The sequence below is a fragment of the Dromiciops gliroides genome, chromosome 1, assembly GCF_019393635.1.
Source record: "Dromiciops gliroides isolate mDroGli1 chromosome 1, mDroGli1.pri, whole genome shotgun sequence".
Lineage (NCBI taxonomy): Eukaryota > Metazoa > Chordata > Mammalia > Microbiotheria > Microbiotheriidae > Dromiciops > Dromiciops gliroides.
The window spans coordinates 353074183-353218361 of NC_057861.1; the positions used below are offsets into that span (position 1 = coordinate 353074183).

General features: G+C 37.9%; 1 protein-coding gene across 1 annotated transcript; it reads right to left on the minus strand.

The window, feature by feature from the left end:
• Window positions 1–16275: 16275 nt before the first annotated feature.
• Window positions 16276–83641, minus strand: LOC122728376 (death associated protein). Its single transcript, XM_043966934.1, has 4 exons — window positions 83419–83641; window positions 70255–70351; window positions 19839–19881; window positions 16276–18352 (listed from the first exon to the last, which is right to left on the minus strand). The coding sequence occupies exons 1-4, from the start codon at window positions 83471–83473 to the stop codon at window positions 18236–18238; spliced, it is 312 nt and encodes a 103-aa protein (XP_043822869.1). The 5' UTR covers window positions 83474–83641; the 3' UTR covers window positions 16276–18235.
• Between the last annotated feature and the right edge of the window lie 60538 nt (window positions 83642–144179).

Here is a 144179-nt window from a genome sequence, read left to right on the forward strand (position 1 = left end):
TTTTCCTAAAGTATGGGTCTGACCCTTTCATTCTCCTCCTCAATAAATGCTAGTGGCTCCCTCTTGTTTCTGGTGTCAAATATCAATTCCTGTTTGGCATTTAATGTTTTTCTATAACCTGCCCCCTTCTTCTCTCTTCAGTTTTCTTACACATTTCTCCTCTACATTCAAATATATGGTTGAGTTATACTGACCTGCCCCTGTTCCCCATGCACAGTGTTTCAGCTCCCATTTCTTTGCCTTTGTACGGCTGTCCTTACCTAGGTTACTAACCCTTTGTGCCCCTACAACTTAGAAATCCTGGTTTCCTTCAAGAATAAGTTCAAGCACCACCTTCTTCAGGAGGTCTTTCTTGATCTCCTCACCTGAATTTTTCTGTTGTTCAGTTGTGTAGTCCTATCTGACTCTTCGTGATTCCATGGACCATACCGTCCATGGGATTTTCTTAGCAAAGATATTAGAGTGGTTCCTTCTCCAGTAGATTAAGGCAAACAGAGGTTAAATGACTTGCCTAGGATCAGACAGCTGGTAAATGCCTGGGGCTGTATTTGAACTCAGGTCTTCTGGATTCTAGGTTCAGTGCTCTATTCACTGAACCCACTAGTTGCCTAACCTGATAGTATCTTGGGTCCATCTCCAGGTGTCCCCATCTATATCTTGCCACTGGATCCAGATGGATCTGGAGGAGTAAGGCTGGTGACTTTGCACAGCCTTGACTCACTTAAATGCAATTCACTTGTAAGTCATGGCATCACCTTCCCAATGTCATGGTCCTCTTTGAGAATGAAGAACAACCAAACAACAACAATACTTTGTATCTACTTTCTGTCTTGTGCAGCCTTTGTACTAAGTTTTGAGGTTGAAGGTAAAAATTAAAAGGAGGGATACTCACTTCCTCTTCTTAGCCCTTTGGAATGTGGGTGTCAATGATGGGATCCAGACACTCCCTCTTCCTTCCCACGGCTTATGAGCTACTTTCTAGTCAGTTTCATCCACTACATACTTCCAGAGAAAATTTTCAGTCCATTGGTTAGGGAAGAAAGGGAACTGTGAAGAAGGAATGGTGATTTACCAGCCTGGTCTCCTACCCAACACCAATGGCATCTAACTTATTTTGGCCCAAGCACAAAAAGTCCAGGACCCTGCTTTGGGATGTTTATAAAAATGAACAAACCAAAATCAGTTCCTCCCATGACCCTCCCAAGTCCTCAGTAATTATCCAATTTACTGATGATTCACTTTAGTCTTTATACCAAGACCAATCATTATTCTTTTTTGTAACTTTTAGGCACAAATAATAAAAATAATAACTAATTATGAATTTTGGAAGACTTGCATAAACTGATATAGAGTTAAATGAACAGAATCAGGAGAACAATTCATACAATGACAACAACATGGTGTGATAAAGTAATGGAATTTGGCAGACACCCAGGGGTCCCACCTGATTGATCTAGTATTGGTTGAGAGATGGACTAAGTACCTACTTGAGACGATTGGATATAGGCCACACCTGGCCTGCCCTGAGTGACGTATACTACTGACATCACCAGGGGGACCAATTTCAGTCTTGCAACTTGAAGGACCTCCCTTTTGGGTGAGGGAGAGAAAATGTAGAAAAGAGAATGCTGAGGCGGGGAACTGGTTTTCCTGCTGGTGAGCTTTGGAGAGCAGACCGGAGAGGGGCTGCACAGCTGACTCCCATAGAAACTATTGACCCCAGGTAGTGAGTTAATAGAAAGGAGGCCAGCTCTTCGAATTAGCTGAACTGGAAGCAGGTTTGGGGATTGAGTCAGTCTTTACTAGAGCTAGGGAGCTTATCCATTTTCTCTTCACCTATTCCCTTGTCACTGGTTTTATTTATTTCACCTTTGTCATATATTTTATTCGCATTAATAAAACCTGATTTGTTTGTGGAAAAGAGGCTGTTAGTCTCCTTTCTTATTAGCCTGGGAGAAATAACTAAAAAAGGCAGTTTGGAAGGGAGGAAACTTTGGACCTAGAGGTCCCTCATTATTTTCTGAACCCCAATGTTGTGGTGAGCCACCCAATTAACTCTCCCCATATTAAATTTGGCCCTTACAATGGTAGAGACAAAACAACTTTTAAGAGTTGGGAACTCTCATCAGTATAATGACCAATCATGATTCCATAGGACTAATGATGAAATATGCTACCCGCCTTCTCACAGTGAAGGGAAGGATTCAGAATGAAGAATGAGATATATATTTTGGACATGGCCAAAATGGAAATTTGTTTTGCTTGACTATACATGTTTGTAACAGGTTCCCCCCACCTCCCCACCCCCAACCAATTTGGGGAAGAGGGTTGGGTGGGAGTGTGAAAAGACAGATTTTTTTGCTGATTGAAAAAATAATTGTTTTTAAAGAGCAGTTATGATTGATCATTTAGAGTAGATTGGCTCAGACATACTAATTAAATCAGGAATTATCAACAAATTTAAACAACAGAAAAGCTTTAGAGTCAATGTCTCCTATCAGGGTACTTTAAGTTGTTTCTAATATTTCAGAGAGGGGAAAGTTCTATAGTCCAATCCATGCTCCTTTCCTGGGTCTTGACAGGACTTCATGCTAGCAGTGGTGGGAACACCTAATCAGATGCCCGATACCCAGCCAGCTACCTCAACACCCCTTAGTTTCTATTCTACCCATCTAGGTCTATTTCTTTTTTAATAAATACATTTTCATTGGTATGTTTTGTTTTTATCCAACAAAAATGTCTTCTAATTTCCTTCCCCCTTTTTCTTCCCAGAGAGCCATCCCATAACACACACACACACACACACACACACACACACACACACACGCACACACCTCTCTCTCTCTCTCTCTCTCTCTCTCTCTCTCTTTTTTAAAGAAAAAGAGGAAGAGTAGAATGGGGCATATACATAGACACTATCAGTTTGCTAAGATGTCACCCACATAGAAGATGATGGGAATTTAATTCCAGGAGACCAGAGGAGTGGAACACATGTAGATGTTCTGTACTTGTTTACCACATGGGTCAGGACTATCGCCATCTTTAAATGGCTTTACTTAGCAGTAGCTGGGGATTTTTCTCCATTTGCATCTAAGGGTGAAGATGACTTCATTCACACAGAATGATATTGGGGAAGGACCTAGAGCCTGCCTCTTCTCCTCCTCTTCCATTCTTTAGGCCATGTCCCTGAAAGATAGATCTAGACCTTCTGGACTTTTGGGTTTTTTTTCTGTTTTAGGTGCAGAGAATGGAGTCTCTAATCTGTCCCAGGAGTATTAATTATGGAGATCTGGGAATCTAGGAATTCAGGATGTTTCAGCCAACCCAGCAGCAATGCCCTAATGAGTATGGTATGAGATGCCAGCCCAGCAGAGAACAGTCAGCTTTGTACATGGACTTGGTGGGCTTAATGTGATACAGTTACTGAACTAAGTTGTAAGTCCATTCCTACTTCCACCCTTCCCCACAAAGGTTGTTTTGGGGAATATGTCTCAATGTGTTGAGGGAAATGTTTCAACATTTGTTACTGCTATATTTTTGTTTTTGTTTTTGTTGTGGGGCAGTGAGGGTTAAGTGACTTGCCCAGGGTCACACAGCTGGTGAATGTCAAGTGTCTGAGGCCAGCTTTGAACTCAGGTACTCCTGAATCCAGGGCCGGTGCTCTATCCATTGTGCCACCTAGCTGCCCCTCTGCTATATTTTAAAAGTAAATATCCCTTTATAAAACAAATCCAGTGTTACATGGTTAAATAGAACCGGGGTGCTAGTCACTTGGACCTTAAAAATGGGGGGAACGGGGGCAGCTAGGTGGCGCAATGGATAAGGCACTAGCCTTGGATTCAGGAGGACCTGAGTTCAAACCCAGCCTCAGACACTTACTAGCTGTGTGACCCTGGGCAAGTCACTTAAACCCCATTGCCCTGCAAAACAAATAAAAAAAATGGGGGGAACACAGCAGGTGGGAGCTAGAACTGATGGAAGAAAAAAGAGTTCTATCCTCCCTTGGGTGGAAACCCTGAGGGGGTCAAATATAAGAGGCCTGGCCTTGCTAAAGTCAACCTTATTATGAGAGAAAAATATCAGCAAAACTGATCAATACCTAGAGAAAGTCTGAAAATACATGCAGTATTCTATACCTGTGGATCTCCTACCTCCACAAAAGAGAGTGCTGAAGCTATCTAACCCTCATTCTCTCTCTGCTGTGGCTCTCCTCTAATCTATCATCTGTCTCTCTGGTCTCCTCTCGTCCCGAGGTCTCAATGCACATCTCTCAATAGAAAGTCCAGAGGCTCCATTCAGACAAAAACTACAACTCCCAGAAGGCAGTTTCTCCTGGTTGGAAAGAGAATGACCCCCGTGTATGCATACCTATACAAGTTCTTGGTGTCTTCCCATTACAATTTAAGCTACTTGAGAGCAGGGACTTTGTTTCCAAGCACCTAGCACAGCACTTGAAACATAGCATAGCACTTAATAAATATGTATTCATTGATTTACTGGTAGTTTCTAAAGGAGGCCTCTGACTAGCACAGCAGCCATGAAATTTAGGAAAGTCTTGCCTGACTGCAGCAGCACTACAGGCCAGCAGATATCCACCAGACTTAAATGCTCTCCAGTCCTACCAGTGCCCACAGAGTACCTGGTGCCTAACACAATCAATGGCAATGGCACGGTGGGCCAAACAATCACCCCAGCTGCGCTGGGCCTTTATCTCCAATTCAGTGAAAGTTATACCACTCTTTCTGATACTGACTTTCTAGTTGTAGGTATGTCCAACCGTGCTAAATGAAAGCACAAAGATTAGCTTTGTGTGCCAAACTTTTGTTACAAGAAGAAAACAAAACAAAGTCACAGAAATGAAAAACTAGCATGTCAATAACTTTGTTCTTATCAGCTTAATAGAACACAGCTGTACAATCTCTGTTACTTAAGAAAGGCCTGTTCATTAAAGGGCTCCACACTTCTGGATGTGGTGTCAGAGTGAATTTCTTAACCTGTTCCTTGTACTTACTTAAATTGAGTGAAATCTCACATTTTCTGCCTTAAAAAGGAAAGTCCTTGTTATCTAGATAGAAATCTTTCACAAAGAGGTTGATACATAGCAAAGAGCAGAACAAAGCCATAAACTAAATCAGTTAAATGATTGAAAAGGAAAACAGAGCTTCGGCTCTGCTCCTGAGACTTTATAGGCATATCACAGGGCAGGGTAAGGCCACCTGAGCTAGTCTAAGCCACTCATTTTACAGTTAGTCAGTTAGTCTATAAGTATTTATTAAAGCACCTACCGGAAACTGAGAGAGGAATTGACTTAAAGTTTACACAGACACTAAGCTGCAGAAACCAGGATTTGAATTCAGGGTCTTTGAATCCCAATCCAGCACTCTTTCCACCACAACCTCTTGCATTTTAACAATTCTCTTCTACCTACAATGTCTTTGTTCCCTTTTGGTCCCTTTCCAGCCACCCACCAAGGATGGCTTAGCTTAGAGGAGTAATTAATTTGAACTAAGAGGTTAGTGGCCATAATGCCTTAGTGTCTGGACCCTTCCTAAATTGCATTTATATTTTAAACCCAGGCTTTAATTTAATGCAACAAACATTTAAAAAATTTCTTGCTGTGGTCTGAGAAGTGTGGAAAGATTCAAAGCATTGAGGATAGATGCAAAAGATCTGTGACACAGACTGTACTATTCTCTGGTAAAGAGAAGACAAGCACACTAAAAACTATGATACCAGCAAGGATGAGGAAAGGGCAGAGGAGTGGTCCAGGTAAACTGAGATGAGAAATTTAATTCAGAGATCAATTTCACCTGAGGGTGTGGGTAGTGAGAAAGGATAGGAAAGGTTCCACGTGGCAGGTGGCACTCTGAAGAGAGGGAGGGACTTCACCAGATAGAGATCGGGGTGGGGGGGGATGTCCGATGGCAGGCTCATGGGACAGTTTGAGTAAAGACAGAAAGGCACACAGATATAAGAGGGAAGGGAAAGGGAATCAGGATTTGTATGGTGCCTACCATGTGCCAGGTACTATGTTAAGGACTTTTACAAATTTATCTCACTTGCTCCTCCATTGTTGTTTGTCCTTCATTCTCCAAGAGGACCATGACATTGCGTGATACCATGACTTGCACTGAATTGGATTTAAGTGAGGGAGGGCTGTGCAAGGTCACTAGTCTCACTCTCTCCTCCAGATCCATCTGGGTCCAGTGGGAAGATATACATCAGGATGACTGGAGATGGCTCCCGGATGTTTAAGGCAATTGGGATTAAGTGACTTGCCCAGAGTCACACAACTAGTAAGTGTCTGAGGTGAGATTTGAATTTAGGTCCTCTTTACTGCAGGGACAATGTGCCACCTAGCTGCCCACTTGCTCCTTCACCATAACCCTGTGAGTGCTATTATTATCACCCCCATTTTACTGTTAAGGAAACTGAGGTAAACAAACAAGTTAACTGGGTCACGTGGCTAGCAAGAAGCGGAGACTGAATTTAAACTCAGACCTTCCCAATTCTAGGCCCAGTCTCTGATAAGAGAGTGTGGGACAAATATAGGGGATAGAGAGTAGTTCTGTCTGGTTGGAACATAGAAGATGTACAGAAATATGGAATAAACCTGGTAGGGTGGGTTGAAGCTGAAAGAGGAAGGGTGTACATTAGGAGCCAGGAATTTCCACTTTATTTGCTGGTCAATGGGGGGCCCCTGAAGATTTTTCAGTAGGGGAGTGATGTAATTATAATGGGCTATTAGGGGGAATAATTGGGCCCCTCGGTAACAGGAGGCAATTGCAATCGGTTAGTCAGCTTATCAAACATTTATTAAGCACCAGACACTATGCTAAGCACTGGGGATCCAAAGAAAGGTAAAAAAAAAAGTTCTTGTTTTTAAGGAGCTCACAATCTAATCTAAAAAAAAGCTGAAAAGCAGGTGGGGGGAAGGGAAGAGGAAGGAGTGGGTACCCGACCAGGGTATGATGCAGCCAGATGGGAAATGAAGATGTAGCTGCCCTAGGCCCACTCCTTAAAAAGATGATCTGGGAAGAGCTGTCCAATGTCCACCCTCTGCTTTCATCAATCACAGGGAAGGAGAGACCCAAGGGGCTGGGGTGTTGAGGGGGTGTGAGTTTCAGAATTGATGCCATCTTGCAGGAAGATGAGTTTCAGTATGAAGGGCACATATGCAATCCAGTAGCAAGTGTTCTAAGAGAGACAAGATGATACCACAAACAAGGTAGGATTGCAATGCAAATAGAGGAGAGGGGTGGAATGTAGAGACATTGGAGAGGTAAAAATAACAGGCCTGGGCAATTGTTGTGATGTGTGGAGTGAGGGAAAGGAAGAGTCCAAGAAAACTTCAAAGTTATGAGCCTGGGATATTAAGAATGCTGGTGTCAGGGGCAGTTAGGTGGCGAAGTGGATAGAGCACTGGCCCTGGAGTCAGGAGTACCTGAGTTCAAATCCAGCCTCAGACACTTAACTTACTAGCTGTGTGACCCTGGGCAAGTCACTTAATCCCAATTGCCTCACTTAAAAAAAAAAAAAAGAGCAAGAATGCTGGTGTCATTAATAGAAATAGAGGGGTTAGGAAGGAAGTCTGGGTATTTCTGTCTTCAGAAGTTGTGACCAAAAAAAATAGTCATTACCTGGAAGCCAAACTTATGGTGATGAGCATCTACACGGGGGAAGCTGGTTGTAGAGGGGACAAAATTCACATAAGTGATTAGAGCTGGGAGAATCAAAAAGATAGTTTAATCTGAAGCCTTTATTTTAGGGAGGAGAAAACAAGCCCAGAAAAATGAAATGACTTGACAGCAAGTCATAATAGAAGTAAACAGTAAATCTGGAATTTAAACCCAGATCTTATGAATTCCAAGGTCAGGGCACAAATTCTTTTGTTTTTGACAGTTAAGTAGCACTTAATATCTTACAAAGCACTTTACTTTCATTATCTCATTTGATTCTCACAACAGCCCTGCAAGGTGGCTGTTGGGAACATTGTTCCCATTTTACAGATTGACTTGTTTAAACATCATGTAAGAAGTGAAGAGGAGCCAGGTGTTCTGGCTCAAAATCCAATGTGCTTTAACACTAAAATTGCCTCCATAAAAAGTTTTGGGATTTATTTTTATTTATTAATTTTTTGCGAGGCAATTGATGTTAAGTGACTTGCCCAGGGTCACACAGCTAGTGTCAAGTGTCTGAATCCATATTTGAACTCAGGTACTCCTGAATCCAGGGTTGGTGCTCTCTCCACTGCGCCACCTAGCTGCCCAGGATTTATTTTATAAGCTTCAGAGCTAATGAGACCTTAGAAATAATCTATTAAATCATTTTATTCTTTAGAGATGTGGAAATTGAAGTCTAGGGAGGTGAAATGATTTTACCTGGTGTTATACAGGAAGTGATAGTAGAACTGAATTTAAACAGGCACTAACACCCGATTCAGGTTTCTTTCCGTTACACTATGATGGGAAATGACTGGTTACAGACTTTGTAGCCATGTTGGAAGAGCAGCTAGGTGGTACAGTAGATAGGGCACTGACCTGGAGTCAGGAAGACTTGAGTTCAGATCTGGTCTCAGACACTTCAGTTTCCTCATCTGTAAAATGAGCCAGAGAAGGAAATGACAAACCACTCCAGTAGCTTGAATAAGCTACAATGAATTGGAAAATGGGAACTGGACAAAAGGAAAAACATTGACTCATGGGACACCTTGTTCTAGAGCAGGGCTTCTTGGTATGTAGATGCATAACATAACCTTCTACTGTTGTCAAATTTTTCATGACCCCCACAATTCAGTTATTTGACCCCTTATGGGGTCACGACCCAGTTTAAGAACCTAGGTTTTAGAGCAGTTTAACTCTGAAGTTTCAGACACCAGGCTTCTTTTAATGAATCTGAAGATCATATTCTCTGGCTGTGGAATCCTACTGTTAACTCACATTAAGCTTGCAGTCCTATAGAATATCCATGTTTTCCTGATGTGCTGCTCTCTAGCTATCCTTCCTTCCTGTACCTGCGAAGTTGCTCTAATCCCACTTCTGATACTTGAAGACAGCTACTAGGTCTCTTTGAAATCTTTTCTTCTTCAGGTCAAACATCTTAATTTCTTTTAACTTCTTTATGTGTCATGATTTTATAGCCCACCATCATCTGGGTATTCTTTCCATGGATGTTCTCCTTTTTATCAGTGGAGAGTCAGCTCAAGTCAAGATCTATCAATACTTGCAAGAGGCCCCAAGAGACATGTAAGATTATTTCTTCTCCCTGTTAATTGCATCCACAACTTTGTTCAACCAGATGTGGTGGCTTCATGGCAAAAGTTGCAGATAATGCTCTATTTGTGAGTACACAGCAGGTGTGGCAGCATTTTTATATTGAAAGTTCCTGCCTATTGTTTAATGGATAAAGTAAGTTACTAAATGAAGTTAACTCAGATTATGTCATTGGTGGGTTTTTTGTTTTTGGCTCTTTCGCTCATTTTGATCTATGCTTGTCTAATATAAGGAAAATTTTAAATACCATGTCACATTTAGGGGGAGGTAGGGGATCTCAAACAGTTGGACATGACTCAAATGACTGAGCAACACGTCCCATTTAATGCAAACCAATTAATGTGATGTGTGTGAGCTAGTGAGGGTCTTAATATGTTCCTCTGTGTGGATATGATATACTATTGTACTATCTTATCAACAATTGTGTCGATTTTTTAAAAAGAGCCCTTAACATGGACAAAAGGAAGAATGTTTCAAATGTAAACACTGCAACACACAAAAAGTAAGTGGCATTATTACAGTAGAGCAAAATTTTGATATAACTGAATGGCACAAACATGGTCATAGTAATTCTAAAAGAGGACAAGATGTTGGAATGAATGCCTACATCTATGGTACAGAATATTATAAAACACACAGGTATAATAGAAGAAGAAAAGAATAAAATAAGTAAAATTTGCAGGTGCAATAAAAGGAAAAGCCCAAGTAGTATTGACTTTTGTGGTTTTCAAACTACAACAAGGAACAGAAGTGTTTAAAATGACAGAAATGGATAGAGTATCTTTTAGCTGTGCAGAATGAATATTGCAATAGTAATAATGATGATAATAACTAGCATTTATATAGCACCTGGTATGTACTGGGAACTGTACTTAGAATCTTACAATTATTACTTCAGAGGAGCCATGATGTTGGATTAGGGGTACCCACCTAGTTGAACTCTCCCAACATTCCCCTCCAAAAATCTTTAAAATAATGCCTCAAATCAAATTTTTGTGCAGTGGAGCCAACAAGAAGTTGGGGTGAGAAATTTTTTCCAGTAATGGCAATAGCAGCCACAGCAACTTTAGCTCTCAGTCCAGAGATGGTGAGAGAGTGGGACAATTGCTAAGAAAGAGATTACTGGGGATCCTTTGCTGACACTGGCTTCAGCTGGTGTAGATTGGCAGCTCTATTGCCTGTATTCCATTCTGGGTCACAGTTTCAGTTGTCAGTCACAAGGGAGCAGGGCCTCTGGTCATAGGACCAAAGCAGAAAAAAGCACTACTACTGCAGGGAACCAGTGGCCCTTCCTTGGTAGAGACCAGAGCACAGACAAGGAGAGCAGTGACCATACCTCTCCCAGGATCACACCATCTTGGAAGCACCAAAAACTTGTAGACCCTCAGAATTTGCCCTGATAGCAGTAGCATGAAAAATCCTGAAGGACAGGGCCTCCCCACCCCAAGGTGAGCAGAGCCTGACTTTAAAATAAAGGTCAAATTTATCAGATTATTTGCTGTCTTGGGGACGGGGGAGGAAAAGGAGGGGAGGAATGGAGAAAAATTTGAAACTAGAAATCTTATAAAAACAAATGTTGAAAATTATCTCTAAATGTAAGTGGAAAATAACAAAATATTTATGTGGGAAAAAATAAAATAAAGGTCAAAGTCAAGAAGTAGGCTGGAAAAATGAGCAAACAATTAAAAATATAATTTACTGATAAAAACTTACTATGGGGGCAGGGAAGACAAGTAAAAAAACTCAGAAGATGATGACAATATGAAAACAGCTACCAAACAAGCCTCAAAGAAAAACTGGACCCAAGCCCAGCAAGAATTTCTGAAAGAGTTAAATAAAGAGATGAACGATAGAGGAAAAGTTAGGAAAAGAAATGAGTGATGTAAGAAATTATGAAAAGAGAATTAGTGAATTTAGAATTAACTAAAAGAGGCACAAAAATTCACTGAAGAAAAGAACTTCTTAAAAAGCAGAATTGGTTAAATGGTACAAAGACTCATTAAAGAAAATAACTCCTTAAACATTAGAATTGGGCAAATGGAAGTTATCGACTCCATGAGCCATAAAGATACAATAAAACAAAGTTAAAAGACTGAAAAATATTAAGAAAATGTGAAACACATCATTGGAAAAATAACTGGTCTGGAAAATAGACTGAGGAAACATAATTATAGAATTATTGGACTACCTGAGAGCCAGGATTAAAAAAAAAAAGCCTGGGCATTCTATTTTTAAAAATCATTAAGGAAAACTGCCCTGATATCCTGGAACCAGAGGGTAAACTAGGAATTGAAACAATCCACTAGTCACTTACTGAAAGAGATGCTAAAATGAAAACTTCCAGGAATATTAAAACCAAATTCCAGAGCTCCCGTGTCAAAGGGAAAATACTTCAAGCAGCCAGAAAGAAACAATTCAAATATTGTAGAGCCTCAGTCAGATTACACAAGGTTCAGTAGCTTCCATATTAAAGGAGCTTGTAATATACTATTATAGAGAGCAAAGGAGCTAGAGTACAACCAAGAACCACCTACCGAAGAAAACTGAGTGTAATCCTTCAGGGGAAAAATACTTAATGAAATAGATAACTTTTAAGCATTCCTGATGAAAAGACCAGGGTTGAGTAGAAAGACTGACATTAAAATAGAAAATCCAAGAGAAGAATAAAAAGGTAAGAATAATTATAAGAAACTCAAAGTTAAATAGTTTACATTCATATATGGGAAGATAACATATGTAACATGCAGTTGAAAGGAGTTGATGTACAGAGAGAACATGGGTATGAGATGATTTTGTTGGGATGATCTCAAAAAAAAGGGAGATTAAAGAGAGATGTGGTGGGAGAAAGGGGACAGAAGAGGTAGAATGGGAAAATTTTTCTCACATAAAAAGAGGAGTTACAAGAAAGAGCTTTTACAGTGGAGGGGAAAATGGGGGGTGGTGATAGGAAGTGCCTGAACCTCACTCTCACTGGAATTGGTTCAAAGAGGGAAGAATCCATACACACATTCAGTTGTGTATAAAAATGTAACTTATCCAGTAGGGAAATAGGAGGGGGATGGCAGATGAAGAGAGGCAGTGGTTAGAAGTAAAATGGACTTCTGAGGAGAGACAGGAGAGGGAGAAAGAGAGAAGATAATGAGATGCTAGGGAAATACAGAGTTAGTAATCATAACTATGAATGTGAATTGAATGAGCTTACCCCAAAAATGGAAACAAGTAGCACAATTGATTAGAAACCAGAATCCAGTGTTATGCTGTTACAAGAGACCCATTTGAAACAGAAAGATACATACACAATTAAAATAAAGGTCTAGAGCATTATCTGAAATGCTTTTACTGAAGCAAACAAGGCAGGGGTAGCAATTGTGATCTCAGACAAAGGAAAAGCAACAGCAGACCTAACTAAAAGAAATAATTGGGGAAACTATTTTGCAAAAAAAAAAAAAAGTACCATAGGCAATGAAGTAATATAAAAATTTTTTTTCTGATAAAGACCTTATTTCTCAAATGTAAGCTGAGTACAGAACTGAGTCAAATTAATAAACATAAGAGCCATTCCCCAATTGATAAATGGTCAAAGGATATGAATAGGCAATTCTTGGAAGAAGAAATCAAAGCTATCATTACTCATATGAAATAATGTTCTAAATCACTATCTATTAGAGAAATGCAAGTTAAAACACTCTGAGGTCCCACTTCACCCTTATCAGAAATGACAAATGATGGAAGGGATGAGGGAAAAATAGGTATACTAATGAACTCTTAGTGGAGTTGTGAACTGGTTCAACCATTCTGGAAAACAATTTGGAACTTTGCCCAGAGGGCTTTAAAGCTGTGAATACCCCTTGGCCTAGCAATTCCATTACTAGGTTTGTATCCCAAAGAAATTTATTTTTTAAAATAGAAGGACCTATATCTACACAAATATTTATAGCAACTTTTTGTGGTGGCTAAGAATTGGAAATTGAGGTGATAATCATCAATTGGGGAATGGCTGATCAAGTTGTAGTATATGATTGTGATGGACTACTCTTGTGGTACAAGAAATGACAAGGGATGTGGTTTCAGAAAAACATGGCAAGAACTACATGGACTAATGCCAAGTGAGAAAAGCCAGGACATCATTGTGTACAGTAACAGCAATGTTGTATTAATGATCAACTATGAAAAACTTGACTACTCTGATCAATACAATGATCCAAGACAATTCCAAAGGATTCACAGAAAATGCTATCTCAAGAGACCTGATGAACTGAGTACAAATTGCTGTATATTTTTCTCACTTTTATTTTTCTTGCTTTTAAAAAATATGGCTAATGTGGATATGTTTTGCATGAGTTCACATATATAATGGATATCATATTGCCTACCTTCTCAATAGGTGGAGAAGGGAGTAAAAAGGAGAGAATTTGGAATTCATAATTCCAAGATAAAAGAAAGTCAAAAATAAATTGAAAAATGAGCAAACCCTGCTTCTCCCTCCCCCCACCCCCCAAGTACTACCTCATTTTTATCTTTATAACAATCCTGCGAGATTAGGTGATATTATCACTTGTGGTAAAAAATTAAAGCTTTTAACTAACATTTAAAAGTTGGCTAAACAATAACTGAAGGACGCCAGTTTTTGAAAGACCGCCCTTTCGGGGAGGAGACTGTGACGAACAGCCGTGCGCCTGCTGATACTCGGGAGAGTGTGACCGAGCACTCCACTTCTGGGGTGCGAGCTTAAAAGCAAGGAGAGAACGGAAGTGGTCTCTCTTGCTCTCACTCTGCACACACACGCTGACTCAGGTTTGACGGCGTGCTCTGGTGATTGGCCCTGGTCCTCGGTAACAGCACATGCTTGACGTGGTTCTCTGCCTCAGAGGTGGCCTTGGGATTTGTTGAGTTTTATAAGGAACATAGACTAAGCTTAGATCTAAGACTATTTATTTGCACTTCTACTTTCCTATTCTCTAATCAGCATCACCTTGTTTTTTGGCTAATTAATTCCCAAACAATAAAAGCTAAGTAATCCATCTCTAACTAAAGCTCAGAGGCTTCTTTCTCTTACTGGTCTGGGAGATATATAAGGGAAAGGTTAAAGGGGAGTTTAATGCTCTTATATCCAATTTTAAATCTCACACATCTCATCTTACATTTGAGGAAACTGAGACAGAGGTTAAGTGAATTGCCCAGAGTCACACAGTAAGTGTCTGAGGTGGAATTTAAATTTGGGTTTTCCTGATGCCAGGCCCAGTGTTCTATCAACTATACCAACTAGCGGCTTCTAATAAAAATTTTAAAAATGCAATTTTCTGAGCAGAGCGGTCACTCAGACAAAAGCTTCAAATTTATTTAAGACCATGAAAGAAAATGGAAAGGAAGTAAATCATGAAGAAACTTACTGAAAGTGTAGGGTGATTTGATAGTTTAAAAAATTGAGTTCAATTGCATAATGTTAAATGTAGATGAGGAATCAGAAGCTAAATATCCTGGTGCTTTGAAGAAAATAATCAAAGAAGGTAAATATACTGATCATCGTATTTTTAATAGTGGATAAAACAGGCTTATTCTAGAAAAGGATGTCTTCAAGAACTTGCATTTCTCAGAAAAAACAAAAGACCTCACTGTATATTTAAAGTGTCTAAGGATCACATAACATTTTTATTGGTAGGTTATAAAGAAGGGGATTTAAAATTAAAACCAGTGTTTGTTTACTGGTCTCAAAATACTCATGTTCTGAGAGGCTATATCCATCAATCGCAGCTAGTTCTTTGGTAGTCAAGTAAGAGAGCACCAGTGATTAAAGCTGTTTTCAAAGACTGGTTTTCAAGTTATTTTAGTCTAGCAGCTAAAAAATTTTGCAAAGACAACAATATTAAGTTTAAAGCATGACTGATTTTAGATAATGCTCCAGGTCACCCATCTATACTTGGTTTATTGTGACAACGTGAGCAATTTGCCAAAATGTAAATAAAGCTCTCTGAATTTAGTAGCTTATAGTTGAAGATTTAAAGAAAGACAGTTCAGGCTATACTGCTAAAATATATTATATGACAGTAATAACATTTAAAATGCTTTAGATGACAATAGTGACATTTTTGTCATATCATCAGCATAGGTACAATATTTAGTAACTTTAAAAATCTGCTTTCTATTACTTTTTTTGTTTTGTTTTGTTTTTTAGTGAGGCAATTGGGGTTAAGTGACTTGCCCAGGGTCACACAGCTAGTAAGTGTTAAGTGTCTGAGGCCACATTTGAACTCAGGTACTCCTGACTCCAGGGCTGGTGCTCTATTCACTGCGCCACCTAGCTGCCCTTTTCTATTACTTTGTAATAAGCTTAAACTAGAAATAGAGTTCTTATTTTTTGCTGTTACATTACCTTAATAAACAGATAAAAAACTTACTGAAATTTTTTTCATTGTATATTTCCATGGAGCTGGAAGCAATTTCCATATTTCAATGATCTTCAGTTTGAATACTAAGAATCTGAATAATGTGACTACTTAGCAGGATTCACTATACTAATCAGTGCTTAGCTATATGGAGTTGTTTCCTTATAACTGGAAGGATATCAATAAGGTGAAGTATGTATTTTATGATACTATGTTTTATATTAAAATGTTGTATATGTCATTAAATTTACTAACTTCTAAGCTCCTTGAGATCACAGATTGTACCTTTTATATCTTTCCATCCTCTGTGGTGCTTAATAAATGTTTGCTGAGCGAATAGGTTAAAGGGTACCTTTTGATAAAAAGGCAAATGCATATATTGCCACTTTGATGAAAAGCTGCTAGCTACCATTACAATATGTTTTGTAATACTGTATGTAATCTGCCTTAAAAAGTCCCATGTACCTTAATGAAAGTGACAGCTAATGGTCACAAGTTACCAGTTTTAATCAAACGCATTATGCTTTTCCATTTTATGGTACCCTAATTTAAAGAAGACAATGAGTGGAGTCTAATTTAAAACAGAAATCTCTGAAACACGAAGAAACACAGCACAAAGAGAAGGGCAGGCACAATTTTTATTACTGAAAAACACAAATTATTAACTATTAAAGGAAACACTTGATATAACTGTTTCTTTTCAGTGATTTGTAACATGTGGACACAGACACTACATCTAAGATACGTTAAAATGAAAAATTTGGAAACATAATAGGCTATCATTTCCAGGTACCTCTCAGTGGAGGTTTGAAGCAGGGCAGGAGAAGCTTCCTAAACTATTCTTATAGCAGAGGGTATGATATATAGATTGCACTAAGTTGAATCTACTTCCAATTGTTTTCCCAAGTGTTATAAAGCTCTCCCCTTCCTATTTGAAATGCTTATTTCTGAACAGAGCTCTGAGGAGATGCCAAGTCTTTAGGCACATGTTTCATAGGAATACCAAGCAGCAAGCCTCTGGCTATGTGTTCTGACTGTGAAGTAATGACAAAATACACTGCCTTACGAAGACAGGAAATGTTCACGCTACTACTTCTGCCATTACGAAACAACACAGATGATACAATGTCACTGCCATAGGAAACTGGCCTGCTGTTAATCTAGAGCTAAGAAAAACCTGTTTTCTTGAAAACAGTAAACGAGGTGAATTACGAACATTCTTTCTTGAGAAGAGGGTTAATAGACATTGATCAAGAGAGGGTTACAAAGTATTTCTACCAATTGACGGATGTGGATTTCATCATTTTATTTGAGGATGATTGGTATTGTAGGTAGGCAGCCATTCGTAGTATCACTGCTGACCTGCAGCAATAAATAGCTTCAAAACAGACTGCTGGTATCCTAGCTAACAAGGCAATACTTTCTCCATAAAAGTGTATTGTTTGAGAGAGCTTTTTCATATGCAAATAAACAGAACAAATTTATTTTCCAATAGGGAAATAACATAGTAATCATTCCAGCAGCAGTTTTACAAATATCAACTGGCAAGAAGCACACAAGATAACTCAGAATGACATCAAACATTTAAACATTAGTAGGAATAATTATGTAATTAGGACAAAGAGGAGACTGACCACAGTCGTGAGGTCTACAAACAGATTGCTCCAAGTAAAGTGGAATGTGTTTTTCTTTCCTTGACAACGGGATTAATCTCTCTTTGGAGGAAAACTGGATCTCTTTGGGAACTCTGTGGGTTTTCATTTATTATTCCCCTCTGCTTTAAATGATCTTATTAAACTTTTCTAGTGATTATCCATGTCTTTCCCCTTCTACAATGTGGGTGGAGTCCTAAGAGTCCCACTCCCCAAATCCAAGCCAACGAGGTGATTACAGCAATGCATAAATTAACCTGTTTCTCAAGCCAGGACTTTCTGGGCTACAACAAACTCCCCAGTCCTGTGACTCAAAGCAAGACGCTTCATTTTGAGTAAGCCCTCTTGGATTCTTATTCCTCAGCAACAAGACTCTTAAAGGACATAACTGTTCTGGTTATTCATTTAAAGGGCAGTGTGAAATTTTAACTGACTTCCCTATTTTGCTCTGAACTACATGGGAAGACTACAATGCCTGATAAAAATAAGATTACAAAATGACCCATTTCTTCCTAACCTTTACCTTGCATTTCCCCAAATTTGTTTACAACCGTTTTTAAATATCACACTTAACTTTATGGTTTAAACCGAAGGCAACTTTAGAACTACTAAAACTAACTTTTAATCAAAGCTGCAGATAAGGTTAAATTGAGTAAGGATCCGAGATCAGGGGGAAAAAGTGAGACTCAAGTGTTGTTTGCATTTAGGTGAACAAGATAGAGAGGTATCTAATCTATTTGCAGGCAGTAAACAAAGAAATGTAAGGCAAAGGAAGCTACTGATTTGCTTTGTCTTAAATTTCTCTACAGAGTTAGAGATAGGAAAAAAACAAAACTGGACCAAATCTTGTTGCTCTATAAATGTCAAAACTAAGAGAAATCATGTGATCTTCTCCAAGAACCAGACTGACAGGGTTGCGGCAGGACCTTCACTTGCGGGGCTGTTGGATGTGCTGTGCTGTCTTGTGAGAAGAATGCTTTTCCATAGAGGGGTGTGGTTTTTGGTGAGCCACCTGAGCTGCAGCAGGGGGAAAATCTTTGTCACCCTGTGGTCAAACACAAAAGCACAACATTAGCAATGTGGTAAATGAAATCATTTAACTTTGGGACGTGAAGAGAAACCAAACGTGTTCTAGAATCATCATAATACCGAATACTGTTTTTTTTTTTGTTTTTTTTTTTACAGGGCAAAGAAGGTTAAGTGACTTGCCCAGGGTCACATAGCTAGTGTCAAGAGTCTGAGGCTGGATTTGAACTCAGGTCCTCCTGAATCCAAGGCCAGTGCTTTATCCACTGCGCCACCTAGCTGCCCCCCAGAATACTGAATATTGAAGAAATATTTCAGAGAAAGGTCCTAACTCCTCACTGATCTTGATAGCTAACAGGTCCTGACATTTAGAATCAGAAGACATTGAGAACCAAGGATCCTCAGCTCTAGCAAATAGGAAGGAGAGGGCAATTATTCCAGAGAACTGCAGAAGCCAGGCTTGTTTGCATTTCTACAAATAACAACTATGTATGTACAGAATGCAGGTGTGTCTCTCCCTGCTAGAGAAGAACTAAAATTGGGGGAGATGACTTCCACATCTACAGTTCCACCTCCAATCTGTCACCTGAGCTCTAGCCTTACCCAGAGTCACACAGCTAGTAAGTGTTAAGTGTCTGAGGCCAGATTTGAACTCAGGTACTCCTGACTCCAGGGCCCATGTTCTATCCACTGCACCACTTAGCTGCCCCAACTCCCTCTATTTCTTATCATCTACAACCAATCAGATTCTTGATCAGGTTGATTCTAACCAAGCAGAGTCTCTAGCCTCCACCCCCTTCCTTTCCAACTTTCTTTTTTTCTCCCCACATTGTTCCCTCTCATGCCTAACTAGATTACTAGCTCTTCCCTGATTTTTTCCTATATTATCCAACCTACACAGGAGACTCTTGTGCCTGGGATATACTCTTGTCTCATCTATGGCTTCTGAAATCCATTTCAAATTCTGTGGTTCTTCCTAGAAAGCTTAGCACTATCTCTTCCATGATTTTCTCCAGCTAAAGCTAGTCGTTCTCTTCTCAGATTTTCCTAGAAAACTTTGATTGCCCCACTTTGTCCCTTGTATTATGTGTTTCTATATGGCATTGTAGATTGTAAATTACTTGACGGCAGGTTGCATGTCATTTTTTTTATGCTTTTATTTCCAAGGGCTATCACAATATGGTTGAATCGGAACCTGAGGTCAGTCTGAAGAGAAATGTAAAGGGTGGGGGAAATTCAAGCTATGTTGCATTAAATATAGCTAATATGTCTAACAATGAACTGCATTCAACCTTCATAACCTCTGAAAATATATTATATGGGTGTCATAGGCCTAAAGAATTCTACCCAAGGCTGGGTTCCATTAATCTTGTTGCTGAATTCCCCTTAAATTTATTAAAAATACAAATCATCAGGCAATCACAAGTGAAGTAATTAATGAAACCAAATGAGAAGGCCTTTAGTTTCTTTGGAATGTTTATAATGAGATACAAATAAGCTCTTACCCTTGCAATAACACCAGAGATGTACACAGTTGGTTTAGGTGGGCTGGAAAAAGAAAGAAGAAAAAAAACTTAACATTATTACATGATTCCAACAGTCTGGTCTTAAGTGAATTCAATAAACAATGGATAAGTAAGAAATTTATTGTTGCTTGGGAGAACTTGGTAGAGAAGGTCAGGCAAGGTGGGAGACAGATCAAAGTTATTTAGCAGCAATAATTTAGCTATTTAGGCTCAGAACACTTGTGGAGAATCTCTTCACCTGAATGAAGATAAATTATGCAAAAAAGAATGAGGAAAATAGCAAAAAGCAGGTGACTTGCGTAAAAACATTTTTTGGGTTGATTTTTGTTAATCCTCAAATTGTATCTAAGGACAAAAACAGTATTTTTAAACTTGATGCATTTGTGTGGATAACATGAGATTATAGAAAGGGTGTTTTCCCTTCCAATAACACTGCAACTGTATGAACCTGCCTTATCATCATAGTTTACTCTTTTTTCTTAGTTACCTAAGACCCAAAGAATTTCAAGAATTTACTTTTTGGTGTTAACAGGATTGTTATTTTTATTTCCTGAAGCCATAATGGACTAGCATTAATGGAGAACTACAACTTAACTGGAAATAACTTTTTCTCAAAGGAGAGTGAAAGGGTAGGACAGGAGATAAGGAAAGCTCCTGTGCAGTTCCCTTTCCTCCCAAATCTCAAATTCCCACCTTTCTTGCCTTTGAGGTTAAGGCGCTGAGAGTTACAACTGAAATATTCTCATATTCAGCTATTATTATCAAGTATTAATCCTGTGGTGCAAATGAGTTTATGACTGGATGATTTATTTACAACCTGGGAAAACAGGACGCAGGACAAAAGAAAATTTAAGGCAGGGTGCCTAGTGTTAGGAATGTGAGCTGTACAATCAGAAGACCTGAGTTCAAGTCTACCCTTTCTACTTACTGTGTGGCCTTTGGTAAGCCTCCTTTTGCTTTTCAGAGCCTCAGGTTCCTGTTAAATGAAGGAGCTGGACTAGAAGATTCCCAAGGTCCCTTTTAGCTCAGAATCTATATTCCTGCAAGCTTGGAGGCACTGGATAGTGAAGAATGAGAGTAGGTAGTGACATTGAGGAAGATGGTACAGAAAAGGGAGTGAAGGTGTTCTGAACACTTGGTTCAACTCACTGTTTAACAACCAAGATGAGCACAAATCCCTGAACATAGGGTCATTCTGGCTCTGATGACCATAAGCCAATCACTTACCATCTCTGTCTTTTTACCCATATGCCCCTCCTACCTCAGGATTATCATGAGGAACAAGAAAAATAAATGGTGAGAAACCAAAGGCTATAAGAATTAAAGTATTATAATTACTCTCATTTTAGTAGTAGAGAAATCCAGTTACTCCAAACCCATAGTGTTCTCCAGTGCCCTGCTTTACAGACAAGTAAGTATGATATAAGCAGTAGTAGGATAAGGAGCTCCACATGAAGTGTTCCACATATTGAGTTGGCTTTTCCCCTTTTTAGAAAAAAAGCTTTGTTTCAAAGCCATAGTTGTGGCTTCCTTTTGCTCATGGCAACTGTCTTATTGTGTTTTTATTTTTAATGCCATTTGTTTACAACTTAAAGAGTTTAGCAAAAACACAAAAAATTCCCCCCAAGTCATTTCTGTACCAAAATGAGATTAGAAACTCAAGTCTGAATAAGCATCCCAGCCAAAAAAAAAAAAAGCCTCCTTAATTATTTAGTAAAGATGGGATTCAGTGGTTTTGCTTTTGTTGGCTTCTTTTTTGTGTTAACTGGATTGTTATTTTCTTTGCTTTTTCTCCCCTACAAACAATTTAGCTGCTGGATTAATAGCTGGGAAAAAAAGTGTAAATTCAATTTTTTTCAGTAGCCCATCTGGTCCTCTCTTATCTTTATATAGAGCATATACACGATATGATTAAGTTATATAAGCTGTCAGCAAGTTAAGATTAGTACTGAATTCACAGCCTACCAATATAGTTAACTCATGGCTAAACATTTTTGGATCAAAAACCTAAGCACTGAAACCGGGATCATTTAACTGTGTAAATTATTTTTGAGGGAGCAGGAATATGGTAACTTGTGAGGCCTTAAACAATTCTCATATTCTTTCACTTTAAAACAATCCATTACTGGACCTGAGGATGGATGAATGGGTACTTAAATCACCCATTCCTTTCTCATTCTTGAAATATACCTCCCTTCTACTTTATGAATACCTCAAGGCTCAGCTTAGGTTCCAGCTTCTATAGGAACCTTTTCTATACTTCCCTAGTTGTCTGTACTCCCTTCCTCCTTAAATATTCTTAGTGCATTTTGCCTGATTGTCCTCTTGTAAGGGGAGATGGAAGAAGACAACTACTTTATATGGTATTTAATCTGTACATGTTACATTTCCCACTAAAACATATTCTTGGGCAGCGGAAGTTTCGTTTTTCTTTTTAAATCCCCAGTTCCTAATATAGTGCCCTGGAGGCAGTTAGGTGGCTCAGTGGATAGAGCAGGTGGGCCTGGGATCAAGAAGACAAGAGTTCAAATCCCACTTCATACACTCATTATAGCAATGTGACCTTGAGCAAGTCATTTAACCTGTGTGCCTTAATTCACTGAGGAAGGAAATGACAAACCACTCCAGTATTTTTGCCAAGAAAACCCCAAATAAGGTGAGGAAGAGACTGAAACAACTGAACAAACAATAACAACAACAGCAAATGACCTGACAAAAATAATAAAATAAAATGAAGTCATTATGAAGAAACAATATTGAAAATCTGCAGCATTTCTAACAAGCAATGGCTCGGAAACTCTGTTAGCTGCAATGATTTTATTTCAATTTAAACTATGTAAATATGACTTACTATCTGATCATAGAGCATACCACAGGATCAGAACTGGAAGGGGCTGTAGACATCATTTGGAGAAACCTCATTTTGTAGATAAGAAAATGAAGCCTAGTGAAGACAATCTGTGAGCCCAAGGTAACATGGGTTAGTACTAGAGTCAGTAGCAGAGCTGGGATTCAAAAACTCTCACAGTAATATGGAAAGGTCTTTGAGTGGGTATGGGAGCTCTATTGCATTGTATTTTAAATTAATTGCAGTTGTTAAAGCAGGTGTTGTGAATGACAGAATCCTCTCTTACTCATAGAAATAGCTACCACAATAAGAAAAAGCAAGAATGACAATGCTATGAAAATATGCTTAGTTTGTTAGAAAGTGCCATTTACTGAAGGAAAAAAAAAAGATATGGACTTGCTGTTTGACTCCCAGGGTAAGCTTAGAAAATTAAGTTTATTTTTTTTCTTTGGGGTTGGGGGTAGGTGGGAGAAAGATTTTTGAGCTTCTTTATCTATGACCTCACAGGGAAGTCTAGCAGACATGGCTATTACTACAGAGCTTGGGGACTTAATTCCCCAGGAGATTATCCTAGAAGTCATGCTATGAAGGCTACATATCATAAAAAAATTCTGCCAATTCAACAAATGGTCTGAACATGACCAGTGACCTTTAAGGCTGAATAAAAAGAACGAACTCCCATATTTAATATTATTATTACTACTACTACTAACAGTACCAGTCTTCCTATTAGTGGCGAAAGTTATTAGTATTACCAGAAATCATTTATGTAGCATGTTAAGCATTTTACATACATTATCTCATCAGATCTTCACAACCCTGGGAAGTAGATGCTTTTATCATCTCTATTTTGCATTTGAGGACACTGAAGCACAGAGATGTTAAGTGACTTGTCCAGCACCACAAATAGGGAGTACTAGAGACTGGATTCTCAAACTTTGGTCTTCCTGATTCCAAGTCCAGCCCTCTGTCCCATGCCACCACCTAGCTGCCTTATGATGCCAATAAAACTCATCTCGGAACTAAATCAAATTTATAAGAATCTAAGTCATTCCCCAATTGAGAAATGGTCAAAGGATATGACCAGGCAGTTTTCTGATGAAGAAACCAATGCTATCGCCATATGAAAAAATGCTCTAAATCACTACTGATTAGAGAAATGAAAATTAAAAGGTACCACCTGACACCTATCAGATTGGCTAACATGACAAAAAAGGAAAATAATAAATGTTGGAGAAGCTGTGGAAAAATTGGAACACTAATGCACTGTTGATAGAGCTGTGAACTGATCCAACCATTCTGGAGAGCAATTTATAGCCCAAAGGGCTATAAAGCTGTGCATACCATTTGACCCAGCAATACCACTATTAGTTTCTTTTTCCCAAAGAGATCATAAAAAAGGGAAAAGGACCCACATGTACAAAAATATTTATAGCTGCTCTTTTTGTGGTGGCAAGGAATTGGAAATTGAGGGGATGCCTGTCAAATGGGGAATGGCTGAACAAGTTGTGGTATATGAATTTAATGGAATTACTATTGTGCTGTAAGAAACAATGAGCAGGCAGATTTCAGAGAAAACCTGGAAGGATTTACATGAACTGATGATGAATGAGATGAACAGAACCAGGAGAACATTGTACACAGTATTAACAACATTGTGTGTTGATCAACTGCGATAGACTTGACTCTTCTCAGCAATACAATGGTCCAAGATAGTTCCAAAGGACTCATGATGGAAAATGCTCTCCAAATCCAGAAAAAAGAACTGTGGAATCTAGATGCAGATTGAACCATACTATTTCTATTTTTTTTTTTGTTTTTCATTTTTGAGGTTTTTCCCTTTTGCTCTGATTCTTCTTTTACACCATGACTAATGCATAAATATGTTCTTTTCTTTTCTTTCTTTCTTTCTTTTTTTTTTTTGTGGGGCAATAGGGGTTAAGTGATTTGCCCAGGGTCACACAGCTAGTAAGTGTCAAGTGTCTGAGGCCAGATTTGAACTCAGGTCTTCCTGAATCCAGGGCTTGTGCTTTATCCACTGCACCATTTAGCTTCCCCCCAGAAATATGTTTAATGTGATTGTACATATATAACCTATATCAGCTTGCTTGCTGTCTTGGGGAGGGGGGAGGGAGGGAGAAAAAAAACTTGAAACTAGAAATCTTATAAAAACAAATGTTGAAAACTACCTCTACATGTAACTAGAAAATAATAAAATACTTTTATGATAAAAAAACAAACTCATCTCAGTCTCATTTTCTTAATTTAGAGGTATTCATTTGTACGAGTGGGCCTTAATCCAGTTACCTATCAACTGAATTAACATCAGAGATTGCAGAGGATCAGTTCTTTAGTGGCTCTCTCTAAAAGGGAAAAGGGTAAACCAGAGTCAGCCCAAGAGAAACATGCCCTGCATACTGCCTCTCTGGCTTCTCTTCATCAGATCTGGAAGAACTATCAAGAAGAAACCCCTGCATTTCTGAGGAGTGGGTGAGCTGCAGCTTTTGGTATTTCTAGCTATGTTATTTTCTATGGATAAACATATGACATTTGGAGAAAGTTGCTAAGTTTGTGGCATACTAATAGCTTAAAATAAAACAAATTGCAGACCTTTACAAACCTTTGTCAAGTACTGGGGCAAAACAAGAGTGAGATGAGAGATGTCATAAACCTCCAGTCACTCTACCTTTAGCTCTTCACCAAGATGACCACCAGGTGGCCTACAAGCTAACACTGAACACATAATATTGAATGTAACAATAGAAATGCTAGAGTGAATTATTAACTTATAACAGAAGCATATATTTTCCATTTATAGCTTATTAAAAGCAAAGAGAAGAGCCATTCCCACTTACTGGGTATCCCTCCCATTTTCATTTGCCATAAATGAGAGAAATTTGGTTTAGGTGGTCCAAAGGCCTTTTTTGTTTGTCAGTATGGTTTGGGGACCAGAAAAGGCTTGTGAACTCTTACTAGAAACTTCCATCAAGTTGTTTCGAAGATTTCTAACAGTGAGGAGTAAGAGTCCCTTTCTGTGGTGTACTCCTCAAAGCAGAACTGTATGGGTTTTGGGGTTACTCTTGGCAGGAGGGATGTAGGGAAGGATGACAGAAAGATAACATTCTCTAATAATAATCTAAAACAAAGAATTTCACAAAGGAACTATTTGAAGATTTAATAGATTTTCTCTTGTCATTATTCTTAAATTCCTTTATACATTCTGAGACACTACTACATGTTTTAGCACTAGTACTTAAAGAAATGAAGGAAAACAATGGTACCCAGAGGCCATCTGACATTCAATTTTCTCTCCTTAAGATTATGCTTTCCTGAGCAAGGCCTTAGGGGATCCAAGGTTTTGAAAGCTTTATACTACATGGGCAAATATTTAATTTCCCATCTAGTGTAGAGAGGGGAAAGGGCAAGAACTGGCATCTCCTGTCATTTAAGTGCCAGTTTATCTCTGGAGAAATTTATTATAAACATTTCTCCAAAAAAATGTGCTTTGCACAAGGGTCATAGTAAGGTCTCCCAATACCTTAATGTCTTACAATGGACTTCAAATTACTCTTTGGGAATATTTTAAAACTGGTCACTTAAATTTAAAAACATACCTTCCTGAGAGAACTGCAGAAGTTAAAGCTACTCTGATTGATAACTGAGCCATGGCTCGCTATGACCTAATAATTCCAAAAAGAGCATCTTCTCCCACCACCACCTCTAAATTTTGAGGGCCTTAATCTTTTCTGTAGGCAGAGAGCAGCTACTTTTGAAGGTTGTTTTAAAGGAGTGGCCTGTTAAATAATATCCAATAGGTACTTTTTTTTTTGATACATCTTTATGTTGATAAAGTTCACATGATGTTTTACGTTTTATCAAACTTGGCCAAAAGGCAGCATGGAATGAATTTTTATAGAACTAGCTGAATGGCTGCTACCTAGACCAAAAACATTTCCGATTTTGATTTACCAAATCAAATTGGTAAATGATTACTTATGGCATTTATATAGCATTGCACTGATTATTCTCTTCCAGACATAAGGGCAAAAAATAAATACAAGAACAAGAAATTCAAGAAAGCAAACCCCAATAAAAAGCCAATTCCCCAAGTTTGTTAATACCCAAGTATTTTACTTTTTTTTTGGGTGTTGCATTCAAAGTAAAACCTACATTTCAAGTATTCTATAAGCTATGATGGTTGCTTTTAGGTTATATTTAAGTTTGATGTAAATCACTCTGACAGATGTTGTTTTGAAGATGGAATACTATTTTCTCTTAGGAAACAGAGACATTGAAAAAATACCATTCCCTCTCTTCCCCAAATTTTCAGGCCTTTCCCATTTTTAAAGAATTCACTTATTTAAGGTTAAAGGAAATGCATGCAAGGCAGAATTATCTAGGATTAAAGTCCCTGTAACATTTTCTATAAATCAGCAGAAACTCTGAAGCTTATCACATATGGGGACAACTAGCCATATCTGTTAGGCTGAGAATATTCAGAGCACTTAAGGTTTTTATGTGTGAAATTGTTAAAGACCACACCTGCTAAACCTCAAAATCCAAAATCATTCCATCTTGAATTTAAAGGTAGCTCATCATGAATTATACAAATTGTCTTTCTGAATAAAGCTTACACACAGTATTTTAAAAATTTAGAACATTGAAAGGAAACTCCAGACAGTCAAGATACAATGCCCAAAATACTTACTGAAGTGACAAAGTTGTTCAACAATGAGCATAATAAATACTAAGTCTGACGGTCTCATCTTGCAATTTGACAATCTATGAGACTTGTGCTCACAATTAAAAAAAAATTACTGAAGGCTAAAATAATAGAGGGTTTTCCTGGGATCACAAAACTGCACACACACATATGTGTATGTATATATATGTAATATATATTTTTAAAAATAGGCTTAATGCACATACATGAGAGGCAAAGTAGAGAGGAATCAGGAAAACAGGGGTTCAAGACTTCTTCTTATATACCCTAGCTGTATGATCCTGGCCATGAAAACTCTGAGTGCCCCAGGCAACTCTCTCAAACTATAAATTACAAATGACTGGCTGACAGGCATAGGAAGGTGTTTTCACCAATGGGGAATTCACCTGCATTGATGAAATCACAAGTCTGGATAAAACAAAACAAATATATGCATAGACTTCATATTCTTATCAAAGTCTCATTGGTGGTTATAGTTGAAGGGACCTTAGGAATCAACTAATCGAATTCTCTCATTTAATTTTTTTTGGAGGGCAATCAGAATTAAGTGATTTGCCGAGGGCCCCACAGCCAGTAGGTGTCAAGTGCCTGAGTCTGGATTTGAACTCATGTCCTCCTGACTCCAGGGCTGGGTGTTCTAGCCACGAAACCAAAGCTTCTTAAACTGAGTTACAACCCCATATGGGATTACACAACTGAATGTGGGGGTCGCAAAAAATTTGGCAACAGTAAAAAGATATGTATACCTATTTTATATACCTATATACTTAGGGTCATGTAAACATTTCTTGGGTGGAAAGGGGTCTTGAGTGGGAAAAGTTTAAGAAGCTCTGCACTCAGCCATCTGGCTGCCCCCAATCCTCTTACTTTAAAGATAAGTAGAAATTCAAGAGAGATTAAGTGCACTGACATTCATATAGCAAATTAGTGGCAGAGCTGGAACTCAAACCCAGGTCCTTGGACTGGCTCCTCATCCAATACTCTTTCCTTCTACAGTACACTAAGAACTGCTCTATTTATACTATTTAACTACTTCAGGTTTGTTCCCTGTTCGTTCCTGTCAATCTGTTCCCATGGAGTACACAGAGGGAGTTAAAACACTGATGATACCAAAATGTAACAAAGGCCTATGGGCTCAGAGACCTGAGTTTGCCAACTGGACAATGGAAACTAGAAGGGAGGTTGGGAATAAAAGAAGGGCTAGAAACAAATCAATGAGGCAATCAATCGGTAGGTATGCACTTTGTGGCACTTGGATAATTCTTTACACTTGAGAAGGGACCATTTTGGGAATGGGCATATCTACTGCTCTTCTTGCCCTCTTACTTTTCCCCCATGCACCCCACTAAGGACAGTGATAAAGATAATAGTAAGTGTTGGCACTGGGGGAGGGAGGACTGATGGGAGCAGCAGCGCCTTTTATTTATGACACCAAGTGGATCTAGTCATTTTCTAAGGGAAAATTCTCCCAAATATGTTCATTCCAATACAGAAATTCTGGGAGATTTCAATGTTGACCTTCATTTCCTCCTCTAAAATAATAAATATGAAATGTTATCTGTATCAAAGAAAATCACAGTATCTATTTTTTGGTATGAAAACTGGCTTGATTTTTCTGTATTTTGCCTTCCTATTTTCTTTAACTCAGGGATATTATAGTATCAAAGCCAATTTTTTAATAAAAACTTTTATAAATGGCTTTTAGAAATACAGTGCAAGTTCTACATTATTCTATGCCCAAAAGCTCTTTGAGAAAGAACTTCTGTAGGGCATACAGGTGGAGTGGGACAAAATCTCATTATAACAAATACTTCAGAGAAGAGTTGCTTTTAACAAAACCATTGCCACATTCACAAAGATGAACTGTGGCAACCGTGCTTTGCTGATCTAAGAAATGATCATATGCTCCTCCCATCTCCTACTTGTTTACATATAACAAGATAAATCCTTATAAAAACCTCCCTCAAACTATTCTGTGGAACTCTGTGATTCTAAAGCAGTGTTAGGGAGTTACGCAAGAGAAAGTATATTGTAATGCTGGAGAAGTATATAGCAAAAACCCATTCACTTTGCCACCAGGTAGAGGTCGAAATTTATCACATCAAAAATGGGCTTTTTATTGGTCTAAAATAATTTATTACATATGCAGTGATACATAATCAATTGCTCCTTTTATGCATGTAAATTATCTTTTTATAGTCTTTATGGGATTTAAAAAACTAGAGTAAAATGGAAATGAAGGTGCTTTAAAGTTTATAAAACACTTTGTGTGCATTATACAATTTGATATTAATAGCTAGAAAATTAGAAAATTAGGTGAATTGCCTATGACCACAAGTAGTAATTGTTAAAGGCAGTATGTCAAGTGCCTCAAGTCTTCAAGTCCAGAATTCTTTTCTGGTGCTGATGATAGGACGCAGCTAGATGGATGGCTCAGTAGATAGAGCACTGGGCCTGGAGTCAGGAAGATCTGAGGTCAAATGGGGTCTTAGACACTTGCTGTGTAATCCAGGTAAATCATTTAATCTCTGTTTCCTCTGGAGAAGGAAATGGCAAACTGCTCCAGTATCTTTGCCAAGAAAACCCCACAGATAGTATAGTTCCTGGGGTCATGAAGAGTCAAACATAACTGAACAACAATACGCTTATAATAGCTACCTCCAATGTGGGTTTATGTATGTAGTGATTCTCAACCATGGTGTATATTATATTCTCAATTTTTAAAAATTGCTCAAAATCACCACATAAATTCCCCATAACTCAAAGCCTCCCACAAAATCATTTATAAGTATAAAATTTAGAATTTGCATTCTTGATTTTTAAAAAAGCATCTATATGATGAAATGATATATAAAAAAGCACTGGCTTAAGTGCAAAATGAAAATTGTGAAGCATCTTATAGTGAGCTATTATATACAACATTGTTCCCAACTATAAAACATATATTGAGAGCAAATAATTATATAGTTTTGACTAAAGAAGTTAATAATATTGTTAGAATATAAATCATCTGAAAAAGATAAGATTTTGAAATAATTTAAAATGATTAAAATCATATTTGGTACCACTAATAAGTATTTAAAAACACTAAAATACTTAATAGAAACATTTACCTATCATTTTAAGGCTTACAATGTGCTTTCCATGTGATACTGTGACTTCCCCCATACCCCCTCAGGTTGTGCATTAAGAATTCAGGGTAAACTATATGAATTATAAATATTATTTCAACAAGCACTGCTTAAAGAAAATTTTGCCATCTGGATTTGGTCATATCCCCCAATAAAGGTATTATATTTTCAAAAAATTTGGCTAATGTCTAGCTTAGAAGATAAAATGCCTTACCTGGAGCATAAATGCATTAAAAAAAACTTTAATGGAAACACATTGTAGTAGGCTCTATCTTTTTTTTTTTTTTTTTTTTGCAGGCAACGGGGGTAAAGTGACTTGCCCACGGTCACACAGCTAGTAAGTGTCAAGTGTCTGAGGCCGGATTTGAACTCAGGTACTCCTGAATCCAGGGCCGGTGCTTAACCACTGCGCCATCTAGCTGCCCCCAGTAGGCTCTATCTTAATGAGATGGCTAAATGTTTTTCTGAACTTAGTGCTTCCTAGCTCAAGCCTACAAAATAGTTATATCCCTATGTTAATTACCCAGAAAGGAAGTGCAATATCTGAGTTGTCTACTAGCTAATACTCTACTGGGGCCTCTGTTTCTTTCTGGTAGATGTGGGACAGCCTTTCTATGAGGTTGTAGTATCCCCACCAGCCCCCAGAGGGTACATACCTCGGTTGTCATCATTGACACAATGCTTTCTTTCATTTAGATTTTTCCCATGCCTCAGAGCAAGGACTAGGGTTATCTTAAACTTCTTCCCTACCTAGCTGCCTTTGAAATAAATATACAAACCTTATTTAAGTGCTCACTGTTAGAACTACATGGAAACATATGGCAGTTTAAAATAAGAAAAAGGGCAATTTGGAAGATTTCTAAGTTATAAGACCCTAGTCTTTAACAAAACACAGAGTGGGCCAAAAGTCAGGAAGAGGTTTAATTTAATAACTCTTTTATTTTTTTTTAATTTACAACACCATAGCATCATATACAGGAAATGAATTTACATTATGTGTGAAAAATCAAATCTCATCAATGGAGAAAAATAAAGAAAAAATGATTTTCAAAGTTATTAAAACACTGTGACCTTTGGCTCACCCTGTACACATGAAGTTTCTTAGTTCCCTCACTATTTTTTTATTGTTTCAAGAGTGAACCCCATGAAACATTTATTAATCTAAAAAAAGATATCTATGTTTCTATAGATATCTACCTATATCTATATCATTGCCTAACAGCCATGGGTTTCCCTTTTCTCTAATCAGGAAACCAAAGGAAACTCCCCATTCATGCATTCTAGGGCTCAGAGATCTGACATTGTGATTACAGTTTATTTTACACAGAATGAAGCAAAGGTGGGCAGTGTCAGGGATTCAAGGTGGAGAAGAAACTATGACTCAGGGAACGTGTGGGGTCAGAAGAGGTACAATATACAGTTGGCACATTTTTCAGATGAGGAATAGGCAAAAAGAGACTCGCTCAAGGTTATATAATTGTTGTAAAGAAAGGGTAGAGGTATACTTTCTCATCTTGTATTTGGGGACAACCTTGGTCATTGTAATTACTTGGTGTTAGGTTCAGTTTTTCCCCCATTTACATTGCTGCAGTCTTTGTGTATATTATTTTACTAGTTCTGCTTACTTTGAATCACATAAGTGTTCTTATGATTCTTTTAATTCTTCCTATTCATAAGTATTTCCATTATATTCATGTAGCACAATTTGTTTAGCCATTCCCTAATTGATGGGCATCTTTAGGTGCATTTCTACTAATTCCTGCTTATAGTTTTCCAATCTATGACAGATTAGAATCAACAAATTCCAAGTCTGACTGCTCAAGTCCATCACACTGCTAACAGCAAGAGATGGAAGTCTGACAAGGAAAATGATTCCAGAAAAGCAAGATTCCTAAAATAAAGGATCTAGAAGGGATCTCAGAAATCAGTTAATCCAATCTCCTCACTTTACAGGTAAATAAGTTGTGACCCAGAGATGTATGTCACCTGGTGTAGCTAGGACTATAAAAATTAGACACAAGAACTAAAAAAGAACAGTCTGAAGCTATTTTAATGTCCTTTTGGCAGTCTGCTGGTAGGCCCAAATGTAAGATAGCATAATAAAAATAAATGTTCATAATTATGGTCTTAAATCATCATGAAAAAATTATGCTCCATAGTCCATTATATTTCAGAAAGCAGGAAAAATATGTAATACAGTTTAGAATAATTTCCAACAAAAACTTTTAAATGTTAATTTTAAGGGACATAAGGGGGGATCAACTAGTTACTTTTTATTATGGATTAAGAGGTAGAAAGGGCCTTTGACGATATTTATTCTTTGTCCACATTTTACAGATGAGGAAACTGAGGCCAAGGTATGTTAAATCATTTGTCCAAGGTCACACAGGTACCAAGTTGTAAAGCTTGGTCGGTTCTCTTGAGTTGAAAATGCAGCACTCTTTCCTCTCTGTTTATGCTCCATTTAGATCAAATACAAGTAACTGACAAAAGAGGCATTAAGGTATTCATTTTAACACAATGAAAAATGGTGAAGTACAGAAAAATGAGGTGATTTTCCTGCAACTGAAACTACAAAAAAGCCAGAAAGTAGCATGGCTAGTTAGAGGTTGTTTTTGGCTGAAATCTACTGTCTGCTATTATATCTATGGGGAAACCTGCTACCACTTTGAGCAAAAAACTCTTAAGCTAAAGAAGGAAATGACTGGACTCTTTTGGTGAGCACAATGATAAAACTATTCACCTGTTTAACCTGCAATACACACTTAGAGCTTTGTTTTATTCCATGACCAAAGTACAGGCTGGACTTTTAAACCTTAGCCACCACACATAACTGGTCTCATGTATTTGGAGGGAAGAAAAAGGCTGAATCTAACAATTTTGCTCCTGGCCCATGGGAAAATTCACTCTTATGAATAGTATTTTAGGGCCAGCATAATTATTATACCTCCTCAGCGGGTCTGGCATGAGAACAGTATACACAATTTAATTTCCCTTTGCTAAGTGGTGAGCATGAGAAAAAAGGAAACTCCTCTTTTCCTTCTGGAATCGTGAAAGCTGTTTAATCTTATCTGCCACAAATCAGTTACCATAACCGATTATGATGAACTAGACCATGCCTGCCTGCCTCTGAAAAGACAGAGGCAGGCAGTATGACAAAGTGGAAAAAACAATAGAGTCAAAAAGAAGACAGTGCTGTGACCCTAGGCAAGCAAATTACTCCAACTAGAACCTTAGTTTCTTCATCTGTAAAATGAGGAGTGGACTTCTTGTATTCCCTAATATCTTATGGCATTATTGTAGGGAAAACTCTTTGTAAAGCTCTATCAAAGGGAGCTATTGTTATAATGAAAGAAGATCCTTTGGGGCAAGTCAGAAAAAAAATTCTACCCAGGTATTGATTTTGAGTATTTGTATTTTAACTGTAGCAGAATGTAGAGAAGTGTGTGTATGGGGGGAAAAGCACAGCACAGCTGAGATGATTTTAAAACATTTCCCAGCAATCAGACTAAATACAAGCTCACTGTTTATAATTTGTAGCTCTTGAAACATTTTCAGACTTGGTTTTAATTTATTTGGGTTATTAATTTTCTGGACACCAAAACAATAATTATAATTAGCATGGCTGGCTACCAGAGGGAAAAATTTCACTTGACTGAACACAGACATGTCTTTGTAATGTCATTCTACAAAGTTTCTGACAATCAAGGTTGTTGATTTCCCAAATTCAACCTCCTTCCAAGACTAGGAACCTTCCCACAAGATGGCAGTGTTGCATCTTTCAACTTTGCTGTCATTCCAGGGAAGCAAACAAAGGCTCAACAAGCTTCAGGGAATAATTAGAAGTAGAAGATTATTTGGCAAAGGCTATTTGTAACTAACTTTTAAAAAAGTCTTCTAGTTACAAACTTCTAGTTACACTTGTCAAATGTGCCTGTCTGGAGGTGCATAATAAACCATAATTCAAATCTTTTAAGTGAGATTCCAAACCCCAGAAGAAATTATCTGGTATACAATTCTTTCCCTATACCATGTTTAAGAGTTGATTAAATTCTTTTTAAAAAGAAAATCACCAGAGGAAAAAAATCATTTCACAATGAAATCACCTCTTTTATTTTCAGTGATCCTAAACTTGTGGGATTACAAAAGTCGGAATATAGCCTTTATTCTTCTAACAGTGACTGGTGATGACATAGCAGAAATCTAGCTGCAGTCACAATCATCTATTTTTCTGTGATTCAGGCAAACAACCACCCCCTCTTCCTCTGTATGGTTATCAGCTCTCCTGATTTGAGGGCACTGTGATCCTCTTAAAATGAACAGTCACTCACCATCTGTTGTTTTATTAAGTCTAAAGAATGAAAGGGTTATTATCTCTCTATTTAGATGAAATTTTATTAACAGAGATAAAACATGCCTACCCTCCTAGATAATTAACCCCAGCATTGTAGATCTATGGCTAATTGTAGGTTTGAATATAGATTATAGCCTCACCTAACATTTATTTATAAAGGATCCCAAATAGTGAATCTGGAGAGACAATGGCTTATCCAATTACTGAATCCTGAAATTTCTAACTTCTATAGGAAACATATGTATATTTTATATAAAAGCTAAAAATAAAATTTAAAAATGAATATAGATTTTTTTTCCTCTGGACATAGTTGTATTAAGTCATTCCAATCTAAGAACTAAAAATTTAATTAACTCAGAAAACTTATCATTTCCCCCTTTCTCTGAACACAGAAAAGGTCATAAAATGATTAAAATTAGTATTCTTGATACTTAACTGGCATGTCTTTGTGGCAAACAGTCACTCAGGGCAAAGGGAATAATAAGTGGTTATGAAAAATAGGATAGGGCAGGGTAGCAAAATGAGCTCTGAGGTCACATGACACGAGTTCAAATTCTACCTCTGACAAAACCTATATGATCTTGGACAAGTCACCTGACCTCTGTGGGCCTCAGGTTCCCCTGTAAAATAAGGGGAATGGACTCGTTGGGTCCCCTAGACTTATGATCCTTACAGAAATGTAGGGAAAAGTGGCATGAGACAACTTTGTTTTATGACCACTTCAGCAGGACTTAAGTATACTTTAGTCCAAATGTTTTGCAAATTGTGTTCCACAGGAATAGTTTTCTATAAGGTATTTAGAAGTCCTATGAAAAAAACATACAGTAGGTCAGCAAACATGTTTAATTTTTGTATATTTTGTTCTGTCCCCTCTGTCCCCACTGGACACTGTATGTTGGGACTGTGGGGAATTAAAAACAAAAGCAATTTCCCAAGCCTCAGAAAGCCTGAAAAAAATCCTTCACTAGACATTAAGGAGAATAAACACCAATAGCAGTTCATACTTCCCTGACTTACAATCAAATGGGGAAATTTTCCTTATCAATGATGAGTGTGTTTTAGATTATCTATCTAGGATCTTGTTCACAGGCGTTTATTCTGAGACTGTGAAGAGAGGCATGGGCAAATAAATAATAATGGTAACATGTTTTGGGTTGAAAGTCCCTCAAGAAGCTTTAGAAGGCTGGAGGAAGACACAGGGAGCACCCACTGTTTTCTTCTCCCTTCTTAACAGGCTTCTCCTTGAATAGTCCTATCTAGCTAGGTAGAAGAGTGGAGCTGTGGATTAGAAGCTGAGATATCTTACTCAAGGGCCCTGATTAAAGATGATCAGAAGGTTGTTCTCTTCTCTGTGGTCTGAGGAGCATGTTTCACAGATGATCTACAAGATCTGGGCTCCAAAAGAAATTCTCTCAATTAAAGCTTTCCTTGGTGGTTGGCTGGATGTGCAGAATTGGGGGAAAAGGGAATGAACAAGCTTGTGGATCTGTTTCTTGTTCTCTACTTTAAATAGGCAAAGTACTTTGGGCACAAAAGTTCTAGATCTTACTTATCCTCGTATTCCTCTGAGAAATGAATAGTGCCTTACATGAAGTAGGCACTCAAAAAAACATTGCTAAACTGAAGGGGAAATGAATTCCAGATTTAAAAAATGAGGGGAAAAGAAAGTCCGTCTAACAGTTACATGCATGAGGGGGCTTTACATAAGATAGCCTTCTACGGGAAAGAAAAAAATTTAATGGGGAAAGAACTGAAGTATCTCTGTGACAGATAGTAAAAAATTGAGAGTTTCTCATCTAGTAAAACAGCTAAGACATCAAGCTGCCTAATTTCAGGGCTTCCTAACATACATACACCAAATTTGTGGAGAATATATAATATTCATCATGAACACTTCTGACCTGGAAATGCACTGCCATAAGCCTCCACTATTAAAACCTGGGATTTCCACATGTCTATCCAAGAGATTCTTCTGGTATGATTTAGTTCAGAAAAGGTTTACCTATTGCCTATACTGTGCATAATTCAGAACCTTAAGATACACTCAAATAGATGTGAGAACTCATTGCTTTGGGGATTTCTTCCAATGATGCAGACTGTTTTGCTCCACTGTGGACCTCTGCACTTCCCTTTATGTGATCATTATTTTATACTGTTTTGAGACTGTTGTGTTCTAATGTTTTGCTGTCATGCAGCAACACCAAAAAAAAATGTCATATCAGAAAGATGAGCCTCTGATTCCAATGAATGCTTGGGTCATTCAAGGATCTTACTGCACTTCAGATTCAACTTCTCTGTCTGTATTCTCTGTGTCACATGCACACTGATGTACCAGCTTGACAAGTTGTCTACTCAACTGCATGTCATATCCAGACAATACCCATTCTTTATCTACTTGGTCTGTCCTGTGTCAATGGCCAGACCAAACTCATCAGAGATTACATATATCTTCTTCACAGAAACTCCTTTAAGAGAGGCTTCACAGTGTTTTGGGGCTCAATGCTACCACCACAATGGCCTCAGTGAAGAGGATTATCTCCATCACAGTTTCACAGTTGTGAAAAATCTTTGCCAAACATACATCCTTTGTTTTATATGCCTTGACTAGTGTTTATGACCAGAGGGTCAATGAACAAGGTCATTTTTACCATTAATGTCTTTTAAAGAAACTTGAATGCTTCTGATGTATGAACTGGAATAATACTTTGCTGTAAAAGAGCTGGTAAGGTGGCACTTTGCACTATTGAAGAAAATGTCTTTAAAATATTTTATACTCTGGAATAGAATCTACATAGAAGAAAATCCAAAATTCCATGATGAAGGCTACTTTCAAGAAGTCAAATATCAGATTTTTATACTTTTTGTTTTTTAGTTTAGGGACGAGTGGTGATCATGGTGGTCATTTTAAATACCCACACATTTCTCCTGTTGAGGATTCTTTATTGTAAGGGGTGGAAGGTGCAAGAAAAAATATGATAATATATGGCAAATGTTTAGCAGCAATAGCATCACCCAGAAGTGTATTTGTAAAGATTGAACCAATCATACCAAAAAGGTCAAAATTTATGTAAGAAAGTAGAAACATAAATTTATCTGAGTCCTGATCCTTCCTGCTCTGGAACTAGTTATATTTAAAGGGAAGGAAGACAGAACATAAATTGAATTGGCCATTACTAACATTTACATAAAAGTTAACACTTTAAAGATAAATGAACTTGCCCAGTTAGGATACTAATTCCTTTGATTGAATGCAGATCGCAAATTCTCTTATGACATGGAAAACTATTTTTTAGATTCTCCAAAGCCAAAAAGAAATCATCATCCTGAGGCCAACCTGGAGAATGAGCCTTTTTTCCCATATAGAAGGTAGAAACAAATTTTGGAATATTCTAAGATTATTTTTCTTTCAGGTCACCTATCTCCAAATCTCAGTTATCCATGGAAGCTGGACAAAATATGGCCCTGTAGGACTAGCACAGTTTTCGTTAAAGTCGAGTACAGAGAATGATGGACAAGACCCCCTTTATTTCACTTCTGCTGGATTTGCCAGTAATTATATCCTTAATCCACCTTCCATACTCATTTCAGGAAAGGGATTTGGTGAGCTGATAGCCAGGCGTCTGACATCACAAGCTTAAATTTTCAGTCCTGTCTGTATTTGCAAATTTAATTCAGGGTCTTACTATGGAAACTGGAAGCACAGTCTTTTCCAGATCATATGCCATTCCATTTTTACTTCTTGTTCATTTGCAGAGACAGAAAAAAGGTCAAGTATAACAGAAAACTAAATATGGTATTTTATAACCTATCAAATACATTTCTCCCTAGTTCTGACCTTTTATTTCTTCAGGATGATTCTGTTTGGCAAGGTTTTGGGGGTTTCCCTCCCCACCAAGGTATCAGATTACAAGAAATCCTAATAACCTGGGAGACTTCTTCCACATCTGCTTGGAGGCTGAAGGCTTCTACATACTTTACTGGGATGTTAACATAACAAAACCCAGAAAATACCGAATTAATATTCAAGGGGGGGCTCAGACTACAGACAGAGAATTGGGACAAATCCACAAAGAATGATGGTTGAGGTAAAGGAGAATAGATAAGATAGCCAATAGAGGTGGTGCGGTGAATAGAGTACTAACCTGGAGTCAGGAAGACTCATCTTCCTGAACTCAAATATGGCCTCAGACACTTACTAGCTGTGTGACCCCGTACAAATTACTTAACTCTTTTTGTCTCAGATTCCTCATCTGTAAAATGAGCTGGAGAAAGAAATAGCAAACCACTCTAGTATCTTTGCCAAGGAAACCCCAAATGGGGTCATGAAGAGTCAGACACTACTAAAAAAACAAGTGAACAACAGAAAGACACTAATGAAGGAAGAGGTTAAAGACAGAGCTCTTGGGAAATACCTATATTTGGGGTATAGGAAGAAGATAAAGACATAGAAGGAAAACCAAGTTAGTGCTGTGTAATGCATGCAAAAGAAAAAAAAGCAAGGAGTGTGAATAATGTCAAATAATACAGAGAAGTCAAGTAAGATAAGGACTAATAAAAGGTCTATGGAGTAAACAACCAGGAGGTCACTGATGATTTTTGTGAGGGCAGTTCCAGGAGAATACAACAAAGAAAGTTTTAGCACCAGCAACAAATATTTGAATATGACAAGATTCATGTTCTTAAGGAGTTTACAGGGTTTCCTATGTGCTGGGAGGGAGATAAGTTCAGCATTACTTTCTATACCTGATACTACTCCAAGACCAAATTCTCCAGAGTCAAAAGTAAACAAACATCTACTTAACAAAGGTGTTGCAGTGACTACCTTAATTGGCAAACAGCCAAAACTTGTTTTTGCCACTGTGGAGTTTCTTTAAAAAAGGCCTTATACATGAAAGTTATATGTGGCAACACAGGATTTCCCCACAGTAGTGAGACTGGAGTAACATGGGGAACATTAAGATTCCTTTGAATTCTTCAAATTTAAGGCACTGGCAAAGAAAGGTTTCAATCCAATAATGTAAGTTTAGCCAGAATGTGGAATAAAGTGCATTTCACAGGTGACTATCACCATCTCATCTCTCTAGCATTCAATAAATCTTAGCTAAATGAGAGTTCATAAAACTATATTCAAGGAAAATTTTCATATTAGATCAAACATGTAAATGTCTGATCCTAAAACAGAGGGCAGAAGCTATAGATTATCCTTGTAATGATAGTGATAGATAATATTCATAAAATATGCCCATGTTTACAGAGTAGACTTATAGAATAAATCTATATCTATAGAGAGTACCTTTGCATAGGAAGGACAACACACACATACATCATTTAAACACTCTGAGCTTCAGTTTCCTATCTATGAAATGAAGGCACTAGATCATATGGCATCTTTGGTCCTTCTGATGCTAGATTTTCCTATTAATGTGATGACAAGAAAAAAAATCCATCTCCTTTTTCTTCATATTTTAAATTTAATTGTCCCATGATAAACATTTTTCTGTTGTACACACTCTACCTCCTAGAGAGAATATATAATTTATTTAGGTAAATACCTTAAAATGCCCTCATTTTATATTTACAAAAAAATTCTTTCAAATTATCGTTAGCCTTCTGTTTCATCTCTGAAGTCTCATAAAGATAAGACTCTGCCTATGACTCTGCTAAGTGGGCAAGGGAGTCAAATTCTATCTCCCTCATAAAAGTGGACTCCAGATTCTTGTTACTGAATCTTTCAAACTTTGATTCAGAGAATTGGGCTAAAAATGTTTCAGAAGAAGCATCTTCTTTCCTTGCTTTTATAATGGTTGTTTTATGTGGAAGAAATCTTACTCATTATTTCTGATATCTGATGTATCATGAGAAATAATAATGGTCGAACTTTTCAATGAGCTCCAATTTATAGGTAGCTCCTGATTAGTGCGATAAATTAATCTCATGATATAGTCAAATACATTCAAATTCTCACTATTTGAAGTTTTAATTACGTTAAATATGGTCACTGGTTGCAGCCCAATGGAATTATGCAATGTGAATTCAAATAATGGGAATCCCTCACAGCATTCATTATTTGCACTAACCAGGACCTGGCTTTATTGTTCTTTACAACCATTTGTAGAGGGTGTATGGGAGAGAAAGAACAACTGGGCCGGGATTATGGCGGAGCTTATGTTCAATATTTTTATACTCAGGAATGCACAAGTCAACAATAAACTGGGCTTGAGAAAGAAGGGAAGAAACCAGCAGAGTGGGTTAAGCAAAGTTTTTTGCATAGTGAGAGTAAGTTAAGAGATATTTCCCCAGAAGTTTCACCAATGATCACTAAAACCAGAAGTTTAGGATAATGAACTGGATCTACACAGATAAACTTCTCTAGAGGTACAGAGAACCAGGGAACCTTAACATGGCCTTCTAACCAATGTCAAACAGATAAAATATAACGATGTTCATGGTCAATGGTTGGCATTAAGAGTGAATTTCTTGGGCAGCTAGGTGGTGTAGTGGATAGAGCACCGGCCCTGGAGTCAGGAGTACCTGAGTTCAAATCCGGCCTCAGACACTTGATACTTACTAGCTGTGTGACCCTGGGCAAGTCACTTAACCCCAATTGCCTCACTAAAAAAAAAAAAAAAAAAAGAGTGAATTTCTTCTGCAATGCTGCTGCTTTTTGTCTATGGCGGAAGAGAAAAAGTAATAAGAATTTATATAGAACCTTTATGTGCCAGACACTGTGGTAAGTGATTTTTTTCCCAAATATTATCTTTGATAACATTTGTGACAATGGAAATGTCAGAAATGGCCAGATGCTGGGCTAAGTCTATTGGATTCAAACAACATCTGAAAAGAATCATGCCCTTTGTATTATGGCTTTAGTTTAAGAAGTAAATTTAAGTTCATCATAAATTTACTTTGTTTCAGTCAGCTGATGCAACTGCACACTCCTTTTAACATTAACAGCAAACATTTATTGGATATCCAGCCTGTACATGGAATTATGCTGGATGAACGAAGTTCAAACACAATTCAACAAGCATTTAAGTGGACATTATATATAAGGTACCATGCTAAAACAACAATAAACCAGTCCCTACCCTGAAGGAACTTACAATCTACAAGGGAAGCTAAACGTAGACTTGGAGTTAGAGAACCTGGATCTGTTGCTTACTACATGACCTTGGTGCCACAGCTTCTTATCTGCAAAACCAGGAGGTTAAACTAGACAGTTTTTGAGCTTGAAATCTATGATTCCAAAAGCAATTCAAGATCATGAGTGATATGGGCAAAGGAAAAATTAAGACAAAGTTTCAAGCAAAATTCAAGGAGGGAGAAATCACTTATAGCTGGGGAAGATGAACAAAAGATTAATGGATGGCGGTTCCCAATACATGAATGGATTTTTCCAAAAGTTTCACAAAGGACAAATCTGTTTGGAGTCCAGAAGTTCCTTATAGAAACAATGTTGCAAATAATGATTAGGGTTTAAGGCTAGTCCCAGCCCACCTTGTCACCCCCCATATATATGTATATATACATGCACATATGTGTATGCATGTATATACACATAATATAGCTGAACTGTATTATAGTAACACCAGCCTGAATTCTAAGGTCAGAAAAAGAGAGCCCAAGGCTTAGAGTTATTCTAGGCAAAATTCTGAAATAGGACTTTAACAATGGAGAAAATTATAAACAACAAAGGTTGGAATAAAAAAACAACTAATTAGAAAACTCCATTACTTAAGCATTTTAGTTTATTTATCTTTTATTTATCATTTATCTTCCTGCTCCTCATCTATTGGGGCCTTCTTTCTATCTATATAACACTGTGATAGATACTGGGGCTAATCCTGGTTTTACTGTGAATAAATGCATAGGCTATGCCATATGTACTACCTGCAAGCAATTTTGTGTTTATGCATTTGTTCTTACATTTTGTCTATACATTCTACATGAACTTTATAAGAGTTTTTGGTCTTGTCATTTATGGTGAAACATAAGAACCCACTTAGGGCTTGGATGATTAGTGAATTAGAAAAGTGGTGTCCTTGGTTAAATTGCTAATATGAAAATCTTGGATGCCGATGGATATTACTTTCAGGGCTGAGGGAGGAGGTATAAGTGATAGAATTAAAAGTGATTTGAAGAGGGTATACCTTAGATCTATGATCCTGATTATGTGATATAAATGCATAAGATTTAAGAAAACCATACATTCTATTAGTTTGGTGTATCTGGGAACAAAATAAACACAAAACTTGAATCTGAGAAAGATAATTCAATTTGTAAAGTCCCCAAATATTTCTGTGTATTAATGTCAGTAGTCTCTGGAATAAAACACTTCCTACACAAGAGGCATGAAGTACTATAAAAACAGAACATGAAAGGTGAAACTTGAGAACTTTGAGCTGAAGGGTACTTCAAATGTTATTGGGATTTATACTAAATAATATCATACTGAAAAAGGCAAGTTAGCAGGGGAAAATAGTGTTAGCACCAGGCTGACCATAATACTTAAATTGTAGTTACCAATGAGGCTTTTAAGTATATACCTTATTACACAGGCACATTGTAAAAACAAGCTTTTGGAAGCCCTTAGTAGTCAATATTTTTACAGCATTCGTAGCTATCCATTTACAAAGACTGGGTTTTATATTTAGTTATTTGTTGTGTCTGCCAAAAATGATAGAAAAGAAAATATAGGTTATATTTTTCAAGCTCCAAACCCCAAAATGGCTGAAAAAGTTTTTATTGGATTTGGGGTACTTCTATAAAATATACCCAGATGCCCCTTGGCAACTGGTTTTTCCAAAATGGAAATCAATAAGACAAACTCACTCTACTAACCCAAAAGTAAGCATGTGGGAAAGTTCTGCCTAGGAGTAATTTCTTACAGTAAGTATATGAAGGAAAGAAGACTGGATTTTGTAAGAAGTACTTTTTAATAACCTGAATACAGTATGGGGGCCATAAAATATTTATCTAAATGAAATATATTAATTTACAATTAGCCACTGGTTAATAAATAAGAAAACAAGGAAGCATCTCATGTTAACTGACAGCCTTGGAGGACAAGGTTTTGGGAAAGGCAATTCACCTCTTTGGGACTCAGTTTCTTCATCTGCAATATCACAGCTGAACTAAATATATGATCTTCAAGGTTCCTCCCAACTATTTACAAAAAGAAAACCTGTTAAGCAAAACCAACTAAGATGGTGACTGTATTTAACAGTATGTGAAGCATGCAATCCCCTCCTTACTAAATGTATCTGTTTTCTGGAATTTCTGTTTTCAGGAATTGTTATTGAGATGACTGAAGAATTCAACTTTTTTTTTAGTGCTCATTTATATCATTGTTGATGTTATTTTCCTGGTTATTTTTTTTTAATGGGGCAATGAGGGTTAAGTGACCTGCCCAAGGTCACACAGCTAGTAAGCATCAAGTGTCTGAGGCCAGATTTGAACGCAGGTCCTCCTGAATCCGGGGCCAGTGCTTTATCTACTACGCCACCTAGCTGCCCCCCATTTTCCTGGTTCTTACTCTATCTCATTTTCCCATGTTTCTCTGAATTCTATCTCTCATTTCTAAAAGTGCAAATTATACATATTAATATCCCACAACTGGATCAACCATTTCCCAACTGATGGGCATCTATTTTGTTTCTCAATTTTTTTTCTACCATAAAACAACTGCTATGAATAATTTGGCATATGTGGGATATATCTTTCTGTCTCTCTTCCTGGCAGCATATTTTCAGTAGAGCAAGACCTTGAGGCCTAAGGGTGAGAGCAGTTGATTGGCTTTTCTTGTGTAGGTCCAAAGTGTTTCTAGAATTATTGTATCACTTTACTGATCAATTAACTGTGTCCTCTCTCAACTCTTCTAACACTATTTCCATTTTTTACCATCAATTTGATGGGTGTCAGAGTAGCTGTGAGACAGCTAGGTGACTCAGTGGAAATAGAGCTGGGCCTAGAATCAGGAAGACCTGAGATCAAAACAGGCCTAGACACTTACTACCTGTGTGACCCTGGGCAAGTCACTTAACCTCTGTTTGCCTTAATCCACTGGACAGGGAAACAGCAAAGTATCTTTACCAAGAAAATGCTGTGCACATTATTGGTATGCTATGGTCCACAGTGTCACAAAGAGTCAGTCACAACTAAACGACTGAACAACAAGAAAAGATTAAAGTTCAGAATTTTCATGATAAGCATTTCTATTATTAGGGACTGTGGGAAATATCTCCATAGGATACTCTCAAACTACTTATAAAAAAGTTCTAATTCTAATGCAAATGGAATAAAAAAATAAGATTACACATTGGGTAGCAGATGAATGAAATCAAGTGACACCTACAGTCCAATCTAAATTAGTCTTCTTTCTGTTTCTCACTCATGATACTCTTTTGTCTTCAAGTCTTTGCAAGGGGCAGCCATCCCCACTACTTAGAATATATTTCCTCCTCACTTTTTCCTTAAAGGGTCCTTCATTTTCTTCAAGGACAGAAGAAAGGAAGAAACAAACATTTATTTAGAAGCTACTATGTGTCAGGCACTATGCTAAATGCTTGCAAATATTATTTCTTTCCTATTGAAGTATTCTTTTCAATATATCACAGTTCCAGGGGACTTTAAGATCATTCATTAAGCAATGCTTTAACACCATGTGAAATAGCTGGCACTCTTACGGCTGGGATGAAGAAGGCTTTGGCCCCTATGCTGTGGCTGTGAGCATAAATCTATAAAAGATGTGGTTATATTTTCCCACCCTCTGTATGAATTAAGAGAAGCAAAGTAGGATTTTCTGTCTTTAGTTCCTTACATCTGATCATGCCATGCTAGTATTGGCCCCCATATGCCTGGAAATAGCACCTCCTACCCTAGTCAGTACTTCTGTAATAGCTGTGTCATAGCAATGGTGGTGCTGGCATGGAGTGGGTGTGTGGTGGTGGAGGCAGGTGCTTGAGTCACCTGTGTTGGCACTGGCTCTCTTTTTCCTTTTTGAAAACTGGGAAATTACTTTCTACAGCATCAAAATGAGATAGTGGGGGGATGCTGCTTCACTAACTAATGTAGAAAGGGAGACAACAGCAACACTTGAGAAAAAGGTCCAGTGGTAGGTCTGTCCACCACCTGTCTTCATTTTTTTCCCTCAGGACTCCTGGGAAGCACTTTTCCCTTGGCTAGAAAATAAAACTAACAAAGGGAATGATCTCGCAAGGATCCATTGGGAGGAACCCTATGACAGCAAAGCCAACTCAGTACAGGATGACTTAGCTCTGTTCCAATGACAAGCAAAAGATAGTTAAGCAATATTCTGTAGTCTCCTAAAACACTGCCGAGACTTTGCCACGACTGTTCTCTCAGTTATCAATTGAGCTTTAGTGAAGTGAATCCTGCAAGATGACTGACATACATTATCTATCTATCGATTCATGTGAAACAAGTAGTAAGGAAAGGCGTCGTGCCACACTATTAAAGAATGACAAAGCAAGAATGTAATATGTCTTATGAAAGAATGATTAGATGAGAGGTCCTAGTTTAAACATGAGTAAATTAAAAACTCTGCTCCTTGAAGTATTCAAAATTGTCAAACATGAAAGAGATCTTGCTCAAACACTGGAAAGGTCAGAGACACAATTCAGATTAAAAGGTGGGAGGAAGTGATCAAAGGGTCATAAGTCTCTGTTCATTTCAGCTGAAAGCTAAGGGTAAGCAGAATGGGAGATTAGCATAACAGAGCATAACTCAGCTGCTACCTAGGGACGATTCTCTATCTAGCCGGCATTTAATCCGGGTTTAGATTTGAAGCCTTTATCTTCATTAGAAACAATTAAAATTCCAACTCTGAAAGCCAATGACACTATTGTATCCTGGCAGCCTTCATTTTATCTTGGACAGGACCCAGACTGGTAAAAGAGGTTGTTTGATTGGATATCTAATTACCCTAGTCTGAAGAGAGAACAGTATTTGTAAGATTCTCATAATGAATTCCTCCCAAACTTGTGTTCAGAAAGACAACCTATACTTTTTGAGTATTCATGCTGCGTGTGGTCCAAAGAATATTACCTTCCTATTTTGCCCCCTTAAAATCTTCCTCTGAATGCTTATAGTCCTTGTCTGTACTACTTCTTCAGGACTTACTATGTCTTAACTTAGGGTTATAGTCTCATATGTTTATGCCTTCTCTCTCTAATGTCTCCAATAAGGTTATTGATTCCTCAGAGACAAGGTTCCTATTTTATATTTCTTTGACAACTCCTTTGGAAGTTCAGTTCTGGGCATCAGAATTTAAGGATTTTGAGAGACTGGAAATTATTTATTACATTCAATCACTACAGTAAAATGGAATTATAATCAAGATGAAAGCAACTGGGATGCAGATGGGAATTCAGTCCATGTCATATTGAGGAGAAACTGAAGGAAATGGGAATGTTTAGTTTGGAGAAGACTTGGAGATATGATAGTTGTCTTCAAGTATTTAGATAGCTGTCAAATGAAAGAGCGATAAGACTTGTTTGGTTTGAAAAGAACCAGAAGCAACGGGTAGAAGCTGAAAGACAAAAATTTCGGCTTGGCATCAGGTAAAACTTGTTCATTATTAGAGCTGTTCAAAAGTGGAATGAGTTGCCTCAAAAGGTGGTGGTGGAGGTGTTTATCTATTTATTCTGCAAAGGCTGGGTAAGTGCTGTCATAGTATTGTCACAGCAGGGATTTCTTTCGGACATGGGTTGGGGTAGAACAAGGCTTCTTCTTTTTTTTTTTAATGTATAAGGTATTTTATTTTTTCCGTTACATGTAAAGATAGTTCTCAACTTTTGTTTATACAAGCTTTACAATTTCAGATTTTTCTCCCTCCCTCCCCTCCCTCCCCCCTCCCCTAGACAGCAGGTAATCTGATATAGGTTATGTCTATATATCTCTATACATATACATATAGATATAGATATATACACACACATATATATACACATAATAACATTAATCCTATTTCTGCATTAATCCTGTTACTAGAGAAAAAATCAGAGCAGTGATGCAAAACCTCAAAATAGAAAAAAAAAAACAACAGCACCCAAAACAAAAGAAATAATATGGTTCAATCAGCATCTATACTCCACAGTTCGTTCTTTCTTTTTTTTTTCTTGGATTTGGAGATCCTCTTCTATCATGAGTTCCCTGGAACTCTTCTGTACCATTGCATTAGTGAGAAGAATATAGTCCATCACAGTAGGTCAACACTCAATGTTGATGATACTGTGTACAATGTTCTTCTGGTTCTGCTCATCTCACTCATCATCAGCTCACATAAGACCCTCCAGGTTTCTCTGAACTCTTCCTGCTCATCATTTCTTACAGCACAATAGTATTCCATTGTATTCATATACCACAACTTGTCCAGCCATTCCCCAATTGATGGGCACTCCCTCAACTTCCAATTCCTTGCCACCACATAAAGGGCAGCTATAAATATTTTTGTACATGTGGGTCCCTTTCCCCCTTCCATGATTTCTTTGGGCAAAAGACCTAAAAGTGGAATTGCTGGGTCAAAGGGTATGCACAGCTTTATTGCCCTTTGGGCATAATTCCAAATTGCTCTCCAGAATGGTTGGATCAGCTCACAGCTCCACCAACAATGCATTAGTGTAGAACAAGGCTTCTTAAACTGTGGGTTGAGACCATATATATATATGGGGTCCAGTAACAGAATGTGGGGGTTGTGAAAAATCTGAGTGAAAGGTTATGTATACCTATTTTATGTACCTATATACCCACAGTTGACCAAAAATTTCTTGGGTGAAAAGGGGTTGAGAGTGGGAAAGGTTTAAGCAGCCCTGGACTAGAAGATCACTGAGGCCCCTTCCAAATCTCAAATTCTATGAAAGCATTCCATGTCCTCACCGAGCATACCATCATACTGGGGAGAATGGAGGGCAAGACAGAAAGGGATACAGTAAGTACACAGAGGAACTTTGTGGAATGGAAAACTGAAAAGGGATGTGCTAGGCTTTTCTTGAAGAAACTTAACAACCCAGAGAAAAAGAAGAGTTAGGAGAATACAGCGACCATAAGCAAATGCCATTGGATTTGACAATTAAGAGGTTGTAGGTGAAGCTCAGAATTATGATAGATTCATAGGCATGGAAGACAAATTGTAAAAGGTTAGAGAAGGAAAAATAATGGCTCTCCTCTCTCTAGGCACTTGGGTGATAAAGTGGATAAAGTACTGGTTCTGGAGTCAGGAATACCTAAGTTCAAATCCAACCTCAGATACATTCCCACTATGTGCCCCTACCTCACTCGGTTTCCTCAAATGTAAAATGGGGATCATAAATGTTCCTCTTTTCCAAGGGTTATTGTGAAAATCAAGAGATAAGATTTGTTAAAAAAAAAGAAAAAGTATCCAGTACAGTACCTGGAACAGAGTAGACACTATATATGTTTATTCACACTTCCCCATCCCTCATCAAAATAAGTCATGTTTGGTCTAGTGGTGGAGTCTGTAAAATTCCACCTTCAATCTTGCCCCGTGGGGATATTAAGTGAGAGGTTTTTTTCTATCATTGAGGAAAGGTACTTGAGATACCCTGGAAGGTTAAGAAAAGTAAAATCTTGTGAGACTTTTAAGAAGAATGGTTCCTCTTTGATAACATCTCTGGATATATTTTTTCTTTTGGTCCAGACTTGTCCTTTCATCTGTGTAGGGAAACTCGGGGTGTGAAAACACTCTCCATTGCAGATATTTCTAGAACGTAAAGCCTGTGGAGTGTAGAAACTACTACAATGTTTTGCAAAGAGTAGGTACTTAGTAAATGCTTGTTGATTGATAAATGTCACCCATAAAAACTGAAGAGGAGAGAGAGAACATGAGAGAGAAAGAGAAAGGATAGTAATTCCTGAAAAATGCAGGTGATCAAGGTCACTGGGAAAAGTGGGAGAATTTCTACCTGACAACTGAATGAACCATGACAGGCTGTCATGTTGTGTTCATTCTTCCCTTCTCCTGCAATGTAAACTAACTAGGGAATTTTAACAGGGAAAAGCCTACAGTGGTATTTATCACTTTTCTTACATGTCAGTGTGTCATGTGTAACAATTAATTTGATGATCTCAAATTAGACCTGACAGGCAGCCAGCCCCTGGATAATACAGTCTTCTCGGTTTTAGCAAACACACACAATGCTCCTCTTCAGCATAGGCTGTAAGTATAAACATGTATTCTCACTTTTTTCTGCTGTTCCCCTCTACCTCATACCAACTGTTCAATATTTCCCCACTTTACATACTGCTGTGCCCCAATTTTAGAAAGTCTGATAACCCTCCCAGTAGTTCCTCTAGGAAACAGCTCTCCTAATGTGTTTCAATGTTTCTTTACAGATCATTAACCATTTGACAGAGACAGCCAAGGGGAGATGGGAAGAGCAGAGGGGACAGAGAAACTTAAAAGCATAAGTGTTAGAAGCCTCCCCCACCCCAGCCAAAGGAAGACTAATTAAAAAGAAAAAACCTGAAAACAAATAACCTATCGAATTAAATTTAAGTCAGCAGAAAAAAAAAAATTAGCTTTCATTTAGGAAATTCCTATTTGCACAGAAAACCATCTATTTGTTTTAGGCAAAACATACATTAGAGACTGAGTAGGGATAAGAGGAGATCGCCCTTTGGGGGGGGGCACTCTTCATACCCTATAAAAAGCTGTTAATCCTTCACCATAGAAATCAGGCAACTAGCCCATTGTGAAATAATTAGGTTATACCATGTTCAAGCCTGTGTCAGAGGAACAGATTTGTTTTATAACAACCCACATGAAAACTGTTTAGGGAGAAAGGTCAGTGCCCTATGAAGAATACCTGGCATTTCTAATATGGAATATTCCATTTCCACCCTAAAAACCCTTTATACTTTATTCTTTTCAAAAATTGCTATTTTCTATCATCCTTTAAGGACTGCAGTTAGGAAAGTGTCTGTGTAACTGAATTCAATCAAAGAAGCTATGCAGCAAAGACATTTGATGTTCGATGTACCAAAAAATTATTTTTTACATGTCTTTTTGGTTGTAGCCACTGCTGCAGCCAAGCTGCTACCAAGAGAAGAGCAGCCACTTTTAGACCCCTGCTTCTGGATGACACGTCAGTGCCAAGGAAATAAAGACAGACAGGTTCTTCCTTGTCCTCTTATCTCAAGGTCTTCCAAGAGGAAGAACAACTTTCTTTTTTAAGAAACAGACATTATCAATAAATGATTCATGAAAAACATAGTATATGATGAAAAATGCTAGCATCCTTAGAGGAAAAAAAAAGAAAACAGCAATTACTGTACACTTATCAGAATGTGGAAATCATAGAATTTGAGGGTTGGAAGGGATCTTAGGTATCAAATTAGTTCAACCCCCTCAACTTCATGGATTGGGGAGAACTTAGATGTAGAGTGGTAAATAATTTGCCCCGAAACCACACAATTAGATGTTAGAAACAAGACTTAAAACCATTGTTTCCTGAGCCCCAATCCAGTGATCTCTTTGTTAAACTATGCCATCTCTTTGTTAAACTATGCTGTCTCTTTCCAGGGAGGGCTATAACCTTTAGAAAATCACTTAACTTCTCTGACCACAGAATCAAGACCATAGGAGCTTAGATTCCACATAGTAGAGAGATGCTTCTTCTGAGACTCCTATTCATCCATGACCTCTTTCATGGCATGCCCATTTTTGCCTATCTAGATCATAGGATCATAAGTTTAGAGCTTAAAGGGATTTCAGGGGTAATGCAATCTAAGCCCCTCACTGTACAAAGGAGGAAGTAAGGCTTAAATAGGTTAAGTAACTCCCAAAGTCACATTGGAAGTAACAAAGCTAGAATTTGAACCCTGGTCCTGATTCCAAATTGAGCATACTTTCCATTGTGCTAATGCTTCTTGTTAATTAATTTCATTCCTTGAGTGTCTTTGGAAAACTGATGGGAGGCAACTGAAAAATGGTCAAAGGATATGAGCAGGCAGTTTTCAGATGAAGAAATTAAAGCTATCTATAGTCATATAAAATGTTCTCAATCATTACTAATTAGAGAAATGCAAATTAAAACAACTCTGAGGTACCGCTTCACACCTATCAGATTGGCTAATATGACAAAAAAGGAAAATGATAAATGTTGGAGATGTGGGAAAATTGGAACACTACTACATTGTTGCTGGAATTGTGAATTGATCCAACCATTCTGGAGAGCAATTTGGAAATATGCCCAAAAGGCTGTAAAACTTTGTATCCCCTTTGACCCAGGAATACCACTACTAGGTCTTTATCCCAAAGAGATCATAAAAAGGGAAAAGGACCCACATGTACAAAAATATTTAGAGCCGTTCTTTTTGTGGTGGTAAAAAATTGGAAATTGAGGGGATGCCCATGAATTGGGGGAATGTCTGAACGAGTTGTGGCATATGAATGTAATGGAATACTATTGTGCTGTAAGAAATGATGAGCAGGCAGATTTCAGAAAAACCTGGAAAGACATGAATTGATGGTAACTGAGCAGAATCAGAACACTGTACACAATAACATTCAACACTGTGTGATGATCAACTGTGATAAACTAGCTCTTTTCAGCAATACAATGATAATGACCCAAGACAATTCCAAAAGACTTGTCATAGAAAAGGTTTTCCACACCCAGAAAAAGAACTATGGAATCTGAATGCAGATCAAAGCATACTATTTTCACTTTTGTTATTGTTGGGTTTTTTTGTTTCTTCTTGCTTATGGTTTTCCCCTTTTGTTCTGATTCTTCTCTCACAACAGTCAATGTGGAAATATGTTTAACATGATTCTACTGTATAACCTATATCAGATTGCTTCCTATCTTAGGAAGAGGGGAGGGAGAAAAAATTTGTAACTCAAAATCTTACAATATTGAATGTTGAAAACTATCTTTACATGTAATTGGAATAAATAAAATACTATTAAAATAAGAAAACTGATAAGAGGAAAAGGGCAAAGTTGTTAAGCCATTGCTAAGGAGGCTTATTCAGGAGACAAAATAGAAATTTATTTTTAAGCATTTTTTTAATCAAAGAAAAAACTCACCATACCGAACTACCTAAATCCATAGTACTTTACACCGCCAACTGATGCAGACAGCTTTGGGCTGAGTAGAGAATAAATGTGTAAAACCATGTCCCCTTCTCATTAAAAATCCAAGGTTGGAGTTGGCAATATATTTCATTATACTCCATTATAAGCATTCTCATTACAATGCTGAGTTATGACACCTTCAATGTTGACTCCTAAGGATAGTACAAAAATGAGACTCAGAAATCTTTCCTAACTTCTTAAGGATGACTGTTACAAGACTCCAATTACTACGTGTCCATTTAAAGAACCACTACAGCAAAAATATAAATGAAGTATATATTTCCTGTGTACTGCAAAATAGGACAGCTAAGTGGCACAGTACAGTGCCAGGTCTGGAGTCAGGAAGACTCATCTTTGTGAATTCAAATCTGGCTTCAACCACTTAGAGCTATGTGACCCTGTGAAAGTCATTTAACCCTGCTTTCCTCAACTGCCTCATCTGTAAAATGAGCTGGAGAAAGAAATGGCAAACCACTCCAGTAGCTTTTCCAAGAAAACCCTAAATGGGGTCATGAAGTAAGACAAGACTGAAAAACGACTAAACAATAAAACCACAAAATAATATAAAGGATAAGCCAACAAGATTTGCTGAATGATATGAACAAAATACATCAACAAAACATTCTTTAAAAGGTTTGCCTCAATAAACCATAGACTAGAAAGTCCCTTCCACTCCTTTTCTCCCCATCTTAAGAATGGTAAAGTATGGGGCAGCTAGGTAGTACAGTGGATAAAGCACAAGCCCTGGATTCAGGAGGACCTGAGTTCAAATTCAACCTCAGACACTTGACATTTACTAGCTGTGTGACCCTGGGCAAGTCACTTAACCCTCATTGCTTCCCCCCCCCCCCAAAAAAAAAGGAATGGTAAAGTATAAAAATTTCAAGGAAAAAGAATCATTAAATTAAAAAGTTTCAAGGATATAGTGAATGCAATCCCAATGAAGCCTAAAATGATTTGTAAAAACCATATTAGGAACTACTTCAAGTAGCAAAGGTATGCAGACTCATTGGGTACTGGACTTGCAGAATGGTCTAAGAGCCTTAAGGTTAAGAACTGCCTTATTGAGCTTTTCTATTCCCAAAGAGCTGATCACATAAACAATATTATATAACATATAATAAAATAATTATGTAATAATTAATATTACTATTTCCTTGATTGATACAATATTTTTTTTTCAAAATGCTTTTACATATATTGTCACATTTTATTATCAAAACAACCCTAATAGTACTATTATCCCCACTGTATAGATAAGAAAACTCAGGCTTTGGTTAAGTGACTTTCCCAAGGTCATACTGCTAAGAAGCACTGACAAATGGGATTTAAACCCAGGGCGTATACACACACACACACAAACACACTCGCGCATGGGGGGTTCAAAATCCTGTCCTATTTTGGGGTAAAGATTAATATTCCCGTTTTTTTTTAAGCTAACTCATTTGGGAGGGGCCACACCTGTCCCACCCCAAGGTTACGAAGGCAGCTTTTTAAAGGACCTCCCTTTTGGGGGAGGGGAGATTGAACGCTCCCAGAAGGGAGGCAGGCTACTTCCTGTACGCCAGCTGGAGCTGGCGCTTGCTCTTTCAGCTGGGGCCCTTGAAGTGGAGGCATGCTGGTTCTCGGTCTGGCGGGCTGTTCAGGCTTGGGTGAGTTAATGATGGAAAACCTTAAATTCCTTTGAACTAGCTTAATTGGAAATCAGTCTGGGGTTGCATAGGTTAAGTTTAGAGTTAATAATATTCATCTGTATTTCCATTTTCCTATTTCCTTATCTTTGTTTTTTTATTAGTTTCACCTTTGTTGTTTAATTAATTCCCAAGTAATAAAATCTGATCCTTTTGTGAACTAAAGCTTAGAGGGTCCTTTCTTATTGGCTTGGGAGAAATATCTAAAAAAGGGCTGTTCAGAGGGGAGGGTTAAACCTTAAAGGTCCCTCATATTTCCGGGACCTCAATATTAAGGTGAGTCACCCAAATAGCGCTCAGTATATCAAATTTTGGCCCTCACACTTCTCTGGAGCTTGGTTACTCCATCTATAAAATGGAATATAACAATAATAATAGCAATAATAGTGACCATGTATAAAGTACTTTGTTTTGCAAAAATACTTTATATATGTCATCTCATTTGCTTCTCACAACTCTGTGAAGTAGGTGCTCTTATTATCCCCATTTGAAAAATAAGAATACTGAAGAATTCTAGGACCCTTCTAGGTTTAAATCCTATGGCTTTCTGGTGATCCTAGTTAGTAGTCGAACCAACTAGAATCCAGAGCTCTTTCTGTAAGGACTTCTTAAACCTTTTCCACTGGCAAGCCCTTTTTGCCTGAGAAATGTTTATGCTCCCCCGGGTATGTAGGTATATAAACCAGGCATACATAAATAACCTTTCGCTATTGCCAAATTTTTTGCAACCCCCACATTCAGTTAGTTACTCGACCCAATGTGGGGTCGAGACTGAAAGTTTAAGAAGCAAGGCTTTAGACCATGCTATTCTCAGGAAAACAAGAATACTTCAAATAAGAGATGGAAAAACATGACAGGCTAACTGGGAAACCAGATATACCCAAAGGAGGATACATGGACTTTCTGGACTTTCAACTTTAGTACTCATAAAATGTGCCATAGCTGTTTTCTTTTTGTTTTTTGTTTGTTTTTGTTTAAACCTTGAGAAGAGCTGGAATCTCACTGCCTTATTTTTCACAAGTGGTGCCTGAAAATGTCTTATTTCTTTCTTTCTTGTTCCATGATACCCTAAGGGCAACTGATTCACTAATGACTCACAGGAAAGAGAACAAGTCACAGACATCCCACTGCCATATCCTGGCGGATTCTCTTAGATTTATAATCAGTCTTTCACGCAATGATGGCAAACTCGTCTACCTGAACATATCAACTTGGAAGGTTTTTAAAAGTTTACAGCAACTCCCATTTCCTTATCTTCTCTTCCCCTTTCCTGGCTAAAATGTGACAGCCCCCCCCCCCCAGCATTTTAAAACAAAGAATATGCCATTAGCTCAGTTTTGCCACAAATGAAAAAAATTTATATTTGCCCCTATAATCTCCTCTAAAATCTTTGGCACTAAGAAAACAAATTCTTTCTTCACAGAATCTGGTGTTCAGCTTATTCTGCACCACCCTTCCTTTCCTACATTTAAGACACATTTCCCCCGCCAATTAAAACTACCACAAATTTAGCAGCAATGAATCATAAGTTTGCAACACTACTGCTTCCTTTAATTGAAGTTTTCTGGTTACTTCTAGCTACCTCTAGAACATTTATTTATTAGTTGTAATTTCTAAGTTCAAATCTTGCGTTTGTACTTATGCTATGGGTTTCTCCAATTTCAATCCCAATGCTTAAGAAGATGCATTATATAGAGTATGCATGATGGCCCTGAACAATCAATCAGCTTTGTCTCCCCACATCCCAAACTCAATTTTTTCTTGTCTACAACTTCTAGAATATGATCAAATGTGCCTCTGAAGAGCTGAGACATGAGGGGTGCGAAGTGTAAGCCAGGGGCTATTTAGTTAAGAGTATAGAGACCCTCTAACAGATGAATTATAAAAGTCTGAATATGGCAATTTGCAGAGAAAAAAAACCACCACAGGAAGTTTCCCATATTAAATGAGATTAAATGGAAATCGTTTTTTTTAAAGTAGTGGAAAAGTGTCACCTAGGTTTACTAAAAACACCTAATTATTTTTAATTTTTTTTTTAAATGAGGCAATTGGGGTTAAGTGATTTGCCCAGGGTCACACAGCTAGTAAGTGTTAAGTGTCTGAGGCCGGATTTGAACTCAGGTACTCCTGAATCCAGGGCCAGTGCTCTATCCACTGCACCACCTAGCCGCCCCTGCACCTAATTATTTAAAAAAAACACTAAGCAGAATTTTTAGCTACTCTTGTCAGGAATTCTGTCTCACTCTTTGCTAAAGGTTGGAAAACCTACCCACAAGAAGATGCCAGGTGGACAAGATTTATTTGGCTATTAAAGAGTCTACAAATGGCTGTAAATTTCTTTTTTATAGTAGCAATGATTTCATCTACTAAACTAGTTCTTCTCCAAGGACCAATTAAAAGACATTGTGGTTGTAAATTCAATAGGATGAATGATATCCTTCCACAACAGGTCAAAGTTTACAGGGGGAAAATGTTCAGTTCTAACCTAGAAAAACTTCATGTAAAAAGCAAAAACAAAAACACTACTCTCACAGAGACAGGAAGCATTTACTGCCCCAAAACTGGAATCTGAAGTGATTTATACTAATATTTTGTTCATTTTAGAAAGCAAAAAGTATTTTTTTTAAAGGGAGGGGGAAAAAAAAACTGCACAACAGCATGATGAACTGTGTTAGTGATGAGCAAAAAATTCCCTATTCCCACGTAGTTTAAATGAAAAGTTTTCTTCTTTTAAATTCATTTTTGTAACAAAATTATTTATGTGGCTTTGCTATTTTAGAAGTAGCGAGGCCTTCTTCCATTTTACCTACTGGCTGATTTAAGTGTAATGCATCATCAACAGTAAAACAGTAAACAGTAGAGTAAAATACCACTTTTCCCTCTTATCTTTTAAATGACTTACTACCTGAGAGGCACTATGCTAGGCACTCAGAATACAAAGACAAAAAGGGAAGCAGTTAAAGATAAAAGGAAGAAATGGGACTGGGTTGAATTTATAAACAGAACTTATTTGAGGTTGCTTGATAGTGTCCTCTACCTGCCATATAATTAGGTGAGTTATTAGTGTAAAGTATAATTGTTCAAGTCATTTCATTTCTCTGGACTTTAGTTGCTTCTTCTGTAAAATAAAAGTTCCATATACTAGATATTTGATTGCTAAGGTCTTTTCAATTCTAACATTCTGGGATTTTGTGAGTATATATTAACTGCTTATTGAATAGTTTACTTCTAGCTTTATTCTTTAGGGATTTTTTTAACCCCCCCTCCCCCCCAAAAAGATTTATGTACAATTCTGTTATATGTTAAATGAGAAACATAATTCCACAGTGTTTTTAAAATTTTGACCAGTTTTCTGAAAATTACACTTACATAAAATTTGACCTGCCAAACCAAGAATATTTGTTCTATGATGGAACTATCAAGATTGTTATCAGTCCTGTTCTGTTTTCTAAAAGCAGTAGAGGAATGAGGCACTGCTAGAAATACACACTGATGGATGGATAAAAGAATTTCTAACCCTAAATCAGAATGAATCTCATGACAGAAATGCTGCTTTTAGTGACTAGGAAGTTAGCAAAAGGACTCCAGCTTTTCTGAAACAGGCAAGCAGTAACATGTTGTATCCATAAACTCAACAACTCTGTGGCCTGCAAAGACTACACATCAACTATATGTCTGTTTGAGGATATGAGCACTTAACACAGATTGCATGTTGTTTAAGATCATTAGGGATCAGGACCAGTAAGAGTAAAACTGAATGATATCAGAAGACATAAGCGACCTTGATGTGCTGGAAATATTTTCTTCTCCTTACATATCATGACTACACAGATTTCTGTGTGTGCTCTTCCATGTGTTGTATCTCTTTCTTCTGATGGCATGTGTATTTGTGGAAAAGTGTCAACTAGGTTTATATAGGAAATTTTAACTATGGCTTTTTTTTTACCATGCTATTTCATTAAATATCTTAGCTTTGACCAGATTATATCCTCTGGCATATTAGTAAAAGTAAATATATTGGCAGAAACTCATGACCTTTGGTTTTGAAGAGATTGGTGTCACAGAACCGAGTATCCTCAACCTGGAATAAATTTGTCTGGGAGGCCTTCTAGGTGCTACAATGGTTAATAAGCTCCATTCCATTTCTACGATTTTATGATTCTAATCACACATACTTTTTCAGTTACTGGAAAATAATAATTTACTAAGCCCAGAGATGGAACTCATTCCTCCCAAGGAAAAATTTGTTACTCAAGAGATGGGTCAATCAAAAAGTATTTATGGAGTACCTATGAGATACCAGAAATTAATCTGCGGAAGGGAGGTGCTAAATTAAAGAACCTTTTCTTTTTGCCTCTTGTGTTTACATAAAATTAATTTTTAATATCCAGGCACAATATATTATAGTGGAATCATAATGGATAAATAAATATTTCTCTCTAGTCATATAATTGCTCAAACTTCATTGTTGTATACTATTGAATGAGTGATCTGTTGATTTAAATTCAGTGTTATGTCGTTTTATTTAAATGAGAAAAGATTTTCAAAAGACAGTGGGGTGGCTTAAATAACACCACAAAAACCCAAAAGAGTCATCAGTCCTCAAAAGCTTAATGTATGTATATGTTCTGGGCAATATCTGTAGGGGGAAAACAATAAAACAAAACAACCAGAGAGCACTATTTCCTTTCTTCATTTCATACCACCTGACAAAAAAGTTTTACCTATGAATGAGAGTGTGAAAATCTGTTTTGGGGGAGGGAGAAGAATCTTGGGAGCTAATAAATCACACCTGGTTCCTCCACCAGTTTTGAAATGAAGAACAGATGTACTACAAATACAGTATCAAAGCCTATTACCTAACAGTAACAGACATCACTGGAAAGCCAAGGGGCTTTAACCACTCTCTTTCTTACCCTTGAATCAAAAGAGTCCAGCCAGGCACTTTTGACATATGGATGCCCATATGCTCTATCACTCTGTGGATATGCTTTGATTCACTACCTGCCAGATTTCAAGTCTTTCTCCAGAGACAATAGAAATCAGGATAATCTACAGATACAGTAAAAATTTACATCAATGCTAAATAGCTGCCACTCTGTCTAAGACAGCTGAGTGTGTCAGAGTGTTTATGTTATACCTTATATTCCTGTAGCAACTTGGCAAAAAATTTTCAAAACGATACACAGTTTTACTATAATGCTGTTATCCCTAAGATACACAAAATAAGAAGCTTCAGAACAAATACCTACATATTCACGGTTATACACAGAACAAAATTTTAAAATGCAAACTCAGAACACCAATCCCAAACCTTCCAAATGAGCACCAATTTACTAAGTGCAAGGCACTATTCTGTTACATAGCCATAACACATTTCTATTGCTGGAAAGTGTGGTGACTCACTGACTGGGGGAAATTGCTAAAAAACAAAACAGAACAAAAAACTATGGTATATGAACATAATTGAATATTATGTGAATGAGGATTTGTATGAACTGATAGAAAATGAAATATCAATAACAAAAAGAAATCTCACCCATAATTGAAAAGATCACTAAAAGGTGAACCCTGAATAAGTGAAAAAGCAGTAAAGAGCCAATACAGCAATGAATGAAACACGTGCTTCTCCTTATGGCAGAGAAAGGGGGCATTATTAAGGCAGGCTATTGTATACATTGTCCCATTTATGGTTCTTTTCCCCCTTTGTTAAGAGAAAGAGTTCAGTCTGTAAGGGGGAAGAGTTCCCTAGAAATAACTGATAGAAAGACAAAAAACATCAATAAGTCATTTTAAAAAGTGGTGAAAAATCATTTATATGAAATCTAAAAATACAGACTGTTACCTCATATTTAGAAGTCTAAGATATATGTCTATATAGATGTATATGTGCATACATGTGTGTATGCATTCATTGTATGTATGTATGCATGTATGTATGGTCTGCATCCCCAAGACCTTACTGAAGAGCAGCTTTTCCCAATTCCCCTGACCTCCATCTCTTCTTACATTCTTATTATGGCACTATTTATATTCCAGTGTTTTGTAGTTATCTGAGCCCTGATTATTTAAGTGTTGCCATTTTTTTTTATGTTTATGTTGCAAAATCTCAGTGGATCATAAGCTTCCTGAGGGCAGTGGTTTAATTTTCTTTTAAATGTATCTCTTTTTCCCTACTCTCCCCCTGTTCTTTCCTCTCCCACCCAGTTGCCCCCTTTCCTTTCAAAAATATCTACCACAGTGCTCTTCTATGCATTACCCTCAATAAATGCTTCAGGTCAGCTGATTGATTATACTAGAGCCTGTGCTGGCCTAATTCCTTTTCTCTATGTGAAGTGTAATATTTTTGAGCCGAAAGATTATCTTGGAGATTTAGTCCAACATCCTGATTTTACAGATGAAAATACTGAGGCCCAAATAATGAGGAAGTTTTCAGGCACTTTGCTTCTATCTCAGTTTCTTCATTTGTAAAATGGAGATAAAAGGAATCCTATCTCACAGTGTTTTGTTCTGAAACAAAATGAGATCTCTGTAAAGCCCATTGCAAACCTTGAAGCACTACATAAATGCTTGCATTTACTACCAAATGTTACTTAATTTGACCATATCATGTTATTAAATGTATTCTATCAATTTTTTCTTACCAATGTAAACAGTTACAGCTTACCTTATTTTAAATGGTCACATCTTTGGTATAAAAATAATGAGATGTGAACTTCATTTTAGAATTTGTGACAGTAGGAAAAGAAAACCTGGAATAACCTGACATTCATCATTCAAGTGGAACAGAATGAATATATAGGATTCCAGGGACTGAAATTCTACTGAACTCAGCTAAGTAGGAATGTGAAAGTCTCAAGAATGAGATTCTGAGGGTTAAGTCACTTGCCCAGGGTCACACAGTTAAGTGTCAAGTGCCTGAGGCCGGATTTGAACTCAGGTCCTCTTAAATCCAGGGTCAGTGCTTTATCCACAAGCCACTTAGCTGCCCAAGAATGAAATTCTAAAGATAAAAAGGTAATTCCATTTCCAGAGTTGTCCTTTATAATTTTATCAGCTGGTATGACACCTTCCTTGAGTATGGACATGAAATGGGGAATAGTTTTCCACATAGACACATCACAGTTTTGTACAAGAAAACAACAATTAATAAATGATACATTTCACAAATCTATAATCATATAGATTACAGGTAACATGGATGAGGCAACATGGTATAGTGAATAGGGAATTTCCTTTGGAGTCACAAGATCTGCATTCAAATCGCATTTTGTTACCTGTGTGACCCCAGACAAGTCAAGAAGAGGGGGATTAGACTAGGTGGCCTCTGAGATCTCCTCTGGATTTGGTCTGTGATCCACGAGGAGGAAAAGGTGCAGTTGTCTAAAGAGACCAGTGCTGATCCCTAAGGCATTCACCAACCAACTTAGAGCTTAATTTCCTTTTTTTTTCCTCCTCCTAAATTTTTAAAAGATAATCTAGAAGATAGGAGAAAGAAGCTGATAAAAGAGGATGAATATAAAAGTGCAGCATGGGAAGGAAGAGAAAGAATAAGCATTTATGTAGTGCCTACTACATGCCAGGCACTGTGATGAGCACTTTACAATTATCTCATTTGATCCTCACAACAACCCTTTGAGGTATGTGCCATTATTATTCACATTTTTGTTGTTCTTCAGTCAAACCCCTTGTGGAGTTTTCTTGGCACAGGAATGGTTTGCCATTTTCTTCCAGCTCATTTTACAGATGAGGAAAATGAGGCAAACAGAAGTTAAATGACTTGCCCAGGATCACACAGATAATAGTGCCTGAGACCAAATGTGAAAGCAGGTCTTTTCTGCTGGCAAACACAATACTCTAACCACTGTGTCAGCTTGCTGCCTCACCTAGGAGTGAGGATTACCTAGGTTTAAGTTTTGCTTCCAGTGTGCTAATTGTGACTAAACACTACAGATGAAGTAACAGTCTGCATTGTTAGAGGAAATTTCTACACCAGAGGATCCTTACAAAACAAAACAATTCTGGCAAATTAATAGATCAGGGCAAACTATAAAAATAGTTTACCTACATTTTAGTAAAGTATTTGACAAAATCTTTCATGCTGTTGTTCTTGATACAGTGCAGAAGTATTTGCAAACCTTAAAGTGCTATCTATATACAAGCTAAATTTATTATTATTATGTAGCAGCACGATTAGATAGGTTATGAAATAGTTAAAAAGTCAGATCCAAAGAATCACTAAAATGACTCAGTGTCAATCATAGCTAGCAGCATTTATCTAGTGTTATGATTGCCAAGCACATACCACTTTATCTTATTTGATCCTCACCAAAATCTTGTTTGTTTTGGGCTTTTTTTGTTTTTGGTGAGGCAATTGGGGTTAAGTGACTTGACCAGGGTCACACATCTAGTAAGTGTTAAGTGTCTGAGGCCAGATTTGAACTCAGGTCCTCCTGAATCCAGGGCTGGTGCTCTATCCACTGAGCCACCTAGCTGCCCCTTTTTTGTTTGTTTGTTTTGTTTGATCCTCACCACAATCTTGTGAAGTAGCTGCTATTGTCTTTGTTTGACAGATAAGGTAACTGAGGATGTAAGATGTGCCCAGGATCACACAGCTTAGCAAGTCCCTGCAACAGGATTGGAACTCATGTCTTTCTATTCCCAAATCTAACACTCTGTTCATAGATATGTAGCTATCTAGACCCAATGTCAACTTAGAAAGACTTTTTGGGATGCACCAGGGACCTCTGCTGTTTTGCATTTTTAACCATGACTCAGATAAAGACATGGGTTGCATGCTTGTCAATTTTGCAGGAACACACCACTAGCTAATATGCTGGACAGCAGTCAAGATTAGATAATATTTTAACAGGCTAAAATATTGGTCCAAATCTAATAATATTATTTATCTTTATTAAATTTCAAGTCTTTGAGTTAAAAACAATCACCTTCACAAGTCAAGCTATAACTAGAGAGCAGTTCATCTGAAAAAGATGTAGAGTTTTAGGGGAATGAAAGCTTAATATAAGCCAACAGCATGATGTGGCTGTCAAGCAAGGCAACACAATCACACGCTGAATTAAGAGAAACCATGTACAAGACTAGAGAATTCCTAGTATGGCTGTGCTGTGCTCTGGTCAGATCACAGATGGACAGAGTTCAGTTCCATGCGCCACATCTATTTCTGCCATGGCCAAGATGGGATATGAACTCAGGTTTTATGAATTTATATGTAGGAGCTCCTCTGATCACACCTCCCCTTTGAGCTTTATTGTATATGAAAGCCCGTTTTCATACTCTAGAGACCAGTCAAATTGGCTTTCTGGCTGTTGTTTCTCACATGGGACCACCCCCCTTTCCTAGAATCTACTTCTTTCTCACCTCAGCCTCTTGGAACCCCTCATGTCCTTAAAGCTCAGCTCCAACACTGCAGTCTAAAAGATGCCTTTAGCAATTCCTGCAGTCCCTCTTCCTCGTCCCCTCGATTACCTTGTTTTTATTTTGTATATTCTTGAGGGGAAGGATGTTCATTTTTATCCTCCAGTGCCTGGTACAGAGCAGATGCCTAATCAATGCTTGCTGAATGAATAAATGCATACAATATTTTTCTGAAGGTAAGCAGATGGCTAGAATAAGGTCTCTTTACAAAGGGAGGAAACTGAAGCATTAGAAAGAAGCTCTCTAAAGTTCACCCAGCATCTAAATCATATGACAAATAACTAGCTAATGCAGGGTCTCCAAAGCTCAGCAGCTTCTGCATGTGGGCAAGATGACACCACCACTTCCTCCCAGATACCAGAAGTAAGAATCCCTGGGGAATTAACAGCTTATTTCCAAGCTACTGTAGGGACCAATTTTTAATTGGGGAGTGTTAGCTAGGCGGCTCACCGCAATATTGGGGCAAGGAAGGAGACCAACAGCCTCCCTCAAAACAGAGCAGGATTTATTTAACAAGAACGAACTTAAGAAAACACAAACAGGATTAGTAGGATCAAGGGAAAGAAAATAAAATGGGGAAAAGGGAAATCATATAACCTGAACACCACCACCGCCCAGGAATCAGCTGAGAACACACAGCAGCATCCTGTCGCCTTCCAGCTTCAAGCTAGAATGGTGGAAAACCTCCCTTCTTCCCAGCAGACCCCAGGCTGGCAGCTCTGACAGTCACATGACTGCCCTCACTAGGCTTCCAATCATTATAATTTTGCGAGGCCCATGTAGTTGTTGGCAAGTGGTGATGACACGAGGTGCCAGCGCCATGGCAACAGCTACAACCAGTGGGTGGAGCACCATTCGGTTTGCGGAGCCCCAGGCCGGTGCCTGCACTGAGGTTTTTTTTTTAAATTCTAGCCAAAAGGTGGGGTCACAAAAATCTCAAATAACAATTAATTCTTTACACTACTAAATGAAGAGGACATATCCATTTTTGTTGTTGTTGTTGTGTGTTTTATTTTTCTTTTAGTGAGGCAATTGGGGTTAAGTGACTTGCCCAGGGTCACACAGCTAGTAAGTGTTAAGTGTCTGAGGCCGGGTTTGAACTCAGGTACTCCTGACTCCAGGGCCAGTGCTCTATCCACTGCGCCATCTAGCTGCCCCGGACATTTCCATTTTAAAAGACCAATGGCACATGACTACACATATATAACCTATATAAAACTGTTTATTTGTCTTAGGGAGGGGGGAAGTGTAGGGAGGGATGGAGAAAATTGGAACTAAAAATTTTATTAAAATGAATGTCAAAAATTCTCTTTACATATAATTGGGAAAAAAAATAATATATATATTTTTAAAAGGCCAGTTGCTCTTGGTTCAGTGCCTGTAAACATGTTCCCTGGTAGACATGATGATGGCTATAGCCTGATGGTGCTGCTAAGACTGCGCCATAGCATGATTTAATGAAATGTCTAATAACACAGTCTACAGGTTCAAGGTGAAATCTCTGGGCATACAGGCTAAGAAGACCAAGCTGATCTGTCATTTCTTACTGTCATAGTTGCGTTAAAACTAGTATTTGGTTTTATATATATATATTTTTTTGTTTTCAGAATAAACTGTAACCAAAAGCACTGCTAAAATCACTGTTTATGTACCAACTTCCATCTAAATGTCGCTTCAGTTTTTCGAGATTCTAGTTCACAGTACCATGAAGTGTATCCAATAATAGAACACACTGCTGCTACTGCTGAGTTAAAAGTCTAGCAAAGCTTTACTCTGCTATGAGAAAAAAAAGCAGATGTTGATGGTTCCTTTAAACTTTTAACTCCAAACATCAGTCAACTTTGCATTGTATGAATTCTAGGATTATGTGCCCTTAATCTAAATAGCTTTTAAAATAAAATTTAAACAGAAAGCCCACCCATGACACAGTTTCTGTGATAACAAAAGGTTCTGAAAATGATTGATTCTACTCTCTAGAATTCATAATCCCAGTGGTAATTAAAGCTGTTCATCTTCATAAGTGCGCTGCAGTGCTGGGCAGCTGTAAATGGTTGCAATTGCCAATCAAACCCTCAAATATAGACACTTGTTTCGTTTTGTTTTTTTTCTTTTAAAGGAAAAAACAACAACAAACCTACAAAGAAATGGAAAAAGAATTGTTCTGTATTCTCATGAGAATGACTTCTGTGTGACTTTCTGAGCTTAAAGAATGAAAAGCATACATACAAAATGGCACCGTCAATGTTTAAGGCAGTTGATTCTTACATTTTCATAATACTTTCAGATGAAACTTAATATATCCTCTTGACTGAGGTCAGGAAAGAAGTAGTCCTATTTTTTTTCTAAACCAAAGACCATATTTTGAGATGTCTCTAACAGATGATAGGAAAAGGACATTTTCTTATCACCATTTGTTATGTCCACTTCACAGAGATCTCTGAAATGTATACCAAGTGTTTCTGAGTAGCAGAGGGAAGACTTCTGAGTGAAAGGTTGGTCCAAATAACCTACCAGTACTTTGAGGTTTCTCACATTCCTATTTCTAAAATTTATTAACTCCTTATATCCTCATGAATTATAATTTTGTGGTTCCTTTTCCTTTGAAAAAACTGGGCAAAGGTGGATATTCTTCACCATTTCTGAAGTCAGGAGAGCTCTGACAAGCAGAGTGGATTTGGGCTGGAAATGGAGAAGCATTCCTTATGGTTTAGGTGGAGTCCCTGGAAAGAAGGCAAACAGCACAGCCAACAATGGCTTTACTAACACTAAGGTTACTAACACTAACTCTGAGTCAGCCTAAAAGACTCACCCTCAAGGCAATACTCCCTCTTGGTCACTGGTTGGTAATGCACTGCTCCACCATACTCCTGCAGTGGAATTACAGGTGAGGGTGCAGGGACTAGCAGAGGGATGGTGGTATAGACAGGGCCTAAGCACTGCAAATATTGTCTGTGGAGCTGTAGAAAATAGATGTTTATTTTCTAATCAAAATTAACATTTAACACCCTTTGCAGTGGAAGAATATTGACATTTAAATCCCAGCTCTATTCCTTACCAAGTCCAGCACCATGATTTGCAGCCAGTAAGAAAACCAAAAGCCATCCTATTATGGTTATGGAGGGGGAGGGCTGCTTCATGCCTTTTTTTGTTTGTTTGTTTTTGTTTTTGTTTTTTGCAGGCAATGGGGGTTAAGTGACTTGCCCAGGGTCACATAGCTAGTAAGTGTTAAGTGTCTGAGGCCATATTTGAACTCAGGTACCCCTGAATTCAGGACCGGTGCTTTAACCACTGCGCCATCTAGCTGCCCCTTGCTTCATGCCTTTTTAAGAAGACATTATACATGGGGAAAGTATTCTTTGAATTTGAGAGGTTTAAAATAATTTTTTTGTTGTTTAGGGGTTTCTTACCCTGGGATCAGTGAAATTGTTTTTTTTTTTTTTTAATTGACAATTGTCTTTCGATATAACCTCTGCAGCTAGGTGGCACAGTGGATAGAGCACTGGGTTTGGAATCAGGAAGGTTCATGCTCATGAGTTCAAACCTAGCCTCTGACACTAGCTGTGGGACACTGGGCAAGTCACTTAACCCTGTTTGCCTCAATTTTCTCCTCTATAAAATACGCTGGAGAATGGCTTTGGTATCTTTGCCAAGAAAAGCCCAAATGGAGTCATGAAGACTCAGACATAACTGAAAATAACTAAACAACAAAATTTCAATACAATGCATTTCCTTTGTAATCCTTTGCACTTAAATCATTCTTCTAAGAAGAATAGGCTTCACCAGACTGCCCAGGGGGTCCATGACAAAGAAATCATCATTCTATTTAGTAAGATCTGAATTCTACAGGGAGAACAAAAAACAAGACTTTAAGAATGATTATAAAAGAATGATTTATAAAAATTTTATGGAATTATTATTAAAAAGTGGACTTGGAGTTAAGATAACTGGAGACCTTGGGGGGAAAATAGATACTGTAGTCTTTGGGGCAGAAGTTAATAAAATAGATGATTAATGCCTGAGTTAACAGTGAAGAAGAGAGAGTATAGACAGTTTTTGGTGGGGAGAAATTTAGCAATAAAAGGAAGAAAATAAATTAGATTGTGATTTAGGATAGCAGGGTTAAAGGTTTTTGTAAATATTTCATTTGCAAAGAGTCAAAGGATAGAGAGATTAAAGGTGGTTTTGTTTTTTTTTTTAAGAAAAGAAAACCCAAACTAGGCTATGATAGGAGCAAAGTTCTAGAGAACACAGGAGGGAACAGATTTGAAGATTTAACTAAAAGGAAAGAATGAATAAAGATTACAAGAGATATCTGAGAAGGAAAATAAGGGTCAATAAGTGAGGTTACAATAGATGGCTTTTATCTTCGAAGAGGGAGGGCCTTCTGCAAAAATTCAAGAGGTTAGAATGAGGTAAGTGGGATTTGAGACTTGAGAAGTATGAAAAAAGTTTGTAATGATCAATATGTACAATGTCAGGTGGAATCAATAAGAGATGAAAAAAGATAGTGGCACATGGAATGGATTTTAAGCTCTCCCAAAATAGATCATAAAAAGGGGTTCAAGTGATTCATCCCCCTGTCCCTCAAAACCACTTGTCAGGACATCTTATTCTACAATTTAAGATCCTATGGTTTGTAAGCTCACTCTGAACATGCTGCTGGATTTAATCAGAGTAAAGCCCTGATCAATGGTTTCCTGAACAGCCTGGTTCTCCGCATAGTGTTAAGAGATCTAGGGGGAAAAAAAGAGATCTAGAAAGACCCCCAGAATACTGTGTGCACCTTTCTGTGAAGGATTTAAGGAAAGACAAAGACAAAAGTCATAAAGAATAAGAAGACATGGATGGGCTGTGATCTGAATCACTGTCATGAGTAGCCACATTGATGAGATAACATATTCACTGAAATAAGGGCCTGACAACCCAATAGATAGATATTGTTATAAAAGATCAAAACCTGGCTTTGAGAGAATCCTGTCATCAGCTCTGTTCCAAGGCACTTCATTCTGGAGAGAAGAAATCTCCAAGATGACTAAGATGCTAAAATCTAGAGAGCTGGGGTATTCCATTCTTCCCTAGCAATCTTTCATCCACTGGAGTATTTATTTAAATTGTCCACCTTACATAAATCTTGCATTTCTCATAAAAAATCAATAGGAAGAAATAAGTGGGTTGCTGCTTTGTTTTTTTTTTTAAACAAGCTAATAAATTATCATCTCAGTCCCACAGACTCTATTAGACTAAAAAAAAAGACATGTAACTTATTCTACTTAAAATGACATCAAAATGCAGTTGGTTGAGTAACATACCAAGATCTTTTACTGGCAGAGTATTTTATTGTAACTAATCACAGAAGATTCTTTATGAAGACTCAGTTTTTCCATTCTGTTTGGAGTTTATCTCATTAAAGAAAATTTTAGCAAAGTGGACACTGGCTTCATGTTCTGAAGCACAGTTTTGTGAAACTTGATATCTGCCACAGAATTCTCATGAAATGGATGTTTTCCTATAAAACAAGACTTTATGATACTTTCACATTAATGAGCTCACAGTTTAAAACTAAGACAAATATGCAGACCTGTCATGCTTCCAAATTTAATAGGTAGTTCCCAAGTTCCTTCTCTTTCAATTGTGCTTTCTGTAAAATACAACTAAACTGAGTAAAACACATAAGTTGTCAGCAACAACAGTTTTCATAGCCACTAGAATCACTTAGGAGCTATCTGTATTTTTTGCAGCCCCTTATTTAATCTTTTCTTCTGTGACTCAAGTATTCTGGAGATTAAAACTGAGGAACAGCTCAGAGAGAGGTAAGGTTGGTGAAATGGAAGGGCTGGGGACTAGTTGGGTGAAAGGAAAATTGATATCTATAAGAATAATTGAGAATGTCTGCTATTTCTCTTCTGAATTACCGGGAACAAAAATTTCACTCGTGACTGATTAGAAAAGAAAAAATACACTGTAGAAAGTCCCTTGTCTACATAAATAGCCAGTGTTATCTATGGTGTTGGAGTTAAGAAAGAGAACTGGTATTAATATTTAACCAGATAGAAGCTATCTACGAAATGCTTTCAAGTCATAAAAATTCTCACCTGGTGCTTTCCCATTCTTGATCATCCTTATCTTTCTCTTCTTTGGCATCTCCACTATGAGGGTGTTTCTGCACAATTCTCATTCCACCAGCTTTTACTTAAACGAAGAGAGAGAAAAAGTCTATTTAATGCGGGAAAGAGACAAAACCGAGGAGTGTCTGATGATGAGAAAAGTTCCTGGTGAACTTTCGAGTGACAAATGGCTACATATAGGTGGATTAAATAACAGTGACAATCGTTAACTAAAGGCCAGAAGGAAGCAGAATATGGAAGTGTATTCAATCGTTGTTTTCTTCATTTAGTCTACTTTGATTCATTTCACTTTAATTTGCCTGTATTCTTTTCCAAGGTCTCCTCTTACCAAACATTTTTAGTATCAACAGAAAATATTGGAAACTGCTCAGGGAAAGTAATATCCCCTTTCAATTTTGTACTTCCTATACCCCACAGCTCACTTTTGTATACCTCTTTATATTTTAAAACTGCAGTGTACAAAACTGTAGTGTCCAAGTATTAATATCCCTATCTGATTGATAGGGAAACTGAAACTAAGAGATGATATGTGACTTGCCCAACTATTCCTCATACTGTGCCATATTCTTATTGGGTGGTTAGGATTTGGAAACAGCAAGAACACAGGATAGTTATTGCAGGCAAGAATTTCACTACTGTCATCATACTCTTTAAGCAATCAAGGGTTTATTATGTATGGCTCTTAATTACCTACTCTATAAAATGTTAATTTCTATCATAGTGCTTTCCCCTCTGAGATTCTTCCATATATTTTGTATGTATCTTGAATGTACTTAGTTTTTTACAAGTTGTCTCTCCCATTAGAATGTGAGCCTCTTGAAAGAATTGTCTTTCTTTGAATCCCTGGGCTTAGCACAGTATCCAGAACATAAAAAGCATTTAATGTTTACTGACTGAATGAAATAATTTCTTAACATCTAACATGGTTGTTCTTCCTCTAAAGCTTGTCCATTAACATCTGTAAGAAAAAAGTCTTAACTCTGTTACCTAAGAAAATATTATGGGATCCTTTACCTAGAGGTCTCCTTGGCTCATACTACACTAAATTATTATTTTTTCTACTCCCCACCTGACTCAGTGGTTGTTTCGTGTGTGATCATCTTGTCTGATTATATGACAAGCTTCCTAATGGATGGACAATTCAATTTTATTCAATTCAATAAACATTAAGTACCTACATGAATTCCATGCCCTCTAGGATTTTTTGCATTCTATATGTACAAAATAAAAGCAAGGTAACTTGAGGACACTGTACATACAACGAGAGGGGTCAGAGAAGGCCTCATGGAGGAGGCTGCGCTTGAGCTGTTTTCAGAAAGTCAAATCCCATTTTTGTTGTTGTTATTCAGTCATTTCAGTTGTGTCCAACTCTTTGTGACCCCATTTGGGGGTTTCTTAGCAAAGATAATAATGGAGTAGTTTGACATTTCCTTCTCCGGTTTACTTTACAAATGAAAACTGAACAAACAGGGTTAAGTAACTTGCCCAGGGTCACACAGCTAGGAAGTATCTGAGGCAGGATTCGAATTCAGGAAAATGAGTCTTCCTGACCTCAGGCCTGGTACTCTATCTACTGTGCCACCTAGCTGCTTTAATAAATAATATAGTTAGCATTTATATAATACCATAAGATCAACAAACAAGTGATGGATACTATTGTCTTTAAAAGAACACACAAAAAGGAGAAACATAAGATGAGGCTGGAAAGGCAGATTGCAGCCAGACTGAAGGGTAATTTTCATTGATATGAAAATGTAATTCTCTACAATATTAAAAGAATACTCCACATACTTCATTGTGAGAACATTATTTTTCATGCATGGGAGAACATTACCTTCCATATTTCCTTTCTTTCTGGAAAAACCATTTTGGTAGTAGGTTGTAAGCTTCTTGAAAGCAGGGCCTGTGCCATATTTATCTCAGCCCTACAATTTAATGATGCCTTGCATGTAGCATGCCTTTAAAAAACATTTGTGGATGGAACTGTAAATATTTGGGCAATAGGTAAAACTGTAAAGGGCATGTTTCAATTAACAATTTCTCTGTAAAATATATTATTTTCCCATTATAAAGTGGAATTTGAAATCTAATGACAGCAACAAATATAAAGGGTTTCCAAGTTTGCAATGACTACAAACCCCCAAAGCAAAAGGGTAAAAATATTTAAACTCTGCTGACAAATAAAGTCATCTAAAGTGAAAAATAATGTTCTTTATCTCTCATTGTACAACTCCAAACAACTATTTGGTGGGCCCACCAAAGCTAACCAGCATTACTAGCTCAATGAACTAAGTTTATAGACAATTAACATTAATGCTTCACATTAAGCTTGCTGATTAATGCACCTATAAAGAGTGACAATAAGACCAATAAAGATCCGAAGGTGAGGCAGATTACATTTTACTTAAAATACTGCCCCCAAATTAGGGTAGCTTATTTTTTTCTAGAACAATTGTATCTGTACAGTTATAATGGATACCCAGTAGTATTCTTATAATGAAGTTCAAAAGGCATTCCTAATTCTTTAGGCTCCCTCTGGAATATATTTCATTTGTGAAAACATAATAGGAACAATATCAGCAATGGCAAATATAGGCACTTCCTAACATTATTAATTGGTTCTGGGAAAATGGGGCATTAAAGGAAATAATACAGGGTAGCTGTTAGGAAACACGGTACAGCTATGAGATACCTCCTTAAGCGGGCAACATTTAAATAGAAAGGGAGTCAGGGACACTAAACCATACATAAGGATTCCTGCTGACTGCATGCTGACTTAGAAAAAACATGTTAACCTTATCTATGTTCTATTGCATTTTAATTTGTTTTCTTTTTTCTTCTTTTTTGTGAGGCAATTGGTGTTAATTGATTTGCCCCAGGGTCACACAGCTAATAAGTGTCAAGTGTCTGATACTGGATTTGAATTCAGGTCCTCCTGAATCCAGGACTCTATCCACTGCACTACCTAGCTGCCCCAAAAGAAATGTTAAAAAAAACTAACCTTCCACTATAATTACATTTTAAATATGGTCATATTGGATTAATTAGTTTTAGAATATATTCACTTTTTCTTTCCAAAGTGATCATATTTAAAGGTGATTGATTAATATATTAGAATTAATATGGATTTTTTTTACATTGTGGGATGTGGGTTGGGTTGGGGCTTTTTTGGTAACCAAGACAAAATTAATGTTTTAACTTCTATTTCAGTTAAGTAAATTTACCTCGTACTAATATAATACATTGCTCAGAATAGTAGATAGAATGCTGGGCTTAGAGTTAAGAAGACCTGGGTTTTAATCCGACCTCTGAAGCTTATGAAAACCTGGGCTCATTTACCTTGTCACAGACAGGTTGGTGGAAGGGTAAAACCATTCTGAAGATATCACAGATCACTGCACATTTTCTATAGAAATTTAACCACAGAGAAAATAATTTTTTCTTTGTAAAGCTTATCAAGTATCTAATTAATAAGCATCACAATACTTTAAAACTAAACTTATAATTTTGCTGGAAAATGCAGTGTAGCCTTTTCCCAATTTTTACCTTAATAACTATAATATTCTTCTGTCCACCCTCAATTATCCTAACTCCAACCAAGGTTCAAAATATATTAAAAAAAAACAATCAAAATTAGTAACACTCCAACTTATCATAAATTAGAGTTAGAGTAACTTTAGCAACATATGGCTCTGGCTCCAAAGGGAAATGGAGGGGAACTGGGCCAATCAAATGTATTTAACAATGAGATTCTATCCACATCACTGACACAAGCATACAAAGACTGGCAGGAATGAGTAATAGTACAGCTCATAATTATGTCCTTCTTTCTGCAGCAGAACACCATTACTGCTGTTAGATGAAACAGAACCTCACTAATTCTCACTTTGCTAATCTGTATGTGCAATAACTCTCATAAAACAAGCAGTCTCACCCCATTTCTCTGCAAATATTTAGTAGTAGATAGCAGTAGTGAGGTCTCAAATCATTAAGACTTGATTATTTTTACAAAGGACTGCAAACTGCAGCACATTTGCTAGCACATTATGAGGCATCATCCATCATTCATAAATAACAATACTTTCTATTTACACAGCACCTTTCTCCCAAGCATTTCAAAATGCTTTACTAAGCGCCTCATTAATCTCACATCTTAGAAAGAAAGGCTTGGCAAGTGGTGCTGTTCTATTTGTTAGGGACTGCTGGGGTGCCAAGAGGTTAAAGCACTTGGGCCCAGTTACTTCTCAGTTATTCATAGGCAGAAGTGAATCTGAACAAAGATCTTAACAAGACATACTGCTCATTTTGCTAAGCTTTTCCTTGTATTATCTCTCAAATGTTAAGAAACTGTTATCTGACCAAATAAAACTGAGTTTCAGCCTATAATTAAAGTAAATTAGGATGATGAGTCCAAAGATTTGGAAAATATGGTAGAATTAAAACAGCAATTGATTTGAAGTCCAATGACCTTGGTTTGAATCTCAGCCCTGTCTCCTGCTACCTTTCTAAAGTTAGGCAAGTTATATGACCTCTCTGGGCCTCAGTTTCCTCATCTGTAAAAAGACTAAACGATGCCTAATATTTCTTCCAGTCCTAAAACCATGATTCTATAATCTAGTGAAATAAAAACTAGGTATGCCATCAAAGAGACCATGGGTGAAAAGACCTAGAAAAAAGCATATCCATTATGAAGATCCTATGACAATGCAATACAGTCTAAAAATGGGTCCTAAAAGGTCAGGAAAATCAAGGGAACGAGTGGAAAAAAATGCAAAGGAAGGTGGCCTAGCTGTACCACATACTATATACTATGATCTAAAATTATATTATAAAGCAGCAACCATCAAAACTATTTGGTACTAAGAAAGAGAGTGGTAGATCAGTAGAATAGGTTAGGCACACAAAACACAGTAGTAAATAAATATAGTAATCTACTGTCTGATAAATCCAAAGACTCCAGCTTCTGGGATAAGAATTCACTATTTGAGGGCAGCTAGGTGGCACAGTAGATAAAGCACTGGCCCTGGATTCAGGAGGACCTGAGTTCAAATCTGGCCTCAGACACTTGACACTTACTAGCTGTGTGACCCTGGGCAAGTCACTTAAGCCCAATTGCCTCACCAAAAAAAAAACAAAAAGAAAAAAAAAAGAGATCTCACTATTTGACAAAAACTGCTGGGAAAACTGGAAAGTAGTATGACAGAAACGAGACATAGACCAATACACCATATACCAAAGTAAAGTCAAAATAGGTACATGATTTGGACATAAAGGTTGACACAATACACAAATTAGAAGAGGAATGACTAGTTTACCTGTCAGATCTATGAAGAGGGGAAGAATTTATGACCAAATATGAGATAGAAAACATTATGAAATACAAAATGGATCATTTTGATTACATTAAATTGAAAAGGTTTTGCATAAACAAAACCAATGCAAACAAGATTAGAAGGAAAGCAGATAGCTGGGAAACAATCTTTACAGCCAATGTTTTTGATAAGGGCCCCATTTTCTCAAATATATAGAGAACTGAATCAAATTTATAAGAATACAAGTCATTCCCCAATTGAGAAATGGTCAAAGGATATGGATAGGCAGTTTTAAGATGAAGAAATTAAAGCTAACTACAGCCATATGAAAAAATGTTCTCAATCACTACTGATGAGAGAAATGCAAATTAAAATGACTCTGTGGCACCACCTCACACCTATCAGATTGGCTAATATGACAAAAAAGGAAAACAATAAATGTTGGGGAAGATGTGGGAAAACTAGAACACTAATGCATTGTTGGTGGAGTTGTAAATTGATCCAACCATTCTGGAGAGCAATTTGGAAATATGCCCAAAAGGCTATAAAACTGTGTAACCCTTTGACCCAGCAATACCACTACTAGGTCTATATCCCAACGAGAATCCCAAAGAGAAAAGGACCCACATATACAAAAATATTTATAGCTGCTCTTCTTATGGTGGCAAAGAACTGGAAATTGAGGGGATGCCCATCAATCGGGGAATGGTTGAACAAGTTGTGGTATGTGAATATAATGGGATGCTATTATGCTGTAAGAAATTATGATGGGGCAGTTAGGTGGCCCAGTGAATAAAGCACTGGCCTTGGATTCAGGAGGACCTGAGTTCAAATCTGGCCTCAGACACTTAACACTTACTAGCTGTGTGCCTCTGGGCAAGTCACTTAACCCTCACTGCCCTGCAAAAAAAAAAAAAGAAAAGAAAAGAAAAGAAAGAAAAATTATGAGCAGGCAGATTTCAGAAAAACCTGTGTGAAGACTTACATGAACTGATGCCGAGTGAAGGAAGCAGAACCAAGAGAACACTGTACACAGTAACAGCAACACTGTGTGATAATCAACTGTGATAGACTTGGGCTCTTCTCAGCAATACAATGATCCAAGACAATTCCAAAAGACTTGTGATGGAAAATACCCTCCATATCCAGAAAAAGAACTATGGGGGCAGCTAGGTGGTGAAGTGGATAAAGCACCTGCCTTGGAGTCAGGAGGACCTGAGTTCAAATCCAGCCTCAGACACTTAACACTTACTAGCTGTGTGACCCTGGGCAAGTCACTTAAACCCAAATGCCTTACCAAAAAAAAAAAAAAAAAAAGAACTATGAAGTTTGAATCCAGATTGAAGCATACTATTTTCACTTTTGTCATTATTGCTTTTTATTTCTTCTTTATTGTGGTTTCCTTTTGTTCTGATTCTTCTCTCATAACATGACTAATGTGGAAATTTGCTTAACAAGACTGTATGTATATAATCTATATCAGATTGCTTGCTGTCTTGGGGAGGGGGGAAATGGAGGGAGACAGAAAAATGTGGAACTCAAAATCTTATAAAAATGAATGACGGAGGCAGCTAGGTGGCGCAGTGGATAAAGCACTGGCCCTGGATTCAGGAAGACCTGAGTTCAAATCCGGCTTCAGACACTTAATACTTACTAGCTGTGTGACCATGGGCAAGTCACTTAAACCCAATTGCCTCCCCCCCCAAAAAAAAAGAATGATGAAAACTATCTTCATATGTAATTGGAATTTTTTAAAATGGTTTTTCTGCCTAATGAAGAGATACTTGATTTTAGTCAAATGCAATACAATATATACTATGTATAATACACATAGTTAATCATATATGAAAATGCATTTTCCTGATTTCTGTCCAACTTCTAGATAAGACAGTTAAAAAAAAGTTAAGGGGGACTTCTTTTATCCAGAGAAGTGATCCAGTTTTCTCAAACCAGTAGATTAAGAGAATTTATTACATATATTAATTTATAAGGAAGGTAGGAAATGGGCTAGAATCATGATACTTTTTGGTTTTCTTAAAGTAAAATTCTTATTATGGGAGACATTTATATTTCATTTTGAATCAAATGATACCCATAAATGTTATTTTTTGACATATATCCCAAGGGGATTACAATAGATACAAAGCTTGATTTCAAATAGCTAAATATATCAAACTATGTGCAATCCTTTCTCAGTACTAAGCAAATGGACCTTGGCCTTGCTAGGGTATACCAGGTGGTACAGTGGATAGAGTGCTGTACTCAGAGTCAAGAAGATCTGAGTTTAACTCTTTCTTCAATCACTTACTAGCTGGGTGACCTTGGGCAAGCTACTTAACCTTTTTCTGTCTCAGTTTCCTAAGTTGTAAAATGGGGATAATAATAGCATCTACTTCACAGGATTGTTGTAAGGAACCAATTGGATAACATGTAAAGCAAACCTTAAAGCACTATATAAATATAAACTATTAATACTTAGTAATATTATTAAGAGTTCACATTTGTAAAGCACAATAATAATTTATTAATAATAGCAATAGCTAGCATTTATATAGTGCTTTAAGGTTTGCAAAGCGCTTTTACAAATATTATTTCATTTTACACAATGGGAACTGGGGTGAGAAACAAAACACCAGATTTTCCAGGTTGGGCATTTAGAAACTTCTATTTGGTTATTCTCACATGAGAGTGATGAAATATTTACATTACACTTCAAACTGCCTCATGCCATTATTGTATATGTCAAATACTATTTCAACAAAACATTTTGTATGATTGGGGAAAAAAGATTTTAAAATTGAAAAAACCAGACCACTTAGTTCAAGAATAAATTCATACAAGAAATCTAATACAAAAAAATTAAGGATGATTATTTAAGGACACAAGGGTTTTTTTTGTGTGTGTGTGTGTGTGTGTGTGTGTGTGTGTGTGTTGTTTTTTTTTTTTTATCATGGCTTTCTTTAGGCGCCCCATGAGACCTATGAACCCTTTCTTAGGATAATGTTTTTGAATGAATAAAATAAAATGCATAGGATTACAAGGAATCCAATTATAGTATATACATTTATCAGAATATTTAAAAAAAAACAAGCTCACAGAACCCAAGTGAAGAACCCCTCCCTTAAGATATGTTCCAGTGGGCCTTGACCTGTATTGAAGTATAATAGCAATTGCACTGAAGAAAATTAAGCACAATTTTAGTTATATGAGCAGGACTAGCTCTCTCTCTCCATATATATATATATGTGTGTATGTGTGTATATACATACATACATACATGTATATACATATACACACACATATAATCTACTAATATATAATTTTAAGATTCACTATGGAGTAAAGTATCATTATTTTCTCTCCTATTGAACCAGATGTTACAGGATTAAAAATAGCTCATGTAATGTATAAAAGTTATAAAAATGAAGTTCATTGAAAACTATCAGTAAGGAGAGATATTAACAATTTTAGGGACTTGAAGAGTGTTTTTATATAGGGCCATTTGTCTTTAGTGAAGGACAGCAATAGAGGTTTTAATCAGAGGAGGTAAAATATGTGGAGATATCTCCAATCCAACAAGCATTCACTAAATAATTTATTTCCTTTGTAATCCTACGTCTAGGGGCAGCTAGGTGGCACAGTGGATGGAGCACTGGCCCTGGTGTCAGGGAGACCTGAGTTCAAATCTCACCTCAGACACTAGCTTTGCGACCCTGGACAAGTCACTTAATCCCAACTGCCTTAAACATCCAGGGCCATCTCCAGTGATCCTGATATATATCTTGCCACTGGACCCAGATGGCTCTGAAGGAGAGAGTGAGGTTGATGACCTTGCACAGCCCTCCCTCACTTAAATCTAATTCAATGCAAGTCATGACATCATGCTGATGTCATGGTCCTCTTGGAGAACAAAGAACAAACAACAACAATCCTATGTCTATTTTATGCATTTTATGATGTTATTCTGAGAAAGGGTCCATAGTCCTCAGTTGATGCCAGAGGGGTCTATGACACAAAAAAAGATGAAGAACCTCTGATCTAATCCCACCATTCCTTTTTTTTTTTTTTTGTTTTTTGTTTTGTTTTTTTGTTTTTGCGGGGCAATGAGGATTAAGTGACTTGCCCAGGGTCACACAGCTAGTAAGCGTCAAGTGTCTGAGGCTGGATTTGAACTCAGGTCCTCCTGACTCCAGGGCCGGTGCTCTATCCACTGTACCACCCAGCTGCCCCCCACCATTCCTTTTAAAGATGAAGAAGCTGAAGCTCAGTTCAGCTGACTTTCCCAAGCTCAGAGAGGCAGCAGACATCAGAAGTAGGATTTGAATCCAGGTCCTCTGCCTGGACCTTCTTACACTGTATCAAGTTGCCTCCCTTTTTCAAGTACCATACAATCAGAGCCTACTAATGAGAATATTTCCCCAGTCCAAAGACTTGAATCCCAGTCCTGTCTCTGATGCTTTTTAAATGTGTGATCCTAGAAAAGTCAACCTCTCTGAGCCTTAATGAATAATGACAAGAAAAATTATACATATGTTTGTGTTTGTATATCTATTTTTTTTTTACATACACTAGGTGTGTACCTGTGGCTAGTCAGTCCCATTCTCTGCACTCTAGTTACCTTATCTATTAAATAAGGAATGTTGAATGAAATTATCTGTATTGTCTCTTCCAATTCTAACAATTAGGGAGAAAGAAGGCTGTGTTTAACCAGTAAATACACAAGATGGTGAAAATCAAGGGGCGCAGCATATATCAAAGTACTCTGAAAACTGTAAAGCTCTACACAAAATAATGATGAGAAGTGAAAGTGAACATAATAAAAACTAAACCACCTCCACATACTCTTTCTTGGCTTTATACTGTTCAGTGTTTGGAAAAAAACAAAACCAAACCCCAAACAGCCCATCAATATGACTATTCAGATATTTAACATCATATAGTATGTTAAAGGATCCATTTGATTATACAAAATGTCATTTAGAAAGCCAGAGGTTAAATCTATATGGGGCCAATTATGTCTATATGATGTTATGACCACACTGGACAGAATGATGTGTACATGTCTACACACTTAAATACATATGTGCATACACACTAAATTGAATAACCCACCAGCTATATAACAGACTAATTCTCTAAAGGGCCAAATGATTGAACACCTTCTCATTTTACTAGTTCATACACAGCCTTCTTTTCCCAAACATTTGAATGAGAAGGGACAATATAGATAGATGATTAAATTCAACATTCCTTATATAATAGATAAATTGGAGTTCAGAGAACTGGACTGATTAGCTACAGGTACACACCCAGTAAATGGCAGAGCCAGTACTGGGCCCAGGTCTCCTGTTTCCTACCTTAATAAACTTATTGCTGTAGGATGCTGCCTCTTTTCTTCACAATTTATTCTCTTATTTTATGCAAGAATCACTGTGCATTTTACAATTCTCAAAGGCTGTTTATTTTATAATTCAAAAAGAAAAATGACAGCATTCTGAAGTTTTTCCTTAGGGATCAATATTTCTAACTTAAACCAAAGGAATTCCATTATAACACAAGTCCTTTTTGATATAACTGATATATGGATTCAGCAGTGTTATGGGTCAAACTATGTCCCATGAAATATATCCATTACACATAGTAAAAGCCTGATAGAATACAGCTAAATGGAATCTTGACACTTAACACCAACATTATAAGAGATTCCTACTTGATAAAAGTCAAGAAACACTACCCATTAGATCTTAACTATTTTCTGTACTTAAAGGTTCAATAAAGGAGGTCCACAAAAGAAGAGTATCATGAGGAACATCTTAAAATTTAGTTTATCTTAGAGGTCCCCAAAGCCTACCTCTCATGGAAATTTAAATATTTTCTCATGACACTTAAAAAGATAATTTAAAATACAAGGTGCACATTTTCCCACCAGTAATAGTCAAGTTTTTTTGTTTTGTTTTTTTAAATACAGATGCTTCAGTTTCAACTTTGAAAAAAACAACCACCCCACTCAGGACTGGAGTATATTTAAGGAACTCTTCTTAATACAGAAGATTTGTCAAAGAGCATTTCTTTGTCAACTAATTAAGGGTTGAAAACATAATTCCACTGAGATTATTACCTGAAATCTTTTCAGGGGGAAAAAAAGGAACTATATGCCATAGAACATAAGCAGGCCCTGCTCCTTTAATATTCTAAATTGTTCCAAGTTTCTTTTACATTCAGTTAACACAGCCAATTAACACATTAAGGATGAAACATTAAATGACAATGATTCCTGCTGTCTTGTCTGCTTCTTTCACAACCAACCCTTAAATCAAGAATGCTTTCTTCACACTTAGAACCTCAAGAGGTATAACTTAAGGGGATGATAGAAATTGCCATCAAGACGATGTTGAAATGGCAAAAGAAAAAAAGCTGTGCACAAAAAGGGGGAAGAACAAAGAAGGGTGAAAATGTCTTTTTTCTACTTCTCACCTATCTTAAATTTCTATATTTAGATTTAAACTTCAGTATTTTAAAAAGTCCCTTTACCTCTTAAATCAGAATTTAAGATTGTGCTTAGCAGCGCCCTTGTTGAAAAACAATGGAGAATTTAAACGGTGAGAGAAATTAAGAAGAAAATGTCATTTTGAGAGATCCATGATTGGAAATAGTTTGCTTATCGTTCTCTTGGCAAGACATTGTCAACCTCAGATTTATCTTAGTCAGGTCATTGGCCAAAATTAACGTTCAAATAATTTTACAATCCTCCCCTCTCCGCCCCCCCCCAACAACCCTAACATATGGTCATTCCAGATAAGCATTCACCACTGAAAAGGTCTTTCCAAAGGACTCTGATTATAACTCTCCAGAGGTGCTTAATTAGCACACCACTCCAAGAAGTCAACCAGAATTTAACTTAAAGCAGGAATTCTTAACTTTTTATGTCATGGATCTCTTTGGCAGGCTGGAGAAGCTTGTGGACATTTTCTCAAAATAATATTTTTAAATGCATACAATAAAACACACAGGTTACAGAGGGAGCCAATTATATTGAAACGCAATGATGAAAACAGATTTTAAAAAACAGATTTGCGGGCCCCGGGTTAAGACCCACTCAAGGAAATGTTCCTCCCAAGAGCCAGCTACCCTTAGCTTAAAATCTATAAATGGACCTGTTCCAGGAAGCTTAAAGTAGAGAGGATGACTAGGCTGGTTGGTTGGTTTGTTTTTAAACAAACAGAAAACCCATAACAATAATGCTTTGTATTTCCTAAGTGGTGTGTTGGGTGTGAATGCCAATGCCACTACAGGCACACAGAACTTCATTAGTGACCTGTCAGTCACATCACTCTGGAGAAGTGCCAAGCCCTCCAGCAAGGGGAGGAAGCCGCCCCTCCTCCAATTCTCTCGGCTGGGGGTCTCTAGGCCAGTCCTAGGCCTCCCCAGGCCCAGAGCCCGGGGTGGGAGTAAGGGGTGGGGCCGGCAGGCAAGAAGCAGCGCGGCCCCCAGTCCCCTCGCAGCCCCTCCTCAGGCTGGGCGGGCAGGGGGCGAGCCTAGCCGGGAGGACCCCCGCCCCCCTTCCTCCCCGGGGGAAGCCTGTGGCAGAGTTGGGGAACCTGGGGTGTGAATTACCGCCACGCGGGGCACGTGAGCAGCGCGGGCGGGCGGTGCCTCTGCCCCACTGCAGTCTCAGCCGGGCCTGCGTCCACTGCCCTCCAGGAAAATACCCCTGGTCCTCCTCCTAACTCTTCTGCGCTGGGCGGGGGTCAGAGGAGGAAGGAGGATGGGTGGGTGGGGTGGGGGGGTACGGCGAGGGGAGGGGGAAATGAATCAATACCCGCAGGAGGGTGTCCAGCTCTAGTCTCTACTTTCTCCTCAGGAGGCGAAGACATTGTGGACACTGACTCGCTCTCTCCTTTTTTGCCTCGCTTCGGGGGACCTGGGAGCTGGCGACCAGCCGCGCGCACCCGTCGCTAAAAATGCCCGAGCGCGTCGTCGCGTTGCAACAGCTGGAGCAGCCGCTGGCTGGGCAGGGCGGCACGCCCCCTCCCTTCCCCCCGCCCCCACTACCGGGATGGGCGGGGCGAAGGACTCTGCCCTCCCCCTCCCCCGCGCGCCCTCCCGGCCTGTCAACGTGGCTCCTTCTGTGGCCCTGGCACCCTCGAACCATACACCCCTCCTGCCTCGGCCTGGACGTGCGCGGTGACGTCACAGCGTTCTAGAACTCCCCGTGTCGCCCCGTTCTAAGGGTTCAGCTCGCGGCTTGCCACGTTCTAAGAGCTCGCGGGAGAAAGGGGGAAGCGGGGAGGGAGAGAAGAGAAACCTTCCTTAATTTTGCAATCGAAAGTGAACCCAGGCGACTGAGCATGCCCGGGCTGACTCGAGAGCCACGTAGCTGTGGTTTCTTTGCACAGCTTCCATTCATTTCAAAGAGGGGGAGGGTAGAGACGAAGCCGGACGCCCGGGGTAGAGGAACACTCGGTCGAGTGCTGTTTCGGGAACTAAAATTGGAAAGAACTCTCGGGGCGGGCGGGCCTGGTGCCAGGGTACTAGACTGCCCTCGTCTCCTAGACAACACAAAGGTTCTCGAATGGGGTCATGCCACACCAATCCCTGGGCCGCTTCCTGGGTAGGCGCCCGAAACACCCAGCGGGAGGCACAGTGGGGATTGAAGGATTCAATTCAGTAAACGTGTATTAAGCGCCTACTGTGTGACTGGCACTGCGCTAAGCGTCGGGAATACCAAAAGAGGCAAATGACGGCCCCTGCCCTCAAGGAATTTACAATCCAAAGGGAAGGGACCAAGTCTGCTAGTTGCTCTTTACACTTCTGCCCCGAAGCCACCTCTTTAAGAGAAATGGGAGTCCTAGTGAGCATCTGGCACCCTGAGCCGGGGAAAGGACTGATTCGTAAGAAAATGGGAGATAAGCTGTGGGAGATGGCGGGTTTCGGAATTTCGAAGATGAATACCGGTAGAACAATTCTCATTAAGGCGCAAATAAAACTGCACCTGTGTAGCCCGGGGCTCTGATGTTTCGTAATTCAGCCAATTCCTCTCTCCCGCTTCATCTCAACTTTTGCTCTCTCCTCTGCCCTTCTCAAATTAAGATTCCTCTGGAGAACTCTTTGCTCTGTCTCGGGGCTTCTACTAAAATCCTTAGAAGTACTCCTTGGAACTCTTTCACTGGATAAAAATACATCGTGTCTCTGGCCCTTCAAACATTTGAACTTACTATATTTACTCACAGGAGGTTGTCTTAAGTGTGAGTTGAATTTCAAGTATCTATGATTTCATTCCACTTTAAACTGTAGCTTAACCAAGCAGATAGCAAGACATCTGATAGCCTTGGCGGGACTTAATGAATTTCTTGTGGCCAAAATATATTCATCACCCGAAGATCAACCTAATGGCAATGAGTCTTTGAAAACTTAGCCAGGCTGGTTCTTCTATCTGTCACCTCTTGATTTGTGCCGGATGGTGATAGAACTTGTGCTCCAAGGGTATATATAGAAAGCCTTGGAAAACCTATCTTCATTACCTTGGCACTAACATGGGGCATCGAAGAAGAAATATGATAAAGGTGCAATCTCTGTACGATGCATAAATAACTGCAGGACAGTTTGGTTTGCGATTTGACTCCAGAGTTTTATCCTGAAAAATTGATGCAGATATATAAAGACAAGAGCTGGTTCCCCCAGTGGTTATAAGGGATATGAAATAGTAGATTTCAAAAGAGGAAATGCAAGCTCATACCTACCATAAAAATGCTTTGTTACTAATAAGAAAAATACAAATTAAAACAACTCAGCCCATACTGGAGATGGCAAAGATGACAAAATAAAACAAAATCATTAATTTTGGAGGGTGGGGGCCTCTCTGGGAAGAAAGGCACCTTAATGCACACTGTTGGTAAAACTGATTTGGTCTTATTATTCTAGAAAATAGTTTGGAGTTGTACAAAACTTTTGAACTAGCAATGTCACTACTAAACAAATACCCTAAAAAGGTCAAAGGTAGGGGCAGCTAGGTGGTACAGTGGATAGAGCACCAGCCCTGGAGTCAGGAGTACCTGAGTTCAAATCCGGCCTCAGACACTTAACACTTACTAGCTATGTGACCCCGGGGAAGTCACTTAACCCCAATTGCCTCACTAAAAAAAAAAAAAAAAGGTCAAAGGTAATCCATATGAGAGAGATTTATAGCAGTCTTTTTTCAAAGTGAAGGCCTGAAAAGAAAACAAAGAATGGCTGAACAAATTGTAGTAAATGAATGCAATGTACTATATTATTATGCCATAAGAAATGACCAATAGGAAGGATTTAAAGAAACTTGGGAAAACTTGTTTGAGCTGTTGTAGAAGGAAGAGAACTGAGTCAGAACAACTCACATCATGACCATAATAAGATAAAGGAAATCACCTTGAATGACTGTAGAACTCTGATCAATGCTGTTAACCGGAAGACTTGAAATGGGCCTCCTTTCTGTCAACAAAGAGGTGACAGATGACAGATACAGAACAAAACATTTTCAGGCAGGGTCAATGTGTTGATTTGTTTTACTAGAGTGTACTCATTTATTACAAGGGAGGATTCTGTAGTAGAGAGAGAAGGGAGGGCAAGTCATTGGGAATTAATAGTGATGTTAAAAAAGAAAAGGACAGCAATAAAAATAGCAGAGTTTTTTTTTTTTTTGTTTTTTACCTGAAAAGAGATAATGAAGATAAAGAAAAGGGAGGATTGAAAGTTCTTTGAGAGTGGATTAAAAGTCACGGAGTATATTTCCCCAGAGAATATGGCTAGCTGGAATAACGTATAATTGTTAGTTGTAATGCTCTTGGTTCATTGATTTTCTTTATAAATACCATATGAACATTATCAAGATTTTGTTTGCTTTGCTTTCCTCTTCTCATCCAGTTAGTAAAGATGCCTTTTCTCTTTTGTGTATGTGTGTGTAGCTTTTATTTTAACTTTGTAAAAATACACACAGTCAAGCAAAACAGATTACCACATTGGCCATGTCCAAAAATGCATGTCTCATTCTGCAACTTGTATCTCTCACCTTTCTGTTGGGAGGTGGGTAGCATAGTTGGTCATTTATCCTCTGAAATCATGGTTACTCATTGTATTGATCAGATTCGAGTCTTTCAAAGTTGTTTGTCTTTACAGTGTTCTGCTTATTATATATGTTCTCCTGGTTCTGTTCATTTTATTCTGTATCAATTCATATATATGTAAACACAAGAGCTATTCCCCAGTGGTTAGGTGATTATAATGGATATGTGTGTATGTGGGGTGATTCTGTGGGAAGATAGACACCTTAATGCACTGTTGGGTAAGGCTTCTATAAAATTTTCCCTTTTTTCATTTCTTGCAGTACAATAGCATTCCATTACATTCATATACCATAATTTGTTCAGCCATTCCCCAATTGATGAAAACTCCTTAGTTTCTAGCTCTTTCTCAGTACAACAATAGCTGTCACAAATATACCTCTTCTCTGATAAGCACTTTAAGAAGATGTAGAATCTAGAATTATATCTACATTGGGGCATTTGAAATGGCATTGTCCCATTTGGCCATTCTTGGCCCCAGTTTAATGTCCCCCCCCCTTTCTCTGTTAATTATGGGAGCAAGAAAAACACTAAACACTAAGGATTGGTAGTGACTATTCTTTTCACCATTTCTGTAGCACCAGTACCCCACTTTATACACTCTTAGATTGTTACCCGAGATCTTGTATTAGATCAGAGAAGTGGAGAAGGATGAAGAACAGAAGGGTCTTTGGTCACTGAGTCAACATCAATGGAGTTAGCACAATAAAACACTAACTTTAGAAACTGACAGCTCAATCATCCTATTTTACACTGGTGAAAAGACAATAAGAAAATAATTCCTCCTCCTAGGTCTCTGTGTGTGGAGGGTAACTTCCTGGAACCCATTGGTATAACATTCTTTCTTTCTTTCTTTCTTTCTTTCTTTCTTTCTTTCTTTCTTTCTTTCTTTCTTTCTTTCTTTCTTTCTTTCTTTCTTTCTGGTGAGACAATTGGGGTTAAGTGACTTGCCCAGGGTCACACAGCTAGTATAACATTCTTTCTTGAGGTCTTGGTTGAGTTTGAGAAGCAGCCTACTTGATAAAAATCTTATAAACACTGTAACTTTATCGCTGGTTTGCTTGAAGTTTTTAAAAAATAGGTTGTAAGGGGCTAAAATTCTAGCTAGTCTGTCTAAAATATCTAAATGAGTTTAGACTTTTAAGCATTTATTAAGGAGACTAAGAATTTGGTGAAGAGAGAGAGAGAGGCCTAGATTCAGCTATCTATCTCAGGAAGCCCGCATTTCTGCTCCACTCTCCACAAGAGTCCTGACAAAAGAGAGTGAGAGAGCCAGCCTTGCCCCTTCTTTCTCCTTCCATCCTCCTGTGGAACCAGGAACATCCCATCCACCCACACATACAGTTCCAATCTAATTGGCTGGTAGCTTTGATAGACAGTACCCATGAGCAAACGTCACTTCCTGACACCAAGGAACTGACCACATGGCTTGCCCTCGGACACCTCCTCATGGTGGAGCTTTCCTACAATAACTCTCCAGCAGGTGGCGTCACTCCAATCGTTACAAGGTTTTATTCCATATTTGAATTTTTTGTTAGGACTTTTAAGTATGAATAATGCCAAATACAGAGTAACTAAGCATCTAGATAATGACTGAAATTACACTAACCCTTTATAATGGTTCACTTCCCTAGTCACCATCTACTCACCATCTCTGACTATCCAGGCACTCCCTCATTTTCTCTGTTTTTTCCACTGTACTAAGCTGAACTTCCACCCCACCCACCCCCCTCTCTCCTTGTCTACACATCAGAACCATACAGTAATGCTAAACTCTGTCCTTGCAACACACTAAATATTTCCAGCTGAGGAAGGCTATTGTGACATTTTTAGAGAAGTTTTCAAAACAATGTTAATTTAAGGTCCACTCTAAGAAATAAGGTAAATGTAACATGATAGTTTGGGGAATGAAGAAGGGATCACAAAAATTCCGATGGAAAAAATGAGAGGGTTTTGCAACTTCAAAATGAATAAATTGTCCAGGTTTCAGATAAGACATTCACTTTGTCAGGTGGTCACAATGGAGTTTCAATTGAGTTTGTTTCAAAGACTTTTTTCAAAAATGATTTAATGGAGGGATGGAAGTTAGATTTTAGTTATGTTGGTATTTATTCTTTTGCTAATTGGTATCTGAAGAAAAAAATTAACCAATCTGAATCTTAGGAAAATTTCTTTCCTTCTTTATTTGGAAACTAGAAAATAGAAACTGAAAAAAAAAGATGAGAATAATATAACTGTGAATACTGATTTCCTACAGAATTGCAAATGCCATATAAGTTATTTATGAAATATGTGTTTTACTGGAGAATGCGTAGGATTGAGGTTAGGCATCATTCTATTTCTAGCTTTTCCACTAAGTTATTACGTGACCTTGTGCAACTTATTTAAACATTCTGTGCTTCTGTATTGGAGATAATAATACCTATCCCATGTGGGGTTTTAGCAGTTAATAATATTATTTCATAACTTTTGAGAAACTTGCATATAAAGCCCTACAATGATATATGAATGTTTGTTGAGTCGAACTGAATTGAATATGAATTACAGTGGGAATAAAGAATAAACATGACAAAGACATCAAGTATAAAGAGTCTTTCAGCAATATAAAATCAGCTCAGGGGATTCTCACTCTTGAAGTAGAGGAACAACCTTGTTTTTATTATCTTTTTTTTCCCCTCAGAATTTTCCAGGATTAGAATGATTTAACACACAAAATTAGGCCCTTCACAAATAATGATGATTAAAAAACTTTTTGCAAGGTTCTGATATCATGATATCTTGCATACACTCCCCACCCCCACATACATTAAGTAGGATTTTGAAAAATCATTCATTCTCCAAACATTGATTAGCTACTATAATGTGCAGAGACATGTGCTGGGCATGTGGAGGTGGAGGAATAGATCTATAGTTTAAATGAATTGTTTCCCTCTTTGATCTTATACAATATCCCTCAATAGAGGAATAAACCACAGATGTTGGATGTAATATACAATATTACATGATAAGCTCATTAGAGTGTTACCAAATAAAATGTCCTTCTTCCTCTTCTTCCTAACTTTATGCCTCCAGTTCTCTCAGCATCATTCTTCATCCTCTCCTTTGTTGCAGTCTGAGAAGAAGAGTGGCACTTTTCCTTGGCAAAGACTGCTTTTACTTGTGCCCTTGATCCCATTTGTGCCTTTCTTTCTACTCAGGGAAGTTTCCCCTTTCATCATCCTCTCTCCCTAATTTTCAACCTCTCCTTATTTAGACTTCTGTGCTGCATATAAAAATACCCTGAGCTCTCTTTTCTTGAAAATACAAAAACAAAATCCCCTTTCTTTATTCTACAATTTTATCATCCTATAGCCAAACTCCTAGATAAAGCTGTCTATACTGTGCCTTCACTTCCCACTTCCAACTGACTTCTTAACCCCTCACTATCTAGCCTCCTACCCCAGTATTTGACTGAATCTACTTTCATCAAGGTTACCAAAGATCTCTCAATTGCTAAATCAGATGAATTCTTCTTAGTCTTCATTACTTTCTACCTCTCTGCAGTGCTTAACATGATTAACAACTCCCAGTTTCTTGATATTCTTTTCTGCCTGAGTTATGAAATAGCTCTACCCTGCTTCTACCTGTCTGACTATCCCTCTCAGTCTCCTTTACAGGATTGTCCTCCATGTTTTACCACCCACATATGTGTAGACATATGTCCTGGGACCTCTTCTGTCTCTGTAATCTTATCGATCTCTCTCAGTTTCAAATTATTTGAGAGATGGCTCTACTTGTACAACCCTCATCTCTACATGCTGGATATCTACTTGGATATGTTTAAAACAGAATGTATTATCATTTCCCCAAAAAACATCCCTTCTGCTGTTGCTCTGTTTTCATAAAGAGTACCTCCAGTCCAAAACCTAGGAAGGATCATACTCAACTCTTCACTTTCATTTAATGCCTATATCCAGTTTCCAAATCTTGTTGATTTCATCTCTTTAACATCTCTTGCATCCATCCCTTTCTCTCTCCGCTACAGCCATACTAATTCAGCTAGCCTCTCAATTCTTCTCACCTAACTTTTTTTTTTTGCAAGGCAATGAGGGTTAAGTGACTTGCCCAAGGTCACACAGCTAGTTAAGTGTCAAGTGTCTGAGGCTGGAATTGAACTCAGGTCCTCCTGAATCCAAGGTCAGTGCTTTATCCACTGTGCCACCTAGCTGCCCCCACCTAACTTTTACAATAGTTTCCTAATGAGTCTTTCTGCCTCCAGATTCTTCCCTCTCCATTTTCAGAGGATAATAGACTTAGAGCTGGAAGAGACTTCAGAGCCAAGAAAAGTGAGGCCTCTGAGGTTAAGTGACTTGCCCAAGGTTACACAGGTTGTAAGTAGCATAGGCAGGATATTCCTATAACAAAGGTCTATCCTTGTCATTTCCCCCACTCAAGAAACTTCAATAGTTTCCTATTGTCTCTAAAGTAAAATACAAATTCCTGTATTTGTCATTCAAAGCCCTTTACCATCTGGCTCCAACTCATCTTTCTATGCTGATTTCACATTACTTCTTATGCATTCTACATCCCAGCCAAACTGGCCTATTTGCTTTTCCCCTTACATGACATTTTGTATGCTGCCTTTCACTCTGCCCTTCCCCTACCCCTTTTTAGAAGGCTTTTTCATGTGTCTATTCAGCTGGTAATAAGGCCCCATATTAGAGCGGGAGCATTGACAATAAAGAAGAGAGAACAGCTACAAGATTCATCACATAGGTGAAACTGTCAGCTCTCAACCACTAAGCATTTATTAGTGCTTACTATGTACCAAGCACAGTTCTAAGTATTGGGGAAATAAAGAAAAAGGGAAAACAGTACTTTCCCTCAAGGAACTTATTTGTATTCTGGTGTGGGAAACAAAATATAAATATATAAGTATATACATGATAAATATAAGGGAACCTTACAGGGGAAGGAACTAGCAGCTGAGCAGGAAGGTGTCTTGCAGAAGGTGGCACTTCAGTTAAAACTTAAAGAACACAGAGCAGCTAGGTGGGCCAGTAGTTAAAGCGCTGGCCCTGGAGTCAGGAGGACCTGAGTTCAAATGTTACCTCAGACACTTCCTAGCTGTGTGACACCGGGCAAGTCACTTAACCCCAATTACCTTAAACATCCAGGGCCATCTCCAGTCGTCCTGATGTGAATCTTGTCACTGGACCCAGATGGCTCCGGAGGAGAGCGTGAGGTTGGTAGCCTTGAACAGCCCTCCCTCACTTAAATCCAATTCAATACAAGTAATTATATCATCCTATGTCATGGTCCTCTTGGAGAACAAAGGACAAACAACAACAACGAAGAAAACCAGGAATTCAGAGCATTCCAGGCCTAGGGGACAGCCAGTGAAAAGACACAAAAATGAGAGATGAAGCGTGAGGAAGAGAACATAAGCCAGTATACTCAGATCGTAGAGTTATTGAAGAGATATATGGTATAAAAATGGAAAGGTAGAAAGGGAGCAAGTTATGAAGAGCTTTAAATGCCTTATAGATTACTTTATTTCTGACCTTGGAGACAATAGGGAGCCACTGGAGTTTATAGAGTAATGAGTTGACGTGGGTAGACCTAAGTTTCAAGAAAATCACTTTGGCAGCTGAATGGAAGATTGATTGAAGTAGAGAGAGATGAGGCAGGAAATCAAATTAAAAGGTTATTTATGATGAGGGATTGAATGAGGATGGTGGCTGTGTGAGTTGAGAGGAGAGTTTTATGAGAGATGTAAAGAAGGAATGGATAAGGTATAGAAACTAGATACATGGAGTGACAATAAGGAGTTGAAGAGGATACCAAACCTATTAACCTAGGTGACCAGAAGGATGACAATCAGTGATGTGCTGAAGCCACTCATACAAGCTTAGAGCTGATTAAGATTTCAGGGAGAGCATTTATACCTTGCAAATCAGCAAAGACTACAAATCAGAGCTTGATTTACTGTTTTGTTGATTGTCTAGACTTAAGAAAGTGATGGCGAAAATCTTAATAATGCAGATTAAACTTAAAAGTGTGTTATGCATACATTTTCCCTCCTGGAGAATTGGTTGTTAAACAATTACCACCACAGCATTGTTGTCATTGACCCGGTTCTTAGAGGAAGTTGGGAAGAGGGTTGGGTTTTGAGGGAAAGATAGTGAGTTCTTTCATTGAGTTTGAGATACTTATGCACATACAGTTCAAAATGTCCAACAGGCATTTGATAATGACGGATCAAAGCTCTGGGGATAGACTGGTGCTGGCTATATAGAGCTTAGATTCATCTGTGTCAAGATGGTAATTAAACCTATGGGAACTAATAAGATAAGATCACCAAGGGAGGTTCCTAACCTTTTTGTATCATGGGCCCCTTTGGCAGTCTGGTGAATCTTTTGGACCCCTTCTCAGAAGATTGTTTTTAAATGTATAAAATACATAGGATTACAAAGGAAATAAATTATATTGAAACATGGTTATAAAGTATACACACACACACACACACACACACACATATAAATTCACAGATGCTACATTAAGAATTTTTTTTGTGTGTGGGGCAATGAGAGTTAAGTGACTTGCCCAGGGTCACACAGCTAGTAAGTATCAAGTGTCTGGGGTCGGATTTGAACTCAGGTACTCCTGAATCCAGGGCCGGTGCTTTATCCACTGCGCCACCTAGCTGCCCCTACATTAAGAACTTCTAACAGAAAAAAAGAAGAAAACCCAGGACTGAGCCATGGGGATTAACCACAATTATTGAGTATGATATAGATGAAGATACAGCAAAGGAAGTAGAGAAGGACCTTGGTAACTGTTGGGATATGTGAGCTAAGACAAATGGAGGAGTCAGGTATGACCCCAAGGTTTAAAACGTGGGAGGATTGGCTGAAATCAATGTTGTTGGCATGGATAGACATATGGAAATCACTGGGAGGAAAGAGAAGTTCAGTTTAAGAATTGATCTTTCCAGGCTTCAAAAAGGATGAAAACCAACCTCTTGAATGTGTGAGGATATGAGTTGTTTTTAATCAACCTCTAATAGATCAAGAAAGGAGAGCCTGTGATTTTCCCCTGTAGCAGGTTACTATATTTACCTAGTCTTTCTGTCTAGAAGTTCTTTATCATATCTAACCCAGATCTGTTACACTGAAGTTGAGACCGTTTCCTCTTTTGCTGCCAGGGGAATAGATGTTCAAGCCCCAGTATAAGAGCAGTTAATACGGTGAAGGGCCATTTTAGAGCCACCTCTAAGCCTTTTTTAGGTTAAGTTGTCTTGTTACTTCTTACCTTTCCTCTTAGGTCCTATTTTTCAAACTTGTCACTCAGTGCAAGCAGGGCAGCTAACCAGGATGTAGCTGCTTCAGCAGGCAGGAGATCCCTGGTAGTTTTTAACACATTCCTACAGGGAAACCCAGTTGTGTCCTGGGCATAGTCCCACTTACCCTGCTCATAGATTTTATTGAGGGTAGCAATCAAGTCAAGTCAACAGGGATTTATTAACTATGTACCATGTTCCAAAGATTGTACAAAGCACTGGCAATACCAAGGAAGTTAAAAACATTATTCCTTACTCTCAAATAGCTCATAGTCTTTTGAGGGAGACAACATGCAAACAACTATGTATCAGACAGAATAAATTGGAGATCACCTCAGACCGAAGGCACTAAAGTTAAAAAGAATGGGGAAAGGCTTCTTGCAAAAGGTAGGACTTTAGCTGAGACTTAAAGAAAGCCAGGGAAACTAGGTTGGGGAGATGAGGAGGGAGAGAGTTCCAGGAATGGGGTAAAGTCTGAAAATATCTGGAGTTCAGAGAAGGAATTTCTTGATTAAGGAACAGCATGGACACCTAGGTCACAGGATCCCAGAGCATTTGGATCAGAAGGCTATTGTAATAGTCCAGATATACTGTGATAAGGGCCTGTACCAGGGTGGTGGGAGTGTCAGAGAGAAAGGGATATATTGGAAAGATGTTGTGAGCATAGAATTGCCTCTTGGCAATAGATTGTATAAGAGGTGGGAGAGAGAGAGAAAGGAGTTGAACTTGACACCTAGGATGGTGGTGCAATAATAGGGAAGTTAGGAAGAAGAAAGTTAGTTTGGAGGAAAGAGAATGAGTTCAATTTTGTACATGTAGAGTTCAAGATGTCTACAGAACATTCAGTTTGAGATGTGAGACTGGAGGCTGGACAAATAGATCTGAGAATCAGCTGCATAGAGATAATAATTGCATCTATAGAAACTGATGAGATCATCAAATAAAATAGTATAGAAGAGGGAGAAGAAAACAAGTCCATCCACAGAACCTTGGGGAAGTAGATGGTGGCAGTAATCCAAGGCTTAGTCTTGGCAGGGCAAGATCTTTGATAAGATAAGGGGGCTAAGGGGCTTGAGAGAAGAGGGCAGTGTAGAGCTGAACTAGTTTACTAAGGGTTCAAGAAAGGGAAGGGAGAAAAGTATAGTCAGTGAAGGGGTATCATTCCAGGAAAGAACTGAGGAATTGAAGGATTGGAGGTCACCATGAGGATGAATAATAGGGTAAAAGGATGCAGGATAGAGGGAGAGGTGGAACGACAACAGATTATGATGAGATGAAGGTATTCCAGAGTTCATGACCACAGATATGAAACACTTGTAGGTGATTTTTGTCAGTGGAAATGACATCAAAGAAGATATATTATCATCTACTCTGCCACTGGACCCCAAAGACCTGAGACTTTCCATTTGTCTTTCAATGAAAACATATGTTGTCTTTCCCATTAGAATGCCTTCCTTTTAAATTTATATCCCTAAGTGCTTAGCAGCTAGGTAGCTGGCCTGCATAAGGCCTCAGACGCTTACTAGCTGTGTGACCTTGGGCATTACTTTACTTCTGTTTGCTTCCATTTCCTCAGCTGTATAAAATGGGAATGACAATACCATCTATCTCCCGGGGTTGTTGTGAGGACCAAATGAGATCAAATTGGCATAGCTCCTGGCCCCTAGTAGGTGCTATGTAAATGTTAGCTATTACAAGTATTAGCACAGAGCTTTGCATATGTGTTTAATGCAGTTTTCACTTTTATATAAATAAGTTATTAAAAATGTCATGATGAATTGGGTACCATTTAAATTCAGGCCCCTCTGTGACAGTTGGAATGAGAGTTCAAGGAACTTGAAAATGAAGAGGAGATTAGATCAGTTTCTCCTACTCATTGAAATTCCTTTGTTTAATGTCAAATGTCCCTCCAAACTAGTGATTATGTGGGAACCCTGTGTCCATCCAATTCAGGGAAAAGGACACCCCCGCACAACTCATGCTCAAAGGAGATTTAGTAAAGAATATTATTTATAGTTGGCCAGAGCCAGGAATGGGAAGCAGTACACATCTAACTCTGTATTCAGATTGGGATTTTGGTTTATTAGCTCCTCCAGATTATTGTGGTGGGCTAGCTCCAGAGAGGACTTTCCAGATTTCCCTTTTTGAATAAGAAAAGTTCCCTCTTTGATGTGTACTAAAAGAGCTTCCTCCTCTTCAGTGGTCCCAGAATGGTGATTGATAGCCATGGAAAGAACACCGGATGTACCACTTTCTACTTGTGTGACTTTGGGAAAGTCAAAACTTCTCTGGGGGCTTGGATTAGGTGACCATGAAGGTCTCTTCCAGCTTTAAATCTGTGATCCTAAGATGATATTTACTGTAACCTCTGCTTCCAGATTTATACTTCAAGATCTTTGATCACAGGAGTTGGTTGAAGAATATGGATCTAAAATGTTAACTAACAAGGAAAAGAGGGTATGGAGGGTCTTGATTGTGATGCAAGGTGCAATGAAACTGTCTGAACCCAGATGGACACTTTTTCTGTGAAGATACTATTGGGAAACAAATGGGGAGGATAACTTCTCATAAGCTTTTGGGGGTGAAAGCAAAAAAGAGAAGGGAAAGAAAACACTTAATAGAATATATACTAATTATCTGGCAAGTGCCAGGAAAATGACCTTGGGTTGTTTTCTCAAGTTGGGCATCAGAGGCTTATAGAGGTGCTTATGTTTTCTTCCCCAGCCCTTGATAACCTTTTTGGAATTCTACATGTGAATTGCTAATCCAGATTCCATAAAAGAGTGGAATCAGTTTTCCATATACAAAGATCCTAACAAGGGAATAAAGGCCTTACTTATTCATAAACTATGAAAAATATACTATAATATAGCTGTACTTATTCATATAGCTATGTATAAATGTGTTTGCACATATATGGATATATTTAGACATTTATCTATATATGTATATTTATTCTGTAGCAAGCAGTAAGGATTAATGTATATTCCTCAGAGTGAGGAAGATTAGCACATTTAGAAAATACTAAGAAGCAAAGCCATATCAACAATACACAGAATGAGACATGAGTATAGAACTACAGCGACCAGACATGAAAAACATTGCTGAAATTCAAGCTTTGTTGACTCCACAGGTGCCCAACACAATTTTTTCAAAAGGATGCAAGGAAATTCATGAATGTGGAATTGGGTGGTAAGAGTTCAGGCACTGTATGCACTGATAGGAGAGGAAGATCAGCAAGGCTGGAGACAGGAGAATGGAGATGGGACAAGCATTTATTAAGCATCTACTATGTGCCAGACATTGTGCTAAGCACTTTTACAAAGATCATTTCATTTAATAGGAGGACATGCCTTCATGAAAGAAGTTAGACTTGAACCAAGCCTTAAAGGATGGATAAAATTTGAATAAATAGAGTGAGAGGTCAGGGTGTTCAAGGACAAGTGAATTATGTGGTCGGTGGCTTTAGTCTTTAATGGAAATTCTTCCTTCAAATGAGGGAGCATTGTGGATAGAGCACTGGCCCTGAATTCAGGAGTACCTGAGTTCAAATCTGGCCTCAGACACTTAACGCTTACTAGCTGTGTGACTTTGGGCAAGTCACTTAACCCCAATTGCCTCACCAAAAAAATAAAAATTAAAGACCAAGGATACAAATGAGAGAGCATTGTGTGGGGGGAAAGGCCATATTGCAAGTGTTCATCATGTGCTTTGTACATAGTAGGGATAGGGCTAGTCACCTGACTGTGATTTAATTGGTATCAGGAACTCCTGGATGAGGAAGCTCCCTCCACCAATGTAGGTTGGTATTTTCTCAGTCAGGCATAGTCTTTGAGACTTTCCTGAAGCACCAAGATGTTAAGTGTCCTTTCAGTCAGGGTCACTCAGCCTGTAGGATATTAAAGGCAAGACTCAAACTCAGATGGTTTTAAGACCACATTTAGGTCATAGTAGGTAAGCACTTAGTAAATTTTTATTGACTTGTTGAACATTAACATCAGTGATCTCTTCTCTGTTACTTGCCATTCAGGTTGATGAAATGTATAAGTTCAAAGATTACATTGTCTAATATCAACCAACCTTATAGATGTGTTCCTGGATTTGCAGATAAGAAATAATGCATGAAACAATGGGGAGTCTAGAACTAGGTACTATCTTAGTACTCAGTGACAAGTTCTGATTTTATTGGGAGATTGATTTTATCATTATTACAAGTATAGAACTTTTAAAATTGGAAAGGGCCTTTGGGATCAACTAGGTTAATCCTTTTATTATACAAATGAAAAAACTGACGTTCAGAGTATTGAATTAATTTGTCCAAAGATTTACAGATGATTAGTGGCAAGGCTAGGACTAGAATTCAGGTCACTTCACTTACACTCCAATGCCCTGTTTAATAATATGCCATGCTACATTTTGTGCTTTAATTTATACATTCTTATATTATTACTTCCTTATGTAAACATTGCTTCACCAGAATACAGGAGAAATGACAAAGAAGAGGTCCCTCAAACCTCAAAATTGTACTTTGTATAAGATTTGGAATGAAATTTCAGAAGCAGTTGTGTATATGTATATATATGTGTATATACATGTATGTATATTTTACCAATAGAGTAACTGTAAATTATAATCTCTATTTTATTTTAAGGACAGCAGATTTGGAAATATGCAGGCTCTGTGACATGTACATAACAGATACTTAAATATTTATTGACTTGTTGAGTATAACTCTTGTTATTTCTGCTAACTAACTTTCAGTTCAGATTGGTTCCGTTATGGGTCCAAAGATTATATTTCTTAATTCCAACCTTACAGATGTGTTCAAGGATTTGGAAATTTTTCCATATGATTTCTTTCTACTTATGACATCAGCATGAACAATAAACAATAGAGTTAAAATTATTAGAATTTAACCCAATTTGGGTTTTTTTTGTTGTTTTTTTTGGGTTTTTGGGTTTTTTTAGTGAGACAATTGGGGTTAAGTGACTTGCTCAGGGTCACACAGCTATTAAGTGTTAAGTGTCTGAGGCCAGATTTGAACTCAGGTACTCCTGACTCTAGGGCTGGTGCTCTATCCACTGTGCCACCTAGCTGCTCCATAACCCAATTTTTAAAATTCTGAATTTAATGAAACACTCCCCACCTCCAATTTTTCCCCTTATACAAAGGAAAACAGAAAAAAGGGGATATGAAACCACAAATCTCTATTATGTATTACTTGCTTAAAAAATATATTTATTATAAGAACTTCTGACCAAGAGTGCTGCTTGAACAGAAGCAGACAGCCCAACTCCCACATAGCAACTCCAGCAAAACCCCAAAATAATACCAGACAGAATAATGATAAATAAATCCATGAGGAACTATAGTAAATTACTTAATCCAAACCAGAACCACACAAAAAGTCAGAAAGACACCTTCAGGAAATAAAAGCGACTACTAGAAAATCTCATACGAGGGCAGACAAACAAGCCAAAAGCCTCTGATACCAGCCAGAGACACATTTTGCCTTCCAGACTCTCTTTTCAGAGACAGCAAAAGTGAAGTTTCCCGCTCACCCCCAAAAGCATTAGGAATGGTATAAAACCCACAGTGTGGGCCTTGGAATAGCAGTGACCAGTGCAGGTACAGGGTTATAAATCCCTTTCACTCTCCTGAAGATCCAGTTCTCTGAACCTCAAAGATGGAGAGGAGGAATGGGGCAAACCCCAGGAAGCAGAGATCAACAAGTAAACCTAGATGTCTTAGGTGAAGGCTGAGAAGTGCTGACCACCAGGCACAAAGTGCCAATTCAAGAAGTGAAGCTGTAGAAATGAATGAATCAAAGAAGATAGAAACCATTAAAATAATTATATAGATTCAGAGATACTTAAAAAACCTAGAAGGAAAGAGTATAACACCATGTCAACCATAAGCAGGGAATCAAAGGGAGAAAAATGGTTTTCTATATAAGGTCTACATAAATACCTAATAGAAATGAAACAAAAGATGTGGTGAGGATTGGTGATTGATTTACTCAACCTTGCCCTACTTAAAGATAAGCCTTAGATTACTTGTGGAAAAGTCCTTTGAACATTTCATGAGAATTATTTTGGGATAGGCTGAGTAATCTTGGGTATCCTCAATGGTTGCCTAAAAATTATCTAGCTAGTTAGGACCAATCCATTCTAGAGGTTGGAGCAAGCATGGATTTCCAACACAACCTTAGGAACAAAGGTGGAATGGACCTGTGGCAGAGAAGGGAAATATTAAGTCATGTCATCAGATCTGTTTGCATCTTAGAGCAGAAGCCTCAGGCTGGAGGAAAGTCGAATGAAAGGGGCAGCTCTTTTCCCAACACCTCTTTCAAAAGTGGATCTATTGGGGCAGCTAGGTGGTGCAGTGAATGAAGCACTGGCCCTGGATTCAGGACTCCCTGAGTTCAAATCCGGCCTCAGACACTTGACACTTAACTAGCTGTGTGACCCTGGGCAAGTCACTTAACCCTCATTGCCCTGCAAAATAAAAGTGGATCTATTATATTTCTATCTTCTTAGCTTCACTCATCACTCCAGCTTTAATGACTATTCATAGACACTAATATCATCTGCTACTTCACTACCCAAATGTTTCTAGTGGACAGAATTTTGCTTCAAAAGAAGCCAGGGGTTTAAGTAGAGATTGATGTGAATATAAACTTAAGCAGAGAACACAACGTCTAGCTAAATGTTAGGAGTTTTCCTAAAGAGGATACAGAGAGGTTATGACTGAACACATAACTTTTCATTTAAAATAAACTCCCTAAAACTGAGGAAGAAAGAATCATGGGGATCCAAAGGCCATCATATTATTCCCTAGACTTAAAACCGGCTAATTATTATAACAGGATGTTATAGATAAAAACCAAATAAAAGATCTGAAAGAGCAAATTGGAAGAACACTGTTGGGATGTAAAATAGTAAACCTTTCCCAAGTAATGGACTCTCTGAATTAGAAGAGAACAAAAAGAAATCAGTGAATCTGTGAGACAGCAAGAAATAAATAGAACAAAACCCAAAAGATTAAAATAATAAAAGAAAATGTAAGGCATCTTCTTTAAAAAATAATTGACCTGAAAATTTCCTTGAGAAAGAAATTGTAAGGTATCTTCTATCAAAAACTGACCTGGAAATTCCTTAAGAAAGCCGTCTACTCGGGGCGGCTAGGTGGCGCAGTGGATAGAGCACCAGCCCTGGAGTCAGGAGTACCTGAGTTCAAATCTGGCTTCAGACACTTAACACTTACTAGCTGTGTGACCCTGGGCAAGTCACTTAACCCCAATTGCCTCACTAAAAAAAAAAAGCCATCTACTCCAAGTACTTCTCCTTGTCCTTTCACTTCTAAATCCTCTTCAGTCTGGTTTAAACCTCATTATTCAACCAAAATGGCTCTTTCCAAAGTTGCTAGTCATCGCAAGTGTCAAATCTATTATCCTTTTCTCAGTCTTCTTGCTCTGTGCAAGCTTTGACACTGATGATCACCTTCTCCTCTTAGATTCTCTCTGTCCTTTAGGTTCCTGTGAAACCATTCCCTTCTGTTATTTCTTCTACCTGACTACTTCTTGGTCTTTTGTTAAGTTATTAATCTTAGTTATCCCCTAAGGTTCTGTACTGAACAGTCTTCCCATGTTGTTCTCATCAGCTCCTTTGGGTTTAATTGTCATCTCTCTTCAGATGATTCCCATATCTATATACCCAGGCTTGGTTACTCTATTGAACTACAGACCCATATCACCAGCTACCTTTTGGACATCTCAGTTTGTATGTATTACAGGCATGTTAAACCCAACATGTCCAAAATAAAGCTCACAAATCAGGTCTCCCATCCCAGCCAAACCTCCCATTTCCTGAACTTTTTGATTTTTGTTGAGGGTATCCCCATTGTCCAGGCTTATAGCTTTGGTGCCATATATCTTATTCACATTCACCCCACATATACAAGCCATTGCCAGATCTTGTTTTTACCTTCGCAATATTTCTCTTATCCGTAGCTTTCTCTTCACTCACATAGCTACCACCCTCATACAACTCTTTATCACTTCCTGCATGAACTGTTGAAATAGCCTAATAATTTTCCATGCTGTTTTCAATCAATTTTCACTCTAATCTACCTTCTACTCAACTGTCAAAGTGATTTTTACTAAAGCAGAGGTCTGACCATGTCCTTTCCCACTACTCAGTAGGCTCCAGTGGCTCCTATTACCTCTAAGATTAAATATAAAATGCTCTTTTGGCATTTAAAGCCCTTTACAACCTAGGCCCTTTCTACCTATCCAGTCTTCTTACACTCTACTCCCTTCCAAGCCCTCTGCAATCCAGCTATACTGGATTATTTGCTATTCCTCACCCATGATGCTCCATCTTCTACCTGCATGCCTTTGCACTCAGTGTTTCTCCCTCTTCGCCTCCACCTCCTAAATTCTCTGACTTCTTTCAATATTCATCTTAAATCTTAACTTTTCTAGGAGGCCTCTCAGTCCCTCCTACCAACTTCTGAGATAACCTTCCAGCCATCTAGTGCAGTAGCTAGGGGATAGAGAGAAAAGGCAAGATTGTGATGACAACAAAAAAAAAAAAAGAAGAGAAAAAAGGACAGTCATTGAAATCAGTACCTTGAAGAGGTTCAGAAGAAAGTATAGATAAGGATATTTTTTTTTTTTTTAGTGAGGCAATTGGGGTTAAGTGACTTGCCCAGGGTCACACAGCTAGTAAGTGTTAAGTGTCTGAGGTCAGATTTGAACTCAGGTACTCCTGACTCCAAGGCCTGTGCTCTATCCACTGTGCCACCTAGCTGCCCCTGACAAGGATGCTTTTGAAAGTAATTGGTTGAATTTATTTTATATGTATATGTATATATTTTAAAGTAAGTGGTATAGAATAGAGATTCAGTTTCATATGCAAACTTTTTTCCTACTTTATGTATGTAAATTCTCTTTTTTGGTATTAATATCAGAAAGAAGTTTTTTCAATAAGTTCATGATAAATATGACATTCTACTTTCAAAAGCTGGCCTGTTTGCCTTTCCTTCAATTTTCATCCGTGAATGAAAAAATGTTTAAGGACTTTCTTTTCTTTTAGACAGTTTTTGTGATAGCCTAGCCCTAGCCAGAGTGACATTAGTCCATTCCACAAACTGAATCAGAGTAAATATCCTGAGGGCAAAGGTGGAATGAACAGATTAGAATTTGCAATTGCTACAATAATAAAGGAAGTATGTTACACAGAGGAACCCTGTTACTGTGCCATCTAGGCCAGAGGTGTCAAACGCATGGCCCCACTTACGGCCCATAACACTCCCCAAGTGCTGCTAGAAACAGATTAAAATGTAATTGAGAAACACTTAACAAAATGAATATAAATGCAACAAAACATAAATAATAATACATTTTAAAACTAAGTCGATATGCAGCCAGCACGTAGGGATTAGTGGCTTCCAATTTCTATTTGAATTTGGTGCCTCTGATCTAGAGGCCCTGATTGAAGGACTGAGGCTGGTATGATTTTTTTTTTTTTTGAAGCTGGTATGATTTAGAGTTGTCAGGAAATCTCTTCATTGTAGGCTTTGCATAAAAAAATCTTCTTTGAATCATAGTTGGAAAATTTAGGCTAGTCTAAAGCATAACTGTTACCCATACAATTAAATCAGTAACTTTAGAGAAAGAAAATTTGCCATTTTGTTACAAATTTTCATAGATTATAGGATCACAGATTTAGAGCAATTGCCTCATTTTGTATGTGAGGAAATTGAGTCAGAGAGGTTAATAATTTGCTCGAGGTCATGCAGTTAGTACAAAAAAATGGGGATTTGAACTTAGATCTTTTGGATTACAACCAAAAAAAGGTAAAATCTATTTTTTAAAAAGCAACAATCAAATAGATATATAACAGTGATTAATTCACACGATACAAAAGCAGACCTTTAACCTTGGACTATGTCATCTCTACCATTCCTGTGTGGCCTGATGCCAACTATTTCCCCTTCCCTGAACCAAAAAGGAAGAGAAGATGGTGGTGGCTTGTGCCTGGCAGATCTACTTTTCAGGAGCTGTTTATGCCAGTAGTAAGAGATACCTATGACTAGGGGAGAGGCTGGCCTCAACTTCCTGCAGTCTTGTCACCACCAAAAAAAGCCTCTGGATATGCAGTCCTTTTCTATGTTTGATGCAATGGTTGAGGAACACTTCCTTTTTCTGAGGCTCCTTAAGGCCATTTTTGTAGATGTTCAGCAACTTGAATTTGGATCTTGATCAGAGGTTGGGAACCAGGGAGCTAAAGCATTTTAAAAAATGGGAAAAAAGGGGGAAAATCGTTGTAAATGGTAAGAAGAGTAGATAAATGGTTACTCCAGGAGGGATAAGAATTCTACAATAGAATGTGATTGCAATCAGTGCAGGACAATGGCATGGAATCATTTCTAGCAGCAGGTCAGTGGTTAGATTCTTAAGTAGCTCCTTTTGCTTCCAAGCAGCATCTGGTTGCAGTGGTCTAGCTGGCAATTCAAGCCAGTTTCCTGAATGGAGGGATGAATATTCAGCAGGATGCAAATATTATCTTGTTACTCATAAATTTGTGTCTGGGTTCCTTCCACCACTGGATAAAGCTAATTGTAAATCATGTAAACACCGCATATTGTATAATCCCTCCCTGCCCCACCCCCAGTTGTGGGTTGAATATTCTTAGCATTACAGCTGTTTACCCACTCTATGTAGTAAAAGGATAGTTTTCATAGATTTATGACAGGTTCTGTTAAACTAGAAACACTTTGAGTACAATCCCAGGACAATTTAGCATGTCTGGCTAGGTTTGTTGGAGAAGCTCAGTACCCAAAAGCTGGCCACAGCATGATGACTTTTCTCTACTAGAGCAGTTTAGCACAAACGGTTTATTTTGTTGGTGGGAACATCTATATCATTGGTTCTTGAAATATTGAAGCATAAGTGAATTAGGATAAAAAGGCTGTTGCCAAAAGGGAGTTCAAGCCATCACCCCCTCTGACCTCCCAACACACACACGCAACAGTTTTGAGTTCTGGTGATTACATAGTTCACATTAAGTTTTTGAGAATTTATTAGGAAATGAGTATTTTGATTACAAGATCTATAAAGAATACAAATTCAGACTAATGTAGAAATACTTTTAACATGATTGTACTGTATAACCTATATCAGATTGCTTGTTGTCTTGGGAAAGGGGAAGGGAACAGAGGGAGGGTGAAAAATTTGGAACTCAAAATCTTACAAAAATGAATGTTGAAAACTATTTTTACATGTAATTGGAAAAAAGAAAATAAAATACCATTAAAACAAGATTACAAATCTATCAGATGTAGGATCATTGAGAAAGTCAGAGATCATCTAGTGCATTCCCTTCATTTTAAAGATGAGTAAACTGAGGCCCGGCATTGCTAAACAATGCAGTCCACTCTTAACATCTCTTGCTTCTACTTAGTTCCACATTAATGAAGGACTGTTTCCTTGTTTCCAGCCATTGTGAAGCATCGCTAATTCTGGGGGAAGCTGAGAGGTTTATCATGACTAGAGCACAGGACAAACGTGGCTAATGCTTTCTCTTTTCCCTTTTAGTGTTATCTAGGTCCTCCCAGATGTCTAAGGAAGTTTCAAGGTGCTAGTTGAAAGTTAGTGAGTGCTAGTTGCCAAGGGCATAAGGGAAGCTCTAAGGAATTCACTAATCCTAAACCAGCTAGTAGTGAGGGCTGGAAGAATTGCCTTTGGGGGAAGAAGGAGGAAAAATAAAAGGTCTTAATAATTTCCTGACTGACCCTTTTGTGTTTCAGCTAACAAAAAAGCCGAAAAATGTGTTGATCAGTCATGCCCCCTCACTCTCAAGGCACAGAATACCTCCTCCTTTCCAATCTTACAAGAGTCATAACACTAATTATTCCATCTCAGAGGAAGATGCCCTAGAAGCAGATGATAGCATTAGGAGATGGCAGCAGGAGCCTGTAGCTCAGGAGTCAAAAGTCATCAAGAGAAGGGAAGGGCTTCGGAGCATGATGAAATGATAGATTGCATCTTCAGTGGCAAGCTGAGCATTAGGATCATATCAAGTGACCTACAAGAGGTAGAGATGAGAAACACTTAGGCACAGTAAATTGGCAAGAGGCAAAATGAGAGAGGGATTTCCAGTTATGACGCAGTTGCTTCAGAGGATGAGTTGTTCAGGAAGTGCTCCTTTCCCTGCATTGGTAGGGAAATCTGTGAGATACTCTATTATTTCTTATTTAAGGGGCTGAAAAAGATTGTTTCTTGATCTCTCATTTATTTTACTATTTCTATACAATTAATACTTTACTAGTTGATTCTATGAGTCCTACCTGGCCTATTGGTAGAGGGCACACTTCGTGGGTCTAACCATATTTACATAATCATAGAGGCAATGAGGCATAATGACTATAGTGCTAAACTTGAAATCAGGAAAACCTGGTTTCAAATCCTACTTCATATGCTAGCTCTATGACCCTGGGCAATTCACCCAACCTTTCTATGCTTCATTTTACTCATTTGTGAAATAGACAAAATAACCCCTCCTTCATGGAGTTGTTGTAAGGATCAAATGAGATAATGTATGTAAAATGCTTTAAAATTCTTAAAGCACCATATAAACGTGAGCTATTATTTTTTGGGGGGGTTTGGTGAGGCAATTGGGGTTACGTGACTTGCCCAGGGTCACACAGCTAGTAAGTGTCAAGAGTCTGAGGCTGGATTTGAATTCAGGTCCTCCGGAATTCAGGGCCAGTGCTCTATCCACTGTACCACCTAGCTGCCCCCAAATGTGAGCTATTATTAATTCTCATTATGCATAATTCTCCACATAGAATCTGGGGGTGGTGAGGGATCATAGGGTTGTGGATTTAGAGTTGGATGGGACGTTGGAGGCCATTTAGCTTAACTCCCTCATTTTCTAGGAGTTCCGTAGTCCTGTGGGACTTGTGCTACATGTTGGTATAACTACCCTTGCCACAGACACTACAGTAATTAAACTATCATAGATAATGCTAGTTTAATTAAGTTTAGTTGCTAAACTTAATCTAGTTTAGGAAAGTAAGATTAAACTTAATTAAATCTTAATAAGGATTTTTTTTACACAATTTGTAACAGTCATGTCACTTTAGAACAGATCTGTGGGACTCAGGAGTTTATATTGATTATTATTCACCTAAGAAATTTGGAGAGGATAGTTGCAGAGGAACCATCTTGCTTATTATAGCATGTTTTGAAATCTATCTCAATAATAAACAGCGGGTTGTTGAACAAAGTTATCTTTGTTGTAACATCTTTCAAGGACCATTGTGTGATCTTGACATACACAGAAGAGATACCTTATTGGAGAAGAGCCTATAGTGAAGGGTTTTGAGTAATCAAATGGTTTTTTGTTGATAGTAAACCAACAAGAATGATAATGGGATCTTATATACACATTACACTTTTCAGTCAACTCTGGAACTATGAAGACCACAGTCAACTGTGGTCTGCTATAGAATACGATTTGAGAAAACTTGCCTGTTCCCTTCTTATTAATATTTTCATCAATGATGCACCCAAAGCATTGTATAGATTGTTTTTAACTGATTCTTCCTTCTTCCTTCTTCCCCTTCCCCTTCTTCTTCTTCTTCTTCTTCTTCTTCTTCTTCTTCTTCTTCTTCTTCTTCTTCTTCTTCTTCTTCTTCTTCTTCTTCTTCTTCTTCTTCTTCTTCTTCTTCTTCTTCTTCTTCTTCTTCTTCTTCTTCTTCTTCTTCTTCTTCTTCTTCAATGAGGGTTAAGTGAATTGCCCAGAGTCACACAGCTAGCAAGTGTCAAATGTTTGTCCTGAATCCAGGGTCGGTACTTTATCCACTGCACTGCCTACCTGCCCCCTGTATAGATGGATTTTTATAAAGTTCTTAAAGAGTTAGGAAAGTAAGATTATGGTTCAATAATTACTGATATTTTTTGGATTTTGTGGGGAGGTAATAATGGTGGTTATTTCCCCAAAATGTTTGTGATCCTCTACTCTTTCAGGTATCTTGAGACTCAATCTCTTGGAACCCTTGGAACTGTGTTATTTCCATCCCAGACCTGTTGTGTGGTACTTGGTTTAGGTAAGCTACTCTGTCCACCTTTGTGTGTTTTTTAAAAATATGCTTTCTGTTTCTTCAAGTGACACATTGGGAACTGTGGTGTTAAAGACTAAATATAGTGGATCTACTACTAATGATGGAGAAAATTATTTGTTATAGAAATTATTACAGATCTTTTATATATCTTAAATCTCTTCTTTGTGTATGACATTGTGCCGACTGCATCAAACCTGGAATGTTGCAGAACCTCCTGAATGAGAGCATAATTACTTAAAGGTATGTAGCCTAACTGCACACACAGGAAAAACCAAGTAGAGGAACAATAATTATTGGCCAGCCTACAATTGAAGATGGATGGATAATCCATAGAACTGTATTCTGTGAAGTTCTTTTCTATCTTCTCCTATAAATCCTCCACAGGAAGCATACTCAGTGTTCTGGAGACCTTTCTTTACGTATCTCCACATTATGTATACCCATACCTGTGGAACACATGGGCTATCTTTCCATTACTCTTTGTTCTTGCTCCATGATCATCTCACTGTTTCCTGCCATATTTCTTTTATAATATACTTAATATTCTTTCATAATATACTCTATGATATTCTTCTTTCATAATATGCTTTTATAATGTACTTGATATACATTCTCTTCCTTGGTTCTTCATTATGTTGCAACCTATTTATGCCCATCATAGGTCTTTCCATTGTCCTTTCATTCACTTGCAGCTTTAATCCTCTGGAGACAGTGGTAGTCAGGGAGAAACTTGAGGTCATTAAAAGCACTGCAGTTTTTCAAAGGCAATACTACCTACTCTCCTTTTATTCAGTGGGCCCTGCTCATTCTTGTCTATGAAGACACATGTACCCTAGTGGAGTTGGAGGTGGTAGTGGGATTTCTAGTGCTATAGCTCATGAACCCCCACGGTGTTTCCTATTATTTAGTCAGACTAAGTTTTGAAAGGGTCATTTTATTAAGGTGGTGCAATAAGAATAGCTGGTATAAAACATTACCACAAATGTTTGTGACATACTCTCCTATCAGTATGCACAGTGTCCAGGGGAAAAGATTAGAGAATACATATGGCAAAGGGTAAAAGCTTCTGGTTGCTAGAAGTTCTCTTCCCTCCTTTGTAGGGTGCTCAAGAAGCTAACTTTTGGCATAATATAGCTTCTTTGTCCAGTCTGTCCTTGGCTCTCGATACAGACATAGCCACCAGTTGTTGGAGGAACACTGCTAGGACACTGATAAAGATGAGAAGTCCTCCAGACCTCTGAAGTTCATGAGATCCTCTTCTAATCAGTGGTGAGTGAGTAGGGGACCAAGGCTAAAGATGAAGGACTCTCCTCTTCCTCTCCACTCTCACCATCCCCTGTCAAGCAACTCCTAAGGAGACTTCGCTAGAACACATTCTCCTCGTTCAGCTTTTACTAGAATCTCTTTCTCAGTTTTCCACTAGTCTGATATTTTATAGAAGACACACAAAGCAAGACCAAGTTTTCTTAGCTAATATTAACATTCCTTCTGTACAGTATTGATGGATTTAGTTTGTCCAGTGGCTCATGAGATATACATAAGATGATTGGGACCATTTCACACTTGGAATAGAACGCCTTTGATTAATTTGATTTGATGGAGAGACATGTTCCTATTTGATTAAGGTACCAGGGCATAACATCGTATCACTTACTTTAGGTGGGTTGGGGTCATCTGTTTGACTTATTCAGATCAAACCCACCTTTATATAAATAAAGACTGAGCATCTTTACGGATGTTTTCAGCTTTATTGGAAAGGTATCGTGAAAACAAATTGGATGATCACCAACATATTCCCCCCCCCCTGTATTTGACTCCAAAAAAATTGCCTAATGGATGATTAAAATTTACCTAAGTTGTATGTAGGCAGAAATATCTGAGTGCTCTCCCCCATGGACTGATACTACCTTCCCTCCACATCATTCTTGAATTAGAAAATGAGCACTCCCCTGAAATATTGAATACTCAAATATCCTGCTGAAACTACATGATCTTCTTTCCTAAACACCTTTCTCCTCAGCCAAATGATTTCATGAAACTGATGAATTACTTCGTCTAGGTTAGAATACCTATAATTTTGCAGGTTGGAGGGGCAAATGTTGACTATTCAGTACTGTTTGATGTGACACTTCTTAGATGGGATAATTCATACTAATGGGTGAAAACTCATGTAATTTTTATATTTTTTACTGGAGCTTTACATCAATAAGTCAATGATTAAGTAGCTATTAAGTACCTACTATGTTCCAGGCACTGTTCTAGGACCTTGGGATAAAAAGACAAAGAATGAAACAATCCCTTCTCTCAGGGAAGTTACGTTCTAATGGGGGAAACAACTAGCACATATAAAAGTCTATATGGAATAAATATAAATAGAATACATACAAGAAAATTAACACTGCTATTCATCCAGAGCAAGGGTTCATCACCATTTTTATGTTATGATCCCCTTTTCGTATTGTGGTGAAGCCTATGGATTCCTTCTCATAATACTGTTTTTAAATGCATAAAGTACAATTTATAGGGTTATAAAAGAAACCAATTATATTGAAACAAAGTCATTAAAATATTAAAAAATGGGGTCAGCTATGTGACGCAGTAGATAAAGCACAGGCCCTGTATTCAGGAGGACCCAAGTTCAAATCCTGCCTCAGACACTTGACACTTACTAGCTGCGTGACCCTGGGCAAGTCACTCACCCCTCATTGCCCCACAAAAATAAAATAAATACTAAAAAAACCCAACAAAAATATTAAAAATCAACTTCACAAATTCCAGGCCAAGAACTCCTGAAGATGGAAATAATGCTTAGTTGGAACAACCTGGTATAATGTCTTTTAGGTTCTTGAGCTTTCTGTTTATGCTGATGAATAAATTATTGTGAGTGACTAAAGACCACTCTGACAGAAAGACCAAGTGACATCCTGTGACAGAGGCTTTGTAGCAGATAGCATTTAGGCTTCTTTCCAGGATTGCCTCAAGCTTCTTTTGACTGAAACTTTGACGAAGAACCTGGGAAACAAATAGTAATCTACCCACGTTAGTCTTTACAGGCCAGACCAGGATCTTGAGCTCCATCGGCAGGTCCTACTCCTTTAGAATTTTTTTTTTTTTGGGTGAGGCAATTGGGGTTAAGTGACTTGCCCAGGGTCACACAGCTAGTAAGTGTAAAGTGTCTGAGGCCGGATTTGAACTCAGGTCCTCCTGACTCCAGGGCCGGTGCTCTATTCACTGCGCCACCTAGCTGCCCCTCCTTTAGTATTTTCATCCAAGGGGTATGCTTGGGCATAAAGGAACTTCCACAGTTAGGCTAGAAAAATCCCTTCATCAAAGGATTTCTTCCTTCACTCATTCCAGGTATTGTAATGATTGGAATGACGCCACCTGCTGGAGAGTTACTGTAGGAAAGCTCCGCCATGAGGAGAAGACGTCTGAGGGCAAGCCATGCGGCTTTCCTTGGCATCAGGAAGTGACGTTTGCTCGTGGGTACTGTCAATCAAGGCTACCAGCCAATTAGCTTGGAAATGTATGCATGAGTGGATGGAATGTTCCCAGTTTCACAGGAGGCTAGTGGGATAAAGGAGGTGTGGCTCACTTTCTTTCATGAGGACTCTCATGGAGAACAGAGCTAAAATGAGCACTCCCTGAGACAGATAGATGTAGGCATCTAGGCCTCTTTCTCTTTACCAAATTCTTATTCTCCTTAATAAATGCTTAAAAGTCTAACTCTTGCTAAAGCTTATAATTTATTGGTGACCACTCATTAAATATTTTAGACAGACTAGCTAGAATTTTAGCCCCTTACAGTATCAACATCCTACCTCAGGCCTTTGAGGGAGTTTGACTGTCCACCTCGACTCTATTGTTAGGTTATCAACAAATCCTTCTTTTAATACAACCGAGACATGGTTACTCTAAAAAAAGGAATTAAGGGGGAGGAATAAATATAAAACAAAACAAAATGACATGAAAAACAGAGGTACCAAGTTAAAGAGGTTCAGTAATCGTCAGTGTAATCCTATTAGACCTTGTCTAGGCTCAGTCTAAGAAGCTGTTTTGGACCCTAACCCACCCCTTTATCTCTTATGCAGCAGCCTAACATATTCCAAAATAAATAAGAATAAATAAATAAGAAACTGCTTCCTCACTCTCAAATAGTCTCTCAGTTTACCCTAGGCTCAGGGCCAACCATTATAAATGGCAGCAGCATTTTAAAACCTTGGTGTTAATCTTTTGCATCTGGTTCTCCAATAAGTTCAGGCCCTTTCTTTTTAGGCTTCAAAGCTCATATACCTTATTGTATCTCTTACCAAGTTCTGGCTTTGATGCCCTGTTCTGGGATAGCCTGTGCTCCCAGACCATTTGTAGAGTTGAAAAGACTGCTGGAACACCATTGGGTCCAATTAACATTTCCTCAGCCCAGCTGCTGGCTTAACCTATTCCTTAGACCCTAGGGAAGTGGTCTTTCCCTAGAATCTCATCTTATGAGCTTGCAATATTCTAATACTTTATGCATACAGTAATAACATGGATAGTTTTTACCAGTGATAAGAGAAGGGTTCAACAAGAGGAGGATAGTATCATTAACAGATGGAATTGGGACCCAGGCCTGAAAAAGTGTATTAAAGCCAATATACAAAATTAGTAAATTGTCTGAGGCAGGTGTTCTTAACCTTTTTGTATCATGGGCCCCTTTGGCAGTCTGGTGAAGCCTATGGATCACTTCATAGAATAATACTTTTAAATGCACAAAGTGAAATATATAAGATTACAAAGGAAACAATTATATTGAAACATAGTTTTTTATACAGACACACATATGTAAAGTTCATGGGCCTCAGTTTAACAATCCCCATTCTAAGGACCAAAGTTTTCAGGGAAACCAAATATTAAGGATACCTAAGGAGGAATGACTGTATTAAATAGATGAACAGAATGCATCTATTAGCTGGAAATGTATGTTTGCAAAGAAATTTGACCCTAAGACTGCCATAAGAAATAGATCCCACAGGGTGCTATCAGGAGAAACAGGATCAGTAATCATGGAATCTCAGGATTGGAAGGATCCTCAAATCCCATCTGGTCCAACCTGACCCTGCACAGGAACTTTCTGTACAAAAAAACCAGCAAGCAGTTTTCCAACTATTATATTCAGTTCTCCAGGGGAGCTTGGGGGAGAACCCAGTGATTATTGAGAAATTTTACCTTATAGTTGAGATTGAATCTGGCTCTGTTACTTTTGATCAATTACTCATAGTTTTTCCATCTGGGTCTAAACAAAACAAGACTAATTCTTATTTCACATGATGGTCCTCTGACTGCTTAAAGACACATATCCTATCCTAGGACTTTAATTTCATCCCACTCCAAAATCCCCCAGCTACATAAATAAAGAAGCAAACAAACAACGCCAAATCATTCTATCTACTCTCAGCTTTGGCTTCTTGCACGAAGTTCTGGGCCATAGGATGTAGGACAGAGTGACTGACAATAAATATCTTATGCTCCAGTAAAACAGGAACTGAATACACACTTCTGCCTCCTTGCCTGGAACTGAGGACTTCCTCTGCCCTTAATCCATCTCTGTCTGTTAAAATCTTTTTCCTTTTCCAAGAGCCATCAGAATGATGCCTTCCCTTATCTCCCCTGCTAGAAGTGCCACTTCCCTCCTTTTAAACTCCCAGATGCAAGGCCTGAGTTCAAATCTGGCCTCAGATACTTCCTAGTTGTGTGACCCTTGGAGTTTAACCTTCATTTGTCTCAGTTTCCTCATGTATAAAGTATAGATAATAATAGCACCTACCTCCCAAGGTTGTTGTGAGGATTAAATAATATAATAATTGTAAAGAGTTTTGCATAGTACTTAGTATATCTTAAGTGTTATATAAATGTTAGATTTCATCATTGTCATCACCAGCAGCAGCAGCAGCAGCATCTTTGTCTTATTGGCATACTAGATTGTAATCTTCTTGAGGGTAGACACTGTCATTTTGGCTTTGAATGACTTAATACTTAGCACAATGATTTGTAAATAGGAATCATTTAATAAATCTTTTTTTTTGTGGGGGCAATGAGAGTTCCCCAGGGTCACACAGCTAGTAAGTGTCCAGTGTCTGAGGCCGAATTTGAACTTGGGTCCTCCTGAATCCAGGGCTGGTGCTTTATCCACTGTACCACCCAGCTGCTCCCTCCCATCTAATAAATCTTAAATTGAATTGTCATCTCCTAACATGTTCCAGAGGACATTATGCCGAGCTACCCTGCATGATATGCTAACTTTTGGTTGCTGCTTACTACAAATTCCATTTGTACTTATTGCTTAAGCATCATCCCCAACTTCTAACCCAGCCTCTTATCAACTGTCCCAGGCTTTGCCAAGGTTCTCCTAGGCAACCTATAATTCTTCCCAACTTGTTTGACAGGGAAACTTTATTTGGTTTTCAGCTGCTATTCCTACAGATGCCGCTGAACTGAAACACATCTTGCCTTTTCTCCCTGGATGGACTCAGTGACTAAAGAAGCTTGTTTGTGTTTTATTCAGAGACTCTTGACCTCATGCACACACATACTCTTATCCTGGACCCCCTCTGTAATTTCAGTTTAGGAAGCAGTGGGTGAAGTGTTACACTTGGAGTCAGGAGGACACGGGTTCTAATCTTAATTGAGACAGGTGATAGCTGTGTGACCCTGGGCAAATCACTTAACCTCCCTGAGCTTCTGTTTGCTCATCAGCAAAATGAGGAAGGGTGTCTTCCAGTTAGTTCTAAATCCACGATACTATGATCATCTTTTGCCTGTACAAAACATAGTTGTGTCTCCCTTCTGTCTTCCTCTTTCTCCCTGCTGAAGAGACAAGAGAACTTGGGTTCAAAAACTGCTTTGATCATTTAATCCCTTAGTGAATTTGGGCAATTAGGCTTTTCTAGGCCTAACTTTTCTTCTCTGTAAAATGAGGGGATTGGATTCAGTGGTTTCTAGGGGCCTTTTTTAGGTCTAAATCTATGATCAATTAAACAATAAACATTTATTAATCACCTACTATGCGGCAGGCACTGTGCTACGCTCTGTGGATAACAGAAAATAAAACAAAAGAGAGTCCCTATTTTGAAGGAGCTCACAACTGACTCCCTTACAAGGGGAGACACGTACAAAACAAATGCATATAAAACAAGGTGCGTACAGAATGGATAGGAAACAGGGAAGGCACTAGAATGAAATCTTCCTGTAGAATGTAGCATTTTAGTTGGGACTTAAAGGAAGCCAGCTTTGGTTCTTTGTTGCTACATTTTGAAGGTCCTGTACTATCACGTGAGAATGTTCCCTAATTTAGCTGTGCTAGTGGCTGCTGTAGCCCCAGGAGACTCCTGGGTGAAGGCCAGGATGGCTCAGCCACCTGGTATCATGAAACAGGGTTTTAGGTAGTGCTCAGATATCATTTCCTCTCTGCCCCTAGGAGCTCTCAGCTGTGCCTGAGGGCAATGGACCCAGGCCACCAGTGCCTCAACCCAGGGTTTTGGTACCTTAAAACCCCATCGAGTAAGAGAATTTCCAAATTTTGGAGAATTAAAACTGTAAGTGGATCGAGCTGTTTCTCAACCCACCTGTTTCTGGTTGAATGGCAAATAAGGTTTGAAAGTAGTAGGCTTTCTGTGTTCACTGTGAATGTGCAAAGAAAAGCCATCAGGATGATTGGCTGAGGAATGATCCTACCTTTGAAGCCCTTTCGGTTTATGTTCAGCCCAGGATAAGCCGATGACATTCTGATAACGTGAGTCTGTTATCCTGTAGAGGGCAAACGTGTCAGGGTGAATTGTGTGTTAGAGAATAGAGGGAATGTGAGGCTACTCTGAGATCTGATCTTTACCATGGTTTTCCAGTCGCTGTCTGTTCTCCTGGCACTTTTATTTTCCCAAATGATTACTTATCAGTGGCAGAAAGTGAATGCGGTGTGCTGTGATGAATGGGTTGAAATATGATACAAGAAGCTATATGTGATGACACCAATGATTAAGAATTGTGTTTACTGTCAAAAGAATAATTAATTGTATAACTCTTTTACAGATCTTAATATTTAGCTCATTGATTTATAGTTAAAAGCAGTTAAATCTTTAAAAAATTTTATTATTGTTGAAGAGAACATGTTGACTAAGTGTCAATGAGCTGTAATTACATAGGACTACCCACATTCTCCTCATTCTCTATGAATTTCTTTTTCCTAGAGATTTTTGAGAAGTACATGAATATAGCTTTGAGGGGATCATTGTGGTGCTTCCTTTTCAGTGTTCATGATACTAGTATATTTTTTTTAGCTAGCATTTATTTAGGGCTACAAAATTTGAAAAGCACTTTCCAAATATTATCTCATTTGGTCCTTATAACAGCCCTTGGAGGTAGGTGTATTTTTCCTTGCCAGGACAGCTAGGTGGCACAGTAGATAGAGCACCGGCCCTGGAGTCAGGAGTATCTGAGTTCAAATCTGGCCTCAGACACTTAACACTTACTAGCTTTGTGACCCTGGGCAAGTCACTTAACCCCAATTGCCTCACTAAAACAAAACAAAACAAAAAAACAAAACAAAACAAAATCTCACCTCAGACACTTCCTAGCTGTGTGACCCTGGACAAGTCACTTAACCCCAATTGCCTTAAATATCCAGGACCATCTCAATAATTGTCCTGATAATGTATCTTGCCATTGGACCTAGATGACTTTGGAGGAGAAAGTGAGGCTGGTGACTTTGCACAGCTCTTCCTCACTTAAATCCAATTTATTGCAAGTCATGACATCTGTCATGGTTCTCTTCAAGAATGAAGGACAAACAACAATAACAATTTTCTCTTGCCCATCATTGTTATCCAGGAAGGAAAAAAATGAAGTTTAAAATATGTTTTTTGTTTTGGGTGAGGCAATTGGGGTTAAGTGACTTGCCCAGGGTCACATAGCCAGTAAGTGTTAAGTGTCTGAGGCCAGATTTGAACTCAGGTCCCCCTGACTCCAGGGCTGGTGCTCTATCCACTGTGCCACCTAGCTGCCCCTACAATATATATTAATTTGGTTCTTTTGGTGGGGAGGGGGAGCATTTCTGGACCTGTGATTTTATCAACTCACTGAGAAAATTTCCTCTGGTAACTGTTCTGCAATGTATAGTCTTATAGAACTCTCCAGGGGTATTGAGAGGTTTAATTACTTACCGTCAATTATGCCATCAGTGACAGAGGTAGGATTTGAACCCAGATCATGCAAACTTTCTCTACAATATGCTATCTCCCTTTATGAGTTGAATGCCTATAACACATTGAGATCAGAGAGTTTGGGATTCCTGAAATGCAATGCAAAACTGATGTGATGAGAAGTGAAGAGAGAGACTTCCATCAATTACTCTGAATGTATGACTTTGGTTATGTTGATGAGCATGAAAGAAGTGATTCTGTCAAATCTCTTTTCCTTTTTGATTTGTCCAGGATATTCTTCTAGTTCTCTATAGGTGGGAAGCCCTTTTATGATCAGCCCTATTTCTCTCTGTCTTCTTTAATGTTTCATAATTATTGTCCTAATTTTTCTTTATTAATGTAGTACCTCTATCAGTGTCAATTAATTTTGACAGTCTGAAAACTAGATAGGAACTTAGGTGTTTTCTCTGGAAGGTGCTTTCAGGTTTGGGGGAGTCTGACAAAATTTTCTTATTTCTCCTGATGACAATGCATGTTAGAAAAGGACTAGCTGGGGGGCAGGCTGACCAACCATGGTCAAAGGGACAGCAGGAAAGAGGGGACAGAATATGAGGCTCCCCGCCTTGCAAAAGTTGATACATCAGACTAAGGCAATTGGGTGCTGAGGTATCACAGTGATTGGGGCATGGAGATATTGCTGGAGCCAGCCAGGAGTCATGTTTGAACCTTTTACACTCTTCTCTTTATCCAGGAAGAAACTCCTTTCTATTTACTTTTCCATTCAATTCCTTCTTGTTTCATTCTCTCCTTGTCTACTAGCTGCTTTCCTATTGCCTACAGACGTGCCCATGTCTCCCCCATCCTCAAAAACCCCTTACTTGATCTACCCATCTCCACCAGCTGTCATTTCATATCTCTTCCCCCTTTTGTGACTAGGCTCCTTAAGAAAGCCATCCGTAACCTATACCTCTGCCTCCTTTCCTCTCATTGTCTAGATCTGACTTCCAAACTCATCATTCAACAAAGATTGCTCTCTCCAATGTTACCAATAATCTGTTAAATTTCCAATCTCATGGCCTTTCTTAACTCCTTATCCTTCTTGACCTCTCTGTAGCAAAGCTTCAACACTGTAGATCACCCTTATCTACTTGATACTCTCTTCTCTCCAGGACCTTGTTCTGTTTTGTTTTTCCTCCTGCCTTCCTGCCTTCCCAGTCTCCTTTTCTGGATCTTTGTCTAGGTTGTGCCTGATGGTAACAGGCATTCTCCAGGGCTTTTCACTGTACTCTGCTCTCTTTTCCCTTTATACCATTTCACTTTGTGATCTTATTATTTATGATCTCATACATATCCAGGCCTAACTTTTCTCCTGACCTTCGACTTCACATCTCCCATTATGTATTCTATACTTCAAACTGGATGTCCTGTGTACATCCAGTCTAAACATATCCAAAACAGAACTTATTATCTTTTCCCCTAAACCCTCCCCTCTTCCTAAATTCCCTATTTCCTGTCGAGGACATTCCTGGTCACCCAGGTTCACAACCTATGTGTCATCTTCAACTCCTCATTCCCTCTCTCACCTCCCCATATCCAATCTTTTGCCAAGTCCTATTGATTTTACCTTGTAACACCTCTAATATACATCCCCTTCTCTCCTCTGACATTACCAGCACCCTGGTTTAGACCTTTAGTCACCTCACACCCAGAGTACGGCCATAGCCTTCTGGTTGGTCTCCCTGCCATGTCTCCTACTGTCCAGTCTGTTCTCTACTCAGCTGTCAAGTTAATATTACTAAAGTACAGCTCTGATCACGTCACTCCCCTATCTCGTCAACTCCAGTGGCTTCCTCTTACCTGCAGGATCAAATATAAAATCTTGTTCGGCAATTAAAAGCCTTCTTCTGCCTGGCTCCTTCCTACTTTTTCCTTCTCTTACTCCCCTCCAAGTGTTCTGTAGTCCAGTGACATTGGCTTCCTTTATGTTTCTCACATAGGATACTCCAACTCCAGATTCCTCTGAGTATTTTTACTGGCTGTTCCCCAAGCCTGGAATGTTCTTCTTCTTCAATTCTACCTCCTATCTTCCCTCGTTTCCTTCAAGTACCATCTAAATTCCCGCCTTCTATGAGAAACCTTTCCTGATCGCCCTTTTCCTCTTAATGTTAGTTCCTTCTCTCTGTTGATTAACTCCAATTTATCCCATTTTATCTCCCCCATTAGACCATGAGCTCCATGAGAACAGGGGCTGTCTTTAACTTTTGTGTCTTCAGCACTTAGGGCAGGCTGTATTAAGTGTATAGTGGGCGCTTAATAAATGCTTATTGATGGACGTTTTATCAGCCATTTGGAAGAAAGGAAAGGGAGAGAGTCATTTTGTCCTCTTCTGGTGACCAGCTAAACCCTTTGATTTTAGAAACTGTCCCCCTGAAGCTTTTATGTTTTCCTTTTTAATGCTATTAAGTCATGATTCTTCAGTAAGCCATATGTCCCGATCCCTGAATGTGGCGCTGAGAGTGGCAGCAGGAGATATATCCCACAAAGGGGATAGGATACAATTCCTCTTCTTTCCAAATTGAGGAAAAGAGTAGAGGTTGTGTAGACCCATTTAGAGCTGTTTCCAGTGAAAGGTTGTTGGTAGTTTGGGAGTCAAGAATATTGTTTTTAGGGAAAGAGAACGATCCTTAGGAAAGGATCCCCTGTTCAAGGAATCTGGTAGCCATGTGAAAGGCTAAGTGAGTGGATGGCATTTTGTTTGTTTGTTTCCTGAAAAAAGGAAGAGAGAATGAGTCAGTTCCTGGCAGAGAAAGCCATACCTCCCAGAAAGTAGGAGGGATTGTGTTTTCCCTTACAGGTCTGGTAACCCAGCACATCATCAGATCTGGCCCCTTAGGCTAAGGGAGGGATTGATCTTGACATATGCCTTTCTCAACAGTGCCACCTGACGGTTATACTGATAGTAACACCTTAACATTTATAAAGTGCCTATTTGCTTCTCACAAGAACCCTGGGAGGTAGGTAGTGCACCTACTATTCCCATTTTATAGAAGAGGAAACAAAGACAGAGAGATTAGGTGACTTACCCTCAGCTATACAGTTAGCAAATAACAATGGTGAAACTCAAACCTAGGTCTGATGTCATAGTTTCACTATGCTATGCTGCTCCTTCTTGGAAAACCTTTTGTCCAAGATAACCAAAACAGCACATTTTAATGGTTGGTATGATGTTTTCTGTCAGTTACACAGTGAAATCAGATTGACAGCACAGATTGTGTAGATTTTGGTTGTTAAAATGACAAAAAATAAAAATTTTAGCCAACAAAATAATGGATTCCATGCCCACATGTAGACATAGTCTTCATGTAATTATAGGCAAAGACAGTAGGCACAGGTGACACACTTACCACTCTAATAACTTTATTACTACTGTGGCATCTCAACATAATTTATTCAACATCTTTGGCAGCAAAGACTATTAGATGTCAGGTGGCTTTAATGACTGTGTCGGAAATGTTAACATGTCAGCTGTCCTGCAACTGTATTTGTATTTGTATTTTTAAACCCTAACAAACTATTAGGATGAATGCTGCTCTCTTCCATATGATTTAAATGTCACAAACAACCATAATATTTCAAAGTTAGTGACTTTGGATCAGACATGATATGCTTCCTTTGATTATGACACTATTGGAGCTAAGAGAACAGTAGTAAGAGTCCAGCCTTTTACATATTAATTATTTGGCAAACATTAAGGAGGGACCATATTTGGCTTTCTCTAAGATGTCTTTTTACAATCCTTTCCCAATATGCACAAGTGTATAGGCTGTATATGTACCGTATGCTCCATAGAATCCTACTTTAATATTTCATTGAGATGTGGAAGTGCCATTGAATTTTTGAAGGTGATAATAGTGGAGCAAAGATTCAAATACAAGGCCTGGCCTTAGATTCTGTCTGCTAAGGACCAGGCAAGTTTAAGTACAGAGAACGTTATCAAAAGAAAATTGGCCAGCAAGAGGAAATTTTTTGTTTGTGGCAATCCATGAGTAAGAAAAATACAAAATAGATTTTAGTTCTTTGCAGTCTCCTTTCCCCTGTAGTGACAGAAACAGAATAAAGAGACTGTAGGATTTTAACTTGGATGTGAAAGAAGCCAGTGAAGACAGAAGGCAGAGATAAAGAGAGAGACCATCTCAAGCATGAGGGACAGGCAATGCAAGTGTCCAGTCAGGAGGAGTGTCATGTTTAAGCAATAGCAAAGAAGCCAGTGTCACTGGGTTACAGGGTATATGGTAGGTAGGGGAGGAGGTATAAGAAGACTGGAAAGGTCAGAGTGAGGGGCAGGTTACTAAAGGCTTTCGAATGTCAGAGGACTTTATATTTTATCTTGGAGGTGATAGGGAACCACTGAAATTGGTTGAATAGGGGGATGACATAGTAAGTTCTACACTTTAGGAAGATTTATTTGACAACTTGGTGGAGAATGGACTTGAGACAGGGAGAATAACCAACAAGACTATTTTTTTGGTGGGGCAATCAGGATTAAGTGACTTTCCCAGGGTCACACAGCTAGTGGCAAGTGTCTGAGGCTGGTTTTGAACTCAGGTCCTCCTGAATCCATGACTGGTGCTTTATCCATTGTGACACCTAGTTGCCCCTAACAAGGCTATTTTAAATAGTCCAAGTGTGACGCAATGAGGTCCTGCATCAGGACAGTAGCAGTGTCAGAGGAGAGAAGGGGATGTATATAAGAGATGTAATGAAGGTAAATTGATGGAACATGGCAATAGATTGGATTTGGGGGGAGAGTGAGGAGTTGAGGATGGCACCTAGGCTGTAAGCCTGGGAGTTGGGGAAGATGGTGGTGCCCTCTATGGTAATAGGGAAGGTAGTAAGGGGAGGATTTAGGAGGAAAGATATTGAGGTAAGTTTTGGATATGTTTAGACTAGATGTCTACAAGACATCAAGTTTGAGATGTTAAATTTCTAGTTGGAAATGTGAGTCTGGTGGTTAAGAGGTAAGTTAGTGCTGGAGAAGTAAGAAGTGTATGAAATTTAAGACCTTGATATGATTGTTTATTGAATTAATTTTTTAAAAAACCTGACTCTGTAAAGTAAAATACAACCCAAAGATTGTCCTTAAAAAACTTTTGCCAAAATATGTTAAAATTATGTAAAGATTATATCACAAGTATGTCTATGGTGAGAAATTTGTTCAATTGTCTACATAGTATTAACATCAGATGAAGCATAAAAAGAGACATTTACTAACCTAAGGTCTAGTTTTATGGACACTGTCACTGTAAATGGAAGAAAGGTTTCCTATCATTGTTGGCATTTTTCAAATACTTCGATTTATATGTGACATTTTACTAATTGCATTGAGTCCTAGAACATCTTAAGGTTTCTGCTGTGAAGTGCATAGTTTTTGAATGAGATTGATTAAATCATATACACTGGATAGGAGAGAGAGAGGGTGGGGGGAGGGAGGGAGGGAAGGAGAAGGGGGAATTTATGTCTTGTGAAAGCACAGAAAGCACAGCCCACAGTGATTTTGAGACACCTTCTTTGAGTAGGAGAAAGAAATAGGATTGGATATTTTTGGGTTTTCAGTGACATGCTGCTTGTTGATGCAATAGCCTTTTAAAAATTATTATTATTATTATTATTATTATTAAAATATCGGGGGCAGCTAGGTGGTGCAATGGATAAAGTATCAGCCCTGGATTCAGAAGGACCTGACTTAAAATCCAGTCTGAGACACCTGACACTAGCTGTGTGACCCTGGGCAAGTCACTTAACCCTCATTGCCACCCCCCCCAATATCAGCTTGCCTGTTATCAATTCAACAACCAGCCAAGTATTTAAGTGCTCATCATTGAACAGTATAAATTTAGAAGTCTAATAATTATAAGTTACCCAAAGAACAACAATGGAACAGAGGATACAAGATGTAAGTAGATTGAGTAGTCTGTAGCACATTATCAAAAATATTTGTGTACAAAAAATGGCGCAAACACTTCCAACAAGTTCATGTAGAATCAGAAAGGAAGGTAGCATAACATAGAGAGAATGATAGCCAATAGATAAACAGCCCAAATTCTATATGAATACTCTTGAGATATTAAAAGAATCAAAGGCCCCTTCCTCTGGTTTCTGAAACTCCTGCGTTCTGTGAGCATCAGTAATGCAAACAATCCTGTGACTCTAAGTTCTTTAGAGGTTTTTTCTTTTTTTAAACTCTGGTACTTTGTAATCCCTAGCAAAGCTTTGTAGTAACATTTGCTTTTTATGTAAGTCACCTATATAAGGAACTGATGAAAATTTATCAGAAAAAGAGCCAATCCTCAAATGATAAATGATCTAAGTATACAAATAGTTGTCAAAGGAAGAGACGCAATCTAACTATAGCTATGCGAAAAAAAGTGCTTCAAATTACTCCTAATTAGAGAAATAAAATTAAAGTAATTCTTAGATTCTACCTGCTATAAGAAACGAAGAAATGGATAATTTAAAAAAGACATGGAAAAATATTTGAACTGATACAGTGAAAGGAGCAGAAACAGAAGAACATTTTATGGCAAAACATCAATATTATACAAAATGAATAATTTTGAGACTTTATAAACTGAGAATTTAAGTTAAAAGAACCACAACAACTTATACAATGACAACACTAAAAAAATAACTTTGAAAGTTGTAAGAACTATGATCAATACAATAACTATTCATGATACCAGAAGAACAATGATGCTGCCCATTACAAATAAGTGATAGAATTAGGTTATAAAAATCACACATACATACACACATACTTACACACATACGCAAATACTTACATATATACTCTCTCTTTTTACATATTTTATTATACAACATGTTTTATATATCACATATAAATGTATATAATAAATGTACACATGTATGATTCAAATATATGCACAGCTGTATATATACATTCATGTATATTATACATACACATCTTTATATATGTATATGCATACATGTATACTATATACAGAATATATTTTCTATATTATATAATATATATGTATATCTAAATATATAGAGAGAACAGTTATTGTGGGAATTTGTTTTGCTGGACTATACATATTTATTTTAAGAATTAAAAAAATAATTGGGTAGAAGATGAGAGGGAGAGAAAATAAATTTCTATTACTTTTTTTTAAAGTGGGAGTGCTAGATGTGAATTGTCTCATACACTTTCACATAAGATCACTATTATTAGATTAACTTAACTGTTCTATTTTTTATGAGACCTCTCAATGAAGTGGGAGTAATTTGCAAATAAATATATATGTAATATAAAACCAAAACATCAATAAACCTGAAAGTGACAACAAAATGAATCACTTAAAGTGGGTAAGAGTCACATGCTTGGCCAGTCTTGAGAGGTCCTTTTTATGTCATGGATACATATCTCAGTGATAGATGACTTATCTATCATTAATGTCTATAAATGCCTTCCATGGTACCTCTCTACAGGCTATCACCAACCACCATTACTCATCTCCATCTCTCTCTCCTTCCTATTAGATGATTACTCTTCTGGAGAACGATATCAACCTTTTGAAGGACAAATAGCTGTTTCACTCTCAGGAGGTCCTTCTCTGTTCTCGTTGGTAAAGATATTATATTCCATAGTCCTTCCCTTTCTCCTCCCTGTTATATTCTTTTATTCTAACTTCTGGCCCTAGTATTCTCCTCTACCTCTTTTGATCCTTTTCCTTCTTTTTTTAAACCTTTGAAATCTACTTCCTTTCCCCGCCTAGGAACACATCTTCTTTGACAATCTAGTGATTGGAAAGTTGTTGTACCCTCTTTCCCTTTTCTTCCAGTTGGGTGACCCAACTAACCTTTGAATATATGTAATTGCTACTTGATGATGGCATAAAAACAAGTATCATATAGTTTGTGTAGGTGATGCCAAAATTTTCCTTGTCATCTATATTTGTTAGAAATGAAATCCTTAATCTTCAGTTTTTGATGGTAGCTATAGAGTCAGTTCCTATGTTCAGTTGTTATTGAAACCACCTGTTGACATACCTTAGAAGGGGCTTCTGAAGGAGGCTTTAATTATTTCATTCATCACAAAGATCAGAAGTCAGAGGAACTTCATATTTGGATTATTTTATTGGGACTTTCTCAAAATGTGTTGATGCTTCAATTGAGTGTGAATGACTAAATCAATGTTCATTTTGTAATATGGCTTGCTTATTTACAAATGGTCAGGTTGTCACAAAAAAGCTTTCATGTATATTCAAACATGGAATTTTGTGATTTATAGACTTTTACTAAGATCACACTTCAATGTCTCATCGTGGTATAGAAGGAACCCGAGATCTTAAAGGCTATGGCAGTGAACTACAAACTGGTAGTTCTAAGTTGGAAAGGATATAGAGACAGTTTATCATCTGAGAACCAGCCTTGCTAACCAGCTATGCTCATGATCAGAAACTTGACTACCAGGTGCTGAGTATGTTTAGGTCACAGCAATTCATGAAGACCATCTAATTTAGGATTTATGTTGGTGGATGGAGTGCCCCATGCCGATGAAATCGCAACTCTTTGGAAATATTATGGAGGTGTGACCAGTAGAAAGTGCCAAGGTAGAAGAGTCATTTAGTCAAACCCTTATCCAGAGTGCTGATTCTGTTTGAAACATCTCTGCCAAAAAGCAATCCAGTATTCTCTGCTTATAGATCTCAGTAGTAATGAACTTCTCTAACAATGAGCTTGTGACCATTAAATCTGGTCAATGTTACCTGGAGAGCTAGTATTTTTTTTTAATGTATAAGGTATTTTATTTTTTCCGTTACATGTAAAGATAGTTCTCAACTTTTGTTTATACAAGCTTTACAATTTCAGATTTTTCTCCCTCCCTCCCCCCTCCCCTAGACAGCAGGTAATCTGATATAGGTTATATCTATATATCTCTATACATATACATATAGATATATATACACACATATATATACACATAATAACATTAATCCTATTTCTGCATTAATCCTGTTACAAGAGAAAGAATCAGAGCAGTGATGCAAAACCTCAAAATAGAAAAAAAAAAAACAACAGCACCCACAACAAAAGAAATAATATGGTTCAATCAGCATCTATACTCCACAGTTCTTTCTTTCTTTTTTTTCTTGGATTTGGAGATCCTCTTCTATTATGAGTTCCCTGGAACTCTTCTGTACCATTGCATTGGTGAGAAGAATATAGTCCATCACAGTAGGTCAACACTCAATGTTGATGATACTGTGTACAATGTTCTTCTGGTTCTGCTCATCTCACTCATCATCAGCTCACGTAAGACCCTTCAGGTTTCTCTGAACTCTTCCTGCTCATCATTTCTTACAGCACAATAGTATTCCATTGTATTCATATACCACAACTTGTCCAGCCATTCCCCAATTGATGGGCACCCCCTCAACTTCCAATTCCTTGCTACCACGTAAAGAGCAGCTATAAATATTTTTGTACATGTGGGTCCCTTTCCCCCTTCCATGACTTCTTTGGGCAAAAGACCCAAAAGTGGAATTGCTGGGTCAAAGGGTATGCACAGCTTTATTGCCCTTTGGGCATAATTCCAAATTGCTCTGGAGAGCTAGTATTACACAGGGAAAGCTAGTATTACACAGGGAACAGAATTCTGGATTGGAATTAGGATAGAGGAGGGTTTAAGTCTTGTTTCTCTCTTTTCCTGGCTGTGTGACCACGGGCAATACATTTAACTATTCAGTGCCCACAGACAATACACGTGGTCCATAAGTTACAGAATAATTGCTGCACAGGGAGTTTTCACATTGGGAGTCCCACATGCTAATAAAATGACAGATCTAGACTTGCACTCCCCTTCTTTTTCCCCAGTTGTTGCCTACTTCACATTGCTACCATGAGAAAAGCACTTTGAAAGCCTTAAAAGTGCAATAAATGAAACCTTAATGATGATAATAATGATTAAGAATAATAATCCATATGAAAGAAAATATCAGATATTAATCATTTAAGTTTGTAGGATTATAGCATTCCTTAAAAATTAAAGTGAATTCTGGTATCAAACCAGCATATAGGTCAATTTGAACTTCTCTTATAAAAATTCAAGTTTTGACCTATATGTGATGTATAGATCAACCTTCATGCCCCTGCTGTTCCTGGCAGCTACCGCCGACTGAGTGCAGAGCTAGCTAAAATACCAGTGCTTAAGCAGCTAAAATTGTCTTGAAATTTCTTCATTTCTATTCCTGATGAGGCCGCAGTGCCTGGTACAATGAATTGTAGTAATAATAGCAGTCATGTATGAATGTGTGTGTGTGTGTGTGTGTGTGTGTGTGTAAATTCATATATATTATCTCATTTGATTCTCACAACAACTTTATGAAACTATGTATTATAGATATCATTACCCCTGCCCTTCTCATTTTTTAGTTGAGAAAATTGAGGCTTAGAAATATTAAGCAATTTACCAGGATTATGTAGCTAGTAAACTAGGAATATTGACCTATGTCAAGAGGATAGAGGTAGACTTTGAACCTATGTCTCTCCCTGCCAAATTCCAGCACTTTATTCTCATAAATGTCTAATAAGAAACGTTTTCAACTCTGGAACCCCATCCTACAGTAGTTTCAATATGTGGTCTTTTATGTGATCATAATTATACAAATAAGGCTTCACTACTCACTCCAGTACATCTTCCACCTTTAAAAGATATATTTAACTTTTGTATTTAGTAACTTGATCCCAAATATCACATATTTATCCACAGGAAGTAATGCGGCTAGAAATTTAGGGCTTCCAAGCAGAAAGCTACATTTCTCTAAAGCAACTTACCTACTCCTCAGGAGTGCAGGGGCTCCTTCTTGATATTACTTGCAAATATGGAGAGAAGCAAAAGAGGCAACTGTAAAGGCATGTCTCCCTTGGGCTGATCCTGTTTACTTCCTATCACTTGCCCATTTTTCTCTATTAGAGAGAGCCTATTGAAGAACTGATGCTCAACAAACTGTAGAGCTAATTCAGTGGATGGTATGAATTAACTCGGCAGGTGTGAGGCCCTACATTCAGTTGGATGTGTGAGATTTAAAATTGGATATTAGATCATAAATCTCCCCTACTTAACCTTTCCCTTAATTTATCTCCCAAACTAGTAAATGGAAGCAGCTTTTGGTTTTCTAGATAGACCTTTTTATTTATAGTTATGATAGTCACAAGGTGATGTTGATTAGAAGGATAGGAAAGTAGAAACACAATACAAATCGTCTTAAGTCTAAGCTTAGTCTATATTCCTTATAAAAACTCACCAAACCGAAAAAGGCCACCTTTGGAGAGAGAGTCTGTGCCGCGCCGTCAGGAGTCCCGCCAAGCAGGCAAAAAAGGCCTCCTCTCCTCTCCACCCCGGAAGTCAAAAACCCAGCAGGCAGCCTGACATGCGCAGCAGGCGGACTGTACCTGGCAGGCAGTCTGACATGCGCAGCAGGCGGACTGTTCATCTCCTCCCCAAAAGGGTGGTCCTTGAAAAACTGGCGTCTTTCAGATGCTATCTCCAAATTAAGAAAACTGAACTGAGATTGGTGTGATTGGTATTATGAGGCAGTATAGTAGCCAAATTCATAGAGCACTGGACTTGGGGTCAGGAGGATCTGAGTTCAAATTCTCCCTCAGATACTTACTGGCTATGTGACTGGGGAGTCACTTAATTTCTTTCTTTCTTTTCTTTTTTTTGGTAGGGCAATGAGGGTTAAGTGACTTGCCCAGGGTCACACAGCTAGTAAGTGTCAAGTGTCTGAGGTCGAATTTGAACTCAGGTACTCCTGAATCCAGGGCCAGTGCTTTATCCACTGCGCCACCTAGCTGCCCCACTTAATTTCTTTATGCACCAATTTCCTCATCTGTGAAAAGGAACAAGTTGGACGCAATGGCCTTCTTCTAAATGTATGATCCTATGATCAATTGCTTTAGTAATGGACTAGGGAAAGGTCATCTGTTTTTCATCTATAGCTGGAGTGAGGTGGGCTCAGGCATTAACATAGCCAGTATATAAGTCAACTCAGTTTGTGAGAGAGCAAAACAGTAATCTTTTATGGTTTTCTCCCTCCTCTTTCATGATCTTCTGTTCAATTCAAACATTTATTAAGCATCTACTGTATGAAAAGCATTGTTTGGATGTAGGGGAACTAAGACAAAGAAAAATCAGTTCCTGCCCTAGAGGAATTGACATACTATTAGACGATGCCACGTGTGGACTAATAAAATAAATGGAAGATAATGACAGAAAGAATACTAACAGCTCTGGGGGAAAGGGATGATTTCATGGAGAAGAAGGTACCTGAACTGGTACTTGATGGAAAATAAGCCTCCTGAGAGGCAGAAATGAGGAAATGCATTTCATGCATGAGAAAGAACTTATACAAATATATGGAGGCATGAGGAAAATTTATATTATGATGCATCACATTACTTTGAAAGCCATCCTTATCCCTATTTGGTCAGACCTCCCTTTTTCTCCCTGGCACTTTGTGAGGGGCATGATTGAGTAATGTGATCACTCCCAGCCCTCATGGCATCTGCTTGCTAACCAGCTTGGCCTGGTTAGCCTCTCCCAAGTGGGTTCCATGCTTCTGTTCATCCTGTAAACAGAAAACCAGTGTGGGCTAGACCCACCCCGGGGGACAAGTCTCCTGTCCTTGCTTTTCCTCATCAAAGTTAGGGTGACTTGTTCTCCAAGGGGTAGGCCAAACCAGGGGAAACCTTATTGAGATGATTTTTATTTTTTTTAGGCAAGATTGCTAGAGGCAGCTGGGTCTCATAAAACAATGAGCATTTCTTACGTGTTAGAGAGGGGCATAATTGGCCTCATCTGAAGGCCACCCTACTTTCCCCAGCTACAGAATAATCCTGTCACCTGAGACTAGTTCTGCCTTTCCAACAATGAAATAATAAGGAAGAGCTGAGAACTCTTAATTTACCTTCTCTTTATCTACCAATTGGGGTTGCCTTGCATTTCCCAGAGGAGGTCAAAATGAAGTACCTTCAAGCCAATCAGAAGGAAAACAACTTAGGTTTAAGAGGCACTATTGGCCCTTATTCCAGGTCTTCAGTCATTGAGAGAGATCACTAACCCGATTTATTGGTCACTGTTAGCTTCACTAATAAATTGATCACACTCAGGTCCCTGGTTTACTGCTGAGGTGCCAGCATGACCTGTTTTATTAACTGTATAGGCATCACTGTTTATTAAAATGATATGATCATTTGACATGAATTAAAATTAAAATGATCTTGCTCTGGAGAAAACTACCTCAGAATCATTTTTATATGCCGCCGGCAGGCAGTGGAATGCAAAGTATGGAAAATAGCTAGTAGTTGAGTTTGTGTGGAACATTGAGGGTAAGAAGGGAATTACAGTGAAATAAGGCTGGGAAGGTAAGTTATAGCCACATTGTGTAGAGACCTAAAAGTCAAGCTAAGGAGTTCGTATTTCATCCTAGAAACAATACAGAACCACTAAAGTTTTGTTAGCAGGTGAGTGATATGATCAGATCTGTACTTTAAGGAGGATTATTTTGGTAGCTGTGTGAAGAGAGGAGGCACTAGAAGCAGGAAGATTCGTTAGGAGACTGTTATAATAGTCTGCATTAGATGCACTAAAATACTACTCAAGCCCTATTTGTATAATTATGATTACATAAAAGATCACATATTTAAACCAGTATCGTATGGGGTTCCACAGTAGAGTAGGTTTTTTATTAGACATTTACAAGGATAAAGTGCTGGAATCTGGCAAGGAGGAACCTAGGTTGGAATTCCACCTTTATTTTCTTGATATAGATCAGTATTCCTAGCTTAGTAGCTATGTAATCATGGTAAGTGACTTAATATTTCTAAGCTTCAATTTTCTCATCTATATAGTGGTGAGGGAGGGTGTAATGCTACCTATAATACCTACTTTCATGATAGCCTGAAATGGGGTGTTGGGAGTTAGCTATGTAGTAGAAATAATGAGATGCATGAGAGAGATGTGGATATAACATCAATAAATCTTGTAAACTCATTGACTATAGGGGGAAAGGAGATAAAAATCATGGATGACACTGACATTATGAACCTGGTTGAATGGAATGATGGGAAGGACGTGGAAGATGAGTGTTTTGGGGAAGGAAGATGATGAGTTTAGTTTTGGACATATTTAATTGAAGATGTCAATGGTATATAGTAGAGAGTTGGTTATATAAAGGTGGATTTAGGAGAGAAATTAGGTCTGGACATATAGATTTTGGAGTAACCTGTGTGGTGATAATAATAAAATCCATCATCCATGGTTACAGATTCATTCATTTAGAGAGGGAGAGGGAGAGACAGGGAATGAGGGAGCGGGGGGGGGGTGGGAGAGAGAGAGAGAGAGAGAGAGAGAGAGAGAGAGAGAGAGAGAGAGAGAGAGAGAGAGAGAGAGAGAGAAAGTAGTTTTGAGCCTTGGGGGCTTGGGTGGCAGGAGAGAGATGGTGCAGCAAAGGAAACTGAGGATATGCTATAAGACAGGAAGAAGGAGAAGAAGGAGAGAGAGAGCAGTCTCACAAAAGCAAAGAGAGGTGAGAATATCTAGGAGGATAGAATGGTCAATAGTGTCAAAAACCACAGAAAGATCAGGGAAGATGACTGTCCATTTCACTGTTTCAGCATTCATCACTGGTGTATATATTTTCTATGGCTATTCTAAAGGAAACCAGTTTCTTTTGGATGATCTTGTAGCCTCAGGACTTGGAGAGATGATGTGATATTTCTGTTAACTTTGTTCAATGCCCTGTTATCAATCAAAAGTTCAGTTCCACATTCAGTACATTTTTTATTTTTGAAAGAACTTTTGGAGGTAGGGAGTAATAAATTATACATTGAAGAGGTCCCACGTTTATCCTTACCTAAAGCTAAAGCTTTGTCTGAAATAGCCAGGTATATTTCTTCTATCGTCTTCTCTGTCCTGGAGAAGCTTTCTCAGAAGGGAGCACAGCTGAAGGTTTTGCCAATGATTTTATTTGTATTATCTTTCTATAAGTAATGGGAAAGTTCAGTTACCTATAACAACTTTACTGTTCTACATAGACATTTTAAGAAACTGAAGGTTTTATCAGAAACCTTACTTTAAATATCAGTGTAAAGAACTAAACTTGTGTCATAACTATTTACCTCTTATTTTTTTTTAAATTTTTCCTTTTTGCAGGGTAGTGAGAGTTAAGTGGCTTGCCCAGGGTCACATAGCTAGTAAGTATCAAGTGTCTGAGGCCAGATTTGAACTCAGGGTCCTTCTGAATCCAGGGTCAGTGCTTTTACCCACTGCACCACCTAGCCGCCCCTATAACTAGTACCTCTTAATTAATTTTAATGCATAAAGTATCATTATACTTTTTTTACTCCCCCATCCAAATTCCCATCAAGATTCATTATTCATTCATTTTTATTCATTTTTTCATCCCAGTTACCCAACATGAATTTTTTTTTTTTTTGGTGGTCACACAGCTAGTAAGTGTCAAGTGTCTGAGGCTGGATTTGAACTCAGGTTCTCCTGAATCCAGGGCCAGTGCTTTATCCACTGTATCATCTAGCTGCCCCTCAACATGAATTTGTTAACCATCTGTTAGGTGACAGGAATTGTTCTAGCTGCCAGGATTAAAAGACAAAAATGAAATAGTCCCTGCTCTCGGGGTGCTTACATTCTCAAACAATTGTACTTAGATTTTCCATTATTCTCTTTTCTTCTTTCATGGGTGGATAAAGTGCCTCATGCTGATGAAATCACAGCCCCTTGGAAGTATGGAGATGTGACCAAAAGAAATAAAAAACTGCCAAAGCAAAAGTTGTCTAGACCAACTCTTACCCAAATCACTGATCCTGTTTGAAAGATCCCTGGCAAGCAGCAATTGTCTGCTTGGAGATCTCAGTGATAATGAACTTCTTTAACAATGAGATTATGACTTTTAAATAGTCAATGTTACCTGAAGAGGTTGCGTTGCATAGTGGATAGAGTTCTGGAATTGGAATCAGGAGAGATTTAAGACCTGCCTCTGACATATCCTGGATCTGTGACCATGGGCCCAGTTATATGGCAAATCAAGTACCAGCTTATGAGATACAACAAATAAATTCTTAAAAAGTAGAGACTACCTACCATACAGTAGGATTACCAGGAACGTTTATGGGCCTTGATGGATGGATAGACTATAAATAGGCAAAAAGGAGAAGCTAGAGTACTTTTTCTTTTGAAATATACTTTTATTATTAACTTATTAAAACAATAAATTTAACCTGTATTCAAAACTATAATTAATGTTGGGAAAATTGGAAAGCAGTCTGACAGAAACTAGATATAGACCAATATGTTATACCATTAACCAAGATGAGGTCAAAATGGATACATAACCTAGAAATAATGGGAGATATCATAAGTAAATTAGAATATGGAACATATTACTTATTAGATTTATGGATAGGAGTTGAATTTATGAATAAAGAGATGGAGAATATTGCAAGATAAAATAATTTTGTTGCATTAAATTAAAAAGGTTTTGTTCAAATAAAACCAAAGTAGCTACAATTGGAAGGAAATCAGAAAATCAGGAAAAAATTTTTTCTCAGATAAAGGCCTCATATATCAAACATATAGAGAACCTTTTTTTCAAATTTTTAGGAATATGAGTTTTCTCTCAATTGAAAAATGGTCAAAAGATATGATCAAGCAGCTTTTAGAAAAATAAATCAAAGCTATATATGGTCATATGAAAAAATGCTCTAAATCATTATTGATTAGAGAAATATCAATTAAAACAACTTTGAGATATCATCTCACATCTATAAAACTGGCAAAAATGATAGAAGAGGAAAATGATAAATGTTGGAGGTAGAGTTTCTTTATCTGAAAATTGCCTGTTCATATTGTTTGACCATTTATCAACTGGGGAATGGCACTTATTTTTATAAATTTGTTTCAGTCTTCTATATATTTAAAAAATAAGGTCTTTCTCAGAGAAACTTGCTGTAAATTTTTTCCAGTTTTCTGCTTTTCTTCTATTTTTGACTGTATTAGTTTTGTTTATGCAAATCCTTTTTAATTTCATGTAATCAAAATTATCCTTTTTACTTCCTGTGATCCTTTCTATTTTTTGTTTTGTCATAAATTTTTCCCTTATCCACAGATTAAACAGTTGCATTTTTCCATGATCCCCTAATTTATTTATATCACCTTTATTTTTGTCTAAATTATTTATCCATTTCAACCTTATCTTGTTATACAGTATGAGATGTTGATCTATACCTAGTTTCTGCCAAATTGCTTTCCAGTTTTCCCAGCCTTTTTTGTCAAATTGTGAGTTCTTATCCCCAAAGCTTGGATTTTGGTGTTTATCAAACACTAGATTACTATGGTCATTTACTACTATGTATTGTGTAATAGCTAGGTGGTACAGTGGATAGAATGCCAGGCCTGGAGTCAGAAAGACTCATCTTTGTGAGTTCAAATCTGCCCTCAGACATATACTAGCTATATGACCCTGGGATACTCACTTAATTCTTTTAACTCACTTCCTCCTCTGTAAAATGAGCTGGAGAAAGAAATGGCAAACCACTCTGGTATCTTTGCCAAGAAAACCCCAAATAGTGTCATGAAGGGTTGGACATGACTTGAAGTGACTGAACAATAGTCACTGGGTTTGTCTTGGTAGGTAGATTCCCAAATATTTTATATTATCTGTAGTTATTTTTAATGGATTTTTTCTTTCTCTCTCTGCTTATTGGGTTTTGCTGGTAGTATATAGAAATGCTGATGATTTATGTGGGTTTATTTTATATTCTATGATTTTGCTAAGATTGTTAATTGTTTCAGCTAGTTTTTTAGTTGATTCTCTAGGGTTTTCTAAGTATACCATTATGTCATCTGCAAAGAGTAATAGTTTTGTTTATAGATTGCCTATTTTACTCCTTCAATTCATTTTTCTTGTCTTGTTACTACAACTAGTATTTCTAGTACAATGCTGAATAATAGTTCTGATAATGGACATCTTCGCTTCATCACTAATCTTATTGGGAAGGCTTCATGTTTATTCCTATAACAAATAATGCTTGCTCTTAACTTTAGATAGATACTACTTATCATTTTAAGAAAGGATCCATTTATTCCCATACTTTCTAGTATTTTCCTCCCCAAAGAGGAGTGGGTGTTGTACTTTGCCAAAGGCTTTTTTTGCAGCTATTGATAATCATATGATTTTTATTGTTTTTGTTATAGATGTGGTAAATTATGCTTATAGTTGTCTAAACATTGAACTCATTGTTCATTCCTGGTATAAGTCCCACCTGATCATAATGTATGATCTTTGTGACATGGTAGTTTTCTTGCTAGCATTTTATTAAAAATTTTTGCATAGATATTCATTGAGGAAATTCCTCTATAGTTTTCTTTCTCTGTTTTCATTCTCCCTGGATTAAATATTGAAACCATATTTGTGTCATAAAAGGAATTTACTTTCTTTATTTTAAAAAATAGTTTATATAGTATTGAGATGAATTATTCCTTAATGTTTGGGTAAAAGTTCACTTGTAAATTCATATGGCCCTGCAGATTTTTTTTCCTAGGCAGCTCATTTATAGCTTGTTCAGTTTCCTTTTTTAAAAATAGTTATTTAAGTATTCTATTTCCTCTTCTGTTAATCTGGGCAGTTTATATTAAAAAATATTCATCTGTTTCACTTAGGTTGTTAGTTTTACTCATATGTAATTGGGCAAAATTACTTCTAATAATTGCTTTAATTTTATCTTTATTGGTGGTGCATTCACCCTTTTGATTTTTGATACTGGCAATTAGTTTTTTTGCCCCCTTTCTTTTCTTAAATCAAATTAACTGGTGGTTTAACTGTTTTAGTTTTTTTCATAAAATCAGCTCTTGCTTGATTATTTCTCTCTTATATTTATAACCAATTATTAAATTGAGATTAAGAGTTTCCCTTCCTATTTCTTCATTTAGAAACCAGTCCCCCATAGGTTATTTAGTCAGTCTCTGAAGTACATTGCTGATGGATGAGATTTCCCATGTACATGCTTCTTGATCTTGGGTGGGACTCTACCCAACTAGAAGACCTTACAAACAGAATCCAGCCTAGGCAATATCTTACCCTTAGGAAATAAGCCCTTGTCTTTGCAATCTTCCATTAGAATTTAGGGCGAACCACCTTTTAAAGGGGAAAACCAGTCAGAGTAGTCTGAACAGAGCTGGATTCTTTTGTTTAGATTGCTGAAGGCAGCTCAGTCTCATGACTAGGTCACATTCTCAGCAGGAGTTGCTGAAGACTTTTTGCTCACCTCCTCATTAATATGTCCACCCCCTCATTGATTGTTTACCAATCAGAGTTGATTTCCACTGGAAATCCCACCCCCCTTGCCAAAGGCTTTTTAATATTTCAATGCTTGGGAAGGAGGGTGTCTTTGGTTTAGGAGATAAAGCCACTGACCTCAATCAATTAATTATTTGCTAGCTAGAATGAATGGATTGTTACCCAGAAATTATGTCTTGTACTTTTCATTTATCACATAGTTTTATTTATTAGTTTGATGTTTTTTTTTTACTTTAAATTTTATTAATTTCTCCTTTAATTTTCAGAATTTACATTTTGGGGTTTAATTAGGGATTTTTAATTTGCCCTTTTTCTAGTTCCTTTTTAGTCACATGCCCCATTCATTGATTCTATCTTATTTTCTTCTATTTATCCTTCTCTCTTCATTTTTATCCCATCCTTCCCCTAAAGTCTGTTTTGCTTCTGACTACTGCCTTCTTTTATATGTCCTTCCTTTTATCACCCCTCCTTTCTCTTATCCTCTTCCCCTCCTACTTTCTTGTTGGGTAAGATAGATTTCTATTATCAAATGAGCATACACATGCATACATACATACTTACATACACACATATATGCATAATGTGTGTACCTATAGCTACCTATCTATATTTCTCTTTGAATTAATTTTAGATGTGAGTGAGGTTTAAGTATTGTTTTCCCCTCCACTGTAAAAGCTCTTCCTTGTATATCTCTTTTGTGATATAATTTTCCCTATTCTCCCTTCTCCTAGGGCATCCCTCTTTCTCATCTATCCATTCTTTTTAACATTATCACAACATAATTGACTCCCTCCTATGTGCTCCTTCCAACTGCCAAAATAATGATAAAGTTCTTAGAAGTCACATCTATCATTTTTACATATAGAAAGGTAAACAGTTTAACTTTGTTGAGTCCATTATGATTTCTCTTCCATATTTACCTTTTTATGTTTCTCTTGAGTCTTGTATTTTAAAGTAATATTTTCCATTCAGCTCTAATCTTTTTATCAGTAATTCTTGAAAGTCCTCTATTTCATTAAATATTAATTTTTCTCTTTAAGAGTTATACTTAGTTTTGCTGGTAAGTTATTCTTGGTTTTAATCCAAACTCTTTTGCCTTCTGGAATATCATTCCAAACCCTTTTCTGTTTTAATATGGTAGCTAATAAATTTTGTGTGATCCTGATCATGGTTCCAAAATTTTTGAATAGGCTTTTTCTTTGGCTGCTTAACATATTTTGTCTTTGATCTGGTAGCTCTGGAATTTGGCTATAACATTCCTGGGACTTCATTGTGGTGTCTCTTTTAGGTGGTGATCAGTGGATTTTTTCAATTTCTATTTTATTTTCTTGTTCTAGGATTTTGGTGTAGTTTTCTTGATAATTTCTTGAAATATGATGTCTAGGTTCTTTCTTTGAACATGGCTTTCAGATAGTCCAATAATTCTTAAATTATCTCTCCTTGATCTGTTCTTCCTTCCCCCTCCAATGATGGATGTCTCATGGAGTCATTGGCTTTCACATGCTCAACTCAGCTCTTTAAGGAGTTTTCTTCAGTGAATTTTTGTGTCTCATTTTACATTTGACCTATTTTTTTAAGATATAATTTTTCCAGTATTTTTTGTGCCTCTCTTACCAAGCTGTTAATTGTCTTTTCTATTTTTTCTTTGTTTTCATTTATTTACCTGTTTTTCCTCTATCACTCTAATTTGATTTAAAAAATAATTTTTTGGAGCACTTCCAGAAATTCTTCTTGGGTTTATGTCCAGTTCATATCTTTTTTTTTTGAGGCTTTGCTTGTAGCTATTTTGACAACATTGTCTTCTGAGTTTGTTTTTTGATCTTCCCTGTTACCATAGTAGCTTTTTATGGTCATCTTATTTTTTTGCTCATTTTTCATGCTTTTTCTTGATTTTGAACTTTATGTTAAAGTTGGGTTCTATTGTGTGTGTGTGTGTGTGTGTGTGTGTGTGTGTGTGTGTGACAGGGAGAGAGAGGGAGAGAGAGGGAGAGAGAGAGGGAGAGAGAGGGAGGGGGGCAGGCATTGTCTCAAGGTTCAGATTTTTTTTTTTTGCATTGCTGCTTTCAGAGCTAATTCTATGTATTTGGAAGTTTTCCATGCTTCCAAGATGGTGTGATCTGGGAAAAGGTGTGGTCACTGATCTGGTTTGCACTGTGATCCTTACTCACAAAGGGCCCCTGATCCCTTGAGATTGCAATTGATATTGCCCTTTAGGAGTCCTGGTCCCTTGGTACTGGAAATAATACTGTTCTCCAAAGTCCCTGATCCTTTGGGACTAGAAATGATACTGCTCCTCAGGAGCCTTGTTTCCTTGGGACTGGAAGTGATTCTGTTTCTCAGGGTCCTTCATTCTTTGTGAACAAAAGCAGTACCACTCCTCAGGGTTCTCACTCTTTTTTTTGTGTGAGGCAATTGGTGTTAAGTGACTTGTCCAGGGTCACACAGCTAGTAAGTGTCAAGGATCTGAGGCCAGACTTGAACTCAAGTCCTCCTGAATCCAGGGAAAGTGCTCTATCCACTGTGCTACCTAGCTGCCCTTGGTTCTCACTCTTTCTTGACCAAAAGTGCTCTTCTCTGTCCTTGAACTATGACTGAGGAGTGGGCATAGGCAATGGATTTTCCAAATAGAATCTGGTCTTGTGTCTAATGCTCACACAGGGGTCCCTATCTATAATCTCTTTTTGACAAGTTGTCAGATTCCCTTACCATCCCTGCCTTCAGAGCTCCTGAAGGTGCTGATGCTTCTGTTGTCACCACCTGGTCCCAACACTGGTGTTTCATCCATGTGGTTTCTGGGCAAGCCTCTGACCTTTTTTTGGTTCTGCCACTCCAGATTTTAATTTGAGGCATTTTAAAAAAGTTGTGTGTGTGTGTGGGGGATTTTGGGAGAGCTTGACTGAGTGCTTTCTTTACTCTGCCATCTTGACATCACCTTTTGAAGTCTCTATCACCTTTTAAAATAAAATATAGGAAAGGCTTTATTTATCACAACAAATAAATAAAAAGCATGAGGGATATGCATCCAAGTACCTAGATAGTTATTTCTTCCTTCTCCTTTAGTTTCATTTTCCCAGGCACCTATGGTATGATTCTCACATAAAGGACCACCTGAAAAATGTAACTGTAGATTGCCAATGACAAACTCCTTATCAGTCACCTCCCTTACCTGAAGTTTTAATGTATTTGAGGTACCCACTTTGACTTCCCCCAAATCTCTCAAAGGACTCTATACTAATATTTCTCAAACTAATTAAAATACTTTGGGTCTTGGAATATATTGACCTTAATAATAAATGCTGGCCTAGAGATATAGAATATTCCCAGGATGAAGGTATGTCAGAGAATAGCAAAATTAAGCCCTTTTAAATGGTAGAAACCTTACTTTATATAAACCAGTCTTTTAAAAACAGATATTTATATTGATATAGTTTGCTGTTATGTTTCCTAAATAGTCTCTTGTATTTTATTTCCCTTCTCTGTGAGTTATCCTTTGTAATAAGGATTATTTTTTAAAAGAGAAAGAAGGGAAAAAATAAAAACCAAAAGAACACATTGAAAAAATATGATAGGTTAAGTGTAATATTCTACATTCGCAGACCCCAAGATCTGCAAAATATAACAAATATTTTAATTTATATATAATTTCATATTTTATAGGGGAAAATAGCACTAGCATCAGAATATTCACAGGATCCTTGTTTATGTTCTACAGAACCTGGGTTGTAATGTGGGGGAAATTGCTTTATACAAGGTGGGCCAAAATCATGATGTTTTAATAATTTTTTGAAAATAATTTTTTCTTTATTTTTTGCCATTTTCAAGATTTGATGTTTCACATATAATGTAAATTCATTTCCTATGTATACTATATATGTTGCTATGGTATTGTAAATTAAAACAAAAAAATAAAGGAGTTATTAAATATTGAAACCCCTTCATGACTTTTGGCCCACCCTATACTCATCACAATAATTTTTGAACTCTTCCAATTTTATTTGAATTTTATATTATTTATCTCTAATTATGGATGGAAAGACTTTGTCTTTCATTAAATATATTTAAGGTATCAGCTAGTAGGTACAGTAAATATTTAGGGAATGAGCTGGTGGTTCCCATTGACTCATAAATCATGCTGTACTTAAGTCCAGCCTTAAAGGGTTTATATTTTTATGCTTCATCTAGGCTTGGTCTGGGGTTTAAAATGTAAACTCTTTTGCATATAGCATTTCATAAATGTAATTACAAATTGGCTCATCATGTCCCCACCTGAACTTCCAGGAAAATCTCTAAATATAGTTCGTCTCATTCTCCATTAAGATTTTTGTCTTCTTTTCAACTTCTCATGACCCACAGGAAAGTATTCACATTATAGTTTCAATTGTAGGAGATGTTTCCTGCATGAAAAATATATTAATACATAGCATTGAAACTCCCAATTAGGCAGTTCACTTCTGAATTCTGTAGTGAACTTACTTCATTTTTGCTGTGGGAACTGCCCATCTCAGGAGCATGGCAAGTTGGTGAGGGGAGTTGGAGGAAGTGATAGGTGGCAACATTTTTGCCCATCACAATCTGAATTCCTCTCCTTCCTCATTTCCAGCCTTCAGCATCTATAATCAGGTGAACCTGAATTATTTTTGTTAGGGAAATAAGTACTCCTTGTGTTTCATAGTCAAATTCTCAAGGAGAAAGGGAAGGAATCATTTCAGAAACACTCCAGGTTCCTTAAGCTTCCAGCTCCCAGTTTCTACTATGTTTCAGGCAGTGTCCTGTCTGGGATGCCACAATACCACTTTTGCCAAGAATTCTTAGACTGCAATCATTGATGAGAAGATGACCAGGAAAGTAAGAGAGAGGAGAAGAATGGGAGATTTTCTTAGCTGCCAGGAAGACTGCCCTTCACCCAGTTCTCTTTATTGTGCACGAGGGATCTCTGCAGTGTGCCTCCTTGGATTAGATCAGCTGCCTGGAATGTGGACTATACTTCTCTCTGGCATTCTGCTACTAAGCAGAAAAGTTCCTTTAATAGTCCTTGCTCAGGTGGTTGTGACAATTTTGTAACAGGCCTATTGCTTTTTTCTCTCTTCTTAAAGTTAAATTTTATTTTCTTAAAAACTACCTTCTCTCCCTCAGCACCTTTCACTGAGTATAATAATTGGATTCTTAATATACCCTAAATTTTATTTTTTAAAGAAAAAACATATGCTTCAATCTGTACTCTGAGTCCATCAGTACTCTATCTGGAGTTGAATAGCATTTTGCCTCATGAGTCACTGGAATTATGATGGCTCGTTATATTGATCAGAGTTTCTAAGTCTTTCATGGTAATATGGTATTACAATATTGCTATTACTGTGCAGATTGTTGTCCTGGTTCTGCTCACTTCACTTTGCTTCAGTTCATACAAGTCTTCCCAGATTTTTCTGAAACCATACCCTTCATCATTTCTTATAACACAATAGTAATCCATCACATTCATGTACCATAACTTATTTGTCCATTCCCTAATTGATGAGAATGCCCATAATTTCCAATTCTTTGCCACCACAAAAAACTGCTGTGAATATTTTTGTGCAAATCTCCTGGGGGTATAGACCTAGTAAAAGTATTGCTGGGAGACTCATTCCTTTCACAGCCTCAGGTATTTACGCTTATTCTGCTTCCAGTTCCTAGAGTATACAGACTCTGCAAACCAGAATCCTTTGAACAACATGTTTAGCAAGATAAATAACAGAAGTTCTCTGTCCTGAAGAATTCACATCTGGACCTCTGTTCTTTCCTCTCCCCCTCCCACTTCAATAATACTTTATAGTTATAGAGTACTCTCATATCCATTAGCTAATTTAATTAAACTAATAAGGACATTGAATTTCAGAGTTTAGATCACTTGTCAATGGCCAAAGGGCCAGTGAATGGCAGAGCCAGGTCTTATGACTTGAAGTCCAGTGCTATTCTCATTGTACATATTCACTTGATTATAAGTGTATTTGAATAATACATCAAAATATGCTTAAGTTCTTGGTTGCTAATGTAGAACAAACTATCTATAATTTTAAGCAAATTAGAGGTAACAATTGATTTATATCCAACCTTGGTCATCTACAGGTACAAGAAATAGCTTGTAGATAGGGGAGGAGAGAAAGAGATATGTTTGGAAACAATAGTGACATATAAATAATAGATATCGATAAAAAGTAAAAAGTAAAAAAATCAAACCCTTGGGCACAGCTATTGTAGATTTTTCACTTGTGGTTAGTTTTGGAATGGTTAGTTAAAAAAATACAATCACACATGTGTCCCATTAACTCTGATTTCAATATTTCTGTTACTTGACATGAAACCCTTCAGGACACAGGTAACTCTTCACACATCTAATAGGCTGACATATTTTTGCTTGGGGAGTCAGTGTTGAGGGAAAGTGGTGTATTTTTTTAATCTGATTTTTGTCTTTGTGCTGGTTGCTGTTCTGTAAAGGATCCTGGCTATCTGGAGTATATTTAGTTCATTCAGCTGGGACACTTTCTTAATGGTATAGAGAGAACCAATTGTATCGTTTATATTGGAATTGAGAATTCTTCCTCCCTCAAGAATATTATAATCTCAATTTATTGTTTGAGGCATCATTGCTTTTGGAAAAATACAAAATGTGTTTTCTCTTCTCCTATTCAAGTGGGCAGTTTTTCAAATGGACCATAACACCAGCTTTTTCCATGAGTATTGGGCTACATCTCAGCATTGCATTCCAAAAAAGCTCATAAAAATGAGAACAACAAACAAACAACAGGATGAATTCAAGGAAAGAAAAAAAGAGCATTTAGAGGTTTTTTGTACAATATTCTACAAAGCTTTGACTTGCAGAAGTTTAAGCATTTTCATAACAAATAATAATACATTATACATTTATATAGTACATTTTGTCCTCATAGCAACCCAGTGTGGCACGTAATGAAAGAATCATTATTCAGGTCCAATAGTTGGGGAAGCTGATGTTTCCTGATGTTAAATGACTTGCTCAGGATCACACAGGTAGTAAGCAGCAGAGTCAGGCCTTGAATCCAAGTCTTCAAACTCCATATTCACTGCTCCATCCACTAATCTATATTAGGAGTCCAGCTCTGTCCTTATCTCTTGATTCTCTCTATGAGTATGGTAATTATAAGCACTTTTCAACTCTCCAAACATCAACTAATTCATCAAGGCTTTTTAGTTCCATGCCTCCTATTCTATAGATGACATCACAGAGTGCCTTCAAGTACTGGGTTTGCTTAAAATGGGACACACCTCAGGGGAGATGTGACCAGCTGTTATGACCCCAAGGGTAACTAATACCCAGGAACAGCAGCACTGACTGGAGCAAGAATGAGATAATTTGTTAAAAGTGCCTAGCACAGTACCTGGCCAATAGTCGGCACTATAGAAATACTTATTGTGTCTCCTTTCTCCTTCTCAAGAAATAATAAATGAGCCCC

Excerpts from the sequence above, each read along its gene's own strand:
- LOC122728376 (XM_043966934.1), bottom strand. The coding sequence starts at position 83,473 with ATGTCTTCGCCTCCTGAGGAGAAAGTAGAGACTAGAGCTGGACACCCT. Across the intron at positions 70,352-83,418 it reads AGCTGGACACCCTCCTGCGG|TAAAAGCTGGTGGAATGAGA; the intron begins GTATTGATTCAT and ends TCTTCGTTTAAG. Across the intron at positions 19,882-70,254 it reads CAAGAATGGGAAAGCACCAG|CCCACCTAAACCAACTGTGT; the intron begins GTGAGAATTTTT and ends TTCTTTTTCCAG.